Here is a 144,179-nt window from a genome sequence, read left to right as displayed (position 1 = left end):
TAAACACTCACAGCTGTGGTGCTGACACCGACATACAACCCAAATCCCCCTGATTTTTCGCTTGATTGTTTCTTAATAAAAAAGGAAGGAGCGGCTGATGTAATCATTTCTCCCTCTCCATTTCAGCTTGTCATCGCCTTGACAACAAAGGGAGAAAAAAACGATTAAACATTAGTGTGATGAGTCCCTGGCCGCTATTTAATTAAACGCATCCAGGTTTCAACTGGAGACTTGCACTTTAAATGGCAACGGTAAAAGTTCCAGCGCTTTGTAATTGTCAGACAACACTATCAGCGCTGCCTCACACAACTTTAATTAGAAATTTAACTCTTTACATGCCAGTGATGGAGCACTTGTTTATGTGGACGTCACCCTCCCTCTGCCCTAAAGGAACCGGCTGCCTGCTTAACACAGAGTGGACAAAGCAGCAGAGGACGGTCGCTGTCACTTAGTGAAGACTGTCGAGAAACAGGACTAATGAAGGCAGGCAGGAGCAGTGAAGATATTCAATTTTGTCCGAAACGCTTGGTTTTACTTCCTCCTTAGAGTCCCCCCTCCTGATAAAGCTGGCCCACTCTGTTGTGATTGGTCAACTGCTTTCAGGACAAGGAGGCCTGTTTTCACTTTATGTGGCTTTGTTAGGGGGCGTGGCAGCCTATGTAATGTGGCTCATCATGATGCCACATGAGACCTGGAAGCATCGGCCGGGACTATTTTCAGGAGCAGTGTTTTTCTGTGGGGGAGAGGAGCTCCCTGCATGGCCAACTGTTGGCTTTTGAATTTTGCCTATGTTTTATGTACACACTAAATATACATAAAAAACAACTGCATATCTCTTTTAATGAAATATGCAGGCTTAAGTCACAGTTATCCTTAATGTTTGATACATATGCAGACACGTACGGACCCTGCAGTCAGAACTTTCAGCGTTCAATTTGTTTGTATCTGTGCACATTTTCTGAAAGCATACTGATGTAACAGACCAAATGAAGCAGAACCACTGCATATTATAAGGGGCAGTAAATGGTTTCTATTAAATAGCCCTTTTCTAGCCTTGATGACCACTCAAAGCACTTTACATTACAGTTTGCTATTCAACCATTCACACACACACACACACATTCATACAGTGCATCTCTCAGCAGCACTTTTCTATGAAGGGCAATTCAGGGTTCAGCATGCAGATGAGGAAGACTGGGCCACTCAGGCAGGGCCGCCCAGCATAGCCTAAAACTTTTTCAACAATGGCCGACTCTCAACCTTCTCTACTGTCGTCAGTAGCTCTCGCCTCTGTGCTGCCCTCTAGTGCTCACTTACCAGGCCAATGTAATGGCGATGGAAGTATTTGGGCAGTGACGGGAACATCATTTTAAAATGTGTGTATATTTTCTTATGTAAAGATGGCATCAATGCACCTTTCCAGTCTAGGATGACAGGGCTGCATGTTGACACTCAAATAAGCCATAATAGTAAAGTAAAACTTAAGAATGTAAATGAAACTGAAGTTTTCGGCGATACCAGGGAATTTGAAGAAGACGGAGCCAAAACAGAACCGGAACAATCCTGGGTACATGGTGAAACATGTTAGGTACAGGAAGTAAATCAAGTAAGAGGCCCACAAGGTCCGTGCCTTCAAGGTAAAAGAGGAAATCACAGAAAAGTCTGAACACGAGGGAAAGTCCAAGACCTAAATCCAACCTTAAATCCTTAAAAGTGTGGCAAATGTGAATAATGATTTGTGACCATATTTTTACAACAAAGGCTGCTCAGACGAGATGAAACAATTAGTGGGCAAACGAAGTGATGAAATAAATGCTGAACCATTTTTTGATGCTGCTTATTTCGTGTGTCGGTGTGTTTATAGTGCAGGGGATCACTCGCTCATTTTGAATTTTGAATTTTGAAGGTTTTTGAGCATATTCATGCAAAAAGCTACAACAAATAGAAAACAAAACATCATAATGAGAAAATAACTCAATAAACAGACAAACAATTAAAGACAAACCAGGCAAAGGCCATTAAAAAGAAAAAAATGATAGAACAAATATATCGTGAACACATTTATTCCTTTACCTTCAGCACATGCACTTTACACTTTGTGTGAAAGACTCAGTGTGAGAGACTGTTTCTGATGGAAAACGTCTTCCAAACTGCATGATTGGTTGACATTTTGAAAGTAAATGTCCTGTCAAATGTCATAAATCTTGCATGTGCATCCAAGCTCATCAGTGAAAGCCACTGATTATTAAAAATGCAAGAATGAATTCAGCCCCCAAAAAATTGAAAATGTCACCATGGAAAGCTTTTTGTGATTAACTGTGTTTACCCAGAATGCCTGCAGACCATCCCCGTGGTAGAAAGCACAGAAACCAATAGAGGTCACAGAGTGGTCATAAAATAATCAGGGTCCTGCTTAAACTGGACAGATTAACAAAGCTTTATCATTTAAGGCAGGGGTCCCCAACCCCCGGGCGGCGGACCGGTACCGGGCCGTGTTTCATTTTCTACCGGGCCGCACAGAAAGAATGAACAAGTAACAATTTTTATGTTTTATTTATTATGTGATATGAACAGTGTTTTAATTTGAAAAATGACCGTATCCTCTCCGTTATGACTCATGCTTTACGCATATCAAGACGCTTGTCTCGGTCACGTGACTTTTTCGCCAAACACAAACCAACACGGTATTTGTCGGACCCATTTGTCAACAAACTAGGTGAATCCAGCATATCTGTGCAAAATGAAGATCAGCTGCTGGAGATCGCAAATGACGGCGGCCTTAAAAGTATGTTCGAGAAAACAACTCTGCCGGTGTTCTGGATTTATTCAATGTTTCTCACTGTTGTGTTGTTGGTGTCATGTTACGAGGACTGTGCTAATAAATTTGCATAAGAATACCGATCAGTTTCACATTTATTATTATTATATTTAGAAAATACCCCAGTTTTTAAGCTAGTCGTATATCATTTTATTTTGTCGTATTTATCTGCAACATACGGTCCGTCTCCGTTTTGCTGGTAACTTACCAGCTGGTAACTTACCAGCAAGACGTGCACGGGCGTCGTCTCGTTAATTTGTTTAATAATTATATTGTGATTCGTTTGAAATATTAATTATTATTAGTAGTAGTAGTAATTTGTGTCCACGCATTGTTAATACGTGGCCACGCAATAATTAATTTGAGGCTGTGTATTAACAATTAAAAATTGAAGGCTCCGTAGCCACACCTTAAAAGACAAAGGTAGGATGAAATGCCTTCTCTCCATCCCAGGACTCCATTGTCCCATTCATTGGAAGGGGCAGATCCTCCACAGAGACAAACGCAGAGGAATCTCACCTGACAGCAGACTTTACTAAGCCAGTTGCTTCACTGGATTGTTTGAAAAAAAGTTTGGGGACCGCTGATTTAAGGGACTGTTTTTTGCCCTAATCATCGCTAGAAGACAACTGTTTGTGTGTAAATCTCAGGCTCCTGTTGACAGGATTTTCAAAATAAAATAACAACAAATCAGTTAGACAAGTTGTGGCTAAGGAGCAATATTCACGTCACGATGACCCATATGCAGTTAGAATGCTGTTCTCGATGCACTCATGGAGATGTGGAGGGAAGTAAGTTAATCAAAATGATATCAATGATGACAAATAAGGCCAATAACAACATAACATTTGAATAACTTATATTTGTCCAGTCAAGACTTTCATTTTTCCCCCCCAATGTGTTCAAAACTTATTAAGCTTTAATAATCACATGATTACTTTAGATTTACAACCATCATCAGCAAAACTATGTGGAGTTCAAAGTTGTAAACATATTGGCAAACACAATCCTACAACACTGTTGGTAGGAACTTTCTACTATTATTTAATATATTAAACTCTATTTCTAACACCATTTTATTATTGAATCTATCACATCTCAGCCATTATGATCATTTTATATACAAGTCGAGTATTGTCAATATGATATATAATAGCAGAGTTTAGCATAAAACTGCAATTATAAATGTATTCTACAATCTGACACTTTTACAGAAGTTTGGGAATGAGCACTAGTGGAAATTGAAGTTTTTATCAGTATTAAAGTCTATTTTTTAATCTATATTGTTTGTGGCGTCACATCAGATAAGCGCCACCAACACTTTTTCAACAACCTCACCTATTGCAGAGAATCTCTCGCTACACATTTTAAAAATCAGTTCATGACGGCGGAGCAGGAGAACCTGAACCCATCACTTTATCACTTTATCACAGCCAGAAGCACTGCTACACAGAATGATAAAGATTGACTCAGCAGGTGAACACACCACTCAGTGGGACTGATGGAGACTCAGCTGCCCGGAGCCAAACTCAGGATAAAGATGCACGTCTGTGTTGAGCTCTGAAGAATGGCCATTCATTTCTGCATGATAGTCCGACTCTGTTTTATATCTCCCATTAAGGTGTTGTTGTGTTGATCTGCCGTGAGGTTACCACAAAAAAAGACAGAGTGAAAAGAGGACATCTGGTTTCACCGCACATCACTGTGGGACTAGAGTATATGGGCAGGGTAAGTGACGGTTCCCATCCATCATGTGTTATCCTTTGTGAGGGTGCAGGCAGCGGTGGAGAGTAGCTAAGTACATTTAGTCAAGTATTGAACTTATAAGTACACATTTAAGAGAATTGAACTATTTCCTCACAAAGCCTTTTGCATGAGCTGGAAATCCTTCGTTGCAAAACTGAAAAGTTTTTTTCTAAGTTCAGAACAAAGGTTAAGACATTTTAGAGATATGGTTCAGAAATACTCAGACATATGATGATCCTATAGAATATGACCGAATGAGTAAAAAGTGAATGCAACATACATATTTCAAAGCAGTAATATTACCTTTCTTTTGCATTAATTACTACTTTAACCTGTTTTTGCTAAGAGGACCCCAAGTCTCTAAAATATCTTCTTTTTATATCATTGCTAAATACAGGGTTTTTTCATAGGAACACCTTATCTTGTCTTATCTTTAAAATGTCCGTTTTTTTTATTGTTTTATAACTTTGTTTTTAATATTTTATGTCGCATTATCTTTCTTATTTTGTTGTGTTTTGTTCTGTGCCCATGTATTCAGCAAATCCATGTGTAGCCTTGTTTAGATAAGTGCCATAGAAACAAAGTGTTATTATTATATTATTATAATGTTTAAAAGCGCCAGAAGATCCATTTAACTAAAACACACGTCAAATAAGCAAGCCAATAAAAAAAAACATTTGAATGATCAAGTTGTTATATTGATGTTTAACATTTGTGTTGTTTCACTCACATCAAACATTGGATAGTACAGATGAAATGCCAGAAAAACATCCTTTAATTCATCATCCACTCCTCTGACAGTTTCTTTATTTGAAATGTATTTGCATTTAAACATTAACATTTTTCAGCCACTTTCACAGCGTCTGATGGAAAACAGAGTTAGCCTTGCTACCTCTTCACAGCTTAGCCTACTCGATGAACTTTAAACTGTGCACTCAAACCTTTCCTCAGAATAGGAAGGTTCCATTAAAGATGCTGGCTGCAAGCCGTCCATGGCGACCGTGTTCTGTTGTGTTCTGGAGTGTGATGTTACCAAACTGTTTCCTTAGATGCTGATATATCAGTCTGAGTTGAGGTGAGGACAACTCATCAAAAACATGACATCAGTTTCTGCAGCAACTGATGTGACGCCCTGATAGCACCTGCAACTTGCCACGTACACACATTAACATTCCATTTGCCAGATAGACTTTTGCTTTTGGTTCAGCATGTTCACGATGTGGGTTGGGCCAAAAATATTGAGGTTATGATAACAAGTAGAACAGTTCCTTTTGTAAACTTGTCTGTTTGGAATGGCCTGTGGTAATTCTTTGAAGCTACTGTTACAGTTCTATAAATAAAAAGTCGATGGTGCAGAGTGAAGTTAAAAAACGTTGTGTTCATTCTACATGGTTTATCGACGATGAAGATATCAAAGTAAATATGTTTTATGAAATGAAACTGAATTTGCGACATTACTGTTAATGTGTAGCTTTTATTTAAGTTCAAACGATTAACTTAAGTGGTGTTATATTAATTCAGAAGTCTGTTAAGAAATCAACAAAATCTTAACGATGCAAGTGCCAAGTGTGAAGCCCATTGATGAGCAGTTCACGAGATATGCATTCCACATAATGTCACACTGGATACAGTATGTGTCTCAAATGGGACTTTACATTCTATTTCAGCTCTTCTGTTGATGAACAAACTAGACAAGAGTTTGGAAGACTGGGGTGGAGATGAATACTCTTAAAAAATAATAAAGACTATTGATTTTCAGTGCCATAAACAGCTCAGGAATAGTGACCATTTCTTTAAATATTTCTGTACATGCCAATAGCACTGATAGAGGAGACCGAAACCAGTTTTGGGGTATTTTACACATAAATACAGGAAATAATGAATATGATGAACTGGAACCATTTTTTTCCGGCTACTTCAACACCGTTCTGCCATCAACCTTTGTACGTTTGCCAGTGTTGTTAACAGAGTTATTTCTCTATGACTACCCCCAGGCCCCCCATAGAAAATAGGTTTTGGCCTAACTTTAGCCCCCCCTGCATCCGGCCAACATCCGGCCAGCAATGATGGCACTTTGACGGTCTGCTCCTGTTTGCCAGATTGGGGCCCCGAGGATAAGCCATGGCAATGCTGCATGTCAATCAAAGGAGCCAAAGGTAGCCCGAATTTGAATGATCAAAGTTGTCATATTGATGTTTAACATGTGTGTTGTTTCACTCACATCAAACATTGAATAGTACAGATGAAATGGCAGAAAAAAATCCTTTAATTCATCATCCACTCCTCTGACAGTTTCTTTATTTGAAATTAATTTGCAATTAAACATTAACATTTTTTAGCCACTTTCACAGCGTCTGATGGAAAACCGAGTTAGCCTTGCTACCTCTTCACAGCTTAGCCTACTCGAACTTTAAACTGTGCACTCAAACCTTTCCTCAGAATAGGAAGGTTCCATTAAAGATGCTGGCTGCAAGCCGTCCATGGCGACCGTGTTCTGTTGTGTTCTGGAGTGTGATGTTACCAAACTGTTTCCTTAGATGCTGATATATCAGTCTGAGTTGAGGTGAGGACAAAGGAGCCAAAGGTAAAGGTAACCCGAATTTGTTTTGTGTTATATTTGGGCCGTATTCACCATTCACTACAAAGGCCACTTTGGGTTAATATGAAGACTACACCTTCCACCTTTTCGGGATATTTGGGCAACATTTGCTATTTTACAAGTTGGCCACCTAACATTTGTCCAGAAGTGGCCCACATCTGTATGTTATATGGGTTGGTATTACATGAAACAGGTATCAGGCATTTCCAGTACATCTACTGTAAACACAATGAAGTCAGTTTCAATCTTTAACACAACCAGTCTGTTTTAAACGCCACAAATTTGTAATAACAATACTAATGAGGCCAGATCCCTCGAAACCCTCCATCAGTCTGTGAGAATTTCAAATAGCAAGTGTGAGCAGCTTTGCTAGGTGAGAGGGTGCACAGGCAATAAGAGGGCCATTACTGCCACAAATGGACTTCAGTGGGATTTAAGGTTAATTAGCCGGGACTTCCCTGAACCAGATCCATGCTGTCTAATTCCTCCATCCGCAGAGAGCACTCCTGGTGAGGCAGACTCATTTTAAAAGTAATCTCCCCGTCCAATCATAAGCTTGGGATTTCCATCAGCATCTTATTAACGCTCAAACTCCAATTACATCTTAATTGGAGCTCATTTTGTGCTTATTTGTGGATTAATAATCAACAGTGCTTGTCACTCAGCAAAGAATGGAGTGAAGACAGATTCTTAGGGGCTGATAGACTGAGAGGAACCTTTGGCAGGTATGAAATAAATCAACACTTACAGCTTAAGTAGACTACATGTATACGGTTGATGTGAGTGGCTCTGTGGGGCTGCACTCAAGAGCTTTCAGCTAAATGACAGCGATGCAACATGCTCATGATGCCACGCTGAGGTTCAGACGGTAGGTGTTTACTGTATTTACTGTGCTCACCATCTCAGTGTTTCCACCACAGTTTTACAGGCATTTGAATCTCATATTTGTTAAATTACAAGACGATGCTATAAATAGGTTTAAATAAGTAAATAAGAAATAAATAATAGCTAAATAAGGAAATGCTTCAATTAGAAAATAGAAATATATTAATTACCTCATTTCTCTGTTTCTTTATAGGTTGGACTTTAAAACATTTAATTTTATGAATGAAAACCGAGTGGTTGTTTGTGTTAGATAAAAAGTCAGTCTGGATAACTGGGGCATTACACCACAACGATCTGACTTGGTGCACTGCATGTCTCATCCCCCATTACGCACCCCTCCACCTCTCAAAATCAAGTAGAAGAAAAAAAAAATTGAAATAAATCATGTAAATAATGAAAATAATTTCATAAAAGATCCGAAATGATCATTATGATCCTGAGCATTACAACCCAAACCGAAACTAGCCATTATTATTCAGCTCTTCTTTAAGCATTTCAACACATCATTGTACAATAGTACAATTGTAATACAATTGTATAATACAATAGTTACATTTTATGTCCACAAATATGAAGACATATGATTCATTTGAATTAAATTAGATAATGGACATGATGCTGAGTTGTGAGGTCAGGGTTGAAGGAGGGATTCACTGGTCGGTGGGGAGGGAAGGAGTTTTGAAGGGGAACATTTTTTAGTTCCCTGTGTATTCAGCCAAATCTCTTTGTTTGAGACCATGCACCCACCAGTTATTTTGCTTGAGGTTTTTGTGCCAATTGTTTAGGAATATATTTTCTCAATCTATTCTGCACCCTAACTCACTTCATGGTTCTGATGTTTACTGTTTAACAGCCATTGATGTTTGATGGCGATATATGTAGGAGAAACAGGTTTTCCTGATGAAGATTTCAGAGGCTTTGTTGACTTAGTGTATTCGTATTCTATGTATGTTTTATAATTTTGTTATATGCATGGTAATGATTTAATTTATGTGGTTTATTATCCAGCAAATTCAAATGATCCTACCTCCTTTAATCAATCCATTAATTCCTCCATCCATTCACATATTGTAATCTGAATAAATGGTTACATGGCTCTGGGATCTGTGTTTAAATTTGTGCTTAAGCTCGGAGATCCTTGAAACAACGTGAACTAGATTCAGTGGCTTCAGGAAGTCAGTGTTTCTCTAAACATTGATCATACTGTCATGTCCATCAAATCTATTACAGTGAACTGCTATATGAAGGTACAGAAGCAAGGTTACCGTCTGCTGACAGGTTTGCACTTAACTTCACATCATGCGGGCTAATGCATTTTCTGACAAAACATAGGTGGAAATCCAACTGCCACACACATGCAACCCACGCCTATATTGAAGTATGTTTCCAACCAGAATCTTAAAAACATACAAACGTCAAATAATCATAAAATAGGTTATATTACAGAGTTCTTCTGATCATTTCTTATAGGCTCATGTCCATGTCTTGTAGAGTTTATACTATAGCATCATCACAGGCTGTACAGTGAAGGGTATGGAGTCCAACCATGGAGCTCAGCGTCCTCTGTTGGTTTGAGCCGTCTGCACTAAGTGGTGGATCAGCCCTGCACTGGCAGTTCCTGGGCCTATAACAGGACTTGTAAAATGGTTTAAATTTGTTTTAAGTATTTGCCTGGGGGGGGCTGGAGAGCTGTTGTTGAATTGAAAACAAGTGGATATGGATTACACGGTTATGTTCAGCCTAAAGCTGACAGTTTGGAGGATCTCTAATCATTTAGAAAAAACTTTCCAACCAATTTTATTTACTTCAGCTTGCTATTATAATGGCATCATGTTCAGTTTCAATACTATTCATAAATAAAGTTACAATTTTTATCTACCCTAAAAAACTTAGAACCCTAACCCTGCAGGTATAGGGTTTGTGTTGTTTTCTCACGTATGATAGTAAGGTAGAAAGATTTGTCAATATGCATATATACAGGAGCATGACAGAATAGCTGCTACCTGAGCCCACCAGGATAAAACACGAGTTTCAGTGTATCATATTGTTTATGCATGAGTCTGCTGCTCGTCAATCACTTCTTATTCAGTTTAGACAGTCACACTAACTAAAGATACACAGAAAGTAGTGTTATCACTATTACGTCAACACATTTCACACATAATGCAAAGAATTAAAATGTGAATACAATTTTCTTCTGGTTGTAGCACGTTCTGATGGACTCTCTGATTTGTCACTGAGTTGTCTTGGCTGCAGTTTCAACTGATGCACAAGCCTGACATCTAGTGGTGAATTTCAGGAACGGGTTCCAGTTCGAGATCAGATCTTCCGTTTTTTGCGCACATTCTGCATGCCTGACAAGCCCGCTGATTATTTGAAATGGTAAACTGTGAATAAATAAAGTTTTATTTAATGGTATTTATTAACAAGCCCTTTCACTAGTATTTGTCACACTCATTTGATTGTTACAAAAATCTGTGTCGTCCTGTTCAATCTCATTGCCTCGACAAATGCAGAATTATATAGAAACATTTAAACTCTTCAGGAATTCACTGTCAATTAGTCATAAGGATCTTTAAGGAAATAAGGTGATATACAGGTTTTCCATTTCCAACAGTTTTTATTAATTTCAACATTTCCAGATTACGTCAGTGAAAACAAAACATTCAATATTTAGTATTTCTACCATTTAAAAAATATATTTTTGAAAAGGAAACACAGCTCCTATATAGACAGTTGACATCTTCACATCTATATGGTAATGAAATACTGCTTCTATGCCACAGCAGCATGAAACCTCTTAACAAAACACTGACCACATCTACTGTATATCAGAGTCATCAAGTGGTGCAGTGGAGTAACGCAAATTGCGCTAAAAATAAATCTTGTTCTTCCTCTCACTAACCTACCTACTCTCGCTGATTAATGAGTGAATCCAGAAATTAGACTGCTCCGTGAGGCCCTACACCAGGATCTCTATTTATAGAACTCCATTTAAGAGGTCAACATGAAAGCAGGAACAGGAACTCTGAGGGAACTGCTTAGCTGCTCATCCTCAGCTATCAAACCTTATTGTACTGCACTGTTCTCCACTTCCTGGGCTCCAATACTAAGGGCTACTTATTGTTTTATAAAAGAATGCTTTCATATCTTCCACTTACAGCCATCTTAGGTAGCCTGATGTCTCCAGGTCTGCTTCTATTTCCATTATCATTCAACCAATGGCTGCATCTAATGAGTATATCCATTATTTCTCATTAAACTTGATAAATTAGATTTTTAGCCTGATTTAGCATTTGACTGTCAACTATAAACAAGTGCTGAACAGTGCAAAAACCCATAAGGTCGTGAGTAAAGGTCAGGCTTTTGTTTTTTATTTAATCACGCATGAACATATTCGTTTTGTTGCCACCCCACATGATAAACCTGTGTGTGACCTTGGTGTGGATGATCTTCACTCAGCTTGCTTCATGTCCAAGTGTCACCTCCAGCCAGTTCAAGTAAACAACCTTCTCTCAGCCTCCGCTGCAACTGATTACAGCTGAGTGTAGGATGTTTACATGAACTGCGTCTGAACGACTGTCATAGAGCACACGGGCGACCAAGAAATCCCCCAAGTAGTGGAACATATGCATGTGGATTTAAAAAAAAGAGCCAGTCTGATAAATAAATAAAGACCATTTTTTCCATTTGTGCAGGGCTGGATGGCTGGAGGGCAGTCGGCAGCAGCAAACATCAGACTGAAAGCTCTGCGAACAGACAGCTTCCAGTCGGGGATGTTTACAGCCCCAAACCACCCAGTGCACTTGTGACCTCAGTCTGTGACGGCAACGTGCGCAGTCACACACGAAAGGCACGATGTTGACGAGTGGTTGAAAGTCTGGACGTAGGAGCAGGGACTCAAAGACTTGTAAGATCCCTTTCAAGCACGTTAGAGCTGTGCGAGCTTCTACCTGCAGGTGTCACTTTCATAGGGGGCAGGTAACAGTGTGGGAAAAGGTCATCTGACGCAGGACAGCCACACCGACAGTCTGCCGCTGTCTGTAGTGAATCCAGATTCCTGCATCAAAGACAGCATTGTCTGCAGCCCTGTACGTGCGCGCACACACACACACACACACACACACACACACACACACACACACACACACACACACACACACACACACACACACACACACACACACACACACACACACACACACACACACACACACACACACACACACACAACGAAGAAGAAGAAGAAGAAGAGTTAGCCTGACCTCATTTCCATTATGCTACAAGTCTAACAGGCTCAGCATACGGATGCTGATGACGCCTTAAACTGAGAGCACACAAAGATATTCGAAGTGAAAGCTCACTGCCAAGCATCTCATCAGTCTGAATATGTCCTGATGACTTATAAATCCATTCAATAAACTTTATTTATCTGGACCTTGACCTGGACTCAGTGCACGGCTTGACAAACAGTAACCTTGCTGTGCCTCGTTAAGTGGAGCACAGGTTAGATGCTACCAGCTGGGACACGGTGGATCGGGGACAGCAGCAGATAACGGTGCCGTAATGTCAGTGAAGTGACAGGGAAACACACTCTGTTAACAAGGCCGGCTACCCGTGTCCGACCCTGACACTTCAACACTGAGTAAAGCTAACTTAACTAGCTCCACCGCCCCTGGTAACATGCCTCAAATGTGGCGAGGACACTCCTGTCGCACATGGAACCATTAAAGTAACTTTGTGCTGTCGGGCGTCGGTCCAAAGCAAACATTAGAACGCGCTAACTGTTAGCACTAGCTCCTGCTAGCCAACGACCTAGGCTACAGCTAGCTCGCTCACCCAGCTAGCTGCTGTTAGCTCGTGTGTGTGTGACCCTAACCTTCTGCTGCCTGGCGGCTCCTTAGCGGCGGGTCCAGCGGCTGTTCACCGGTCAGCGGCGGCTCGGCAGGCGGTGCAGGGAGCGAGCGGGTCGTGTGAGCGGGTTGACTCTGGTTCGGCTCTGTTCTCGGGCAGCCTGCGAAGTTTCCTTCCGTTTTCATTCACTTGTCTTTATTTTGACCTTTGGTTACTCGACACCAACATTGACGTCATTGTCATGGCAACAGAGTCCCGCCCACCCGGAGTCGGACACAGGGGCAATAATTACATTAACATTTTCCTCATTTAGCCACAAACTTCAGAGCACCTCACACCCAATCCGCTGCTCGTATATACACACACATACACATACATATATACATCTACATGCAAAAAAAAAAGCAGCTCTGTGAGATCCTGCACCTAAAAGAACAAACACAACAGCACTAAATGATAATACTCAATTTTAAGTTAAAGAAAAACACAAATTGTATTAGAATACTCGGGTAGATGTAAATCAATTATAATTAAGAAAGTTGTAGTCAAAGTATCAAACGGACTGTACAGTAATGGCATTAACATATTTCACATTTAATTATTAACTTGCACTCCTGAACAGAATCTCACACCCAATCCACTGTTCTTATGTACCTATATTTATAGATGTATACATTTATGTACTGTATATATATTTACATGCAGTGAGACACTTACGAAGCTACACAGCTCTGTGCTTTGAGCGATGGTGAGATCCCGTACCTTACTCATGAGTAACAGAACAAACAGTACTAACAGTATTAAACAATACTACTAAATTTTAAGTAAAAGAAAACAACACGTATTGTAACAATAAAGTATTGGAGCCAGGGATATATTTTTACATTTACACACACATATATGCATATATATATTATAGTTCAACACTTACCATGGCAAGGCTAATACAAAGTTACACAGGTCTCGAAGCTACTGCAAAAGGAAGAAATCCAGGTGGCTGTGAGCAATGTTAAAAAGTAGGTAGTGAGATCCTGTGTAAAAAGAACAAACACAATAGTATCAAATAATAATACTCAAGTGCATGTTGAAGAAAACGCTATTTTTTACAATAATACTAAGTTGGAATCAAGAACTTAAATCTAAGAAAAATGTACTCAAAATAGCAAAATTACTGGACAAAGGGCTTTAATTTCATTAACACTTTCCACATTTAGCCATTAGCTCCTGAACAGCATCACAAATCCTCCTCAAACTGATTTATACTTAGAAAACGTTGTGCTCATCTTACCTGGTTTATTTTGTTTACTTTCTTCACATGTCACCTCACTCAAAAGTACTTTGGCAAATGTCTTGAAGACTTCGTATTTAAAGGTATCAAGTTTAATCCCCCATGTGTATTAACCAAGACTACTACACTGACAAATTTGATGTCATGTATTGACAAGCCTACTTATTATTTTAATTTTACTGTTGTGTTTAAGCATCAAGGGATAAGTTTGGAGCATATGTGTTTCTTCTCCACCTTTGTGATCTTACATTCTTCACCACAGGGGACATTGTTTTTACCTTTTCAACAGTAAAAGCCACTGAGCATGCTGCCTTGCTCAAGGACACACTGACAGAGTACTCTCAGGTGAGGGGATGATTTAACTTTGGGAAATTGTTGGAGAAATACATTGAGCAAACCATCAAGCCTTTATGTGGACTAAGTGGTAGTTTTTATAAACTGCTCTGAACAGTATCCTCCACATGAGGTCAGGCTGGATCCATCTGCTCGCCATTATTTCCTTCTCCAGTGGAACCAAGTGAACTGTTAGCTCTTGGGATGTACAACAGAACATTTATTTATCATTTGATATTCAGTTCATGATTGTGTTTTCGCTGTAGATTACCCTAAGTAAATTTTTCTGGGGGGTCAGCAATGTAGAGCAAAATCAGCAAATTTGTAAAATTCTCTCTGAACATATAATGATAAAAATATTCATTAGGTTTCAGAAAAGTGGTGTAGCCCTAAGTTGAAGATTGCTTAATAATTAATATAACATATCTCAGTTATTTCTTATGAGAAGCCCGGGTGAAGAAAATCCATCTATAACCTAACCAGGGAAATTGATTCCCTTGTCATTCTGTGTGGTCTGAAATTGCCCAGAGCTATTATGAGAGAGACTGATTTTCTCTGTGCAGTGGAGTGGAACAGTTTCTCCTTGTAGAGCCTTTTGCGAGATGTGAACAGATTCATAAGCGAGAGCGCTCACACACTAAGAGGATGTGTTGTCATGTGCTTTCAGCCAAACATCCCAAACATGCTGAGCTCTATGGAGCATGTGGTCTCAGATAATATGGAACCATGTTGTCAATGATAATAGGTGGAATTCATATTCCATCAATATATCATACTGTGGGAATATACCTTATCTATGTAATTGCACACACACACACACACACACACACACACACACACACACACACACACACACACACACGCACACACACACATATAATAAAATGTGGGATTAATATTGTGTTAATATTTAGTATTAGTTAAAAAATATATAATTTGCATTATATATACGTATTCATTAAAAATATTATATATAAAGCTGTTTAGCTGTATTGTATTAAACACAGAAGGTGTTTCTGTTATTTCAATAATACAAAGTAGGTGGACTAAATAAACACCTTACACTGTGTCAGGTATCTATAAATTATCAACATAAAACAAACAGCCCATACCATTTTAATTCAATTAAAGGAATTAAAATCCTTTTTAAGGACACATATTGTGAAATTGCTAAGGCAACGATACTAACAGCTTTGCTACTGAAGAGGAAAGAAATAAGATAGCATGGAAGTAATACTTTTTCTATTAGTCAAAGGTGCATGTGTATGTCTTCTATTATTATGCTGTATGTTACTGATGATGTCTCTACTCATTAAATTACAATTGTAACACTTATCAATTACTTCAATATTCTTTGTTTTACTTATATAGCTGTACATGCCAGTTCCCTTATGTCTTAATTTGAAGGAGGTGGTATTCTTTCCGAATGTCCACCTGCACTCCTTGTGGATAATACAATTAAATGATAAAGAAATTGGGTTTCTCATAGTTGAATCAAAACAAACATTAATATATAAAACATAATTTAACAGACATGCATATACAAACACAGCCACCAGCATAATAATGATAATGGAAACTAGTGAGACTTACTTGTTCTGGTTGTTTTTACAATACTACAGGAGAGAGAAAGGTAAATTAGTAACTAGTCTATCAATGAAGATGTTATCTTGTTTGGGATTTTATGCATCACATCAAATAATCCCATTGTGCTAGCAAACTGTGATATTAAATCGTCATGACTATAACTCCTGACACTCCATCAAGAGACAAATGTAGCAGATTCATACCTATGGACGACTCCACCCGTTATGCTGTTTATACTGCTTGTCCTTTTGAGTATGTGGGGGGAGTTGCTGCAAATCCCCACTCACACTGGGAGAGAGTCGGATACACTCTTGACATAGAGACACAACCATTCTCTCTCACATGGACAATTTAACCTCCAATTAACCTAACTATGATGGGTTTAAATTCAGGAACCTTCTTGCTGTGAGGTGACAGCGCTAACCACCTTCCAACATGCAACCCTATCGATAATTCTAAGTATCTAATTCAGCTGATGTGCTTGTCATTGGATTTTGTAGAAACGGGAGTGCCCCCACACAGACACGTGGTGTGAGCTAAACTTTGAGGGGGAATGCTGACACCGTTGTATTCAACCGACCTGGTAAATATGCATGTTATTCAAACCTTATCATGTTTATTCTAAAGTCAGACTTTTTAGGCCACAGTGTGACTACAGATCATAAACACAATGGTTTTAGACACCGTGGAGTCCTTCAATTACACCCAAAGGTCATTGCATTTCATTGGTTAACACATACCAGCCGTGATGCTCATTTCCTTCAGTTTCATGTCCCCTTCGTTCTCCTTCAAAGAAAGTGGGTTAATGGGCTGTGTGGGGAGTGGGATGCAATATTCCATATACTCCATATTCCAGAAAGCAATATACATTCGATCCCATCATGGAAAATCGCTTACAGACCTTGTGACCCGGCAGACGTTGTAGTGCACAGAGGCCTCATGCAGGTGTTCAGTGCCGGGCTGGTAAAATAATGATCTTCTCTGGGACATAGTACAACCTTGCATTCAGTATCATTGCAACCTTAAAGAGAGATACAAGGGCACTCAGTCCTCTGACACAACCCAGTTATTACAGGGTACATGATTGCAGAAAGCTGGGATCAAACAGCCACAGTAAACTGGACTAATGTTGTGAACACACCGGTTGTCGTTAAAGCACCATTATCATGACGAGCCCATCTGCAAATCGTACCAAACTCGACACTGCACTTAACAATAGACATGACAAGTGATAAGCTCATAAGATGAACAGTTTTTGAGATAAGTGTTCCACATGCAGACAGACTGCGCTGTCTAGAAGATGATGTTAATTGTGTATAGATCAAAGTTGTGATGAAAGAAAGCCTCTGTTTATGCAGCAGGGAGCTCACCCAGTTTTTATAGCATCAATAAACGATTAAACCCATCCCATCCACCGACACGGAGAGGGCAGGGTTTATGAACTCTACTGAAGCCAACTCGTCATTTGGGGGTCTGACATGGTGTCCATCTTTAAATACACTGTATTGTATTAGCGACCCAGAGTTTCCCGCAAAACTCCAACACACAATGTAGAGAGACTTATATGAACATCAGCTATTACACAAGGATTAGGTTCCTGCTAAATAGGCGTTTCAGCTTTACTAGAGAAATGGGGCCTTTCAGGGGCCTTCTAGGTACTAAATGAGATGGTTACAATGTCATTACAGTTATGAAACAATGGTCAGTTTATCAAAATAAAAGGCGCTGTGCTTTAACATTGAGGACAAATAGTTAAACAGGAAGCGGTTTTGTTTTTTCCACCAGCACCTGTAGTGGGTCAGTCTGTCTGTGTCAGTCCAATATGGAGAAATAAAATAATGAAATTATCAAAATGATAAATACCCAGTTGCCGACCACTGCTAAGACACGTTCAACTCGGCCCACAGCCTGATGGCACATTGCCCCACCCCTACTGACCGGCTACTATTGGATGTATCATATGTTCGAAATCACACCAAACTTGGTCCTGCACTTCCCTGGGCCATTTTCAACAGACATGGTTAAGTGTAAAGTCCATAATATTAATGGTTTCTGAGATATGTGTTCCACATAAAAAGCCTGACAGACAGACGTTTGTGGAATAAGGGTTTTAAATGTCGTATGACGTATACAACATTTTGAGCATCATGATAATGGTGGGTGACAAAAGCCTAACATCAAGACAGAGCAGGATCCCAGGTGCATTCACTGTACATATTGTGTGTGCTTCATTAGGGCACACAGGCGGCTGTGGAGCAGACTTGTTAAGTGATGGACCTATACCCAGGGGTCTTTCCTTTCGTTGGGAAGCCAGTTTAAAGTTGATCAGTGTTGTCAGTCATGTTACAGCACACCAAAGCTTGTCAAATCCAAAAGTTCAAAGTGGGCTTAGACAGTGTATGTGCAGTGCTGTGACAGCTCTTATGAAGAATCAAGTGGATTATGCTAGAGGTTTTGAAAAGAGTGCAAAGAGTTTTTTTCCAGCAATATGAAAATACTAATCTTGTAGGTTAAAGGTGTTTTGGTAAACCGGAGCATTATCACCACTTTTGCCAAGCATCCTGTGGTTCGATGGTTAGAGCATGCTGTCATACAGTGAAGCTTACATTTCTAAACACCACTACAGTGCCCGTTCTAAAAATACTGGTTATAAATTAACTGTTTGCTTGGCCTGTGGCTCTGGAAACTCCTTCAGAATTACTCCTTGACATTGGTGACTTCTGCTCAAACTGTTTCTACAATATACCATCACTTTTTTATTGTTTGCGTGAGGGAAGTTGTTGGCAGAGCTTTTTATAAACAGTCTATGGTGCGTTTGTGTTCATCCTACCTGGTGTATCTGCAATGAAGATGTTACAGTCTATGTTTTTCAGAAAAATAAACTGAATTGGCTTTATTCTTAGTTCACATATGTGGCTCAAGGTCTAGTAGGGTTTTACTACCTGCCCTCTGCCCTATAGTTTCCTCACTACATGGTGTTTGCCACTTTACGATTCGATTATTAAGATTAAAAAAAGTAAAGGATAACACATTTTCCAAAGTAGTTATGTATTTACTCAACACATTTTATAATGAAATAATGTGATGATCTATAAGTTGAACTTGTTCTAACAATGCCTTTGGTTTTATCCATGTGAAGGAAATTAGTGTGGCTCTGCTGTACTTATGCTAAAAGCTTGAAATAACTCAGTGACTGTGCTGCGCCTCCTCCTCTATGGCCTTGGTGCTCTTACGTTCTGTGTTAAGTAAGGCTGAAGCTACTCATGTTATCTCACTCCATCAATAGCAAATACATTAACAATATCTAGTCGCTGCAAGCACACTATTAATTTACCACGACCCGTCCCTACAGGGGCAGAATGATTGTTGGAGGCAACGAGGTGTATCCGCTTACCCCTCCCTGGGACACGGTGTCGCTGCTGGGGGATCAATGTCCATTGAGTACGGAGGAAGAGGGGGCAGGCAGGCGGCCAAGCAACCGGCTGGAGGAAGCCCTCCACCTCAGCTCGAGTGACGCTGTCACCTAAGAGGTCCCAGCAGGCCTTACAGAGACAGAGAGGGATGTGCCGCCTGATGCTGGAGCCATGTCCTTTCACAGAGAAACATGGGCCATCGGTCCTCAAAGGTTGAAGAGGACAGAGGTAATGGATATCGCGGGCTCCGGTTCGTGACAGGAAAAACCCAGACCGCCACTGACACTTAGTTGTCAGTCAGACATTATGCCATTTATCATTTGAATAAGTTCTGTATCTTTCGATTAGAGAAAGACTAAGTCACATTATTGTACCCTCGGCACCATTGAAAATGAGGGTCTTATCCCTCAATGTGTTTTCCGAGGTCTAAATAAAATATTCAATCAATCAATCAATATGAAAGATGAGATTACACCATTTAAATTCATCAAGCATGTACAGCTAAATAAGTAAAACAAAGAATATTGAAGTAATTGATAAGTACTACAATTGCAATTTAATGAGTAGAGACATCATCAGTAACATACAGCATAATAATAGAAGACATACACATGCACCTTTGAATAATAGAAAAAGTATTACTTCCATGCTATCATATTTCTTTCCTTTTCAGTAGCAAAGCTGTTAGTATCGTTGCCTTAGCAATTTCACAATATGTGTCCTTAAAAAAGGATTTTAATTCCTTTAATTTAATTAAAATGGTATGGGCTGTTTGTTTTATGTTGATAATTTATAGATACCTGACACAGTGTAAGGTGTTTATTTAGTCCACCTACTTTGTATTATTGAAATAACAGAAACACCTTCTGTGTTTAATACAATACAGCTAAACAGCTTTATATATAATATTTTTAATGAATACGTATATATAATGCAAATTATATATTTTTAACTAATACTAAATTGGAACATGCATTTTTTCCACATGTGGAGAAAAATACCATGCATTTTTACCCATTTGCTAGAAGTAGTAGGACCAATATGACCCTTTTAACATGCAGTAGATGTGGATTGTTTTATAACTTATATGAGGGGATCATTCTTTTTCTGAATAGCACCACACCTGTAAGCTAAATGTAAGAGTATGTAAGAATTATTCAGAGTTATCTATATAGGTGTTGGAGAGGTTACACCATTAATAATCCGTGGGTCGGTATTTCTTTTGTAGAAATATTCCAATAGTCCTCCAGACCAGTAACCGGTTGCTGAAGGGTTATCGATGTCAGTGCTGCTGTGTAACTCGTGGCTTGCTTTCTGAACAGTGTTGGGCAGTGTGGCTTGTATAAACAATACAATAAGTAGTGGAAGCAAAGTTGTCCAAGTACGATGAACAAGCTTCCAATGACGAGCAAATAACATACTCAGTCCTAGTTTTTGAGAAATGGGAGAAACTGGATTACTGATGTAACTGGCTCCTCTCACACAAGTCCCCTTTGACCTCTCGGGTTTGAAAAGAAAGACCAATACAACTCGTCCACGCTGCTGCAGCTGCTGCAGCTGCTGCATAAATTAGAGAGTGTATATTGGAGCTGATAGCCCCTGCAGAAAAGGTACTGCATCAGCAACCTCCACAACCTCATGACTGCTGCCCTCAGCCGGGGTTAAAGTTCAACAATAGAGCAACAGGAAACAGAAAATGTAACTGTATGGTTTTGTGGTGGGACCTAGGTGGGAGTTAACTTTGAGGAAGTGTGAAAATACAGGAAGGAGATTAAGATGCATGTATTTGTCCCAAACACATGCACAGGTAGGGAAATTTAACCTCTGCTTTTAACCCATCTGGTGCAGGACACACAGAGCAGTGAGCAGCCATGAACGGCACCCGGGGAGCAGATGTTGGGGGTGTAAGGTGCCTTGCTCAGGGTCACTAGACAGGGTAGGGAGAATCCTCTTGGATTTTTGGACAGATCAATCCAGGTTCGTCTTTTTGTTATTTCTCTGTGGAGTCGAACCAGAGACGAACCAGAGACCTTTTCTGCCCATAGTCCAAGTTTCTGCCACTAGTCCACCGCCTCTCCAAGAATGATACAGCAAATCCCAGGAAGAAGATACAAGGATTTACAACGACTGTTCATCAGCAGCAAACATCGGCGCGGGGAAGATCGTCTTTCAGGCGGCCGCACGGCCTGCAAGAGGGCTGAAACAAAGCTTCCCAGCAAATAGGTTTGACATTGAAATATCAGACAAGCAGAAAATTGAGTCTTTGATCAGTTCCACCATGAGGGATCACTTGGTCATGTCAGAATCATGGCTCAGAGGATGTGTCATTCATGCAAGAGCGTGGCATGAATCAAAGGAGGGCTCCTTTTGCCGTGTGGATAGGAGCAGTCGAACTCAAATGTGATTTTACAGTAATAAATTCAGATTTCCCCCCCCCCCCATCTTTTCTAATTTAGCTGTTTCGCACAAACAACTCGTCTCGCACTTTCTCCTTGAGAAGTTTCCTGCGTGCGACGTTCTTAGCCGCCAGCCCGGAGAGGCTCTCACAAGGCCTCGCTTCATGTGCCTCATGTCTTCTCTGCTGCTCGGGAGGGGAGTGAAATGCCGCGTGTGAAATGATATTTGAAGTGATTAAAGCGAGTGATTCAGAGGAGCTGACAGTTCTAATGGGGAGCACAAACCGCCTGTCCAGCCCTGATAGCCTCGCAGGTCTCCTGACAGCCGCCGCAGGAGTGAGCGCTCGGCTGTGGGACACGGTGACTGGAGGGGTTATGTTCTCCCATTGTCTCGGACTGTTTTAGGAGACGTAAATAATATTACAATTGTAACTTATATTACAACGATGACCATATATATTTTTGTTATGTATAAAAAGGCATCTTGCATTTCACTTTTTGCTTCACTTTTTATATCTTTTATCTATTATATGTTTTTATTTAGATATGTTTATGTCTAAATAAATGTTACTTTGTATAAATATTAGAAAAGGGAGTAAATAATAAGTAAATAGTGAGTAAATATATATTGTTTCTTATTGCTTTTCTTATGTGTGTTGTATTTATTGTGTTTGTATGTTTTTATGTTCAATGTTCATTGTATGCACCAATAACCAGAGCAAATTCCTTGTAGGTGTAAACCTAGTTGGCAATAAATACTTTCTGATTCTGATTCTGAGGTGCTGTTCTCTTTCTCCTCCTGTCTTTCTGCCATTTTTCTTCCTGTCAACACGCACAATGCATGATGGTATGTATTGCTCGGCTCGCTACCATCGGTTGTACACTACTTCTGCACTGTGGGATACACTGTGGGATACAATGAGTTCCCTATAAAGGGTATACAAAAATGTCACGAAACAATTTCTGAGACAAGCAAGATCCCACAAAAGATGACAGGACTTGACTAAATTTTCCTCATTAACAAAGTAATTTGTGCAAAGATTAAGTTTAATTATATGAATCAAATCAAATGAAATAAATTTAAATGCAAATTGGATTCTGTGACAATATAAACACTGTGTGAACAGATTTACTAACAATAAAAAAAAAAAATCTATTCCTTGATGACTGTCGCTGCATATCCACAGATTTCCTGTAGAATCTACCTGAGATGTGGTGACAGCTCAACTGAACGTGTGGGAATACATTTCACTGGTTTCCAGTGGGATTTCCAGGCGCTGACGGCCTTGCAGGTGTAGAAGGAGCGTGATTCCTCGCTCCGTTCCCAGACAGAACGTCGAATCCAAACTGTCCAGCAATCTTGCACTACCCAGGGGCCCCAGCACTTGTTTGGGAGCATTCCCCACTTTAAAAGATAATTATCATTCGTCAGAATCTCCACCATTGTTAGCTGCCACTCACCGCTGCTCCCTGTGCAATAAGCTGCTCTCAGCCTCGTGCTGACAAGGATGTTTCTCAGCACCAGCAGACCGACCGCTGCACAATCACACATTGACTGTTCGCCGGTTGGTAGGGAGCCAATTACCCTGCGTTTCCCCCAGCGGCACCTCTGTCTTTTCTTTTTCTGTCGTTTACAAGGGCTAATGGAGGTTTGCTCTGACAGGAACCTTTGTCTGGGCACATTTTTCTCCTCCTGTTTCTTAACTGGTTTGGGTAAATTCTATTCCTTAATTCCTAGATTATTATTCCTATCCTGTCCAGCTCTGTAGGGAGTCCATGCTACTTTTATAATCTACTTTATATTTGAGGTTTCAAATATTTTATTTTACCTTATTTCAGATATTGAATGACTGTGTCTTTTATTTAACTTTTCTTACTTAGAGCATATTTTCCAGATGAAAGCTCTGCCGTGCCATCTGTAATTGCTCCTGGACATAAAACATGTTCATTCCTTGTGAAACGCCACAGAACCATGCTCACTGTGTGATATTCCCTCCCGGGAACAGAGCTCAGGGATATTATATTTTTAATCATGATTCTATAAATTGTCCCTCTTTCTTTTCACTAGGACTGAGAAAACAGTTTGATCTCATGTTCTGACTCCCCACATCGTGTTTGACATGTTTACTCCTCAGGGAAGAAAGACAAAACTTTGCTCTGGCTCAGTATTTGTTCCACACAAACACACAGAATTAACACTTTTTTGTTGGTGTTCATCTCCAGCTATTATCATGACCTGACTAACAGCGTTATTGCTTCTTCATCTCACATTCACAATTCTCACTTATCTTGTTTAGTATGTAAGGATGTGGAAACAGTGAAGACACCAACAGCTTGAGTTCTGCTTTTACAATATGTTGATAATCAATTTGTGGCTGAGAGAAACTCTGTAATAAAAATAATCTAACTTTAAAGAAAGCCAGTGACAGATACAATTTCTTTAAAGTGAATGTTTTTCGAAGGGTATTAATGGCATGACTTAAAACAACAAATAATTCACACACAATAAAAATGATCAATATCGGCTCATATGAAAATGTTCATTATATACAATCTAAATATAATGTTCTACCCTCCCCTGGCCCTGGTCATACACCTGGTATCATATGTTGGAACAAGCGGATACAGAACCTATTGGCGACAAATAAAGCTATTTACGTACAAGACGGTTGCTTGGAAGCTTTTTCATCTTTACTTTACAAGAACAATTTTCTGTAACCGACTCCTTGTTCCAGATATAAATCAAGTGAGTGAACAGCTTAGGGTTTGATGGATATTGACATCGGAGGCAATCAAACCCGTGACCTTCCTATAATCTCCCTGCTCCAGGATGAACTAGTTTGCCCCTTCCACTTAACGAAACCTTCCTATACAGTGATCCATATCCGATCCCCTGTGAGTATTTTCCTGCCTGTACAAAGTGCCTTGTCTGATACATCCTACATTTTTTTGCAGATCTGTGTCTCTCAGTCTCCATCTCAGTATTCAAACTCATTGTGTTTGTACATCTCAGACCCTCAGAATGAAACTATGCCTTCTCCTTGCTTCCCATGGGGCTGATGCAGTGCAGGTACAGTAGTAAGCGAAGTGGAGGATTTAGTAAAAAGCCCTTTTCTTCATCCCCACAAATCACTTGTCTGGCCTTGGCATGTAAATCCTCCTTTCATCCCTTTCCCTCTCACTGCTTTCAGTCTTTGATCCAGCATCACAGAACCTAATGGCTCAAACACGCCTACAAGCAGGAACACAACTAGTTAACATCTTTCTGTCCCTCTTATGTTCTTTCGGACAAAGCTTCCTTCGATCTGAAACACCTGATGCTAGACTTCAATGTCAAATGCCACACTGTGATAATGTTTCACCAACAACGGGAAATTAATTTCTCATCTGGCAATCTTGTTTATTTTCTTTCCACTTTCTTAGTGACAGTTGAGTCCAGTGTAATTTAAATTATCTGATGCTCTTGGACAGTTCATCTCTGATTAAGGATGTGTCATAGCTGGCTTGATCATTTAAAACCGATTATGAGCGCATGAATGTTGGATTATACGGGTGTAAAAATATCAAATTTTAAGTTAATGTGGAAAACCTTTATTTCATCTGCATGTCTGTTGCTTCTTTAGAACCCAGAGATAATTTGTCAACATATAAAAGCTGCCATGACATCCATAACGTCACAAGTGCTGTTTCTCTTACAGCTTTTGGAGGTAAGTACCATGCATGGTAATGCTGTTAAATGCAAATTTAAGCACATCATTTTCAGTGAGAGCATTACAAAATCTGAACGTGAAATCAATAAGCTCTGCCCTCGAACTGAAAGTCTACGCTCTTGAGTAAAGATCGAAAAAACATGTCTCTTTTATATTTTGAGGACAAACCGAATTCCCTTTTAAACCTTATTCTCTCAGCTGGGTGGAAAAATCACCATGAAGTATTGTGTGTGTGTGTGTGTGTGTGTGTGTGTGTGTGTGTGTGTGTGTGTGTGTGTGTGTGTGTGTGTTATGGGGGTCTCATTATGAGATCTCATCTGTACATTATGATCATTTGCTAATTGAAGCAAGCAGTGAAAAGCTTTTTGATCCTGGCTACCTGAGCACCGCGGGGGGGGGGGTGAAACCATGCAAAGCCACATTTCGAGAATATTGGAGAATATTGGCGAACAGCTTGCGGCTGTGTAGTGGCTGCTGATGCTATCGCGGTATCATTGTTCTCGTGCTTAATTGCTGTGGCTAATGACAGGAAATGAAAATCACCCACTGAAGACCAACACGCGTCCCATAGAATAATTGCTGCTGTTGACCTTGTGCCTCTCTCGCTCTTGTATATGCAAATGCGGGGTGATAACTCTCAGCACACACTTAGTCACTACATATCATGCACCGCTTTTGACTGCTCTATTGAGCTTGTGCACTATGCAAACTGAGCCGCTGAGTTCACGTATATATGGCCCCTGTTGGGAACAAGTAGGATGTGTGTGATGAAACTATGGTGACATGACGAGATGCTGTTTGTTACACTGGTGATCGTTATCAGTTCTGTCAGGCTCGCGCACTTTAGAAGAGTAACAACACAACACTTGCTCTGGCATTGTGAAGCCTAATGGAACATGCCAGTGCACTAATATTTCTGGATTCCCTCGCAGTTGCTCGGTTATTGATTGTGCTTCATAAGCCTTGTCATCGTTTTCATTGTTACAAATCACTGCAATTTCACTCCAACTCTCTGCTTTAGAACACACTGCAGATATAAACAGCATGTGGTCCCTTCTACATCCAAGTACACTCATGTAGCCTGTACCAAATTAAAGACAAATACTTCTTTGAGCATGGACTTACATGTGCAAATATTGAAGAGAAAGAAAGAAAGAAAGAAAGAAAGAAAGAAAGACATCTCTAAAACAATTGTTTTACCACATTTGATTTACTAATAGAATGAAATGAAAAATAAAATCACTTTAGACAAAGTCAAAGGCAAAGTCCTGCACTTAGCCCTGTTAATAAGTAGATGCAGGTGTAGGGCTCAATGTGTGCTAACCCTAACCTTAAAGGCCAGAGGCGGCTCCCTGGAGGATGTGGCCGGAGCAGGCAGAGAAGTCTTTGACCTCACATTCTCAAGGTTAGTTCCTCTTTTGAATCGGTATAAGATTTCTTAGCGTTGTGAAATTTTTTTTTTTACATTTATCTCTGGATATTTTTTTGGAAGTGCCAAGTCAGACATCATTTTTGCTCAGCCCTCATAGTGGTTATATATAACATGAAGAATACCTACTACAGCGGGTATTATCTACAGACAGACACAGGCCAGCTGTTTCTGTTGCTCCAGTCTTTACACTAAGTTAAGCTAACCGGCTTCCGGGCTTAGCTTAATACAAACCACACTCCATGGTCTTTAGATTTAAATGGACATATAATCTGCACCCAGAAAGTGAAGCCTATGCAGGAATGCCTGACATTTGTATTCTGTCAAATAAGCAGCAGGGCGACTCCACTTCTACAAGGAGTCTAATGTGTGCAGGTCCCAGATGTACAGTAGGTGGGCATGCTGTGTCCTCAAGCTTTCAGTCGGGATCCATCCCCAGCTCCTCTAAATATTACTTCAAGTAACAGATGGACCAAATGCCAAACTCTATAGTTCAAACCGGCAGTTCACAAACCAATGGGTGACTTGGTGAAAAGACAGCACATGTATTTCCCACAATGTAGAACTATTCCTTTAAAGTAAAACAGTGATACAAATCAGAGTAAAGTAATCCTTTACTCCAAACCTTCTTTATCTCGTGAAAAGTCAGATAGTGACAGCGGCCATCCCCAGAGGGAAGCTGTTGAAACCCCGGCTTTATTAGGGAAGGTTAAAGCTGTGTGTCCCTGTTTGCGTCCGTGTGTGTTCATGTGTGTGTGTGTGTGGATTGACCTTGGTAGCCCTGCTTGGTGCCATTGATTTGTTTACCTGTGCGCTACTGACAGTTTCTCATTAGGTTTCTTTTGCACAACACTTCCAGGAGAGGAGACCAGAGTCTGCACTTCACAGCCGACGATGCGTGATCAATGTACCTGATAGATCGGTGCTGGCAATATAATTACGCTGAATGGCTGTTTAATGGATGCAAGCGCTCCATTTAGTAGCCACAATGAGGGGGCTTTTGTGACTGAGGCAGCATTGTGGGGTTGCATGAGGAGGAAAACAAAACTGTAAAAGAAGGGCTTTGTTGAAAATCCTTTGGAAGACATAGGCGACTGTGGGAGATACAATGTTTTGTCCCATTGATACTGGAGAATATTGCAAAGCTTAAATCCAAATAGAAATCAGCACTATTAAGACATTTTTTGTGTTAGGCTTTCAAATAGTGTGCATGCAGCCTGAAGAACTTTGGTAAACAGAGGAGAAATAAAGATAAAGGGCAACACGGTGACATTAAAAAACGATTTTCTCAGTATTTGTTGGCCTCTTCTCATTTTCTCGTGACCTATTCAAACCATTTCCTCCCAAACGCCTCCAAATTTGGATTTCTGTAATGATGCTTTCACCTACAGAGCTGCACACTGCTGCTGATAAATTAAACCAACTGCACCATTTATCGCAGAGTTTTGGTGCAGTTATTGCACTGACTCTTACAACACTTTGCTACCAATCCTCGTTTCGGTTGAATAGAAAAAGCCTAAAAAGTCTTCCTCAGGAGAACCTCTCATATCTGCTTAATGGTTTGATGCGGTCACAAGGAGGCAGTGTTGTCACTCTCCTCACAGCCCTCCTCCCACCACCTCAGTGTGTGGATAGAAAGGAATCCACTTATTTAAGGTGTTAAAAGCACTTTTTGATTCGTTACTGTAAGCCTAGTGCATCTCACCGGGCCAAAACAGAGTGCAAATATGGCTAAAAGTGCCCTCGCCTGGGAATGCCGTGCAGCTGTCCGTGACACAAAGTGACACAGCAATCAGCTTGCGGACAAATCAAGGTCTAATCACTCCTCAGGTGACAAGAACCCCCCCTCCCTTCCATGACATCCTCCCCCCCGAAACAGGATTTTATGAAGATTGAAAGCTGACGAGACAAGTGCTTCTGTTTAAATCTGGTGGGATTTACATCAAGTTTCTGAGAGGCAAACGGCAGCGCCGATTAGATCCCTGCATCTTGTTAAGAGAGGGAGAAAACACGGACCCTGAAAGGAAAAGGTGCAGACATAATAGTATGGGTGTGTATATCCAAGCATATATGACACCCTGGGGCGTTGCACCACGGGCTGTCTAGTTCTAGGTGCAGTCAATATCATATTTAATGGGCATGGACAGGCTTGGGGGGGCAACAAGAGTGGGGGGGGCAGCCATTCTCTAATGATCAAAATAACACTCTGTCAATGTAATAGCCCGCTGTTCTTCATTCTTTACACCCAACTGACTGAACATTTCTCATAGCTTTGTTTACACCCGTGCTGCTGCCCCTGTGGTCGCCTGTGACTCCCTGTGAAATGTCGCCCCATCAAGCGTGATCATTTTCATTGCAATTGATGTATTGCAATCACTTAGCGAATTCCCCCTTTGCAACACAGGCGTCTCGAGGAAGACGTGTGGGCCAGCAACTTTTGATTCGAACATCAGCGACAATGTGAGGTTTTGTTTATGAAGACGTGCAGGGCGCAACAGATGGCAAGCATATCTATAAATAAGTCGCTCTCCTGAACAGGAGATTAGTGCATTTGAGCTGGTTTTTAATGGTCTCTGGGAGAGATTAAAAAGTAAGCTGATTCATAATGCATTTCTCTTTGGGGTGAATCACTCATAAACAAGAATCTGGAAAGACTCGGGAGGAAAAAGTCTCCTACATGCTTAATACACACACAAGCACACACACACACACACACACACACACACACACATTTTTATATATATAAATATCCATCCAAAGTTCATGGACGATAAAATGTTGATAAATATACATGAGCCTTTCTTGGTTTTAGCCAGTGGGTCACATTTCTCCAAGTTATAGAAATAGAAAGGCAAGAAAAAAAATCTCAATTATATAACCAGCGCTGATCAGCCTACAGATAACCGCCCACCCGAGGCTACCTCAGCATCCTCCACAAATATTGACAGAACTCTTATCTCTTTCCCTTATTTTCTAACAAATATGAAGCTGTATACAAATCCTGTTTTTCAACCGACCTTCCATTCCTCACAAAGACATGTATTGTAAGTAAGTAAGTAAAGCTGTATTTGTATCGCACTTTTTAAAACACACAACAAAAAGTGCTTCTCTCTCACACACACTCATAGAATAAAAATGTAGATGGAAAAACGAATAAAGTAAGGATACATTACGATATAATTCAGAGCGATGTGAGAGACAGAGCAGAGTTGAATGAAACGGAACATTAGACAGGGATGGAGGTCTATAAAAAGGCTCGGCTATAAAGATGGAATTATTGTATGTTTCCAGGAAACGCAAGTCTCAGGATGTCTGATAAAGTGGATCTGTGGCTGTATCTGTAGATATCTGCCGTCTGGACAAACTCTGTTATGTCTCTGTCCCTTAATGTCAGTAGTTTCACTATCTATTCTATAAAACCGGAGACTCTTGTGTCCCTCAAGTTGTGATGGGGACTTTAATACGCCTGTGTGTTTACGAAACAACAACAACAACAACAGGTTTTCTTATGTAATTAATTCATACACACGCCCTGGAGAAAAGCATGTGAGGTCTATGAGAAGGTGAATGGATTTCCTGAGAACTATTGACGGCTTGTCCTAACAAGTAAAAGCTGAGGAATCATGCAGTCCCAATTAATTGCCTAAACGAGTAAAGAGGACAATTATGAAGCTTCCTGAGCTGGTTACTTTAACTATACTGACCTAAAATATAAAGGCTCAACTGTACTTCTAATAGGATACATCATCTGGCGCTGTTGTCTTTACTGCACGGCTGCATGGTCTGCACCAAGATAGGGTCTCTCAGCTGATGAATGACTATGTCAATTTCATATATATATCGTTATGTATAATTGCTGGATGTGTCGGCAGCTCTCAGAGGTCAATGTATGCCTGCACCTTGTGTTTCTATATCTAATCTAATTACATGTGAAAAAACACTGGGAAATATGTGTGGAGCAGCTTTTGCCCTGGAACAGTCTGTGCAGTGAGTCACTCTGTCTGTGCAGATAATAAACCAGCATTATTCAATGCCTTTGAAATGTTGGTGGTGATATCTTGATGATGTTGTTCTTGTAAACCCTCTCTGTGATGTTTGAAATTGTTATTGAAAATGAATCTGATTGAAAAATACAATGCCTATTGGGATCTACCAAATTAGAGGACTTACTCTTTAACTCTTATAATCTTTACGAATGTATTCTGCGCGTGAATATGCAGAATCTGGAGCTGGGGGCGAGTGATTTTGGGGCTGGAAGTCTTCTGGATTCAATTTTGAGTTTGACCAATCACATTTAGGTTGCCCCTGGTAAATAGTCAATGTGGAGCGAAAAATAGACATAACACATTGACCAAAATGCATTATCTATCTGCTTTTTAATTAATATGCATTCATCTGTTAATATGTAAACCATATGGATTGGTTTGGTTTTTATTGCTCATTAAAAGTAGTATTCCTATATGGGAGTATTGTGATGGCTTTTGGGTCAAATCTATGTGCTAGTCACTGAGTGAGTTTCATCTCAGATCTGCCATTGTTTATTGAGCAGGTTTGGAAGTTTTGCTGATGGTGACTTCATGCAAACAGAATTTCATTCAAAACAATTGACCAAATCAAACTGCAATGCTGGTCATCTCTAAAAGTACAGGTCACAATAAAATGAGTGATTCCAACATTACATACAAGCAGTGATGGAGAAAGTATTATTTTTACTTGAGTAAAAGTAAAATAGACTTCAAGTAGAAGTTAAAATACAACAGTAGCTTTCGGGTTGAGTTAAAGCAAGTACTTGCATTTAAATATAAATACAGCATAAATATAAGTTTTAAAGTAAAAGGACTTGCGAGTGTAGAATCAAATGATGATGCAGATACTGAAAGCATATTAAACTGTCTCTTATCACTGTTCACTTATATGACTTTTAAAACTATAAATAGTTCTGAGTATGTAGCTGATTGCATTGTTAAAATGTAGCAGAGAAAGATATTTGCTGATATATGCTGTGGCATAGAGAGAAATAAATAATTAAATAAATCGACTTGAGTACATATACATAAAATATGTTATGAAGTACAGCAACTAAGTAAATATACTGCGTTACATAATAATAATAATAATAATTCAAATAATTACAATAAAAATAATAATGTGGTTGCGGGTTCAGCACCGCGGACAGCTCCGCGCTGGCCGCGGTGGCCCCGCCCCCTTTACACCGACCGACCAATGGCAGGCAGAGCCTCCGCGCGGAGCTCCGGAGAGATCAGCGGCGGCTTCACAGAGACTTTGTGCCCAGAGAGGAGAGGCAGCCCCGGACCGGCTGTGATGCGCAGAGCGGCTCTGTTCACCCTTCCACGCGCTCACGAGATAAAAGCTCCCGCTCACATCTAACACGTTCACCGTGCGTGTGTGCGCGCGAGTCTGCCCCTGTGCGTGTGTTTTCCGTGAGGACCGAGAGATGCTCCCGCAGCGCGAATGACAGCATCTCCCGCCTGGTTGGGTTTTCACGCTGCTCCCCTGAAACCTTCGGCGGTGTCCTAACTTGGAGCTGCGTGGACGCTGATTCGAAGTTTTTGTTGTTGTTTTTTTTTCTTTGCATTGTTCTTTACTTGAACAACACCCGAGTCGCTGAGTTGGAGCCCGAGGTCCAGGACGACATGGAGAGCGAGAAGTACTTGCCGGAGCTTATGGCAGAGAAGGACACGATGGACCCGTCTTTTCTTCACTCCCTGCGGCTACTGGATCAAGGTAAATGCCCGGTGGTGTGTGGAAGGGGCTGGTGGGGTGTGCGCGCCACAGCAGGTTGAACGCCTTGCAAGGTGTCGGTGCTGCGGGCTGCATGACTCCAGCAGCCCGCCCACCTTTAAGTTAAAAATAAGAGGTTTGTGGCTCTGCTTTCTATTTCCTGTTTTGGACACATTCTTATTGCACGGTCCATTTTGTTTTTTTAATCATGAATCAGTTTTGCCAGGTTGTAGCCTAATGTACCAGCAGCTTGTAGAGGCCAGGGTTTGACCGAGGACTGCACCTGCTCCATTAGTAAAACCACAGGATAGAAACTTTCATGTGAGCTAGACAAGCAGGGGATGAACAGGGATAGGACAACTAAAATAATAGCCTTTGTGCTTTTACTTCTTAAAAATATCATACTTTTTGCAATATATTATAACTATATATATATATATATATATATATATATAGTTGCTAAACACTAATAAATAGAAAATGTTGATGCAGTTGAATGATGATGAATATGTGTAGACCCCCCTCCTCACACTCACACTTCAGATGGCATACCATGAAACATCTATGAATGGAGGCACTGTTTGGACACTATAGATAGATAGATAGATAGATAGATAGATAGATAGATATACTGTGCAAATAGTACCATAAAAGGAGGACAGTGCAAAGCTGTTATTAGTACAATAATATAATACTATACATGATGTCAAATACATGTTTGCATTTAACAGACATCACAGAAGTTAATACAAAAAATAGGCAATTCTTGTAAAAACTTAAGTAAAGCAAACTTAACCCAAACCCACTTGACATCCCAGCTTTCAGGCAGGAAGCATCTGTATCCAGTCCAGACATGTGTGTGTATGGCTGTGGTTCAAGTAGTGGAATAATCTCACTCATATTCAAATGTACTACATGTGTTTCCCCCCTTTGAAGAAGTGGACGTGACTTTAATAGAATCTCGAACGGATGGAGCAGCGGCAGACGCTTTAATTAATCCGTTGGACAGACTTCTGCTTTGAAGCTGTCAGAATATTTTTTGTATTCCCGCAAACACTTCTCTAGACGCGGCGGCGTGGAGCTCCTGGTGTGGGGGGGTGCACTGTTGCAGCATCCGAGGCGCACGCTTTGAGCACCACTCGTGGGCTTTTGTCTCGACTCTGAGTGGGACGGCTGTTGTCGGCTTTAAAGGTAACAGACAGGCAGCATGAGTTGACTGTAAACAGTCCTGCTGCACTGGAACTCATTTCTGTGAAGCTCCAGATGCTGCAGCAGCCTGGTTTTACACACACACACACACACACACACAGCCATGTCACTTCTGAAGCTGCCGCTGCCTGGGACCTCGAGGGCTCCTTAAAAGGGTTCCAGAGGGCCACTAGCAAAGGGAGGCTTGATTTAATTTGAATGTTGTTTACTTGCTGGAGTTTACAAGTGACAAGCAGAATTACTTTTCTCACTATACTGGAACCTTTTGAACTCCCTGTTTAAGCTTCAGGGTTTATTTAATTATTTATTGTTCTGCTGATCCTTTTCTCAAGTAATCAATTAACTATAAAGTGCAGAAAATGTCTGAAAATAGAGAAAAATGTCCCTTACAATTTCCTCAAGTTGCCATCATTGAATGTTTTGTTTGAGACTTATTAACAGAGAGAAGCAGCAAATCATAGCAATAAGAAGCACTTGGCATTTTCCAATCATGACTTTAAGGACTCCTTGTTTATCAAAATAATTTCCCTTTTAATTTTCCCTCGACTGACTAAACGATAAATTGACTAATCACTTTGGCTCCAAGTCCATCACGTTATCGCTCATGCAAATCGTCCCCTCTGATATAATCAGATTGAATCTCGTTAAATTGGGTTTTTCGTGGTCAAATTAATTGCCGAGTAGAACTGCTGAGAGTTCCCGACATGAAAGAGTTGGTGCTTCACTGCTCTGTCCTCGGATCGCCCACTGATAGAATAATTGTAATGAACTAGTGTTAAAAGTGTGGCTCATTCATCTCAGTAGTGTAGTGTATGAATTATGTAGCTCCCTTGATTCCAGCTTTTCGCCCTTGTGACCTTTAAATATCCCCATGTATGAAGTGAAACAGCTCCATACTTCTACAGTCACTGTATGTTGGTGTTATTAATGTTTGGTTATTGATTAGGCTCTTGTCCCAAAGAACAGCTTTGGGTTAATGCATCTTTCAGTGAGCTGATTCATGTACAGTAAGATAAATTTATTCTACTCCGGGAGGCAGAGAAAGCTGCTTCATTCAGCATCCTTTTTGATATCAGCTGGTTTTTCGTTTTTCAAATCTGGGTTAGTCTTTTATTTTTCTGCCAAGAACAAATCTTCCGCTCTCTGATAGAGACGACTAAAACACTGAATGCTTACCTACCACCTCTTCTCCCCTAGTCTTTATTCCATACTGCATGTCCTCAGGAAAGTTACGACAGAAATTTGGCATTTCCCCTAAATATGGAAGAAAGATATAAGAGCCAGAACAAAGCAGCAAAGAGTTTTAGAGTAATTTCCCCTGCTGTTTTTAACATTCAAATAGTTTTACAGTACCCTAAAGTTCCTGCTTCTCTTCCAAAGAAGTTAGTTTGTCACATTTCTGGTGGGGGCAAAGATTACTGTTGGACACCATCGCAAGCGGCGGAATTAATCCGTGACATTTCATGAAGTAAGCGGAACTCTGCGGTGCACAAAAATTGGCCGAAACAGTCTGCCACGACTCCAAAAACTGTAAATACTGTTATCTCTCTCTCGCACAACAGATGGAACACGATGCAGCTTAATAGAGCACTTCTTCTGCCATCTTGCTGATGAGTTCTGGACTTGATTATGCAATTGGCAGGGGGGCTGCGGGGAGCAGAGCTAGAGTAACTAAGAATTGCCGCGCTCAAAACGGCAAATAGGAGATTACTACCCGGGTCTGGAGAGACTTCCATTCCGGAGAAATTAGAGGGGAGGGCATTGTGTTCGAAGCTCGGGGACGGAGACGGACCGCTTTGATAAGTCCGGGCCGTTCTCAGAGCTCCTCTCCCACAAGGACCATATCTCTGCCCCTGTGACAAGCTTCATACAGTTCAGCAGCCGACACTTCTTGCCGGCTGAAATTTCTTAAGCCAAAATAGGAGACAAGCAGGACCAGCAGCCTACATGGAATGAGAAAAACTCAGCAGCATACTGATGAGTGGCTTCAAGGTACGGAAACACCTCAGGTGACATGAAGTGCATCTGTTATTTACATTAAGTCAGCACAGCCCCTGCAAGTGCTGCAAGTAACACGTAATCTTAAATGTATTCATGTGTGATTTTTTTGATTTAGAACAATTCTTTCTAATCATGGAAACAGGAACTTGATAGAAAAAAACCCTGCAAATTGCAGTTATATGTGAGAATAAAGCAAATATGATATAATATAATCGGCTTACTGACGTTAACTCGTCCCACTCCATTGGGTTTTTCTGGTCAACACTCATGAGGACTGACATGTGGTGGAAATCCCAAGAGAAGAAGTTGAAAGTTGAAAAGAATGAAATCTCCAGATCATAAAACAGAAAAAATGGTCTCCATAACTGTATATATAAACAGTTTTGGAGACCATTTTTTCTGTTATATATATTTATATACACACACATGTAATTTTAAATGTGATACAGCATCTTTACCACATGTTAATGTTCAATTAAATGAGTCAAAGTGTGTATGACATTATAATAATATCAAATATACAAAACAAACTGGCTGATTGAATTGGATTGTTTCGGCTCTGGACTGAAGTGAAAGACTGCACAATAAAAAGCAAGAGAAAGAAAAAGTGATGTTTCATTAAATCTGTCATCCCTCTGTTTCAATCCCTCATCTTGCAGACAGAATGTAGATAAGTATTGTTATTATGATTATTCAATGTTTTTGGTATAAGTTAAATAGAATCTAAATGGCTTCAAAGTGGGATGAATTGTGTGGCTCTCCAGGAAAGATTGCTGTAAACAATACCGAGTTAAAAGGGTCTCTGTGCACTGGGATGAATTCTGTTTGTTGGGTTTGTGGATGCAGAGCAGCGTGGAGCCCACTCGTGCCCAGTTTGGACGTCGTAACCTCAGCGCTGCACATAAGCTCCATATCTAGTGCTTTTTAATTGGACATTCCACAGCAGGAGTCCGGTGCACTGTTTGAATTACATTAACAGCCTCAGACTGCTTACCCACAGAAAAGAAAGAATAAACAACTAAAAGATGCACAAAACACAACTACAATATCTGCACAGACTGAGCAGGTCTGCAAAAGTATCCCTATTTCAGACATGACGCCCTGTTGCTAATCCATACAGCGCCATCCCATAAGCAAAGCAGACGGGTATTTTTAGCCGAGCTCGAGTTTTGCCCCAAGTGATAGCAGTTCCTGGGTTAGAATGCCCAGAGGTGAACAAAAATAAGCTCTGGCAAAGGATCAAAGGCAGAGATATCGTTTTGTTGGGGAAACATCGCTTGAGAGTGATAATGATCTGTGGATCTACGGCCGGCCGACACACCGAGCCACACGGGGAGGTGGAGGCCCGAGAGCCGCGCGGTGATTCTGCCCTCAGATGCAGTGAACTTGCAAGTGAACTGTAAAAAGGGCAGACGGCGGGGAGCTCCGGAGAAGCCCGCTTTGCATTCAGACGGGCAGTGGGTGGCTGCTGTGCCGAGCCGTGGCCAAGAGGTGTTTGCAAAGCCGTGTCTTTGCCGTGCCGCAGCTCCCACCGGAGTCCAGGGGTGAAACGGGAGCCAGAGCGAACACAGGCAGACTCGGGCTATAAAGCCTAACAGCGAGTCGTTTGGAGATGCGACGAGTCACAAGGCTGCATTGATTTCACTGCTAATGAGGAAGGCACGTTCTCACTCCATATGGGGGCAATAATGAGCCGGAGAAGCTGCCATTTAGCGTATATGTCACTCAGACTCAGCTCTTCCTCGGATTTAATACAGGGAAACGTGAAACCTTGAATATCAACATGAGTAACTTGCTTTCCTTTGCATGTAGACAAACCCACGCTGCAGTTATCTGTAAGAAGTTATCCAATATATGGGGACATATTATGATGTAATGCGAGAAAGAGATATGCAGTCATTTTATATTCAGCAGATTTGTACCTGATAACTGGAAAGACGCCCGAAAGAAATTGAAACAATCAAAAATATAAAGCTTGACATTAACGGATTCATATTTTCATATGAGCAATTGAAAGGATTTGTAGTAAAGTAAAAAAAGTTGTAAAAGTAAAAAAAAAAGCTTGAAGTAGAAAACATCTTTCAGCTCATTGTTTTGGTTTCATTGCTCACGTTTCCTATTTCCCTCTCGATTCTGCCATAAACAACTTCTTTACAACCGGCAGAGAGCGGCTTTCAGTGACTCTATATTGGGAAATGCTATTTGTACCCGACAGAATACAAGCAAAATTAGCTGCTAGCTAGCAAAAATAGTGAAACAGCTAACAAGGAAAAGAGTAGGGTGGCTAGAGGGTCTTAATTGGCTTTCGACCAGGACAAATTTGAAGAGAAGCCGAACCATCTTGATAGCCCCCTGGTGGCAGGCTACATTGTAGATCATAAATCTTGCCTCCTCCATTTTAGCAGAAGGGACATAGACCAAACATTTTTCTAAAGAAGGTTTCTGGGATGAAAGGTCATGATTGAGAGTTGATTCTGACCATGATTGGCTGAGCTTGTGTATTGGCGGGACAATACAAAACCCCGGCTCCCAGCTGTGCACACTCTGGCTCCAAATGACATGAAAAGCACAATATGGTGGCAACCTCATCAGAGAAATTTTGGCTGAGGAAGGGAGGACGTGTCGTCAACCTTTATGTCTACCCATGAAAGATGCTCGAGTCTGCCCTTTTAAAAGAGCTACTGGCAAAAAAACACTTCTGGAGTAAGATTTGGAATATTGATGACTTTTTTCCTGGACTTGTTTTCACCTCTTCACCATGTTTAAGAGTCAGAGCAGGAACCAGTGCTTATTTACTCCATTTAATCCTCTCCAGCTGTTGGTTGCTCGGTCCTTTCATGCATCTCTGTCATCATCCGCGCAATCCCATCCACACATTGGTGATGATCTCCACCTGGCAAGAGACTTGTTGTAGGCTAAGCTTGTTGATTTAACGTTGAGACTGTCAAAGTTCCATGTAGAACACGCTGCTCCGGTACAAATGCTGCGTTCAAGTGCCGCAAAGATGTGCATTTCCCCCTTCCACCTGTGTGCATCCATTGCTGCATGCCCGCTGTCTGTGCTGGAACAACTATCCAAGAGGAGCCTCACCAATTAAAGCAGCCAGCCAGGGCAGCTTAAATAATGCAAACTGCACTTGTTTGGGCAGGAGTACGCTGAAAGCTGATCCCACAGTTCTAGTGGGGGGGATCGTTTATAGAGATATGTGTTTCTAGTTCTGAGTCTGAAGCTGCTGGGTATTGTTTAACATTTTCTGATACAATACATTTTTTTTTTGTACCTCACACTTGGGTTTTTTGATAAACACATTAGGGCCTAGGGCAAATTAAAGAAAGCTTTCTAAAACCTGAGCATTGTTTCAAAACTGAAACCTTTATTCTCAGCCTCTGAAGCAGATAGAAACATGAAATGAAAACAATTTGTGAACTTAACTTTTGACTCTTATTGTAAATCATTTTACCTTTGCCTCAGGAAGTCGACTTGACTCGAGGCAAACGGCACATTTGTTCAAGTCTATTTTTGTATATTTTTTATTTTATGTGTATTAATCATTTATATTTGTGTAAATGCAATGATTTACAGGGAAGGTCAAAGGTTTAATCCCTTTTAATTCCTTGTTTCATTCTACTTCAAAGACAGAAATAAAGGTTTATTGATCCTATAACGACGTTGTACCGGATCAATTCTTAATTCTGGCTTATGACGATACTGCCTCATACTCAGTACTATCAATCTCCTCAACGTATCTCTCACCCTGAACCATAGGTAGCGGGTCATCAGAATTGGGTCTGGACTCACTCCGGAGTTTACGTTTCACATGAACATTGCAGCAGAATATTCTTCATTCTTCTTCATAAAACAACACAAAAATCTCCCTCGCGTTTCAGCTGAGGGATGATGCAGCAGGCCAAATGTAATGAATTAATTTTGCTGACGTTATCACCTAAAATGCTCTTGACATCTTCCTCCGTGTCTTCTATGTCTATGGGCCTGTTTTTACATCCTGAGATATTTGTATTCTCTTTGTTTTGCTTCCTATGTTAGAAACGTCCCCAACACGTCTGTAGCCTCTCACTCAGACATTTGGGTTCTCACATACAGCTCCTGTGAAGAATATCCGGAGTTCAGTGCATGTCTGAAAGCAGCTTATGTCATTATCATAGTCAAAGTATCTGCTGTATTCCGCTTCAATGGCGCTCCCCTCATGTCATCATCCATTGTCCTCCCCTGTGTGTATTTCAGTCAATAACAGCACATTGACCTTGCTATCAACCCTTTAAAGGGATACACGTAAATATGGTTGGCAATGGATACCGGACACACACATATATGCAAATAGCAGCCACACAGGAAGATTGTAATTAGGAGAAACATTAACCTTAACAAGACCACAAGCCGACGTTAAATACAGACTTTCTCTAATTGACATATTTTTATACTTGGTGCTAAAACCTTAGTTTTCACCCTGTCCAGGCAGAAGAGGTCCTTACTAGAATTTGAGAAGAGCCCATAGCATCACCTCAACGCCATCACCTCTGCTTTTGGGCTTTTCCTGCTTCACTTATGGATCGATTAATCATGACTTTATTGGATGATAATGTGAAGCCAAAGACAGGACACGGACAGACTAGGATTACATTGGATTAGGTTGAGAAGCAGAAGAAAAAAACTGCCAGACTGTGTCAATCTGTTTACTGTGCCTGAGGCTGAGAGACAATGGGAGTTGGGGATAGAAAGCGAGGGGAGTGGGTTTGCAGGGCTGCGGAGAAAGTGAGAGTCTCTTTCCCCGGGGAAAGGTTATTTGTAAGGGGATTGTACCAAAGCCAGTTACGAAAGGGAAAATGGAATCTGAGGGAAGGATGGGGGGGAGCGGGGGGCACAAAAAAATGGAGGAGTGTAATGGAAAGGGAGTTGAAATTGAAAAGAAAAAAGAAAGTTGATGGGAGTGCTGTCGTAGATGTGTTAGTGATAAATAAAAAAGTTCAGATGTCTTAGAGGGAAACACAGAAACTCCCCGCGACTGTTAAGTAAAATCAGCGTGCGTGTGTAACTGCACTTAAAGGTGAAGATCTGGAGGGTGGGGGGGGGGCGCACCTCATCCGTGACTAAATCACTGTCATTACTGCTGTGAGCAAAGTGTGATTTCCCACTCCCTGGAAGGAGAGCGGTGTCGATTCATTGCCTGCTCCTTTCGGACTCAGTGGAAGCCTCCCGGACACATCCTGGGCTCCACACTCACGTCCAGTAGCAAACATTTAAAATCAAATTGTTGTATTTACTCAGTTGCTGATTTCCTCCACTGAACTGCACCAGGCAGTTGACTTGTCGACTTTGGAGCTTGTTTCTTACTTGAAGGGGTCCTTCCTGTGCCCCTGCCTTGATCTCCCTTTGACAGCCGCCTGCTTCCCTTCCCCTCTTCTTTATTTATGTCGTTTTGTGTGGCTGGCACCTCTATAGAGAGGATTGCACTGGATTAGCTTCTCCGCCTTCCCTACTGATCCGATCCATTTTGTGTAATCCAACTCAATTTAATTATGTTTATCGTTCCACCTCGCTGGTGCCGAGGAGCGGCGGCAGCACACCTCTACCGAGATAAGCCCGGGGACCTTGTGCCTTTTTGCTGGCAGAGCGTCTGCCTGAGCCCTGTTGCTTTATAAACAGATGGTGTAAGTCACCTACACTCTCAGTAAATACTGGGCTAGGTACAATATTATGATTTCTGAGCTCATCTCAAACATCGCTGTGACGTGGGGCGAAAAATACCCAAGGTTGAAGATCACAACCTCAGTTATTTTTGATGTTGTGGGAGTTTGTGCAGTTAAGCAGGCCGCACATCCATCAGCCCCTCTGAGAATGAATGTGCCCACTCTGTATACAGCCCTCTTTATTACTTCTGTGAGTCTATTTGTGGCATTAGATATCAAAAGCTCACAATCAAAGCCTAAAAATAGGTATTTTAAGCGCAGTACTCACAGTTCAGAGGCTCACAGGTTGCCCAGAAAAAACGGAAATCTCTCTTTTGTCTGAATGCAGCAATTACTCCGCAGTAGTGTGTTAAAATGTTCATCTTGAGATTAAGTGTATTCATGATCTTCGGGCGTTTGATGTCAGAATTTCTATATTGTTGAGAAATGCCTCCGATCCGTTCCCAGACACTGATGTCGCAGCCCAACAGGACGTGAGGGTGAAAAGCAAAGAATAGACCCTGCTCTGTTTTCTGTCTTGAGTGCTTCTCCGTCACACAAACTCTGATCTCATGCCCTGAGCTCTGCTTTCAGGGGAAAAAAGTCTGTTTCGTATTATTTTATTTAATTTTTCCCATATTGCTATGGGGGATTTTTGTTCTTTTAAATAAAACAACATTGTTATAGCCCAGCACAGACAAGGGAGGTTTGCAGTTTCTTGAAAAATATGCATATTGCAAATCCCTAAAAAAAGAAACACGATCATCATTTTGTCAACAGGAAGTAGTCTGACCCTTTCTCTTTTTGCCCACCTTATTGCGCGTAGATTTTATTTTCGATTGATACAAAATTAAATGAAAAATACCAAGCTTTTATACTTAAACCTTATGGAAACCACAGTTTAAAAAGGCACTTGCCGTGTATCTGAGGTTCCATGTTTCGGCCTGGACAGGGAGACATGGTCAGAACTGAGGGGAGGATGAAAGCAGCCAAACACAGAGCGATCCTTTAAGTGGAGCTGCTTCTGATCTGGAGAGAGACCTGACAATAACAGGAAACAGGAGATAAACTCATCCAAATCCTTGTACAGACAAGAAGAGTCTAAGCTGTAACTGCTGCCAAACACTCGTCTGCTTCTAGTTTACCCAATTACGCTTTTGAATATGTTTGCAAATGCAAGAACTCAAATTTAGATTTATAATAAATGGTTTAAAAAAGTATAAATCCTTATCTTTGTGTTTTGAGTGTAGATGGATGGGCATTTTGACCCATGTACAATTAATGGGCAAAAATCTGAAGCTCCTGCGTAACGTTCCTGTTCCATATGTACTGAACCTCTGGATAATCTTCTGAAATTAGAAGATCTTCTGAAAGTATGCGAGAGTGCAAATGTCAGAGTCAGTTGCTGCGGACATTCCCTGGAGTTTCTCCGGCCAGCCCCCTTGCAAAAACTCTGATGTGTGAGTAAATTTCTTTTTGAGAAAACAGCAGGAGTTCCTCTGCAGGATTTACCTCAAGTGAGTGGGTGTGTTGGAAACTTTTATAATACGCAGCAGATGCAGAACAGAAAAAAATAATTTCACTGGGTGAAAAGAGGAGCCATAAACACAAACTGCAGTTCACGTCTGAAGAATAACCTGTGTTAATTGTCATTTTGATTTAATGGCAAGAAGCAGAAGATTCTAAAACGTCATCACTCTTTCGCAAAGTAACAATTAACACCATTCCTCTTCTCTGGTATGTAAAGTATTAAATATCCTCCTCACCTTTTGGAAGCAGAAGGAGACGCCGAGGCTTCGGTGGCGGTGGGCATGAATCTTTAATGGGCTAAGGGCGGGCATCAGTAAATGAAAGTTAAGTGCACTTTCTGGGTTTTTAGAGCAGGAGACGTTATCCTGCGCTGAGAGAGGAGGAGAGATGGATGCTCGTTTACCAGCAGCTCCAGAGAGACCTTTTTCCCCGTGTCCTGCTTCCTTCGCTGTGTCTCCCCTCTCTATTTTAAGAAACCGATATTAAAGCCTAATTGTGCTTTTAAGGAACATCTCCCTCTGTTTCTAGTAAAACCCTTTTTTGTCCTCCATCCCATGGCTTGCCAAGCAGATCTTGAAACTAAAAAGAGGACGCAAAGCCCGGTTTAATTTGTGTTTACGGCTCCTATTAAACATGCCGAATAATCTCCTCTCCTTGTCTCCATTAGTGCAGCACAGCCACCGGATGCAGGGTGTACATAGTTTCTTGTTAGCCCTGTGAATGTGTCACTACTGCTGCGATCGGCTGTAAAACATTCATTAAGTCTTATAGGCAAACAATAAACAAGGGGTCAAGCCAGAATCTGCGACCCTCATCACAAGCCCATGTTATCGAGTCACTGCTGCTCGGTAATAAACGACCACTGTCTGACACATTTGGGCCGGTGGCTCCTCGCTCCTCGCTGTGCCATTTGGCAGCGCTTGTTGTTAAAGTTTGACCCCGGCTTTGCCCAATAAGAGGCTTGTTAAAGTTTGACCTCGAGGTGGGTGTCTCCGTCCGTCCGCTTGTTAAATCTCCGTCTGTCTCTGCAGCCATCATTAGTCTGCAGGAAGTGTTTGGGGATTGTTTTTTTCTTCCAATAATAAAACTGCAACCTCGCGGCAGGTTTTAGCAGCACAGACCTGACATTACTGTGCTCCATTGTTTATATGTCGCTCATTACAAATAGTTTATTTCTTAACCTAATTTTATTTTTGCCTATAGGCTGATGATGTCATGTTTACCTCTACATTTTCCAGTTTTTTTTACCAGGATTATGTAAAAGCTACTGGACGGATTACCATGAAACTTGGTGGAAGGATGTGATCCGGGTCAGGGAGGAAAACATTTTGGTGCAGAGCTGGCTCCAGATATTAATTCACTTTCTTGTGAGATATGGTCATTTCCATTTTCTTTGATTTCTCAGAGAATTATACTTGGATCTTGATTTAGAAAAATCTGACATATGTTAGGGACTGATATTTATGAGAGTGTGCACTAGGGTGCAGATTTACATAAAAAAATACAGATCTAGTGAATTTGAATGAGGTTTCATAAGGAGTCTGTTGGACCTGGGCAGAGGGAGTTAGAATATATAATTCAGTGCAGTTTCAGGATTTTTTTCTTCAGAAATCATGAAAACTTCACATTTTCATTGTAAGACATTTTATCCACAATTGAGTTTTAATTTTAGTCACAGTTAAATGATTGCAAAAAATCCTACAGCTCATAAATGTCATAAGAATTGATTTGGTGTCACCTCAGTGTAATTTTAAAAGCAAACCATTGACTTTGGGATTAAACCATGTAACAAACACAGGGGAAGGGGTAAAAGATGGGACCAGAATTATTCTGTACTTACCTTACTGCCAGTAAACACCTTTTTCTAATTACTCAGACACATGTCACAAATACTTATCTCTCTAGAAAAGGGCCTGATCCTTTACTGAAAGTGTTGGATGCTGTGGGTTCCAGGCAAATGTTACTAAAACAGACAGGATAACGAGCATTGTGGGGATGTTTTTCAGATGCGGATTAATCTCGACCACCAGGAGGTGTGGTGTATGTGGAGTCTGATGTATTTCAATAGGAATAAGATATATCATGCATTGTTGTATTTGGCTTTTATTTTTATTAATTATAAAAGTAGAATGTATATATAATATTCGAAAAATAGAAAATCACCAAGCATATCCCATAAATGCAATATATTTAGTTTTTAAAGCATGTCTGTCACTGACAGATATTTATAAAAGTCAAGTCTCAGCAGCTGTAGTTATTCATTAGAGTCATTAATTAGTGACATGAACACAAGTATCACAGCTCAATTCTTTCCTGTCATGTGTAATCCATCTCTGGCAAATATGATTGTAATTACGGCGAACAGCCAGTCCACACAGTCGATGCCTCCTGGTGGCGTGTCGATGGGAGGCTGCATGAGGTGAAATGATAGAAATCAAGTTTATAGATCTGTGGTTCGCACGCTCCCACCCCTCCACCGAAGGGGCCGGGGGTTTTAATTGCTGTCTGACCGGGGGCTGGTTCTGTGTGAAGATGGGCCCCATTGATACGAGGAGCAGGGGAGGCATGGTTTTCTTTCTCTGTGGTTGTTGTATTGACAGCTTCTCATCCTGGAGGAGCTGATAAGAACACGGGATCCGGGGGAGACGCACAGAGGGAGTGGATTGCATTTCAGGGCCGGGAATCGGAGCTGTTTTCTGGGACTCGGTGAGCCTTAGAGGTCCCGTGCTCAGCAGCCGTATATCCAGCGTCCACAGACACAGAGGCAGCTGGAAGTCGGTACTGTCCGCAGCTCGGGGGACCAAGTGGTCCAGCAGGTCGCACGCGCGGGCAAAGAGCTCGTAACCTTGTAGCGTAAATGAAAGGGCTGCATGCACGAGGAGCATCGTATTCAGAATCAATGAGGGGAAAGTGCATTGATTCATGAAACAAAACAGAAACACAGGAGCCCTTTCTGCAGCCTTTATGTTTGGATGCTGCTTTGTTTAGTGGAGCATCTGCTCAGGAACAAAGGAGAATTCATGTGCCCGTCTTTGTTTTAGACTGATATATTGTCTGGAAAGTGATTGTTAAGTTTCAATGATAGAGATGATTATAGTATCATTTGTGAGTCTAACTGTACAGTCACTTTATCATGTAACAATCATAACCCATGACTGAATATAGATCACTTCCCCATCATTAAATCTTTTTTTGCTGTTTCTCTTTGAGTTTGACCTTGTGAAAGTATTTGACACATATTCTATTTTACTCAGATTAAAGAGGAAAATTCTCTAGAAACTGCTTTTATAACAGGATAAATACACAGAAAGTGAAAGATGAATGAGGTTAGTGACAGAATAATGAATTCACTAAACAGTATTGATTAAAAAACAAAATCCCATGTGTCACTGTGGACTTCCTTCAGGCCGATTCAGCCGTGGTCTGGTCAGGGAGGAGCCCTCATATATCAGAGCAGGATCACATCACCAATCAATATTTGATGTGTAATGAAAGCCAAATAATACACACAGCTAACCCTGGCATAAAGTGACATCACTCCAAACACTTGACTTATTCCTCCTTCGACTCTTTTCCTCAAAGCCTATGAGGCGCTGCATTATATGTGTTATAGATCTCACTGTCAGGAGTACATTACTCCCACTGAGCTCCTCAGGTCGCCCAGCGAGAGGTAATTGTGACCCCCGCTGAGAGGGAAAAGCCCAACTTACAGGAGCCACTCTCCATTCATCACAAGACTCTCGTTCAAAGCCTTTTCCCGGCCTCAGCCCTGTGATGTTTCTCTTACCACCTTTCCATGTTTGGTGCGTGTTGCAGCACGGGGCCCTCGGAATCGGCAGATTTCCAGTTCAGCCTTTTTAATTAACAGTGTGCAGAAATTAAAGTCTGTCTACAACCTCCTCTGTGACATGATTTATCTCTGATGTCGACTTTTGAGCTTTATTCGATTTCTGTTTTGGATGAGTTTCAATGTTGGAATTCCAGAGTGTGTGCAAAAAAAAGCACATTTGCTATTTTGGTTAAGAAATAATTTTTCTTTGAAAGAAATCAAAAATCCATTCAAACAAATTAAGTATTCATCTCTCCTTCTTTATTTTTGAAGAAGGAGAGATTCTTTCTCCTTCTCCCTCTTGTGATCAACAGTTCTATCTCTTGAGCAATAAAATGCTCCAATGATCAGTTCAGTATGCTAATATAGGTCTGATATAGATTATGGTATTTAATTTGTGTAAACTTATAGATACATTTTATCAGTTTGAATACTTTATTGGTATTCCTGTTATGCTAAATCTCATTTATTATATACCTATTATATATTATTTATTGACGTATTAATGGCACTTGTGTTTGCTACAAAAATCAATTAAGAGCATCAATTTCCTAATTCCATTTTGATCAGCTGTTTAGTTTATTGCCTTCATTTCAATGAAATACAAAATCAAAACAATATACTTATAAACCTAAAAAAAGCAGGAAGATTTGGTTTTCCATAGAAATAACATAACATAAAGATAAGATGGCCATCCCTTTGTATGATTCCTTTCTTTTCACAAATCACATAACAAATCAATTACACATTACAAATAGCCATCAATAAGATGAAGATTATTATTACTCAATAACTTCATACGTTTCTTTTTGTTAAACTGAATAATACAGTTTTAGATAATTCTATTGTGTCATAGTGAGCTGCTAATCAAATGTTTCTTCAACAAAACAAGGTTCTTTATGGAATTAACATTTGTCGATGTAACAAGCACACATTACGTAAACACTGCACAACCTTCATGCTAAAAATGATCTCATTCACACAGAGCCCCCCCCCCCCCCCATGTGCTGCTGGAGGCCACTTTGCACCCTAAGGCATTATTATTCACTTCCAGTCTACCTACTGTTCTCTCCGTATAACACAAATAACCCCCCTGGCAATCGGTGGTGTCTGCCTCATTATCATATTTATTTAAAGTATGGTATGACCCATTTCATTCCAACATGGGCTCCTCTCGTCATGATTGAGTAGTCCCATATTTAAGGCTAGTCTCCAGAGATGCTGCTGTGCATAATGGGAACATTACTATTAAGCATAGTCACCGGCCTGTCCTTGTCATTAAAAGGAAAAAGAGAAACACTGGTTCGGCTCCTAACCTATTGTGTTAGGTTACAATCACTGCATCATTACAGATATATAACGGAGTATTATTACAAGCTGTAAAACTCAGGAGCCCTCCATCTTTCCACGGAGGGAATGCTGGAAATCCAACTCACTCGATCAATGATCTGTCATGTAAGCAATATGAGATGAAATAGTGAATATGTTTGCCCCGCCGGCGAGTGATGTAGTGAACGGAGTCATGTTGGTGAAAGGAAAGGGCTGTGGTGCTGCCCTCTGTAACGTGACCACTCTAATGGACCACATCTGATGAACGGCCATGATTGCACCAATAATACACGGAAAAATCTGTCTGATTGTCAGGGACAAACATCAGTGCAAGCTCTAATGGCCGAACCTGTCAGTAAACGTCTCGGGCTCGTTCACAATGGCCACTGGCCTGTGGCTGGTGATGGAAGATTAATAGCGGGCTGCCGGTCCATCTCCGATCAAAGTTATCGAATGCTTGCCCCCTGGATATGTTTCTCGGGACTTGGCCACGTCTGGGCTTTATCGATCTTCCGCTTGCAAATTTATGGTTATGTTTCTTCAATTTGCACAAAGGCAAAAACATTGCTGTCTCTGTTGGCATCAGTCATTGACTTCCTGCAGTTGTGGCCGTGGCAGAAGGTCTCAACTCTATCTGGCCCTCGGTCCCAAAGGGTCAAGCCCTCTCCTTTGGTGACAATGTAAATGTCACGACTGTTACTTTATATGTGTAATTGACCGTGACCTTCTCAATTCTTTACATTTAGCAAACATTTATTGATAAGTGCTATGATCCGATATGGCTGAGAGACGCAGATCACTGGCTTGTTTCAGATTATTCCACTGGTTTAAAGCACATTGTGTCAGGACTGTCCTGCCTTACTGGAGCTGGGGTGATGAGACTGTGTTAAAGGCTTGTGGTAGCCAAAGCCCTGATGTTATCCTCTGAAAATCTAGAGTAGCCCACTCTGGGCTATACCTCCAGACTTTATCCTCGCTTTGACTTAACCTCAGCTCGGGCTGTAGTCCTCAGATTTAGTTCACTTCCATTCCGCCAACCCCGTGTTCCACCTTCTTTTTTGTGTAGCTTCAGTGCACCGGGTTCCATTACCTCTGCCTTAATCAAATGGCTGTGAGCTCGACGCTGATATTTCAACTGAGACATAATCACTGAGATGTGCATGCCCGGTTCTCTCTCCTCTAAGCGAAGCCCAGTAAGACGTCTGCTGGGACTAAGTATAGCAGCAGGAAGAGAAGCAGAGTCTCACTGCAGTTACTGGGGTGCAGCAACACAGAAACCACTATAACAAGCAATTTCATGTGTTCTGCAAGAGAAAAAACAAAACACGCTGACCGCATTGTCTTTGAGTTTGCTCGACTGTACTCTGTTTTACTTATCAAAGTCGTGCTTGTTTAGTTCTGGACTTTGAAACACGTACATTAGTCTATATAATCTCAATCAAAACAACGAGCACATTTGTTAACATATTTAGATGAGTTTATTTAATTTAAGGGGTGGAGCAGTGTGGTTTTAGCACTGTCGTATAACTGCTAGAAGGCTCCCAGGGTCAGCCGGGGGTTTTCTGTGCGGAGTTTGCATGTTCTTCCTGTTTTCCCACACAGTCAGAGACATAAAGATAGGTGTACGATTAATGGGAGACCCTTATTAGCTGTGTAAGGGAGCATGAATGGTTGTTTGTCTCTACGTGCTAGCGATACGCTGGTGACACTTCAAGGCTGCACCCCGCCTCTCGCCCAAAGTCGGTACAGATGATGATAGGATAGAACATTAGGGTAAAACTAAAATGTTGTAGCTCCCAAATGGTTTTCATTTCAAGTTTCTATCTACTTCGTAGGGTTAGAAATAAAGGTGACTGTAAAAGCATTGCATTGGGTCAATTTATATCTCTGGGCTGCGGTGATACTGGCTCTCGCTCCCTGAGTTTTGGCTGCCGGCTCAGCAGGTGCTTTAAAGTCTGTATGGATCTTCGAAATCATGGTCATTGTTGTCCTCATCTGAATTATCTGATATGTTCTGCTCCCCTCGTCATTTTAACCATCATTTTAAAGAAGAGCAGATTTATAAAGGGGGAGATTCCTCCATATTTTGCATCTGTTCTCTATGAAAACCCAACCTCTGAATAGATTGTTCCTTGTCCTTGGTTCTTTCCACCCAGTTCATCATTGCATGCAGGATGGTGAGCATCAGCCATTATCTTTATCGCTTATCCTTTGAGGGTTGTGTGGTGACTGAGGCGGAAAAAACCCTGGACAAGTCACCACAGCCATTTACGCTCCCATTCACACCTCAGGGCAATTTGGAGTCGCCAATTAACTTGAACTGCATGTATTTAACTGTGGTACCCTGGGAAACCACACTGCACCTACCTGGTCCCTGTTCTGCTGGTAGGTTCAAATCCAGAACGTTTTGATTTCTAGATTGACATGACACAGTAGAGTTCATATAACTTTGGAAAACAAATTTAAATTCAGTAGATCCAAATTTTTATTTTGATCTGCACTAAATTGCACACACTCATAAATATAATTCCCATAAACATGCCTAATTTTTCCATCAGGTTCCATTAATTTATCTATTGAAAATAATCTCGCAATGTGAAAGATCCAAGATTTTATGGGTTCTTACTTCATCCTTCCACCAAGTTTCGTCGTAATGCGTCTTGTAGCTTTTTACATTCATTTGCTTAATAACAAATGAACTTAAGCAGCCGAGAAAACAAAAAGAAAAATACATCCTATGGTCTACATCAGGGGTGTCCAAACTTTTTATCCCAACGGCCACATATAGAAAAAATACGAAGGTCTGGGCCACTCACGCCGTCACGGCGTTCTGAGGGACAGCTGGAATACAGTGGGCCATAGTTCATCACATTACATTTCATTTAGCTAAAAAAAAACTTGGTCGGGGTTATTATCTACATTTATGGTTTTGTGAGGTATTTTCTTGAATATACAGTAAAAGCTTCAATCTGTTTTTTGTTATTTTTGCCCTGTAGGAGACCCTTTGAGGTCTTCTCCTTGTCCTGTATTAGACAATCTGAACAATTTGTGACCAGTTGTTAGCTCTCGTCTTCAGTGTGAAGGGGTTAAATCACAGTTACAGGAATTTGCTGGCTGCAGCTCTGATTAGCAGCGATGTAAACACGACAGCTGGGTGGACGCGCTGATTCTCACACACTTTTCACGCTTCGATGTCAGAATCACTGTAAACACACCTGTTAATTGCGGAAGGTGAAAACGTGGATTCTGTTCAGAACTGCAATCAGAGCTCAGAGCCAGGAACATGAGTTGTGGAACTCTGCATCACTGTATTTAAAGCCAGCTGCAGTTCTTTAAGGTGGAGGGGGAGGGGTGGAGCGGCAGCAGTCCAAAAACACTTGTAATCATCAATATTTCAATCAGTATGGGCTGTCGAACATGCCTGCACAGTGTTACAGTCGCTTGGCTCATGTAGTTTAGACATTGAGAGCTCTGGAAAGCAGAGTAGTAAAAACTAGAATTACAACAAAGCTACTTTAGCACAATGCATACAAACCCTGTGGCTGTGCTGGAATCATCATAAACAGGAAATGTTATGTTTTTGCATAAGAATGACGGCTTTGGTTCTGCACAACACCAACATTAAACAGCAGTTTATGGCTTATCAACATTTCTTCTCAACGTTTTCAAATTAGAGAATGACTTGACATAACTTCTGTTTTAAACTATAGCTGTTTTGTTTTTACTGCCACAAGGCTAAAAGAAGAGTTGGTTATTTGTTAGAAACAGTGTGAGGTTTCGATGTTTGGTTGGTAAGTGCTAATAATTAAGATGTTAAAGTGCTTTATTTTTCACCATTAAAAAATTAATCGATTGCATGTGGTCCTCCAGCAGCACAGTCAACAACACTTAATGTGTGTGTGTGTGTGTGTGTGTTTGTGACCTTTGGCTGCTGCGATTCCATCCCATTATCACCTGCCTACAGTTGGCATGCATGTGCTTCGAAGGGACGTTTCACACCCAGACTTTCACAGCGATCGTTTATGTGAGAGTTTTCATTGCCAAATTTCATGCAAACACACTTTCTATTATCTGCCATTGTCGCCGCACAACAACAGTCCAGATGTTTTGAGGCAGATTTAAACAAGCCATTATCACAGTGAGGTGCAATTTTAATTCTGAGCTGCGACTCCGACCCGAGCAGGGTGAGGTTGACGACAGCAGTGGACAGCTGCCTCCCGTATTTTCAACTCGGAGCTCGCCGTGCTAATGATGTGTAGTGGATGGTGATGCACTGAGGCATCACACATGCCTCTGCCATGGTGTGAGAATGCATTCTCACTTTCAGATGACATAAAGCCACGTCTTCGATGTTTTACACTGTGAACTGTCATCCTGAAGAGTATGCATACCCTTCTCAGTCCCCTGTTTTTTCTCATTTCACAGCCTTATTTGCTCATACGTCTCAGGTCACGGGTCTGACATTGACATCGCTGTCAAATTTAACTGTCAGACAATATACCCAGAGCTAGAGTACCAGTCTACATCTCGACGATAGAGGACACTGGAGGGAACAGTAATGTCTTACCTGACATTTAAGCTGCTTAGTAATTTGGAGACGACCCTGTTATTTCAGCTTACCCTTCCTTTGCATTTTCACTCCTGCTGTTGTTGTCGCCCCTGCTCTGGTTGCCTCGCTGGAGTTACGAGCCAGTGGGTGACAACAGGCAGCAAAATATGGTTAACATGTTTCGTGTGACACTTCAATTTCCGCTCTGTCAATCAGTGCAGCTGCTGTATCTCTCTTATTGCACCACGAGACTGACAGCTCAGGATAGATCGGGGTCTTGGTTAGCAGAAGAAATGTGTAAACACACAAGCATGCAATTGTGTGTGTGTGTGTGTATATATATATATATGCAAGCAAGAACTACATGCAGCTGTTTGTACCACTAATGTGCACACACAGTATGCATCTTATACATCTCAGTATACACACCATTAAAGGTCCAGTGTGTAGAATTTAGTGACATCTATTGGTGAAGTTGCATGCTGGAGCTGAACACTCCTCACCTCACCCTCCCCTTCCGTACATGAAAGAGAACCTGAGGTATTCATATATATATATATATATATATATAGAGAGAGTTTCATATAGTATATATTACAGTAAACTAGTGTACTAACCTTGAATGAGGTGATCACAGCCGATCAAAGTCTACAGGTTTTTTGCGGTTGTGGTAAACATTTCCATGGTAACAGTTAGTTCCACCAATCAGAGACTTAGATACAGTATTACAGCTGACAATCAAAATCTCTAAGCAGGAAATTAATTGGATTTTTGGAAGCCCGCCGTTGAGCTCTATAGAGACAAAGCTATATCTTGCATAAAGCCAACTGCACAGACACCAACGATGAACAAAATATTCCCTAAATCTAGCTGTCTAGTTAATTCATTCAGGATTAAATTGGCTATTTTGTTTTTTTTGTAGCATACAAAAGAGCAGCCTCCATGATTTATGTCAACAAGGGTGGTACTGAGGGAATGTGGAATCCCCTGAAAATGGATTTTGTTTACAGTAAATCCTGTGCAATCTGGGCACAGAGGTGACGGCTCCTGGGTCCTCCTGGACGCACGCAGTGGCCTCGGAGAGATTGTCATAAAAATGACGCGTCCTGGGGAGATAGCCGGCGGCGTTGCTGAGTCGACAGCCCTGCTGTGTCCTAGAGTAGTCCATTAGCTCTGCCTTCCCCTTTTCTCCACAGGATCCCCACAGCACTAAATGAAGGCAGGCATATTTTCATCTTCCTGACAGCCGGGCTGCAGGTGCAACCGTGGGAGATGGAGGTCTGTGTCAGCCGGCACATTCTGCCACATTTCTGCCGGCACGATTGGCCCAGATGCTGATGCACAGACCACTACATCATTTAGACTCGACTTTCCTTTTTTTGTCTCTTTTTCAGAGCCATACATTTTATTGCAGTGGGGAAAAGGAAGCTGGGGTCACCGTATATCCGAGAGTGAATTTTGTACTTCACATGTATTTTCTAGAAAAATGACATTGCTGAACACCTTGACGGTTTTATTTCTTAGATGTTGAACTGCTCTGGAGGCAGAAATGATGTAATTTGTTCTCTTAAAATTCAACTGGAATTGCCAGAGAACCACAATTCGTCTTCCTCAGTGCCATTACCAAGGGCCAATTTAAAAAAAGTCAGGAGGCTTATAATTTCTTTAAGCTTTTCTACAAGCCGATATGAATGACCTAACCTTGTGACTGCTGAGTTGTCTAAGTTAGCTTGTTAATCTCCCGAGTTCAAATGAGCCGTACCAGCCCACAGCTGCAGTATCCAGGCAACATCAAGAGAAGCAGGGTGTAAAGGAAGTTGCTTCACTTGCACACATGTTCACAAACCACCTACAGTGTGACTGTTGAAGTGCTCCACTGCAGACGCAGCAAGAGTTTTAGTAATTGTCTAACCCCCGGAACACGACAACAGCAACGCAGCACATCCCTGTTGAACACTGGAAACACCAGCGTTTGATAAAACACAATGCTTAGCTGCTGCCCTTAAACTTTTTGATGTGTGTTTCAGTGATGTGCACTCACTTCTTGGATGACTTGACATAAATGCAGGCCTGTTAATCCCGCAGCTAAATCAATAATTCAATCAGCGTTTTGATTCTGATGGTGTTGACAAGATCTAATCTGCATCTTATGCTCCACCTGTTGATGTAGACCAGGGTTGTCCAAACTACGGCCCGTGGGCCATCTGCGGCCCGCCATCTATTTTAAATTGGCCCGCCTAAAAAAAATTATATATGTATTTTTTTTTAAATAACAATTAAGTAGCACTTAAATGGTACTTCATTATAGCACTTTGTAGTTTTGCTCTATTTTGAAGAAATTGTACTTTCTTGATTTTTGTTGTTCTTGGTTATTTACCCTTAATGCACTTATTGTAAGTCGCTTTGGATAGAAGCGTCAGCTAAATGAAATGTAATGTGATGAACTATGGCCCACTGTATTCCAGCTGTCCCTCAGAACGCCGCCACGCCCCCCCCCCCCCCCCCCCCCAAACGGTCGACAGTCCGCTCCAGGGCAGGGGGGCGTGGCGGCGTGAGTGGCCCAGACCTTCGTATTTTTTTCTATATGTGGCACTCGGGAAAAAAAAAGTTTGGACACCCCTGATGTAGAAAATAGGATACAGGTACAAAATCGACAAAATACAAGAAAGTGGGCTATTGAGTTTTGTCAGATATTATTTAAGATTGATTATGGTCAGAAGATTGTGGTGATTTTTTTTGTTGCCGCCCTCAGCTTAAGGTCAAATTATATTTCTGCTAAGATACAAGTCTCCATGGCGCTTTGCAGAGAGGGTTATAAGAGGTCGAGCTGAGGCTTATGTCTCAGAATTATCTACGCTTTCTGATGCCCTGTATGTCAAGCAAACTGAATTGTAGATGCAGCTTTTATTCTTATGAGAGCAACCCATCAAGCTACAAACACATCCTTGTGAGCATAAGTTGCAATGACTAACACATTAGCAACGGCAGAATTCAACTCCGATCATCTAGTAAATCAAAGTCCAATACTCACTGTGCTTTTACCCGGCCTCGAGCGAATAAGAAAGTACAGGCGGCCAAGAGAGGTCACACAATTTAAGAGATTTGTGAATGTTTCATATTTGTCAATCAATTGTACAGATGGAGACTGGAGACAAAACAAACTGTTTCCTCTTTTGACAAGTTAACTTTCCCGTCCCAGTGTCTGAGTATACAGAAAGCCTCGGGTTCTACTCTAGCATGCAGCGGTAGCTCAAATCCCAGCAGCAGTCTCTCCTGTCTGCGTTACCTGATCTTACAAAAGAGCTCGAGAAAGTAGCAGGGACATAGCGAGTGCAGTTTCCTATTCTATAACAGAGCACATGATACCGGTTAAAAAACACTCGTTTCCAAACCCAATGAAAGTGGAGGACACTGGTGATAAAGACCCAGGATGGAAACATTTTTCAACAACAGTCCTGCCTCAGCTTTATGCAGAATGCAGAGGAAATGTGTAAGAGCAGCTTTACACACTTCCTGAGATGTAGTGCCGAGCCTGGCAGGAGCCTAATGAGCATAAACGTCCATATTGGATTTAGAGAGCATTAAATGAAAAGAAGATTGAAGCTGAATACCTCCCAATTTAAAATTAAAGCTACTCTTTGGCCCAGATGTTCGCTTGGATTTAAGAAGGAAATGATTACACTTTGAAGGTTGAATTTTGGACTTCACTCAATAATTCTGCTCCAGTTATGACACAATTTAACACAAAAGATGTGGCATGATCACAAAGGGATAACTCTTTATAGACATATGGTCAAAGAGCTTTTATGCTTCAGAAGAAACTCAAAGCTCTGTTCATGCTAATCCGGATATGTTGCAAGACAAACTTTTTCCTCAGGGTTTGAGCCTTTCAGACACAAGCAAACATTTAGTTACTCCAACAGATTTCTTTTTGTGCAGTATTTTAAAAACTCAGATATCTGTCTATCAGTCACATGTTACATGTAAACACAGATTTTTGGAAGACAATGATATCACAGCTGACTTTGCACAATGATATCACCGCTGACTCGCTGTTGCTCTGTGTAATGAACATGTGCCAAGAAAGGCTGAAACAAAGAGGAATGTTTAAAATGATCTTTTAAAGACATTTAATTAAACTAGCTTCTATGATATCTCGAAGCATTCAGTTCCACAATTTCGGAGCGTTATTTACAAAAGCTGAATCTCCGATCTTCTTTCCTCTGTTGTTGTGAACCTTTAATAGTTTTGCTGCAGAGGATCTCAGTGTTCTAGAAGGGACATACGTTAACGAGAGAGTCAGCAACTCTGCCTCAGCTCAATCACAGCCTTGAAAGGAGGAGAACCTTAAAGTCAATCCTATGTTTTACAGGCAACCATTCTTAAAAATGTCTCCTCCTGCTAACCCCTCCCACAGTGTTTGTCCTCCACACTGCAAATTGACACCTCACCAAACCACCTGCGGCTACATGATACCACAGAAAGCTAGCTCCACCTGGAGCATTCAATGCAGATCAACGTTTCAGATGCTTGGGGAGAAAGTTCTCCGTGGTGTGGGGGAGTTGGTGCAACCGCTCGTTTTCAGATGCCACGGTGGCCTTTACAAAACGAACCACCCACTCAAGTTAAAGATGCATTTAAATGTGCAAAATCTGCCAAAAAAATCGCCAAGGGAGAAGGTGAGAGCAAAACAATGTGCACGGCCATGAGCGTACATTCACACATCTCTGCAATGTTTAAACTAACAGAGACAGTACGCTCAGTGCTTCTGCTAACAACTCACCATCTCTTCTCCCCGAAGAGCTCTCAAGAAAATGTGTTAATTATCTTTCCTATAATGCATCTCCTTCCACACTTACGACAAACTAAGTTTTGTGCCGTTGTGACCTTTTGGAGGTTTGAAATACGTAGGCTCAGATCCACTGAAGTCAATCCATAAAGTGAATGAGCTTGTGCACGTTTGGCTTTTGCCCTCCTGCCCCGTCGCCCTTGCATGACTCAGTCACAGCTTTAATTTTCTCCATCCAGATATTGTTTGGAGTCACTGCAAGTGCAGGATGCAGGTGCAGGGAGCCAAAGTGTCATTCCCTCCGGTGTGTGTTCGATAATGAGACTGGGGGAGCGGCATGAACTCCTTTTCATTTTCTTAATCTCTCCCCACAGGCCAAGTCCAGAAACACTGAGCCATTATTTTCCATCAGTCCGCTCGCTACTTGATCACACATATCACCTCCTATGGGGTAGGATAAAGAAGGGATGAAAAATCCACTGCACAAATGAAAACCGCTCCGTAATTCAATATGTTTAATAAAGATGGTGAACAAATCGCTTTGTTAAGTCCCGTGCTGGATGATTAATAGCAGACTTCTCTGCAACTTCAAGCCTACAAGCAACTAGTGACCTGATGCTACCAGACCATCAAGGTTTAAGTGGCCGCAGGACAAGCAGACTCTTGGCTTCCGGCTGTGGCCAAGCAGAACGAGCCTTACAAAAGGCGCATATTCTCTTTAATCGCTTTTTTTTCTCATTTTCTTCCCGTTGATCTTGTCACCAAGCCAGCTCCCCATCGTTGCTCTCTGCAGTTTTCCCCTTTCATAAAATCCCCGGTTTGATGTGCTTCCCGGGGATGTGCTAAGTTCTTGGCAGAGCACGCTGGGTGACTCAGCCGCACACGGATTCAGCCGGCTGACACTATCGCGCCTTCAGCATGGGCCCGAAGCGAGGCTAAGCACTCGCAATTGATTTAATCACTTTGAATAGGAGAGGAATGTAGGGACAGATATCATGACCTACTGGACACTGTGCTATCAAAGTAGCAAAAAAGGGACTGCAGATGAATCAGTCAATAATGCTCGCTCTGTTGTGTTGCCACAGAAATACAGAGAAGGCAGGTGAACATGGGTGATGTGCTGTTGGATGGTATGGTCCCATCACTGTCGCAACACCAAGTGGAATGACCTTTAGTCTATTTCGGGAAAAGTCAGTAAAAGCGTTTTATTGAGTAATGTATTAGTTGAGTCACATGAAATAAGACAACAAAATCTTGATATATGATCATGTTTAAAAGCAGCTTTAATATTTTTTTAATAAACACAACTTATGTGAACCACAACAGTTTGACTTTGATTCTCAGTCACTGCTTTTGGCCGCAGCAGACAAACTACCAGCTCAGCACCAAACAGACACAGTTAGAAACAGGCTGGTGACTGTATCAGGGCATACAGCTTCTTTAAGATACAAATATGAAGCTAAGCTGACTGAGCGGAAAGAGAGCAAACCTCAGACTTAAATTCACCAAGAGAAACCATTTCTCCTTAAATAAATGCTACTGTTGCTGGATATTCAATGTCATGTTGGCTATAGCAGCTTTAAAGGTGGTGCCTCCAAATTGTTTGTTGCAGGTTTAAAGTAGTAGCAAATTGTAGACACGTCCTGTTTCTCGACTCTCGAATGGGAGATTTTCTTCGTTCTCTCTTTATTCTGTCATGGTGAAATGAACGTCTTTCGGTTTTGTGCCTTTTGGTCCGATGAGAAGAGCAATTTGAGATCACTTGAGGCTCTGAAGACTTGGCTCCTGCGTTTTCACAATTTTCTGCCATGTTACAGCAGAATGTTCCTCACTGAAGATGGAATAAAAGTGTAATTAGCTTGGCTCTTAAAGCACCCTAAAATCTGCAGAGGGTGGACGCTGAGGTGGACGAATGGGTGCGGACAGACTATGACCATCCGCTGTTAGGCCCCTGTCTCCTGCAAACAGGTGGTTCTCTCTGACAATGACGGTTCTGTTATCCTGACAAAACCATAGTGGTCTCAGATCAGGAGGTGGTCTTATGAATGATTATATCTGCCATGGAGGGTGCGTCTTCGTCTGAATTTGTTTGTTAGTGAGCAGCATTACCTAAATGGACTCCAATTTGGGGAGTACAGTTCGGTGAGGGTCCAGATCAGGGGTCAAAGCCAGTATTATTTTTCTCAGAGAAGAATTCATGAATGTGGATGAGAGAAGGTATGATCCTGTTTAATGCAGATCCCCAAAAATCTGGAGCTAGTGATGTGGTGTGATAAGGGCACTGTTGGACCTTGGTGGAGGAATGCACAGTAAACTATAACAGTCTGTCATATGTTTCAGTGCACCATATCACCATGATCATTTAGCAATGGTAAAACCGAAAGTTCTCCACCTATTTTGTAAATACGAGGGAATGTGGTTTAACCATTAGTGAGTTTTATCAGTAACTCAGCCCGAACTCTCTGTATTTGTATTAGTTACGGACCAGTCTGAGAAAAGATCCACAATTAGCAGTGATGATTGAACCGCAGACTGAACAATTAGCAGCCATTTAGAGTATTGTTTATGAAAATGGTCAATTCTAATTACCCAGCTGTTCTCCCACTGATGTTACAATTATTTTCAGCCATAATTGTTTCATCTATAATTTTATAGGTCTTTTGCCTCAAGGCACACTTTTCTTACTTTCTATTAACTAAAGCTTGTTTTTTTCCACTAGAATCATTACATATTTAAATATTGGGTTACCTCCAAAACAAGCCCTGCTGTCAAGTCAATCATTCATTATTAAAAAGGGGGCCTACAACCGCTGTGATTTAACTGTTTTTACGGTAATTTATTACTCTCAGGCCCAGCACAGGAAAACATTTAGACGACCAGTGGGACTTGTTCGTTTCAAATCTTGATTAAGTACTTGAAAAAAAAGTCGAGGACCCAGTTTGTCGGTGTGAAACATGCCGTCAGCCCCTTGACATAGACTCTGTGAGAAGAAACGTGAAAAGTGCAAGTGTGTGTGTCTGACAGTGTTCAGCGCTGCTTTGCACATTCCAATTTCTCATTATTTATTTAGTCGGAGAATACTCTTAAGCAGCGTGACCTTTTAGCACAGACCTGATTGAGACGGCCGTCTTGCTCCCAGAAACACTTCCTTCATATCAGGGGAGGCAACGATGATCCTCGGTGTCATAACCTCTAAAACCACATGTCAAGCCACAGCCGAGGAGTCACTACACACTTTGCCGCACTGCAAATGACAATGAGATGGGAAATATGTATGAAAACAATATGGGCCTCTTTCCCGGCAATTAGTCTTGACTGAATCGATGAGCAGCTGGATTGTCTTGTTTTTTCCACCTCGCCCTCGGGCCTGCAGATAATACTGGTGCTGGTGGACGAGTCATTTCTGCGAACAGGATATCAGATTTGTTTAGAAAATACCTTTTTGCAGGGATCTTTTGAATCCACTGCTTTGTGGTAGAAATGCAGTCTCTCAGATTAAGTGGCTCAGCTGCATGTTCACCTCCATCTTTGGAGACATTTCAATGACGATACAGGCTGAGACATTGTTAGGAGGGGAGGGGTGGCGGTGTCCGTTTACCCAGGAGAGAGCCGGTGTAATCCATCAGCCTGGCTGCTGCCTGTTCAGCACAGCAGGCCCCAGCTGCCTACTGCTAACCACCCCTCCACCTCGCTCTCGGACTGCCGGCCCCCACCCCTCTATCAACATCTCTCTTTTTTGTCATTTTCCTCCCCCGAGGTCTCCTGCTGGCAACAGCGCACTCTAAAAGCCTGGCTAGACTTTAGAAGTCATCAAACTTGATAATTCGCAGCCACCATGACCTCAAACAGAAGCAAGAAATATACAAAAAATTCATATTAAACTGCAGACTGGTTTGCAGTGGCTCCAGACTCAAGCCAGGTATTATGACTGTTCTGAGAGCTGTTTCTTAGGGGGTAGAGATAACAAGGTTAATGTTATAATCTCTTGCTTAATGATATGATTGGGTAAGATTTTAATCAGGATTAAACTGAGACATCCCATAAATTTCTTTAGCTACGTGTGGACTAGGTTTAACAGCAATTAATTGAATAGTAAACATTGACATTAATGAGTTGTAAGAAGTCCCCTCGACGCTTTGTCCGTCTCAGCGATTGGAAATCTTGTGTTTTCACTATTCACGTGGCTTCAGGGCAGCAACATATCGAAGCAATTATAAAGGGAATGGCTCAAGTAGCCCATGACTCGGTTCCCTTCACTCTACTCAAAGAGCCGTTTAAAAGAATTGTTTCTTTCATAAACAACACAGCACTTAAATAGAAATCTTTCATTTTCGTGTCTGTTAACTTATCTCACAGACAAACCAAAAATAGGTTTCCCTGTTGCAGCTTCCCTACCTACAGCACTCTGCTTGTCTGCGAACCCGTGAGTTTCCATTGAAAATGCACATTTTACAAAATGATTCAGTCACTAAAACGGAAATTGTTATATGTTCTAAAGAGGATGAACATTGTACCTTTTGGCAAACACCGCTTTGAAATACTTCATCTCTAGGGGTTTAGTTTCGCTGGCTAGCTTTGCCGTTACAAGCTCTAACTAGCCACACAATAACCAGGCCCACAAATTATACCAGCTCCCGAAAGTGAAGCCAAAGCTGCTCAATCACCCCCCTGGTGGCTACCTGAAGTATTGGTCATAAACCCTGCCTCCTCCAGGCTATGAGATGGGACATGGTCAAAACCTTAAAGTCAAAGTACACGTCAAATACATTATTCCCAAATGTGGTTTGTCATTTTAGGCAGAACCTCGATAATGCGGCTCCATCATCCAAACTCTACTGGCAGCGTTTATTCTCCATATTTGACATTACTTTATATTTACAAGATAGAGTAGAGTACATTGAGTTACTAAATAATTAGTAGCAATTCCACCCCTTGAATTAATGATTCATGGACTATATGTTTAGTTTCCTAATCTGTCACCTCAGATTAAACCCACCTCTTCACTCTCCTCAGATATAATCCCTTTGGTTTCCGGTCCTGGAGTTGCCCTCCAACGTCTGCTCTTAAATTAAGCATCTGTGTGCCAATCTTAGTTTAAGAGTGAAAGCTGCAAGTAAAAAAGTAAAAGTGAACACTGCTTTCAGTGTGCATGCCTGGAAACAGGAGAGCAGCGTGTATCCATTTCTTGTCCATTCAAGGATATCACTTACTGTAACTCTATACGCCGTCATGGGACACTGAGTGGGCGCTCAGGTACTTTTCTCTGTTGTCCAAACTGTGTCCAAGGCAGTGAGGAGCACGTCTGAGGAGTAATGTAATATTCTCCATGATATATCTCGGCTGAAATGACTCCCTCCATAAAATGCTGTGAGGGAAAAAAAATTGAGATGGCTACAAGTTAAGAGGTGATCATACACATAATTAAATGTACTCGAATGATTCACAACTTCAGACAAAATCTTCATCTTGAGTAATTTGTCCCTGCGTCTCGGCCGAGGTCAAGGCTCTCGCAGGAAAATGATGTGCCAGTGAAAAATATCCCGTACAAGTCAACTTATTATGAAGAAATATGAGGGCCACGAGAAGTGATCACACTCGCCGTATTAATATTTGATCAGTGTGAAATCATTTTAATCTCCTTTTGTAATTAAACTTTTGACAGTCGTGTAATGGAGGCTCGGCAAAAGAAATGGAAGATATCGCATAATTATTTAATTAGTTCCCAAACTCATTAGAGAGTTCCGTTACGTTGTACGTCACATATCAATCTGATCACTTCCTAATGGGGGGACATGGTGGGCTATTGTTAGACTGAGGAAGTAAAGCTATACTCTTTTCATGTCCTTTATGTATCGAGTTAGATAATTAAGATATGTGCAAATAAATAATTACAAAATGTATGATTTTATAGGCAGAAAAAAAAGAATGATTGACAGATGCATATGCAACAAACCAGCTTGAGGATCTCTCCTTCTCCTCTTCCTCTGCTCGGTCTTGAAGCAGCCTCAGTGGGGACAACCTGTGACGGTGCAACGGGAGAGGAAATGGACTATATTCAGCAAACACAAAATAGAGCTGTTGATTTTTTTATCCCGCCCCCTGCGGAGTGGAGTTCACGGTCAAAACATTCAGTTTCAGCGCAGCATCAATAAACTGTAAGCCTGAGATTTGTCCGCTGTGAATCCAGGAGCTCGGATCACATGATTTCTCCCACTTGCAGGCAATGACATTTTTACATTTTCAGCCGATGCCTCCATCCTAACTGACTTCCACCCTCCCGGTAAAACGAATATTCACAAGAAACCAAAAGGCTTTAGAGCTGTAGTGGCCTTAAAATATTGACGTGACCAAAGAAGGGTCGTGTAAGTGCAAAGTGAGGGAACAAGGAAGAGAAATAAAATAAGAGCTAAGGGTTTTTTTTCCCCCTTACTGGATGAATATCATCTGTGCAGCTGGACTTAGAATCTTGGTTGAGGCATTAACACGTCTCTCTTCACTCTTCGGAGGCTTTGGAGACTCATTAGTACCTCCCCTCATAACTGTAGAAACCGTCATGGTCCGTCACTGAGCTGGAATCTGCTTCGGCATCTAGGCCTTTAGGTTGTGCTTCAAAATGGCTGACCCCGGCCCAGTGGAGACACTTCCCACTTCCAGCTCATGTCTTACTTTGCCCCCTTGTTATTGTCCTCAACTCCCCAGCAGCTTTTTACTTATAGTTAAACATACTAGTAGGAGGTGGCATTTTGTTTGTTTTCACCCAGGTTTGTTGTTTGTTGGTTTGATTGTCAACAGGATTAAAGTTTCCATAGAACTTGGTGGAAGGATGAGACATGAGCCGAGAAAGAACCCATCAATTTCTCGAATGGATCCAGACAAAGGGTCAGATTCAGGATTTTCTTTCTTACCCAAATAGTGTGAGATTGGGAGTTTTTTTCACATTATCAAAGATTTTATTCCCAATGAAAAACAAATCTAGGATATTGAGGGAACTGATATCTATGAGTATGTGCAATTTGGTGCTTTTGCAGAAATGTGTAGTTTATGACTGCCATTCTTCACAACCGATTACATAAAAGATGCTCTTATCTTTAATGGGGCTGAAGTCTCAATGTTGCAAGGCGTAATGAGAATGTGAGCGGGTACATTTCAGTTAACAGCTGAGGTCACAGCTAGTGTCATTAGCCATGTCCCCATCAACTTGTTCTTTATATGCACTTTGGAAGTGTCACGTCAGAAAAGTTTTGAAGGAAAACGCAAAATTCGACCCTAAGATGCATTTTTGACTTGCCTGTAAGCAAAGTAATCACTTTATCGGAGAACACCTTTTCCGAAATAATCTTAGACGAAGCAAAGTCACATAAGTAATCTCTGAACTGTTTCCTCTTCTAGAAAATACGAATGATAAGAAGGAGCTGACACTACGCAGCCTAGGTTTTTATTCCAAATCACTTGACGGAAATAAGGATAATTCACACTTTTTGTAACATTTCAAAAGCTCGCTTTAAATTTGCTTTACAATTATATGGAAACGGAGTCAGCAGTGACAGATTTCTCTATGTAAGTGCATTTATTTTACATCCCAATGAACAGACAGCATCAAATTGCCTTTTTACTAAAGATGTCGATATTTCAAAGCACTTTCAAGCTTTGTATCTTGTGTAATTGTGCCTCTTTATTACTTATCCAGAAACTTCCTTCCCAACCTCAAGGGGCAGACTGGGTCCAATCGGCAGGGGATTGAATTCAGTTATTGCGTAGGGTACAACCAAAATAAATAGTGTGGGGGAGAAAGGTATATTTCCTGACATACTATTAGTTTCTTTTGATTTCAGGCATTTGATATACCATTAATAACAAAACCATCAGGGGCAGTTATAATGATTTGGAGGCCCCACGCAAAGACCAATGTGTCTTCCCCTTTTGACCATCATAGCTGTTGAACAGGAACTATTTGGAGGCAATGTATTCCAGTGACACTGGTCTTCAGGGAAGCAAACTGGAGAAGGGGTGAAGATTTAAGGTCAGGGTGATTGGATCAGACCTCACGCAGACAGCCGGGCAATCGAGTGGTTGTTGGCTCAGGCAGGCTTGGATGATGACGTCATTCTGTGTTGAGTCGGGTCCAGAACTTAAAACAGAGGGATCACATCCAGTAGAAAACATCTCAATAATTCAACATATTTGTTCACGAGTGAAGAGTTAGTGTATGACTGTATTCATCTCTGTGTGCAGTCTGGTGTGATTTAGTAACTTGGTAGCGGTGCCTATATGCTCACGCCTGCTTTTCCCCACTATATTTTCTGCCCTGCTGTGGAGTTGTGTCTTTCTTCTGTACGTCAAACTGCTGGGTGTTGTTGTTTTAAAGTGCTCTGCTGTTTTAATCTATTCCACCCGTTCCCTCTGCTTCTATTGTACTGGCTGGATGCCCTGTCCTATCATTCTGTCTTCTGTCCTTCAAGCATTATTCTCCTCTGTGCTGCTCTGTTCAGACCTCTCTGTACCTGTCATCAATGTAGCTTGTCCACAATGCCACAGAGTGGCCGCTCTCTGGCGCTGCTCAGGGCGCTCTGTGATGGCGCTGTAATTGCTGTTGCTTGAGGCTGAGCCGGAGCGGTCGGACTCTGAGCGGGGGTCTTGGTTTGTGGTCGTCTGCTGCAGTATGTCAGTGTCACCTCTGACACTTTCCTCCATACAGTTAAGCTACCTCGCTGCAACTGGCGGTGGCAGTGACGCTAGAAGTTGGAGAAGGTGCAATGGTGCACTACAGTTTTTTCAGAGACTGTGGGCAGCACACATGCATGGTCACATTTACGAGTAGACAGATACATTTTTTATCTGATAGAGATTTATATACGTTTTTGGCGTGACAAGAAGGGAAGTATATTTCCTAAATGTTCAAAAAGGAAACAAATGTACAATGTGGTTTGGGACCCCAAGCAACTGCAACTACCTTCACATTATAATAGAACTTCCTCTAGTGAGAATATAAGCAAGTTGTTGAAGAAGAGCGTCATGGAGCGGCTGGCATTTATGTTTAACTACCCAAACAACTGTAAATCAAATATCAATCACACAGTTTTTTTCAAATGTTGAAGTAAAACAACTTCAGGGAGCTTATTGATGCTGAGTTTATAAATGAGGTTATATTTTGGGCAGAAGCATCAGTTGGAGTCAGAATAATATCTTTCAAACTAGGGCTGAGCAATTAACCGTGAATATATCAAAACCAACATTTATACCCTCTCACCGACTCAATCTTGCTCCTACTTGTTAATCCGGTTAATGCTTTCCTCCCTCCACACTCTCCTAATGACCTGATCCTTCAACAGCAAGCCAACGGGATACTGCTGAGGCTATAATAATGTAAAGGAGCTTTTCACCACACTGTCCTCAGTGCATTGATGTGGAGAGTGCCACGATAATCCAAATCAGTACATCATATAAGGTAAAACACTGCAATGTGTTAACACTCATTCATCCTAATTGAGGTAGAAGTTGTGATATGTATTAGAAGTGATATCACCCGGCCCTACTTCACACTACAGGTAAAGAATACCGTACATCACATGCGCACTAATCTCCATGACAGCTGCTGTTTGAGCTGCTGCAGTGAAGCGGACAGATCCTGTGTGTAACACCTCCAGCACCAGAGGTGATGCAGCAGGAATATTCCTCCTTTGTGGATTTTAAATGACCTTTTCCTGCTAAGCTCTGGGTTCCGTTCTCTCTTAACAGTTTAGTGCAAGGCTGTGATATACGGGATGTATGAACTTGCTTATATACTTAATGATATATACAATTAATAATTCATACTAATTTCATTTAGCTTTTTGTGATTTACATAATTAATGGTAAGTTTGTACTTTTACTTTTCACAGGGCTTTGGTAACTTTAAGGGAGGTTCCACATATTTAGCACTTTGGCATTTCGGTGAAGATTTAGAAAATAAAGGAGAAGTCAAAATCAAAGCGGGGGGGGGGGGGGGGGGGGGGGGTGAGATATTGGGACATTTTCCCATAAATATCCACATTTTTCCAACTTCCCACCTCCAGTTTGTAACATTGACCCAAAGATGATAACTTTTCTTTTCTTTCCTCATTTCTCAGACCAAAGTTTAATTCAGACTCAGAAGACATTTTTACGAGTATGTTCACAGACTGATTGACTCACATCATGTCAACTTCCTCTGTGTGTTAAGTTGGTGGAGTGGCCCTGCAGGAACATCATGAAAAATACTGGATCTTTTTCTTCCGCCCTATGAAATTGACCAGGGATGTTTGCTACTTCATTTTTAACAGTTAGCAATGGTTTCAGTTTATCTGCTGTGAATGAGATGTTTATACTGTGTATCCTTTGGAGAAGGTTGCAAAGAGAAAACACACAGATGGGGCCCCAGCCGAATCGGATTCGAATGGGGAAACCAAGTATTTTTCCTAAGAACACAGAGTTAAAAACCTTTATGGGAGCAGCTTTTCCATCTTTCTTCTACAGTCAAAGTGCTGGGGTTTAGAAAGATGAGCAGGTGGAGAGATTAAGACGTGCATGTCTCCTGTGTAACTATATGCTCAGCAGGATCGACTATTAAACCCAAATACAAAACTGTCGGATAATCTGTGGTAATAAAACAACAGAGGATGCATTTGTAGAGCTGATCCAGAGTCTGTGCCAGCCCCGTCGCAACTGATTCCAAACACTGTCTCTCTGCCTCTTTGTAGACATAAGTGCATCTCCAATGGAGAACATCAAGTGCCTTATTTCATTTGCAATATTGATCTTTTTTCCCATCTTGAATTGTTTGATGTTCACCACCATGAAAAGACGACATACTGCAATGTAATTGATTTGGCCCAGTTAGGAACAGGAGCTGACTGAGCATGATGCGATCAGAGGACAAGCGACGCTGAGAGGCAGCGTATTAGCACAAACCCTGCGTTGGAAAATACTAGAAAATAATATGCATGTGATAATTTCATAACCACTCGCGCTTCCTTTAATGCTTCCTGTAATGCTTGCTGACTTAGTGTGGAAATGAATTTCTGTGTTTAACAGAATTCAGGACACTGTGTGTGTGTGTGGCTTCACATCTGCCGAACACTTTCAAGATGCACTAGCTCGTTCACAAGCATTTTCTGTGGTTTTAACAAACACGCGATGAGTAATTGAAATCAAAAATGAAGGTGGTCGGTTCATTATGAGTTATGATGATTCAGTGTATTTCCACCGTGCAGCCTGGGACAAGGCCCAGATAATGATGTACATTAAGCTGCAGAGTTTTCATCTTCATCCCCAAATCCCCCCCTCCCGGCTCCCCGCCCTTTCACAGCCTAATGACAGTTTTATGGGAAACTTCATTAGGCAACGGGATGTCGAACCGATAAACATCAGCCTGTGTTAATTGTGGGATAAAGTGGCCTTGCTGTGGTCCCTGCATGCTGGGGTCCCTCACTGAAACAAAAAGGTTCATTGTTGAGGTCGGGCTGTGACCTGACAGATGATTTATTATTAATTGATACATGTTTAAAATGAGTCATCTTCCTTGTCCTTTTGCTTCCTGTTGGCTGAGGACATGGACGCACTGGGGCTTGATGTTCTGCTGGATACAGTGGTCTGCAGATCTGCGTAATGAAGAGAAAGCATCACAGGCTGCTAAACAAAGACAGTGATTCATCTCAGTTGTAATCTGAGCAGAGGACAGAAAAAGAGTGTCTTCTTGTGTGGGCCCAATGGTTTGGGTTCATTCAGGCCTGTTATCAGGTATCAGCTGACGTTGTCCATCTAAAGTATTCAATAACCCTGTAGTATCATTACACGTGTTATTTATTAGCTCAATGTGATCTATCCATCTCTCCAACATCCATCTCTCCTTCTATTTGTCCATCCATCTATCTAGACTGTAAAGACGGACGATCCCCAAAGAGTGAAGCCAAATTGTCTTGATCACCCCTGGTGGTTGGCTGCAGTATAGGCCCTGAATCCCGCCTCCTCCATGTTAGCAGATCGAACCCAGAGCTAAATAAAATGTCAAAATACAGGTCAAATAGTTAAGTGAGTTCATATCCCATTGAGGGTTTGTTCAAGTGTTAATTTCTCCAATAAGTTTGATTTTAATTCGTTTTTTTTATGCTATAAAAACGAGCTTGTGCACTCTCTGGCCCTCGCTACCGTGGCTCCATCTCCCGACTGCTACTGTGCAGAGTTTGGCTCCAAATGTGCAACAGAGCAACATCTGTATCCGGGGTAATTCAGCTTCATTTCTGCATCTCTATGCGTTTTACCAACCTATATGCGACCATTTGCAACAGAAGTTAATTTACACAGGGTTGAATATATATCTACCAGAGGAAATTTCTACTTTGATGTATTTTCTGCTGCAGAACAGTTTGTTTTCAATCATTAGTTCTTGTGGAAATAGAAAACGAATGGGTGAATGTACAACCAGCGTTCCAATGAATGCAGTGTATGAGCCTTAGCTTTGGGCTTTTGAGTGAAATACATCATCAAATCATCATCATGTAAGCACATGATTTTTGGCTGTGTGTAGAAACTAGGCTGGCACTACTTATAGCATTTAATACAGTATTCAAATTTAGGACCCTAAGTCTCATTTGCCTTTTTTCACTCCAGCTTCATTACAAGCAACTATTGCTGACAAATTCTTTTACAATGAATGGTACTGTAACCCTGACAGACATTCATTCTAGGAGCAGCTGAAAACCTACTGCATTGATTTCATAAACAATTCATTTACACTTTATTTTGTAATGAAGGCTTTGGTTAATCTCTAACATCTCTTACAGCTCTTTAAAACCTCGATAATAAACCATGAGTTTGTTTCAGTCGGACTTGCTGCTTGTTTAGAAAACCTCAATGTATTTTGAGTTGTTTTTCATCTATTGTGTGGAAACAGCATTTTTTTATGATAAGGGATTTTTTTAATTATGTATGGGGAGACATAATTAACCTACATAGAATGTTTGAGGACCAAACTCATTCATATTCAGCCACAGTTTAAAATATTCTATAAATTTGCTTTGGAACTTACATCCACTGTGTAAAGTATCGTCAGCAAAATACAGTGTGACTTACTCGGATTTTCATGAATACACTTAGCACTTCTGTAGACGCGACAAGCAGCAGCTCAACGACTCGCTCATATGTTTTTGATCAGAAGTATTTGTATTTTCACTGGTGAATGTGCTTCCATCAACAGTTTATTGTTTCTTAAAACCTCAGCAAATGCATCCCCAGACTATTTTACCAGAGATGAGGCAAAACGTAATTTCTGTAGTTTGGACACTTTTTATACAATCACTGAGTCGGTGTCCATTGTTTGCATTGTACAAAAGACACATTTATCATATAAAAGAAACAGACCTGGGTATTATACCAATACAAAATACATTGGTAGCCTCCATAATAAACCATACATTAGTTAAAAGCAGGAAGTGAATAGCCACATTGCAGTTGGCCGACTGTTTAATGTTTGTTAACGTTATCTGTTTAATTCCCAGTCATAACTCTTTCCTTAAAAAAACTTGGATGCAGTGGAATTTAATGGAGACTTGCGAGGAGGTTCTGTAACATTTAGAGGGAACTGAACGCTGAGAGGAAGACGGCTGTGGTCTGTTCTTCCTGCAGTTGGACACAGAGCCACTTTCGGCTCTCTGTTTCATTTCATGCATCAAGCATTCACTCAAATTTGTTGTGGTGCCGGTAGTGGCAGGATTTTTTGTATGTCCATGTTTTGCATTCTGCCTCATCCAGCCTGATAAAATGGAACCACAGTTTTGACTTCTAAAGACATTTTCAAACCTCTCATGGTGCAGCAACCCACTGGCACATGAGCCCCGGTCTGGGAGAAACGTTATAATTCAGTGCCTCTTGGATTAGAGTCTAAATGTCTCCAAGATACACAAGTCCAACCACAAATTTACACAACTGATTTGTAGAACTTTGAGTTTGACAGCCAATCACCAGCCTTATTTGATGTTGGTACAAAGATGCTACGTGACCATTGGCTCAATGATGCTCATGAGATCTATTCCTTTGGCACCGAAATGACAAGGTTTATGTTTTGATAGTCGATTCTTTTCAAAGTGTATCAGAGCCATAATAGTTTGGTACCCAGGGCCAGAGGAGAAGGAGGTGGGTTGTAAAGTGAAGCCCTGAAGTCTGCTCACACATCCTTTTATGTGTCCTGAGATCCTCTGAGCCTTACTGCATCTGAAGGACTGCTCAGTGAAAATACAAACACTAATGCATTTTAAAAGACCCTTCTTTTCTTAACGTTGTCATTCAGCGAGAAGGAAACCAAGAAGCCAGAAGAACACATTTATTTTAATTTAATTTGACGATGGCTGACTTACTAGCTTCTTGATTGATTAAAATAATTGATTGATCATCAGATAATTTGTTCCCTGCTCCTCAACTTATATATTCAAAAACAAAATATTCACTTTCATTTCCAACCATATGTGACCTCAAATAACACTACAAGTAACACATTAAAGCCCACTGATGCGTTATCCTAGAAAGCCTCTGTCTATTACACCTTCCAGTTTCATGCAGCCGCTCATCATGGCACGGATGAAGGCTAATTTGTAGAGCAAAATCCCCCGGCAAGTTGAGAACACTTTGATAATCTCCTGGTGAGCCAGCCTTTAAATGAACAGGTGCCAAGATAAATGCGCCCTGCAACTGTCCTAATGATAAGCAAACAACATAGGCCTGGAGTGTGTGAAATGCTGTCACACAAGGTAGAAGCCTGTAGCAATTCTGGCATCTTGGAAGTGAGTAGAACCTTTAAAGGCCTTAAAAAACAACCGCATGCACTTTGAACAACCCTGCCACCCAAAGGGAGCTTCAGGAAACTTTAAGGTTCTTACACAACCATTTAAAATGTGTGACTCACCCTGAGGGTTACAAGAGAATCCCTAAAGGTCCCTGGATATTCTCAGAGAAAATGCTCTTTTGTATCTGTGTAATGCCGTAGCCATTACCCCTGACTTTGGTGGATTAAAATCATATGCCACCGTACACGTCCACAATAGGACAGAGTTTGTCTTCCACAGAGATCCGCAGAATGGAGTCCCTGACTGTCTGGTGTGTGATGCGTCACGAGCCGGATACTGAAATGAAAGAGGCACCACTCGAGGGGCTCTCTGTCTTAATCCGTGGACATTATCTCTACACTGTAAGTGGGTCTTGGCTCGTTACCTCGCAGTGGAGAGCCAGGCTGGCAGGGTTGCAGGGAATAGAGGCAGAAAGGAAAGGGGAAGGAGGGAGGGTTTCGCCCAGCCGCCGAGAATGTAATCTCTAGATTAGGGGGCGAGACGAATTCCCGCTGCCAGCCTGACCTTGTCAAGGCAATGGAGGAGCCAGAGTGAAATTGAGATTTCAGGACAGGAGCGTGTCGAGGCGTTTTTTATTTATTTATTTATTCTTTTAGCAGTAGCGTTTCCCTTTCAAGGGTCATAGCCTTGACACCATGACTCACGCTAAACGTGTGTGGTCACACTGGGAGCACACATGAAATGTGTGTGGGGCAAACTGTTTCTGGCACCGACCATACGGCCTGAAACCCTCAGAAGTCAGTCAGACTCATGCACAATCCTTATAGGAGGAGGAGACAATATAAGGAAAGAAATAAAGTCCATAGTAAACTGGTGTTATTGGAAATTTTGTGAATTTCATCCTCACATGTGTGGACTCTAGTATTTATGCATCAGTTCTGTGTTCAAGTAAGAATGACTGAGGGTTAAATTGTAATTGTTCAAGATCTATATGTCATTTGTTTCTCAGATTGTGAGCTTTGTTACAGAATATGCTGCTGTGTTGATTTAAATGTTGCTAATCTCGGATTGGGGTATGAAATCATGGTTTTCAAAATTAGCCCTTCAAACTGGTGGGAAAAGCCATAAACAGAAATATAAAAGTCTCTCATATTGTAAAACAGATTTAGCTTTTGTCACATTCCATTGCACATTGGAAATATAGGTTGTATTTAGTTGTATACAGAGTATTTTGTTAAGAAGCTACCATCTTGAATGTTCCTCCATATTTCAATTGTCTGAGTGAACTCAATGGCCTTTGATTTGGTTTGTGTAAGCACGCTACCGTGGATAGAAACTGGAAAATTAGAATAATGATGTGACATTCCTGTTTGAGCATTTCATTCATTTGACCCGTAATTGCAAAACAACAAAATAATGAGTCTGTCTGCGATGGAAAGCACCGCGCCGCATCAGTTGCACAAAGCAAGTGGCGGAAAGCTGCTGATAAACTAGCATCGTGCCGTTTACACAAGCTACAGTATTTTCATTGCCTGAGACGCTCGCCGAAGCAGAGGAGAAAGTCTCTCAATTTTCAGTTCAATTATTTACGGAGGAAAGTGCATTGAGAGCTAAGATCTGTCTGTGGGGGGTGCACACTGGTGAATGTAGAAAGGTTTAAATAATAATAACCTTTGCTAAATACAAAAGAAAACAGAAAATTATGTCTTGTCTGATATTCCGTGATTAGGAACGTGAGCAGCATCACATACATCACTTATACATCAAATACCATGAAAAATACCATAACATGTTGTGAAAGTGTATCGTGTCTTAGACACGACTAATGAATAAAATAATATGAGAAACATTGGAACTTTCACAGCATGTAGGTTCTTATCTAACTGTAAAACAATGTGGCACGAAAGCCTTGTTACATACAGTGAATTCAGAATCTTTAACGACTCCACTCTGTGAAAGAAAACCCTTCATTTCCATGGCTCTCTTCTCACTCCTCCATAGCTTTCACTCACACCTCAAAAAAAGTCTCATCAAATCTACAATTCAAAGTTTGTGTCGACTTAACTCAAAGTGGAGACGCACAGCGATATCACAGAATCCTCAAAACATTCAAAAGCAACACTGAGCTTTTGGGTAATTAGTGTTTGAATCGGTGCACGCAGCGGGGGGAATGCAGTTCTCATTATATTTGCTGCCTGTGAACTTTGGCTTCACACATATTGTTTACACACAAACTGCCTTATTAGAGAGCGGGTGACCAAATGTGATTTTTTTGCATTTAGATTAAAGCAACACTGGCTCTCACTTCTGTAATATCGTTGAACATGAGTTACAGAAAATGCCTCTGGGATAATTCACAAAGTAAAAACCAAAAAAATCCTTAATACTGCAATGTAAAGCAATTATTATTAGATCTGTGTCCTCTGCACTCTTCAGTGTATCTTAGCGTGTACTCCAACATGCACTGAACATGGGCATCAATTTCTTATGGATCTGCTTCACTGACATTAAAGGAATAGTTGAACATTTTGGGAAATCTGCTTTTGTGGGCAGGTTGATGGGATCAATACAAGTTCATGTCTGTGCATTAACTACAAAGACAGCTGACCATGCAGCTGCTAAGTCTTCACCAGGGAATAGTTACAGAAGGGGAATGATACAAAAAATGACATGTGGAAATAATAAATAGAACACAGTTTAACTACATAGCAAAGCATATATGGTTTAGTGCTTTTGACTATTAAGAGGTTAAATGAGATGAAGAAGAACGTGTTTAAACACTAAATTGTAATTAAATGTAATGGGAGTCAGGATTTTTAAATTACACCTATTGTTTATATTTACTTTTTTTAATATTTCGAAAACCAAAACATAAAAAAGACTGTTTTACATTGATTCTGTATGCATTGCAGATCCGAATGACAGAAGTGACGTCCAGGGCACGTGAACCAAAGTGACATATGATCCCATTAGTCCTTCGCCTTGTCCACTAACAAGTGGGAACACCCGGTGTGCAGATCCTGTATTAATGATCCCAACCCTCAACATGAAATCGGTCGACTTAATGACCCAGTTGCCTCGGTCCCCATCTCGACTCCCCAGCACGCAGCTGAAGTCATGCATAATCCCACCAAATCTACCCGGCTTATGAATTTTAAATGGGGAGGCCTAAATCATAGAGCTGCTTTTAGGCGAGAGCATTTCTAATAGAAAATCAGACAGCTGGGATGCTTTCCCATTGTGGGGCGTCATCACGAAGCCGGATGCGTTTTAGAGACGATAAATACATTTTTAATTTGTGCAAAGGTTGTAAAGTTAAGATGTTTCAAGCGGGACCATCTTTCTTAAAGATTGTAAACATGAAGAGCTTGGGGGGAAACCACATTCTGAGATGCTCATGCTCTCTTCTTAAACGAAAAGTATAAAAATGGTTGGTTACAACTCTGGTTTTGTTTTTGTAGCTGTGAACTCAGTTTATTTCTAAATGTGTGAAAAATAAAGGCAGTTCATCCTTATAAACCAATATGCATTACCTGCTAACAGATTCAAACCAACGAATGAAGGAAATAGTGAGTTATTGAATAAAATATTGGATTTATTGAAGTTATTCTTGGCACGGTTTGACTCTTTGGGCTTTGGAGCAGCCACTTGATCTATACAGTATAGTGTTGAATATGTATGATGGGATCTGATGCAGCTGGGACATGTTGGCTATAACTGAAAAGCAGCCGAGAGAAGCTGCTAATGTGCAACATATATATAAGATATACATTTTTATTTAATTCTATTTCTTTGTTTCATTCTTAATTCTCGTTTTTATAGCTGATGATTGCCTGGAACAAAGCAGATTTTTTGCAGCATGTCATCTGATCATGTCTAAAGGCAGAGCTGTCCCGAACGGGCACACTTGAAGGTTGAATGGAACACCTGCTCTCATTTAAAGGGCCTGTCGTACCAATGGGGATAACAGCTACACACGTCTCAACTGTCTTCCTTCAGAGGCAGCCTTGGTTTTGTACTTGTTTGATTGTCTGAAGACTAAAGAAAGATCACTTTATCTAAAAGGAAGTTCAAATTCTTCCAACTCCCCTACCTCTGCATACCTGGACTGATTATGACATTTGGATTGTTGGTTTCAAATTAAAAAAAAACAGAAAAACATGGCACCTTGCAAGTTGACACTTCTTTGACTCCAATATCCAGTTTGCATGTATCATTATTTTTGTTTGCACAAAAAGGGGTTATTACTGACATGTTAGGTGTTATTACTTTCAGGTTCATGTTACTTTTGCTTCTTACTAATCGTCTTACTTATCCTGTCAGACCCGATTGTGGTAATATCACTGAGTTATACTAGGATTTTAGATTAAATCTATTCAAATTAAATCAGAGCAATAATAAATATATATACACATATAGGACTAAGTTGAAAGTGTGCAGCTCCTGCCATCCTCAAACAGAAGCAAAGCAATGAAAACGTGTGTTGAGTAAGAAAAGGAAATCATGTATAAGCAGCACCGACCTTTATCAGGGGAACACGGTGTACATGCATATTCAATAACATATACACAGAGGGACTGCCCCAGAGCTCATAGAGTCAGAAATAAAGACATCTTCTACCTTCCATATTTCTTTGAGTCATTTCATTTGAATGTTCGAGCAGCTGAGACACACATTGGCCACTGAAGAGTTTCATTCCTAACACAGCTTCACTCGTCAATTTTGTTGCTGTAGATGCATATTCACTTGGGTTATAGCTGTAGTCTGAGGTGCTTTAGCACTTAGCATTTGTAGGTCTGCTGTGAATGATTGTGGCTATAACATACCATGACATGGTGATAGAAAAATGTCCAGTGACTAACACTTGTTGTTCCATTCTGAAACTGCCGTAGCGATGTACGTTATCTGCTAAAAGAAGACAAAAAACAATGATTACATTATCTTGTCTGAGATTTTACACGTAATGTTTCCTTGTTTTACCTTGGTCCCCCTCCCACTTCCCCTTCAGCCCTTGTCTGCTGTGCTTTTAGACAGTAATGTTTTTCAGCACACACTCAGAATTTACAGTTGGTGGAACATGAGGAGATATTAGCAGAATTTGACAGAAGCACACCTTTAAGGAACAGCAGCCATAACAATAGACAAAGAGATCTTTACTGATGCTATTTCTCAAACGATCAAAAAGAGAATTTCAAGCTATGCACGATTCACTTGCAGCCAGAAGAGCTTCTCACTGTGGTTAGTTAATTCACCCTCGCCGATTCACCATTGCCGTGTTCAGAGTGAGCTCATCTACTTTTGCTGCTTATTACACTGGTGGGGTCTCTACAATTTGAAATGGAAAAAAATATTTTCGGGGCAAATCTGGAAAATTGTGCTGAAAGTTTGAGAGAGAGGATGGTTTGTAGTTGAAATGGTTTCGTTCTTAATCTCCCAACATATCAGAGCCTGAAGGTTTTGAGGACAAGGCTTGGTGTAAAGGAGGAAACTCCATCTTGGCATGTTGCTAGGCAATGCATTAATATTAAAGCCCCCCCTTGGGATAAACTGAAGCTTAAAGATATCTCCATCTGAAGATATGTCTTTTATCCTCGTTAAACCTCATATCAGGGGTTTTCATTACATTCTGAAATGAACGCTGCAGAGCTTTGCTGAGGAATCACAAGCACCTTTTTAGTTTCTTGTTTGCCTGGCTCATTTCTCATCTTGTGTAATTGAAAAATATAGGCATGTGGTGAATCTGGGTGTTTAAACATGGGGACATGTTTGAGTTTATCATGCTTTTACATAACAGACCTTATTTTTGCCTGAATCTAATCATCAGATCGAATTTTTAAGCACGCTTCAAAAACTGAAAAGCTGAAGCATCACGATTGCTGTGTTTTTTTCATTTAAAATCACTTTGCGTAGGAGAAGTCAATCCGTGATGGAGTTCACTCTCTGCCTTACCCTTTCCCCTGCTGGGCTTTTAGCCTGGAGTCTTTGTCGTAGCCTCCCTCCACCTCTCAGCTGCCCTCTCTGCAAAACAATTTTCCTGGCACTGAAACACAGATGTTATCCATCTGATTAAACATGCAAGGTTAAATCTCCAAATACATCAAAGTCTACCTCTCCCAAACGAAGAAGCGCGACAGCCAATAGTTTTGATCGCCCGGAGGTGCAGGCTCCAGTGTCCTCAACATCATTTTTTTTTTTTATTAGGAACATGAAAGGGACTCTAGCACATGTCGTATCTGTACAAGTAGATTGGTGTGTCCTCTCAAAAGGGGAGATGAAAGACGCTAAAAGAAACCTAACAATTTTTCATTTGTCAATAGAAGCAGAATTTGTAGGGGTCGCTAAGCTGACCGACAAATTGTTGAGCAAATCTGCTGACTATTATTCAACTGTCTCCCAGTTGCTTCCAGTGTGTGACGCTGACTGCTTTTAATTTTGTAGTCTTCAATCCCAGAGATAACTCCATGAAGTCATCAAAGGATACTTTGTTAGTCTTTGTTCGACGCCTCCAGAGCCACACACGTAAATTTACAACCATGTGTCAAAGTCGTCATGACTATGAACCTTGACCTGAATTTTTGTGATATGGTGGAGCTTCCCTCTGGGAGAACTATCAAGTAAAATTGCTCCATCTTATTAAATCTAAAGACTTTCTGCTTTTGATATCTTTGGGTTTGAAGATGTGACTTTGAATTCTTTCTCAACAGTCTATCAACCGATACAAATCACAAGATTACAAGAACAGTCAAACTATTTGGGTAATTAATCTAATTTGCTACATGTTTTTTCGAGAAAAGAACATTGGTACAACCTGACAAATTGGTCTGCAACGAAAGAGGGTTTCCATAAACAGCTTGCTTGGTATATAAATGTCAGAAAATATTAAAAAGAAAACACCCATCAAAATGTACTTAAGCCCAATCTGTCATATTCAGATTCCTTGTGTTGTAAGACAATGCAAGAAGCCAGAGATATATGGTTAATCATCATAGAAGAAGCATAAATATATATTCATAGTTGGATTTACGATGGCTTAAGTGATTAATCAGTTATGAAAATAGTCATTAGCTAATTAATTTTCTGTAAAATGAGTAGTTGTTTTTTTAACCTCTAATTTTATTGCTCTACCAATATAGAAATTGGAGGTGAAAGCATTGCTTTAAATGAAGACTGTGAACAGGGATAAACACCTGGGTCGTGATCAAAAATACAACTGCCAACACATTCAGAGTTCTCTAGTTAACCTGCAATTTACAAACACAAACAGCAATGGAGGAGGAGCAGTTTCTGGTGTGAGGGTTGGTTGCATGCTGAAACCTTCTGTTGGGCAAAGGTTCACTGATTAGTGGTGCCACAGAAAGTTTTTGGTACCAATGTGGTTGTCCAGAGCCAAAACTAAAACCTGGGCTCGCTGACCTGGCAACCAGAGGTACAGCCAGAGTGCATGCACAGCAATGCAGGTGGACTGAAACAGTTGCAGCACATAAATCTCCTTGTACTTGAGAGCGGACAGAAACCTGTCTACAAAAGCATGGAATTCCAATTCTATGGGAGATGAAAAAAGAAGTGTATTTCATGACATAAATATATGCTTTTAACTGATGATTGTGTTACAATCTGCATGTTTCTGCTGATTTTCATCATTAACCCATTACTTTTCTTCTTGTCTTTTTTTTTTTTAGAGATCGAAAAAATTCAGAAAGACGAGGGGAAGGAGGAGGAGAAGTTCATCGACGTTGTCATCAACAAGAACATGAAACTGGGCCAGAAAGTTTTAATACCAGTCAAGCAGTTTCCTAAAGTAAGTGCTATAGTACCACCACCAGAGACTTCTCCAAGAATGTGATGTGCACAGATAGAGAATTTTAGATGGTGTTATTTATAGATAATGAAGCCGACTACAGTTGCTCTAGTTTTGATTTCAATTTCTCACAACAGCCACTTGACAGTTTTTGTTGATGCTTCATGTTATTAGATGTAGTGTATCTGGAAGACGGCAAACAGGCGGAGTGTCGGCTGACAGAACTGGGGTAGAACTGTATTAGGGAAGTTACTTCCTGTCTGAAGCATCGTCGACGCTTCTGAAATGTTGCAACTGTAAACCTCGCTCCTCCCTCAGACACACACCTCTCCATCGCTCTGACATGGGTCAAAGATGGGCTGATATCTCTGGGTTTATGTCTACTAGGGATGGGCATTCGATTAAATTGTCTTAATCGATCGTCGGGAGTATTAATGATCGATTTTTGATTAATCATTAATATTTTTATATTCAAATTCACTATTTAAAGTCTATATTAAAATGTAGTGAAAATAGAAAACACAGCGTGTTTCTTCATTGAGATCTTTATTACAAGATGAACAACTCTTGTGGCAGTTCAACGGGATCAGTTTAATGGTTACACTTGAAAATATGCGCTGCTGTACTCTTAAGCCCCAATGAGAGAGCAGCAGCTAGCCGCTGAGAGCTAGCCTAGACCCGGGTCTGTTCGGGTTCCCTTCCCCGTGGACTGAGGGTCCGTGTGCGGACATGAAGCCGAGCAGCAGAGGCTAGCTCCGGGCTTCTTCCTCCAGCTGCCAACATCCTCACTGTGCTGCGTTCCAGGCAACTCGGATATTCCAACCTCCTGCCAAATAACGAAATCCAGTTTTGATGAAAAAATTATGTCATAGACGAAATTCTTAATGATCAATAATTGATCGTCGATTAATTATGCCCATCCCCAATGTCTAATGGTTTGACGTATGACCATGTGTGCAGTGAAATGCAATGCAGAACATTCAGCTGCGGCCTCTCATTTCCATCTACTGCCGATGGTGACTGCAGCTAATTGAGTTGAGGGCAGGTCAAAGTGAAACTGTCTTGTCAAAGATGGTTTGTCCAAGAGGAACTGACACTCTGTAACACAACTGCACAACCAGTTCTAACACATCTAACACAGTGAGACGTCTTAGTGTTTTGTTTCCTGTCTCTGTCAGGAATGGCGTTTTTCTAAATGAATTTTTAATGAAATAATATTGATGACATAGGCTTACAAACCATATTTAAAATATTTGAACCAAGACTTTCTGTATTTTGAATGACAAGTTCATCAATGTTGAGGTGTGTGAGATGAACAAGTGTTTGGTGGACACGCAAACCTTCTGCCTTCTAGTTTGACTGATCGTGTTTAAGCAGGCTTCGGTTGCCCGCTGGTAAACTGTCAGAGCAAAAGAGAAGGAACGCATTGACAGAAATACATTGGCTCTCTGCTATTTCATGTACCTAAAGTCATAGGCAGATAGATGTTAAACATTTGCTAAGATGTCGTCTGGACCTAAAACACCTACAACAAGTTTCACTGCTGATGTTTTGTGTGGAGCCTCGTCTGACCAAAGAAAGTGATCAGACTTTAAACCGTGCGGCACAGATTTCTGCTGTCTACACAGGAAGACACAAAATATTGTCCCTTGCCCCCATTCATAGAACGAAAGCCGAAGGGCTTCGAGATAGACAATCTTGTCAGACACATTTGGCTCAACAACCCCTCCCTAGGAAGTTAGTCAATGGAAATTGATTAATAATTAAATCATTGTTTTGAGGGTACAGTAGATTTCCTCTGATACCTTGTAGATCCGTGCCTCAGCTGAGAGTGAATATGCAACGCGACACAGAACTCCCATGTACCGAGTCCTCGACAGTCAGCTTCGGTGTGACCTCCCTGTGAAGTCGTTTGCAGTTGCCACATTCGAGAGCACTTCAGCCTCACAAGGAGCCACGCAGCGGTTTATTGGCGCCACACGCACTGTGCACGACAGGGATTTCCCACTGGGAGCGGGATGGGGAGGCTGATGTTAGATTAAGAGGGCCACTCTTACACGTCTCTCCAGTTTTCACCTCAGCCCTCCAGGGGGGAGGGGAGTGGAGACCTTCAGTGAGTGGATGGAGAGAGCAGGGAGAAAACAGCACAGGAGTCAGACACTGTCCCAATAATACCCTCGAGGTAAATTTGGGTTTAGTTTCCTGGTGCTTTCCTCCTCAAAATCACTAGAATTTTTATGACCTGGACAGTAAAATAATGCAGTCAGTTTCTGGGTGTAAAAACCAACAATATACCAGATTTTATATTAGCCCACACCCAGCGTTTACTTTAAAACTTCATTTTAGCTTTAAAGACCCACCGCAGAGTCGTATCAGCTCAGTGACACATCCTCACTCCAACAGACTCTTTAATTTAAAATGAGGAAAGAATGAGTACCAGGCAAAAGTGAAACAATAGTTATTACAATATTTATAACAGAGGTTATATTGGTAATACAGATCTTTTCAAATTCTAAACTCTTGTTAAAAAGATGTTGGGCCTTACACCCAATGCCAAGCACCACAATAGAGTCGGACTTGAGCAAAAAAAACATGATCTGAAGTCAAGTGCACTCTATTTCACTTTATGATTATTTTAAAGGCTGGTTAAACACCTACATATGTACACTCCGCTTGTTACACACACACACACAGATGATGATCTGTCATGCATGTGGTGAAACTGGTTTCTCTTCAGAGATGTGTTACCTTTACTACCTTCAAATCTGTGCTGGTCAAATCCAAATTGATATTTTTCTTTTTAAATATTCAAGTGCTAATATGATTCACCCTGAGAGCAGTAATGTCTGTAGCAAGCTGCATGCATACAACACTTGTTGAGATATTTCCGGCAGGATCAAATTGGTAGACTGACAGACCTACATCACTGCCAATAATAATAATAATACACATATTCAACTGTGCCTCTCTAGACACCCAAGGACATCTTACAATATAAAGTTCAATCTCTGTGCTTTTGCTGAAGCTCCAGCTGAATTGCATTGTTGGAATGTCAGACTGTTTTCTAGTTAGGCAGATGCCACATCTTTAAGAATATATCGTTTTTTGCACCGTCCTTTGAAGTGATTGAACTTTTTACAGTATATCGGTTATGAAAGTGGCCACAGTGACTTGTTTTCAACTAATAAAAAGTCTCATATATCAATATATACTGCATGTTTATATTTATGTACATTTACTTGGCACTAAAAGCTAACCTAACTAGCAGCATTTCAACCTGACATAAGTAACCATATGTCAGTGTAGTTATGATCTTTAGGAAACTTTGCTTGAACTCTGAGTCATTAGGTGATGACATGTAGAGCTGACATTAATTCTCCAAAAACAATCTCGATGAGCACTGATGTACTACATATGTACTGTATGCCGTGTCCTCAGAAAGCTGATCTGAATCCCCTAGGTTCACAGCTAAACAGATTTGCTCTGACAGCTTTGATAAGTAGAGCCACTAATACGCTGTTTAGAGCTCCAACAAGCCAGCAGAGGAAGACAAATTCAATTTGTTCTGTCTGACAGGTAGCAATGGCAAGAGTGATCGGTTTGACTTGAATGGGTTTGCTTCGGAGCTGCGAGCATCACCTTTCGGCTTCTGGCATTGAAGTGGCACAGCCATTTTCCAAATAGACATTTAGAGGCATGTGCAGAGAGGTTAAATCCATCCTCCACAAACATAGCTTTTCATCAAAATGAAGCAGGTAAGAACACCACGCTGCAGGTTCGAATCTGCTGATTCCCAGTGATAGAGCTGTTCCTCGCAGGTGATTTTTTTAAAACCAAACACTGATGGATTTCTAGACTTTCTAAGATGTTTAGAAGACTGATTATGTTATAGTGTTACATGGTTTAGGTCTGTTCTGTCACTTCTCCACCTTTTCTTTATCCTCACCCAACGGCTATTTATTTATAAAAAAGAGAAGAGGAGACATGGTTAAACATTTCTATGGAATAGAAAGAGTCTAATTCTGTGTCTCGCTTCCAATACTCCTATTCTTACATTTGAGTCTGTTAGTATAATCACACTGGCAGGTATTAGAACATAATATTCGTCAAAATATTGAGTGTAAAACGTCCTCAATGGTCACCAACTCTGTCTGCCTGTAAAATGCATATCTTGAGAACTGCTCATCTCAATGGCTTCCCACTTGGCGTGTGTATTGTTTAACACACAAGGAAGAGCAGTATCGAATTTGGTGCTTTCTTGAATCGAAATATGCTGACTATTATTACACTTTGAATAGCGAGCGCTCTGTAGCAGTGGGGGGGCTGGGACTCAACAGCAGCAACGACAAATGATTCTCCAGTTGGGGGTTCTGCCTGCTGAGTCTTCACAGAAATTTGAGTAAATAGGTGAACAGCTCTTCAGGCAGCCGCGGTGGAGCAGCTTCATGGTTCTGTGGACTGAGTCCTGCAGCAGGTCTTCATTTGCCGCAGCTCAATAACTGCAGGTCACTTTTACAGTTTTCAGAAAGAAAACTGCAACTAGCATTATTATGGGAAAATCACTATTATTTTTCTAATTTGTGAAAAAGGAGGGTTGATGAAGGAGGAACTATGTGTGCAAAAAGCAGGCGGTAAAATATTTGGGCGTTGACGTCCAGTTCACAACAGCCATGTTTGATTCAGAACATCACGACCATGTTGCTATGCCAGTGAGTATGCTGTGTGGACAGCATTCTACATGCAAGAGAATCAGCAGAAAGATTTTAAACCATGATTTCACTGATAATTACACATAATGTGAGCCTACTCAGGAAATAGCCGAAACTGCGGGCCCCGTCTCAGAGAGCATCTTTTGGCAGACAGCACTGCAGGCCATTAGCGAGGCGTAAGGAGTCCCACTGGTTTATTTCCAGTTCAGACTGTGGCTTTTCTCTGCGCTGGGAGCGGTGATTTATCCTTCTGCTGTCGCTCCTGTCCTGCTGCCCTCCGCACAATCACGGCGCCGGCTCTCTGCGAGCGCACACTTTCGCCAGCCTCGCAGTAATACATTCAGCACATGATGAACAGATCTCAGAAGCCCACCCCCCTCGCCACCAACCCCCACCATCCCCCCAACCCAAGTTAAGTGTGATTAATCATACGTTATCTATCTACTTGTGTCCGCTGTCTCTCCATTCATCCATTTCCTCTCTGTTCCGACAGACATCCAGGGTATGGTGCAAACAGATCAAATCCTTTTTTTTGGTATAATTTCAGTCATTGCTTCGTTTGCGTATTTTATTTTCGGCCATTTTTCTTGTGCGCAACTGGCAGCACGGCGCCGCAGCAGGCAGCAACCTGTGATTAAACACATCGGCTTTTATTCTGGTGATTACAGACAGAGGCAGCACAATCCTCTCGCAAAGTCTAATGACATGAACCGGTACAGGAGCCCAGGCAGGTTTTCGTAAGCCTCATAATCCCTCGTGATAACGTAAGCATTAGCGAAAAACCCCAGACGGATTTTGATATCTGATAAACAGCGGGGATTACAGTTATGTGTTCGGTAAGACTCATATATTTGGATTGTCCATATGAGGAGATGTGTGTGTGTGTGTGTGTGTGTGTGTGTGTGTGTGTGTGTGTGTGTTTGTGTGTGTCTCTGCAAATGTATTAACTGAGAGCTGATGTGTTTAAATATCAAGATTACGACTTCTGTCTGACATTTACTGGCATTAGTCGAATAAATATCAAGCAAATCCTCCTGATCTCTTGTTAAATAGTGAAGGAGTTAAAATGGTCAGAAACCATTATCACTATATCATGCACATATGATTGTCTGAAGTGGATAAAAACTGTGTAAATCTCATACGTGAACAAGTTGCAAAAAGTTATACGCCTACATTAAACAGCTTTTTTTTTATAGAGCCTAGGGAAGATTTACAAGGTCTCTGTTTGCACCCTTCACTCTACATTGACTACAGCATTTTCCTCATCCTAAGGTTTCTCTATTTGGCGATTTGATTAAACAAATGAAATTGCAATATACAAGATTTAAGCACAATCTGCCCTAACATTGAAGATCTGGATTTGATTTAAACCCCAAAATCTAACTCTATCTCCCGGAAATTATCTAACTTATATAATTTATAATGTTTCTTTTTTGTAAATAATAGATCTATGTTTTGTTCTGTTTTTCTTTCGTCTAGTGTTTGATATCGGTTTTCTGTGTATGTAAAAGCTCTGCAAAGTTAAAAAGCCCAAAGTCTTTGGGAAAGGGAGCTCCCCTTAAACACCCAGTCAGTAGTTTGGCCGACACTTGCAAAGTAATAAATCCAATTAACAACAGCGGAAGCCAAAATTTCCTGCACACACTGGAAGCGGTAAACCTACCACAGCAGTGTGGGTCAGCTGACCAATCAGAGCAATTTGGGTTTTATCGAGAGGGGCTGATTAAAGTGACAGGAGCTAAAACCAAGCTTTTTAAACAGAGGCTGAAATGAAGAGCTACAGAAATGGACAGTTTGAGGAAAGTGATGTGTTTTTTCAAACGGAGCTTTTCAAGTTATAACACAAGTTAAACTTTCCTGAATATGGAAATAATATATCTCCTCCACAAACTCTAAATGTTGATATATATTATTCCCCGTACAATATCCGCTCTTGCAATACAAGACATGCTTCAATCCACTAAACCACAGTTATGTATATAGGTACTTGATTAAAGTTAAAGAAATATGCTGGTGTAAGCTGACCTGAGACAACAGGTAACATCTATGCCTTAACCCGATCATCACCACGACTCCCTACCTACAACTTGCAGAAATACTCTCCCGTACTTGACTGAGGAAAAAAATACATCCAGGCAGCAATTACATTTCTCATCAGAACATAACTGGCCAAACAAATTAGTATGTAAATGGTACTTAGCCCTTATCATGCCCAGCGATTGTGCTTTAGAGGCGTCATTCACCCAAATATAACCATAACTTTACGATTAAATAAATGGGAGGGTGTTGAGGCCGTATGATGAGGCTTTGTATGATGTCCACAACCTTCCTGATGGAAGCTCATGATGTATTTTTGTGGGCATTTAAGTCATTTCTACAGATTACATACACGGGAACAGACATTGTAGGCTTAAATCCTGAGTATTTAACAAATTAAATTCATTAAATTCATTACAACTATATTGAACTTCTACCAGCAGCATAAAACAAGATAAAAGAAGCAAAACAAATGTGGCAGGAAACAATAAAATAAGAATGTTACAAATAAACAAGATGATCAATATAAATATTTGATCACAATGCCCATGATCATTATATCTGTAATCACTATAAACTGTTTCCACTGTAATAGGATAGAAACAGCCATCCAATTAATAGAGTTGTGTTTTTTTTCTTTTTTTTCTCGGTATGTGTGCCTTTAATTAGTTTTCATGACAGATTGATTCAATTACAGACTTGCAAACAGGTAATTAATTGAACGAATTCTCACAGTTTACAAAATCGGACATAATTACATTCTGAAATGTAAGTGACCAGTAATTAAAAGTGTGTCCTTTCAGTAGCTTCGTTTCCTCAGGTGAAACGGGCACATCAGTTATAGCTGAGGATGAATTTGGATTCAGACCAAGAACATTGTCACAATTTTCCCCTTCAGCAGATTCAGTTTTGTTTACTGTTAACTCTCCACTACAGACAATGTTGTATTTTCTAAAATAGAAAAAAAAGAAAAAAAGATTTGTTCTGGCCTCAGTTCAACAACAAGCCAGCCTCTAATTGTTTCCCTGATGAAACCCAGTCTGCAGACAGTGAATTTATGTCTGCATTACATTCAGTTTCACAGTCTGTCTCATTTTCTTGTTCCTTTAAATTTGCTCCTTTGTGTTCGCTGTCTGATGCCAATGCCAAACACAGTTGATAATAGCTCCGGCAATAAAATGTTGTAAACAACGCAGTGGCACTTACAGTAGTTCGTGATCAGGGGGAAAAAAAACAAGCTCTTCGCCTTGTTCAAGCGTTTTTATCCCTCAGCAATGGGAGGAGCTGAGAGATCCACACAAACACATCGTGGACAGCTTGTCCCATTCTCAACCCGTCAGGAGAGACGGGTGCACGAAAGCTGTGGTAACACCGAGAGATGTCGGCTGTGTGATCTGGCTCCGCAAATCATTGTTCAACAGACGGCACAGCTCAGTGATCAAGGCACTATCCAGGTGGAAATGATGGATGTGCAGGACATCGGTTAAACTCAGCACATTTAAAACATTTCCGGACACCCTCTGTTCGCCCGGGCGCTACTGTCTGCTTCGATGATCCCTTTGGAAACTTGAATACATTAGAGGCAGGTGTCGGCGTGTTGGTTTATCCTAAATAAGAGATCAGCCGGACTGGTCCAATTCAAGTATTTATTGAGACGCAATGAAAGTTGAACAACATAGCTATGGACAATTAGCACAGCCTAGGCTAAATCAGTTAGCAATAGGTAGTCAATAATGGCCCCGAACAGAAGGGGTTTGATATAATTATAACAGTAGATTTAATGTGATTGGTTTAAAATATTGGAGGAGAGTCCCCGCAAATCACTTGGTTCTCCCTTATTGGTCCACAGCTGTAGTCCCACACCTCTTGACACGGAATACAGGAAGTGACAAGAAGCCATCCTCTACGCTGCCGGTTGCTAGACAACTCTCTCTCTCCTGATAGTTGGATGTTGTTTCATAAACTAGCCTTGAGTAGAAAATATTATGTTCCTGCTCCCTCGGCTGTACGTTCTGTTTGTACAGACATTCAAAACAACTTAACCAAACAATGTCAACCTGACTTTGCCTCAGATGGGACAGTTCCTTCAACTACGGGAATTATGCTTTAAAATCAGAAGTTAGAATTTAGAACAATTAAAAGATTAATTATTAACACTATGCAGCAAGGGTTATTTATAAATCATTTGTGTGAAGGCCTTATCTGGCTCAAACTGCTCATGCCCCCCCCGTCCTGTCTTTATTCGTTAAGATTTCAGTCAGACCCTCATACCAGCTAGAATTTAAATTCCTAACACAGGTTACATTTTGTTTGCTTAGGTTACTTTAAATTGAATTTTCCTGAAACAACAATTCATGTCGTATTCGATAAACTGTATTTCATGTTAATTAGTAAGTACATGTGAGCGGAGGTGCTGCAGCCATTTAAGTGATTTGAATGGAGATCCGGCGGCATAGAAGTCTGCACACATTTCAATGTGAAAGAGAACTCGTCTTACATATTCATCGGACCAAGGTCAGAACTTTGCAGGGGGCCACTTATTCCCATTTGCAATGACAGGGTTGCAACTAGCACAGTGGGGCATGGTATTTACTGTGAGGCGAGGGCTGAACACTGCTTGCTCACATCCAGTCACAGGAGTTTGCGGAACATTGTGGAACATACTGTAGCCGAGAGCTGCTGGTGTTCAGCCTGACCGGGATGAAAAGCCTACAGTCAGTTACTGCATTAGAGCGAATCACTAAAGCTCACCTCTCAAATCCCTCACCCAGGAATTGGCGGTAGCCTCCTAATAAGCACTCGCTTCCTCAACAAAAGGCAGGAGAGGTGTGTGTGAGGTGTGGAACACAACTGGCTGTTTTTTACCTCCTGCCAGCTAATTGATGACCTAGATAGTTGAGGGAGACAGCTGTATAACTCACTGTTAAAGGGAAACATGGCATGGGGGGGAAAGGCATCGCTCTCCCTTTGTCTCTTCGACCACCTCCAGCTGCTGGTGGAATTGTGCTTCGCCCGTGTTAAGGCTGTATGACTTTGATAGGTGTCTGCTCAGTACACACTTCGACATAGTCGTGCACAACATTTGGGTTTTTACGGCTAAAAAGCAGTGACCTTGCGAGCCGGTGATGGGACGACAACGTGCCAGATGCGGCAGAGTTCAAACTTTGCCCGAACACAATGGGATCATACTGAAATTCTGTCGGCATGTTTTGATATAGTAACAAATGCTTGGAATGTTTGGAACAGGAACCAGAAAGTAAAATTATCGACAATAATCGTGAATGTTGCATGTTATGGTGGAATTTCCCATTTAATATAATGTAGATGTAATGATGTTGTTATACTTTCTTACGTAATGTTGCCTAATTTGAGAAGTAATTACAGTCTGAGAGGTTAAATCTGACCAGTCTGACCCTTTGAGGTTTCTCTAGATTATAGTTGGTGGTAGAGAGGGTCGTCCGCCAACTAGAACATTCGTTGCTCGATTCCAGTCTGTATTCCGAAGTGTCTTTGGGCAAGATACTGAATCCCAAATTGCCCCTGACAGCTGTGCCAACAGTAATGACTGTATGAATGTGTGTGTGTGTGTGTGTGAAAATGACTTTTACTGTAAAACACTTGGTTGATAAGACTGGAAAGATCCAATGTAATCCATTTACTTTTTAAACTTTTAGTTTGATTTCAGTGGGGCTATACCAGTAACAATTGTACACAGTGAGAGCTTCTACCAAACCAAACCACCAATGTGGCTTCAATGCTGTTGCATGGTGGGAAGTGCAATAGCACTACCTTAGCTTACAAAGATATGTATCTTATTATTATTTGTGTATTAATAACTTATTATTCAACTTTGCACAGAAGAGTACAACTTGCTCTCACAAATCAACATTTGGTCTGTACAAAATATGTCGAATATCTCGTGCTCACAAGGTGTTAGTCTTGTTTGCCTGGGATAATATAGTGTGGACACAAAATATGGATCTTGAACAAACATCTACCTCATCGACCCTAGTCTTCTCTATTCTATGCTCCTCAAGGGCATAATTGACAGCTGGGGATGGAGAGGACGTGTCCCACCCTCTTTTCAAAATCCAGCTTCCTACTCCACTTTAATCATTCTTTGTTTCCAGCTGCCAAAAAGCAGGCGAATCCTGTGAGTTTGTCAAGTCTCCCTGTTTAAGCTTTAAGACCAGCATCCAGATTTTCAGATATTAGTATTGGTGGAGGTTGTTGGTGAAGCTTAAGAGTCCCAGCACTGCTATAGGCTATAAAGAAAGTGCCATATTCTTTGTATGTATTGAGGGTAAAATATGTAGTATATTGTTTTGCATATGACATCATCCTTTACACCAGCAACCTTAGGCAATTTCTTATGAAAGTGTTTTACTTGTTATACAGCTATCAAATCTATGAAGGGAACATAATTCATCTTCAAAGACTTAATTGTGTTCATACTTTATGTCAATCATGCAGAATTTAACTTTAACCCATGTAAGGCTGACACATGTGAACCTGTGATAAACGATACTCAGAAATGCTTTCACATTGATTCTGTCCTAACATGGGTCAGAAAAAACTGCTCATACGTTTTCATTAGCTTCAGTCACTGTTTGACTCGTGTCTGATTGACATGAGATGTCTTTGCTCTGTATCTCAAACGCACACATCCTGAATGATCGGCGCTCTCGCTCTCTGTTGCAGTTTAACTTCGTCGGCAAACTCCTCGGGCCACGCGGGAACTCGTTAAAGAGGCTACAGGAGGACACCCTCACGAAGATGTCAATTCTCGGAAAAGGATCCATGAGAGACAAAGAGAAGGTAACACTCCAGCCCCCTTTTTCCTTTTTTTTTATTTCTTGCTTTAATCCTTCTCGCCCCGCTCCTTCCACTCTTTTACCCCCACATCATTTTATCTCGGTCTGCTGCTCTAAGTCTTTCACATGGTTTGAAGTCAAGGTGGACTGGACATGGCTTTGAAGTGTAGAAAGAGAAACAGTTTTATGTACGATCCAACTAAAATTGGAACTTTCTGACAAACCAAATGCATTGACACAGGACGACTCTTCTCCTCTTGTTTCTGTTTCCCTCAGTGTTCCAAATTAGTTGTATTTTTACGGGCCGACAGATCAATTAACAAACGTTAAGAGGCTCTGTTTGATTATTTTCACAATCAATTATATGAAAAAAAAATTTGTGGATAAAATGATTAAAGTTGTAAAAGCTCAAAGAGGCCAATGTGATAATTATCTTGTGTTTCTTTGACTTACAATATGCAAAATATCCAGTGAAATGTCATTAAAGATTAAGAAACCAAGGAAAATATTCACCTTTTAGAAACTGGAACAGGTGATTTTTCTCTATTTTGGCTTAAATCCAAATTAAGTGTTGCTGATTCATTTTATCTCAGTCAACTAACTGGTTTTCGTGTTTTCAACGCCACGGAGATACATTTCCTAATCCACTCTCTGTTTGAATTAAAGGACATTTTCTGAAACGGTCTAATAGTGGAAATGTGTGATCAACTGCAGCTTGTTTGAAATGTAGTCAGTTAATTAAACAGAGACTTTAAAACTTTTAATTGAGTTCTAAAGTACTTGCTTCGATTACATTACATATTACTACTTTATACCACTGCCTGGAAGAAAAGAAAAACAGTTAGAACAAAGTGTTTATATGCATGGCTCATATTAAATCAGATGGGAGCTGATCTCTTCCTGAAGCTCGGACTATATTTGACTGACAGCTCTCGGGTCACATGGACTCTGCACTGATTTGAAGAACAGCCTCATCTTAAAAAACAAATTTCAGAGGTTTATGTAAATGTGAACGATGGTGAGGTTTGCCAAAGACGGCTGACATCTTTCAGAGCCTGCTCTCCATCGCTCTCTCTCTCTCTCTCAAAGGAAGAAAACAGAGTACGATCAGCTGAACAGTGTATTGTAAAACAAATCTGATAGAAAACCACTTAAAAGATCTAAATTTATCCATGGGGTTTCTAGCTAAGTATCTTATTTCACCTTAATTAATCCACAAGATTGAAAATAATGAATATTAATCATTTATAATCAAATTATTAATAATAATTATAACATTTCACTCAAGATTATTTATTTATATTAACATAATCCAAACATATTCAAGCAGTGCTTCAATTTAATTAACCATTAAAAGAGATAATTTCGTTTGTCAGGGCTGCCTAAAGATTTTTTTGTTAAAATTACATGATTAAACACTGAGGTAATTTTAAATTGAAATTAGAAATAGGCATTGTTTTCAATGGAGTCTGAAAGAGGCTTCATGATTTGTGCAGCAGATACTGTAGTTGTGGGTTTGGTCCAAGAAATAATGGATTCAATGAAAAAGCATTTAATGGAAATCCACTTAAATGACTTCCATCATCCATAATCATATTGTCACATAAAGAGAGGATATAAAAGGCTCTAACAGTGACTTGATTGCACAGTGGACTGCCTAACTGGGAATACATCGACTTCACTTAGCTCATCTCCCTCTCTTTGTTCGTCGGAGGTGATTTGTTGTTAGCGATGATATTCTCCATCACGCAGCACATTCTTTTTGATTACTGTGATCAATACTCTTTGATGGTCGACTCCTGGAGAAAAAATAATAAAAGATCCGAATAGAGATGTGCTGACCTCGGCAGCCCTCACCTGTCTGCACAAGCCCACTGCGGGATTTATGAGTGACAGCCGTCCCTGCACAGAGCTGCCTCCTCTAGTAAAGGAGGAGAGAGGGACACACCCTCGCTACAAATCTGCTGCTTTATCTTCAGCTGGTTGCTGACTCTCTGTCTGCAGCTGCGCAGCATGTGTCATTGTACTGTTCGCCGATTAACATTCATGGTGTAGGTCGGACCGCCGGGCCCCTGCAGAGCAAAAAGACAGGTCAACTTTGACCAAAAGGCTTTTTTCCAGTCAACAACAAAGCTGTTATTTTTCAGAAGCACAGAGTGAGGCTCTGTCGCCTTAAACAACATGTCCCTACATATATTGAAATACACATACTGTACTTTGCTTCTGGGGGGCACCTGACTGACAGGAAAGGACTGATGTACAGTTTTTATCCTGGCATTGACAAAAACATACAGTACAACAGATCAAGGATGAAACGGTACAGCCTTCAGTACCTTCCTTTTATAAGCTGTTATGTTTGGCGGAGACGCTACAAAGAGCCGAGATAATTGCTCAAATATTTGCTGCTGCAGTGACCTGGATCTTGACGAGAATGTTAGTGTGGTGAGGTTGAAAGGCACAGAGCTGTCGGAGTCAGCCCCCCCGTTATGGCACCTCAGTTGTCCTGCTGCTGTCAGAGCGGGAAGATGTAAAGGAGTCTGCGCTCCACACCCCCACCCTCTCCTCCTCGTTAGCGCCTTGATTAACTCATCCATTCGGCTCCCTGGGACTTGTGCTCTCCGTTTTAATTTTCCTGATGGACAAAACAATCAACCCCATTTTCTTTGTGTTACTTGTGGTCGAGCGGAGTCATACCTTCAGTGTCTGTGACGACTGGTCTGAACTGCATGTGTCAGAACACATCTGTATACATCTGTGATAGGCTCATATTGGTCAATATTATTGGACAATGCGATATATCGGTTTGGCTCTAATTATTATCATTAATGTTTCGTTATCATTCTCATATTGTCATTGTCTACTTGTTGATCTTTATGTTTTGCTCTGTCCCTCTATCTTTGGCCAACTCAGCCACTATGATGGAGAAAGTCTTTTATGGACAATTTTTCTTGTCACTCTTGTACAATACACTTTAGTGATTGAATCACATTCTGTTTGCAGTCTTGTATAGTCCTCAGGGGAAAAAAACATCATGTGACATACAGGAAGTGATACATTCAACATTTTTGATTCATGTGGAATGAATATTTTAACTGGGAAACCAGCCTAAGACTCGCTCAACAATGGATTAAAAAATATCTGCGAGTGGACCCTGGTAGCAGCTCTGTGAGGCTGCACCTGAGCACAGTGGTGCTTTGAGCTACATGCTGAGCTCAGCATGTTCAACATATTCACTGTGACAATGTTAGCATGCTGCAGTGTAGCAGGTTGTTTCCCCCATGTTGTTTCCCCCATGCTCACTATCCAAGTTTAGCAGGACTCAGTTTGGTCATAAATACTGGATAAATCACAAGTTAAACCTGATGACATGGATAAACAAAATCATTAAAGCCCTTCACCTTGTGATTAAGTTAACCAACATTCATGGCAATTCATCCAATAGTTGTGAAGACCCTTTATAAAGATGAATCAAATCTAATATAAAACAGTGGTACAACAACTGAATATGCTGGATATTTGTGTGTGACGTTAAGAGCAATGATTGGTCAGTAGATCTCAGGGATCAGGAGGTAGAATAGATCAAATCATCTTTAACTCGGTGCAGGGGAGACACTCTGTTTTTGTTACGGATGAGGATTCTTCTGTAAGACAGATACACAACCATTCATATAACCTTGTTAAAGAGGAAATCTAGTCTTTGTATTTAGAAGACACTTTGACTTTCAGAAGTGTAGATGAACAGGACTGATAGAGCTAAGGAGCACTGTCATTCAGACACAATAATAGAAAATTAGCTCAGTTTTCCAGCGTCTGTCCTTAAATATTTCATTTGAATGTGGATATTTTGAGAGCTGACATCATCCGTTACCTCTATAAGCTCCGTCTGCAGGAGCCCCTGCGTCCAGAGCGTCGTGGCCTTTGTTTTCCCGGGTGAACAGCTTTTCATAAGCAGATTTACTGTGAAAACAAACATGTAAACCGGAGGAAGATGCTGGCTATAGATATGACAAACAGACAGCTGTAATCTCCTGCTGTGGGCTGCTTAGCTGCTGTAGCACTGAGCTGGATGATGAATGCTTCTTATCGGCGCTGGGCGAGGGGCCCGCCATGTTACAAAACTGCTTTAATACCTATCTTTAATATATACCTGATATCACATGGGAACGATGTGGACACACGTACAGATCGTTTTCATATCAATGACATATCCACTCCGTACAACACTGACACCTAAACAAGTTAGATGGATCGTGTAGATGGAGCAGTACTTTGGAAAGTCCTGACAAATGACAGATGCTAACAATAGACTCGGCTGTATGTTTTTTTCAGCTCATGAGTTAAAGGGCAAGATAATGACGGTTTTTCCTTTCCTAGTTTTCCATGCAAATATACTAAAAAACACATAAAAGGGAGGAAGCGAGACGAATCTGCATGATGTCGTCTCTTTCCAACACCCTACTTACCCTCGCTGCTCTTCACCGTCAGTGCTGGTGCTATGTGCAAAGGAGCCCTCTGCTCGTAAAGCGCAGATTTATGGGGTGAATTAACATATCATTAACATACCACAGGCACTCCTAAAAGAAGGTTATTTATAATTAGGTGACATCAGAGACACTGAGTTGCAAGGGGGGAGAGGAAGTTGCTGCCATTGGAAAGGCCCAGGAGAAGACTTTTTTTTGGGAAAAGGAGAAACTGGGACGCTAAACCTGTTGTTTCCTTTGTGCAGTTTGGTGGGAGACATATGTTTTTTTTCTGTCCTATTTCCTCCCATCAATATCATTATACTGGCCTGCTTCTGTCAGGCCTGATCGGCCCCTCACTGTTTACATGGTATACTTTACAGTTTCTGTCAAAATGAACTGTGCATCAGAAGGCAGAGGTTACATCTGCTCCACTTTCAGCAGTTTGAATGGAACAAATTCCCATTCAGGTCTACCTGCACCTGCTTAAAAGATCAGTGTGTAGGACTAAGTAACATCTAGAGGTGAAGATGCAGATTGCAATTAACTCAACATCCCTCCCTTTCCAAGTGTGTGGCGGAGCCAGAGAGTGTAATGTAACATGAACGGCCCTCTCTTGATCTACTGCTTGCTTTGTCCTTTATGGGCCACTAAAAACATGGTGGTGCAACATGGAGGACTCCATGGAAGAGGACCTGCTGTTGTTGTAGATATAAGAAGTTACAGATTCAGAAGTGCAACAGTCCTTAATGTCAGGTGACTATACACATAATTATAATTAGTGTATATTTCATATACGACGTGATGCAGCTGAACCTAACACAGCGGTCCCTTAAAAGCTCAAATCTGTGAATGTCCTTAAGTTGATGCTTTCTCTGATGGTCACAGGATTTTGAATTGGTGTCGGAACACGACTCCAGAAAATATGTTATATTCTTAAAGGGGACATATTATGCCCATTTTACCGCAAGTTGATATGGTTCCTTGGGGTCTTAATGAAATGTCTGTAACATTTTTTGGTCAAAATACCACAAGGATCATTTAAAACAGCACCCTTTTTACCCTGTCTAAAACAGCCCTCCTCAGATTGATCTGTTTTGAGTTGACCCCACAAACAGCTGTTTTCTATTTATACCTGCTGCTTCAACCGGGGCGACACACACACAGAAGCTACGACTCGGGTTAGCCTCCGAGAGCATTGTTCCTCCACACCGGACCCGAAATGGGATCTCTCCCCCCACCTCCCAGTCCATTGCTTCCCGGGTGGGGTGCCACATATCCCTGCAATACTGCTGTAAATACGTGCACAAGCAACCATTCCAGAAAGTGCTGCAACTTTAAACACAAACAAGCTAGCCGTAGCTCGCTGCTGCTACCCGTAAGGCATCTAAGTAGCCGCAGCGGCAGAGACACGGTCCCCTCACCGGCACGTCCCCGGAGCAAACACCGACACGTCCACCAGAAGCGAGCCGCTGATGTGGAGCCAGCAGCCCGAGGACAGCAGCCAGCGAGACCGAGCACCCCCCCCCACAGCTCTGGAGGCTAACACCGCTGCAACTTTTGACCCCGGTATGAGTTTATTTTAAAGCGAGCACCGGTTCGTGCAGCTCGGGGTTGCCTGGAGCAAATCTGTACGTTATGCCTTATAGACAGACTGTGATGTCAATTCTGGTCGTATTCCCATTTGACGCACTCTAGCGTATCGTTTCTGACATAGAGGAACCTCAACGAATTCCGGGAGTTGTTTTTTTCCAGAGTGTTTGGGACGGTAGACATGCCAGATACCCAAATTAACGTGTAGAAGCACTACAAAAGTGGAATTTTCATAATATGTCCCCTATAAATGATTAATTGAGTTACTGTTGGTTCAATGTTGTTGGATTTGATGAAATGTCTGACCAAACTAGCTGACTGTTTTTTTATGATACTTTTAACAGACAGAACAAAAGTGAAACAGTAAACTAACATTTTTAGCATCATAACTGGGTTGCTGGGTTCTGTTAGTCCCCCTCACTGGTATGAGTTTCTCAGTAGCCATGAGTGGCAATATGTATGACCCTTGAATTATGAATCATCACAATTTTGATGAAGTCTGATAATCAATTTGTCATGCGGCCAACTTTTGTGATATTTAAAATACATTGAATACGATTAAATGTATAGTCATGAAATTTGGTAAAGACACTTATTCTCCTCACAATGAATTGTACTCAAAACCTCAATGTGTTCATTTATTTATATATAGAGCCGAGGGGATTCCTATTAGCCTTATAGCTAAAATAAAAGTGTGCTAATGTTTGCACACTAACACACTAAAGATGGTGAACATCCCTAAAAACTAGCTGAACATTGCCCAAAAAATATGAAACGCTCTATTTTGGGTGAAACTGATCCAATAATATTTGCCTAGAAAGGCCCAAATACCGGTTGATTGGCATGTGAAGATCTCTATAATAAAGTTAACCGCAGCAGCTACTAGCCAATAATATAGGTGAGGACTAGTGACAGAATAATTGGACTATGGGCAGAAAGTTACGGACATCGGACTGGAAGGTCGCTGGTTCGATTCCTCGCGGTGACAATACAACATACCTGCCAGGACAACACCCGGATCTGTTCCAAATTCCAAAGAGCACTCTCCCTACCCCCACTGTCTAAGTGCCCCTGAGTAAGGCACCTTACTCCCCCAACATCTGCTCCATGGGCGCTGTGTGCCCTGTGATGTTCACCAGATGGGACAAAAGCAGAAGACAAATTTCTGTACTCTGCATGTCGTTTGATTGTGCATGTGTTTGGGATCAATAAATGTATCTTATCTTATCGGTGGCAAAGCAAATGGGCAGAGTTCAGAGGCTCGGGAGGGCGGCCCGGAGGCCGGTCAGGGGCGAAGCCCGGGAGCTCCTCAGACGAGCGGCCCTGAGACCGATCAGGGACAGAGGACAAGGGCTCCGGCCTCAGCCCTGCACGTGGGGCAGGAACCGGAGTCGCAGCCGGAACCGGGACCAGAATAGGCGCTGTGAGGACTGCCAACGCTGGAACCTGAGCGACGCCAGCCAGGACCCTCCGGCGCGGAGCAAGCACTGGAGAAGGGACTGGATCTGACACCGTGAAGACCTCAGACGTCGGAACCAGAGTGGCGTCTGCCGGGGCCCTCCGGTGTGAGACAAAAGCTGACTGCGACCCAGTCAGGGCTTGAGGTGGCTTGGGCCCAGTCAGGGCTGGAGGTGGCTTGGGCCCAGTCAGGGCTGGAGGTGGCTTGGGCCCAGTCAGGGCTGGAGGTGGCTTGGGCCCAGTCAGGGCTGGAGGTGGCTGGTGCCTCTGATTAGACTGCTGAAGGGAGAGGCTCCTGCTGTGGATGCCCCCCTCCACCGTCTACCCCCCACACCAGAACCTTTTTGGAGGCTGCGGGGTCCTCCCAGAGCCAGGCGGGTTCCCTCAAAAGGGTTTGAACGTCCCCACTCCAGCTCCAACATCAAATCCAAATAATAAAGTCTTTCAAAAAATAAACTAACCTCTGCTGGGTCCATAGTTTGGTCGGATTGTACTGTCACGTTTTGTGGAAAGGAGATGGACCCAGGAGCAGAGGTACAGTGCCTTGCATAAGTATTCACCCCCTTTGGACTTTTCTACATTTTGTCATGGTATAACCACAGATTAAAATTTATTTCATTGTGAGTTTATGTAATGGACCAACACAAAATAGTGCATCATTTGGAAGTGGGGGGAAATATTACATGGATTTCACAATTATTTACAAATAAAAATCTGAAAAGTGTTGAGTGCATATGTATTCACCCCCTTTACTGTGAAACCCCTCAGAAAGATCTGGTGCGACCAATTGCATTCACAAGTCACATTTGCAAGTCACATAATTAGTAAATAGGGTCCACCTGTCTGCAATTTAATCTCAGTATAAATACACCTGTTCTGTGACGGACTCAGAGTTTGTTGGAGATCATTACTGAACAAACAGCATCATGAAGACCAAGGAGCTCACCAAACAGGTCAGGGATAAAGTTGTGGAGAAATATGAAGCAGGGTTAGGTTATAAAAAAATATCCAGAGCTTTGAACATCTCTCTGAGCACCATAAAATCCATCATAAGAAAATGGAAAGAATATGGCACAACCGCAAACCTACCAAGAGGAGGCCGTCCACCCAAACTGAAGAGTCGGACAAGGAGAAAATTAATCAGAGAAGCAACCAGGAGGCCCATGGTTACTCTGGAGGAGTTGCAGAGATCCACAGCTGAGGTGGGAGAATCTGTCCACAGGACAACTATTAGTCGTCTACTCCACAAATCTGGCCTTTATGGAAGAGTGGCAAGAAGAAAGCCATTGTTGAAAGGGATCCATAAAAAATCCCGTTTGGAGTTTGCCAGAAGCCATGTGGGAGACACAGCAAACATGTGGAAGAAGGTGCTCTGGTCAGATGAGACCAAAATTGAACTTTTTGGCCTCAATGCAAAACACTATGTGTGGCGAAAACCCAACACTGCCCATCACCCTGAGCACACCATCCCAACAGTGAAACATGGTGGTGGTAGCATCATGCTGTGGGGATGCTTCTCTTCAGCAGGTACAGGGAAACTGGTCAGAATAGAGGGAAAGATGGATGGAGCCAAATACAGGGAAATCCTTGAAGAAAATCTGATGCAGTCTGCAAAAGACTTGAGACTGGGGCGGAGGTTCATCTTCCAGCAGGACAATGACCCTAAACATACAGCCAGAGCTACAAAGGAATGGTTTGGATTAAAGAATGTTAATGTCTTAAAATGGCCCAGTCAAAGCCCAGACCTCAATCCAATAGAGAATCTATGGCAAGACTTGAAGATTGCGGTTCACAGACGGTCTCCATCCAATCTGACTGAGCTTCATCTTTTTTGCCAAGAAGAATGGACAAACCTTTCCATCTCTAGATGTGCAAAGCTGGTAGAGACATACCCCAAAAGACTTGCAGCTGTAATTGCAGCGAAAGGGGGTTCTACCAAGTATTGACACAGGGGGGTGAATACTTATGCACCCAACAGATGTCAACTTTTTTGTTCTCATTATTGTTTGTGTCACAATAAAATTTATTTTGCACCTCCAAAGTACTATGCATGTTTTGTTGATCAAACGGGAAAAAGTTATTTAAGTCTATTTGAATTCCAGTTAGTAACAGTACAGAATGGGAAAAAGTCCAAGGGGGGTGAATACTTATGCAAGGCACTGTATATAACAAAAAGTGTATTTAATACAAAAAGAGACTTTAACTTAACAAAACGCAAGGAAGCTTACACCACAGGATATCAGGACAGGGCAGGAACGCAGATAAGGAGAGCATCATGTAATATCCTTATCCAGACGGCACGAGGAACAAGAACAAGAACCACAAAAACCAGGAAGCAAAACAGACAATCCGACAGAGGACAAGGGGAAGGACAGAGGCTTAAATACACAGGGAAGGCAGGGGTAATTGGCCACAGGTGCAACACATGAGTTAGAAAGACAATCACCAAGACAGGAAGTGAAGACAGAAACAACCCACAAGGAACAGAGACTACAAAATAAAACAGGAAACAGAAAACACAAAGAGACTGGACTCAACAAACTAAAATGACAGAACCTGACAGAGTGTAAGATAGCGGTATTATGAATGGGTCACCATGACACTTTGTGGACGTATTTGTTATGGGTCAGGAAAGAACCCCTTTTTATTTTATGCAGAGGGCAGATCCAGGATTAGGATTTTTTTTTATGACTATCTTTAACATTGTGAGATAGGATGTTAAAAAACTTTTCCCCCTATAAATAATTCATTGTTAATGATTTTTATGAGAGTGAGCAATTTGGTGCAGATCCAAATAAGAATCTGAATCTAGTGAATTTAAATGTGTTTTCATGTTGAGCCTTGGTGGTGGTACACTGGTATAATGATTGCCCTTCTGGCCTATTGATGAAACTGACAACTCTTATCTAGTTAATTATGTATGAATGGTATGACTTCCCAATGCACTATGACAGATAATGGACCATGCAGCAAATGTCTTCCCTTTTTTTTTATATTCTATACTCTCCAATAACTTCTGAGACAATCACCATGTACAGAGTGAAATAAAATATAAACTTAATAAAACATGCCTGACTTTCCTTTAACGAGCCAACGCTAGTTTTAAAACGTGTAAATATCCTGTGCCATGAAATATAATCTTGTCTTTCCAGAGTAGCTGCATTATAAATATGAGAAACAGTGCAACAAAGAGAGCAGATATTATGATGAAGTGCACGAGAGCACGTTGTTCATCTGTACATTTGTTATGAAGACAGGCAGCTGTGTGAGGACAGAGGCAATCGGTCACATTTGACGCCTGCAGCTGGAAAGATTGTCGGGATTTCCTGTGCGCAGGAAAACGAGTTTACAACAGCCCACACAAACATTTTCAGTTTGTCTTTTCGTTGCACGGAAGCATCAAACCTCATTATGTTACCATTATGGATAAGCTTTCTGCAGTAAATCCTTTGCATGAAATAAAGAAAAAGATAAATATCATGGACTCTGACAGCTAACTCACAAGTATAACTTTTTTGTTTACTTCTTCCATCAGGAAGAGGAGCTACGGCAGAGCGGCGAGGCCAAATATCACCACCTGAATGAAGACCTGCACGTTCTCATCGAGGTGTTCGCCCCCCCGGCTGAGGCCTACGCCAGGATGGGTCACGCTCTGGAGGAGATCAAGAAGTTTCTCATACCAGTGCGTTCCCTTGTCTCTCCACACTCACACACACACACACACACACACACACACACACACACACAGCAATTTTAGGTTGTCCGTCTTCCTCCTCCTGAAACTCTTTGCTTTGCTGCTGCTCTTTGGCCCAGGCCAACCCATTCTCAGCCTGTTCACAGTGAATCCAGAGACAAACAGAAGAGACAGCCTGCTCTTTTACTCACTCTCTGTCTGCAACTTGTACTGGAATTCTGACAGTGTGTGTATCTGAGTATGCATGTGTGTGTGATGTGTGTGTGTGTGTGATTTGGGTTAAAAACCGTGGATTTAACACAAAATAAAAAGAGCACAGGAGGGGATTTTGTCCTGTATCGGCCAAACCCTGGTTGGCAGCGACAGGCAGCATGGAGCTTATTTACTCTTCCTCCATTCATTATGGATGATCTCTCCAATGCTCAGAGCTATGACGACTTACATCTCATCATTAATTATCTATTCCCCGCCGACCCCCCCACTCCATGTTACCTCTTCTCACCGTTGCCGTAAAACATATTTATCGATAGACAGATGACAATCATATCAATCGTTTTAACCTAATTCCATGTTAATTATCTATGTATTGAAATTTTGTGGGGGGCAAAATAACAACTGTGTGAGAAGATAAAGGCAAATCGGATCTTGAAGATTTATCAGCGGGAGATCTGAAATGTTTAGCTGCCTCAGGAACAGCGGTCACGGCAGTACTGTAAAGTACATTAATTAGATACTCCCGGGGCTGTAGACTTGGAGATAAAGTACGTAATTTAATATGGAGTAACTGCTGTGTTAGTGTTAGTGTGTGTGTGTGTGTGTGAACATGTTGCCTCTCTGTGTGCAGGATTACAATGATGAGATCAGACAGGCCCAGCTGCAGGAGCTCACGTACCTGAATGGTGGCTCGGAGGATGCCAAGGTGCCAGCGGTGAGGGGCAAGTCAGCCGTCCGTGGAAGAGGGACACCTGTTCCGGGGCCTCCCAGGTAATCTGCGTCCATGTGTGTGTGTTTTTGTGTGGATGTATATGCATGTGTTGGGCACACACTGTGGTGCAGCTGGGGACCACGTATTATTTACAGTAAGGCAGCTACAGGGAAGGCAGTGTTTTTTTGCTCGGTAAATGGATGTGTACGGTGTCCTGTTGCAATTCCAGAGTTAATGGTGTCATTTAGAGTTAGAGCACATTTACGAGTGCCTGTGTCTGCTACAATAATACGAGTGATAAATTCTTGTCCCTTGTGCTGTTTTTATAATAAAACACACTCTTGTCACATTAAAGTTTACTATGTTTTTTAGGTTTTATTTCTTGATAGAGACCTTCCAATTTTTCTCTCTCTGTATGCGTATGAGTCTGGTTTTCTGTTCAAATGACTGAACAATTTGGGCCAGATTTACTAAATATGTCAACGCAAATGTTGGCAGCGGTTGTAATGGGTTGGCTCCTGTTTTACGAAGGCAGCAGCTCATTACACAGTCAGCTCCCCTGCTGGTCCTGGGACAGCACTGCAGGAGCCGGCTGCAAGTAAACGCAGCTCACAGGTACAGGTCAGAGTGTGGAATTCGATACCTGCTAGTTTGCCAGGTTTAGAAAAAATTAAAGGATAACCCTGTGATCTTGATTCCACAACATTTACTTATTTAAACTCCAAAGGCAAAATCAATTATATAATCCTGACAAAATTATGAAATTAAAATCTCTATGACTTTGTTAGTAATTAAATAAAGAGGTGGAATTAGGTGCAAATAAATATGAATGGTGAAGGCATGGTCGAAGCCCGAGCCCTGAGGGTGCAGCAGGTGTAGAAACAGAAGGTGTATCATTACAGTACTGAGTTGAACACTTTCAAATGCATTACAGGAGCAAAAAATCATAATACAGGGCAGCAGTGATGCATCCTGTAGGATTTCATAACACAGTCATTGGGCACATTCACATCTTCCTTTTTTGGTCTGGACCTTCAGACTCTCTTGGTTCTTTAATATGAACCAAAATATTAAGGGTGAAACGTTTCTAGGACCATACCACGGACTAATGGATCAAAATGTAGTCTTGACTAAAAGAGGCAGTCTCGATTTAGATTACATGAACACTGGTTCAGTTAATTTGCAGTCTTAAAACCCTTTGTGGGACAGTTCAGACTTTGAGAACAGTCACAGGAAGTGGAGATACGATTGAAAAGTAAGTGTATAGCAGGATCGCTTGCATTTATCAACGTCAATGTGCATTTGAATTATTGTCAAGTACTGTGTCTGAAGCTGGTAGTAATGACATGAGGATATCGGAATTAACGTAAACAAACTGGTTCATTCATTTTCTACATTCAAACAGAGAGATATTAGCCAGCGAGTCGACATCATGTCCCCATCAGATACACACCAGTCTACAAAGCAGTCTATAAACCATTCAAAACCAAGTATTGGTGGATGCAACCCAAGATAATAATGACAGGCTGCAAAGATGTCATGTGATTGTTAAGTCCGCTCATTAAACTGCAAAGAAAAAGGCAACAAAAAATTAAGACAAAAACAACACAAACAAATATTAAGAATCAGATTTAGTTAAGGGTATATCTTATTTGTTCACTGATACATTGCATATATTGATGCTGTGACTACTTCATATCAATAACCCTTAAAATTAGAACAATGGAGAAGTCACTGTGATTCTCATCCGGGGAGAAACTGTTTTTCCAAGAGGGAAATGAGCTATTTCTGGAGGCACAGACACACGACACCCTAAGACTTGTTGGTGTTGATTGACTGACAGCAAGCACAGTATATCACAATGCACCAGCTCAAACTGATACAGGACAAATAAAACCTCAAAGCAACCAGATAAAGACTTCCTGTTTAATGCGATGCAAGTTGTTTCTCATATTCTCCAAGAATGAATGGCAGCAAAAACAGCTTCCTCTGAAGGCAGCAAAATGAGCCCTGATATCCCGAACTCTACTGACTGTGCACAGACCTCAGCAGGAATTACAAAGAGGAGGAGAAAATATCAATGATTGGCATGAAACTGCAAACCAGAGCGTGTCGCCGCTATCTCTTTAAAGTTGCTCTGTGCGACTTTGCAAATGGCTGTTATTTAATGAACGTAGCGGCATGTTTCCTGTTCCCCAAAGTGACGGCAACGTGACAGGTTATACATCTAATGCCAGTGAGTCCGGTTTTCCCTGAACTGAGCAGTCACAAAGCAAAGCTCAATTAAGAAACACATTAAATCTTCTCCTTTATTTCAACGATCACTGTCACACCCATTGGCTTCTTTCTGTTTATTTATTTCACTCCTTCCCTATAATCCTGTATAACACAATAATGGACTATGAGTTTGTTGCTTTGCTTCACTGGAACGGCAAACAGCAGAAGTTAAAGCAAACTTTTCAAGTGGCAGCAAAGCCCATCCAGGCACATTGCTGCAAATACACGTGCTGCCTGTCACTTTAAAAATCACAGAGGCAGCATTGTCGGAGCCAATAGGCTATTGCCTGTATACAAATTAGCCTCCGATAGCAAAGGCCAACATCTTACTTCTTCTGGTGTAAAAAGCAAATATCACGCCTTTTGTCCGTTCGCTAGTTTCTTTCATCACAAGAGGAATGTTTCTCCACATAAAACACAACAGCACTACACTAGCTATTATGGGCTGGACGGTATTTTGGCTTATCTCTCTTAACAGCTACCTGCATTGGATTGTAAATAATTTAAAAAGCCAATAGCCAATGAATTTTGGTCTCCCGCGGACTGAACCTGCAGCCTGCTCAAACTTGATTGGTTTAACTAGAAACAGAAATTAGAATTAATAATAATAATAATAATACATTTTATTTGGAGGCGCCTTTCAAATCACCCAAGGTCACCTTACAATACAATAGTAGTAGAAGTCTTCCAGCCTCCCAAATGTTGTTCCTAGCCCACAGATTCTGCATGTTCATATAGTTGTGAAAACTGTTCGTAAAGGTTACATATCTGGTTTGTTCATTTCATTGTGGAGTTTATTTCCTGTGTGTGTCCCTTTAGCATTGCATGGGCAGCTAGCATGGCACATTAGCAAGAAAAACTAACTATGGTGTGTGTCCCAACAAGTGGCGGTGGACTAGTGGCAGAAACTTGGACTATGGGCAGAAAAGGGCTCTGGTTCGTCTCTGGTTCGACTCCACGGAGAAACAACAAAAAGACGAACCTGGATTGATCTGTCCAAAAATCCAAGAGGATTCTCCCTACCCTGTCTAGTGCCCCTGAGCAAGGCACCTTACTCCCCCAGCATCTGCTCCCCGGGCGCCGTATATGGTCGCTCACTGCTCTGTGTGTCCTGCACCAGATGGGTCAAAAGCAGAGGTTAAATTTCCCTACCTGCATGTGTTTGGGACAAATAAATGCATGTTGAAGTAACATGTACATGTGAGTGCTCATTTGCAAACCTCGAATATGCATTATGCTTACGGTGTTGAGTATTTGCCGTGGTTTCTTAAGAAGTTAACTTACCTGTACACAAATTCAACCCTTTATACAAAATAAATTGTGAAGAAAAATCTTATAGTGAAACTTTTAAATTCAATCCTTGTTGATTTGGCGACAGGTTTTAAAGTTGCAGTGAAATACAGCTGGTGCAACTGAACAGCCTCGTTGTGCTTTAACAAACGTACTAACCCCAATCTGATTTCATGGTTTACACAAGTGCCCAGCAGGGCCCAGTCACACAGCTGGTAGTCTTGGAGTCTGAAATGTTGTTTTTGCCTGAAACTCCTCATCTCACAGCTGACTTCAGGCGTTACATCCCGATCCATTGGTCCCATCCATCCAAATTGGGTGAAAGGCAGATGACACATAGGTTGCCAGCATAGCACTGGGCAAACATACAAAGACATCACACTCACATTCACACCAACGGTCAATTTAGTGTCTCCATCTGCATGACTTTGGATTGCGGGTCAAAGTATACCTAGAGTAAAACCCATGTAGACACGGGCAGAACCAGCCGAAGGGAATTCGAACCAGGAACAGTGCGAACCATTCTACCACCATGCTGCTCTCCACTGCTCCCAGGAATATTTAAAAGAGATCAACTGTCAACAAATTCCAAAATTAGTGTTCAGATCTTGCTGTTAGCACAAACCTGAAAAGTCTTGCTGTTTTTTTTTCCAGTTGGATGCATATGAAGCAGCAGCAGTAGGAATAACTGAATGGCGTCATGAAAGTGAACAGTAAACGGCAAGGCTGCTGTTAAAGTGACAAAAAAGCTTTATTCATGTATTAAATGCTGCATAGTTTACTGATAATCCTTTGTATCCAGCCGACTGACAAAGAAAACCACTATAAAAAGCCATAATTTACTTACTGGAAAACATAATAATCCATGCAAGCTTGATGATCCTCTGCTCGAGGTGCTTGGGTGTGCTGTGTTGTGATGCCACAGTTAAGCTGTGACTGGAGTTTACGTTTGCTGAATTAGGTTAGTCTGGTCATTAAGGGAGCAGGAATCCTTCATAGGAAAACAGCACCAATAGTAAATACTGTCTTCTAGTGCTCCACGGTGCACTGACTGGTGTCCATAAACATTAGCCGAGCTGGGCCTTTTTTTTTTTGCAAAAAAGCCTTTATATGCAAATGATATCCAGTAGATGCTTCTATCCCTGTTAAACCATGCTAATTTCAGCTCCTCTGAGACTTCACAAGACTACAAATAAAGATACTCATTGCCTTTAAAAGTCTTGAACACTCAACGCATCAACGCTGCGCTGTAAAAAAAGAACTGTTTGTTTATTCTGTGTTTATAAAAGAAAACACACTTCTTTCATCAGATTTCGAGATAAACAAAGTCACCGAGATGTGGTGTTTGTATTGCTCTGAGTCAGAATATAATTGGCCGTGCTTTAAATTACACTGTAATTAGCATTAGCCATGCCTAATTTGGGTGTGATAAGACAAAAGTCCCAGAGGCTGCTGCACAGAAAGTCGCAAGCAGTTTTATACATGGTCGCGCTCACATGTGCTTGATTTTGATCAGCGCCAACTGCTCGACTTTGTCGCCGTCACATATTCCTCTCTGCTTTTGCCTTTGACTTGAACTGCTGCTGGATGAGACACTCTTAAAGGAAGATAAACTCTCAGTAATAAACAGTTTTTTTTTTATTCTGCGCTTGAGGGCGGCCCAATTTCTATCGAGTAAACATCTATCGCTGTCCTCGTTAGTCAGAAAATTAGAGATATCAGATAGTGTTTGTTTTTTTAGCCCTTCTGCCCCAAATCTGTGACGATCCACCTCTGCAGTGTGCAGCGCCGCTGAAATGAGAGCACAGAATGGGAGAACGACCTGGAGAGCAACCTTGGTGGTTTTCTGCTGCTGTTTCAGATCAGTTAACTGCTTTTAAAAGGAAAGCTCAGTCGGCGGTAAAATCCCAAACAAGGTTTCACCAAACCACAAGGTCAGACTGCCTTTCATTTCCAACAGAGGAGCTTGACTCTGCTTCCATTTTGATTACAGAGCAGGATCGACTCATGGGTTCAGTGTTAATTCATCTAGATGACTGTAGAGATCAATATCTCACCGTGGCTGTTTCTCTGCAGAGAGACGTACTTGTTTAACTCAATGTTAAAGGTAGGACCCAGAAATTTGCCCTTAGATATCTAAAGCAGATTTTACATTAAAATAAGTTGCGTTTTGTGTTTTTTTTGGTTTACTTCAAGATGGAAGATATAAACGTTCAGTAACACACTGCACGACGCATCCTTCACTGAACTGATAGAAACACAAATATTTTCTTTAATAGACAGGAAAGCAATTCAGACACAAGAAATGGTTTTGAGAAATGGATGTGACTCACTTTTTCCTCGACTGGAGAAACTTGCCCTCCACCCTCGCTGTTCCTCTCTCTCCACCTACACATCTAACCCGACGCTGAATGTATCAAATTCATCAAGTCGTTCTGGCCAATGTAGGAAATCATTTGCTGGAGTCGAGGCAGAGAGGACAGCTCGACTACAAATATAACTTACTGCAGCTCATCATAAAGACGTGGACATCGCGCATTGATGATATATTATAGTATCTCTGTAATAATATCCTTTTAATATCATCGTTTCAACATGTTTCGTAAGAAGAGGGTGTTTTAGATGTTATCTAATACATCCAGTCTGTGAATACATGACTCTCTCGCTCCAAAGAAATATATTTATAAAAATGCATGTCTGCTCTTTCATCTAAACCTGATGTTTGTGTCTTGTGTCAGGACTCGAGGAGGAGTTCCCTCCCTGCATGCTGCCGTGCCAAGAGGAGCAGCACCCAGAGGAGCCCCGCTCAGCCGCGCCCCATCCTCCAGAGGGAGGGGGGTGCAGAGAGCCAGAGGTGCACCACCTGCTGCTGGATACCGACCAGCTCCTCCCATTGTCCAGGACACATATGAAGAATATGTGAGTATGAACTTCTGCGCGTAAATGGGGTCAAGTGCAATTCACGGTTGAGATATGTAAACAAAACCATGTTTTACCTTAAGTTTCTGGATGAGATGTCCACAAATATTATTTACTTTCACATTATCATTTTATCTGACAGTTGTTCAGTATTTTTTAACTCTGTGACAGACCTAATTGTTGTTTGACAGTAAGATAAGACCCGGTTTGACGCTTACAACTTGTTTTCACTGGTCATGAATATATTTCAACAGAATGTGTTACAGCGGTCTTCATAGTCGCATGCAGGTCAAACATCCCTGACCAGACACATTAAACGTTTAATTATTTGGTATAAACACAGTAGAGATAGACTCGATGAAGCTCACTCGTCTAGCCACAAAACAAGGCTTTAAATATCCCATAATGCAACACTGTAAATGACAGTAGTTACACTCGTATTCTCTCCATTCATTCATAATGCGCGGTGTAATGAATGGACACACTTGTGTTGTCTTAAATATACGACATGCCCAACTTTTTAAGCTTCCACTCAGAAAAAAAGTCTTATATGTCTGTTGTCTTATTATTAGGCCAAAACAAACCCCTCTCTGTCCCTGAGCAGTACAGAAGAGAGCTCTAAACATAGATTGTCCCGTTCATTTGGTTTAGCCGCTGACAAACACTGCAAACATGGTTGTGCCCTGCAATCCTATTCCACCAACTCCATAATAATTTGATCAGTTGTTTTTGTGCAATTTTGTTCATAAACAATAAAAAAACGATCGAACGGAGAGAGGTTGAACAGAACCTCCTGAGCAGACCTAACTGTACGCTACTCATCTTGTTGTAACGTGAACGATTTTACTTGTTAACTTAGCCTATATTGTCGTGACTTAAAAGTTGACTGAATGAATAAATGTGTGCGGATAAATTCAGGATATGGCTCATTTAGCTAATCCCTAAATCCATAAAGCTAATCCCTTTTAATTAATTTAAATCCCTTCTGACTGACATAGAACAGTGAATATGTTTTCTTTGAATTGATTCCTTTTGTTCATGTCCTTGACCTATTTGTTGTGTAATTTATGTTCACGGTAACTTTCATGTGGTTGTATTGTTTAACTGTAATCGGGTTATGCTTGTATATGAGATACAGATCTCAAGGTAAAGGTAATAATCAGAAATGAAAGTATCCAAATTTACACAAATTAAGTTTAACTTCATGGAGGTTGAGACAGGTTGGATGATATTGTGAAGAATGAGTCAGACCCTGAAGGAAGAGTCATTTCTCACTGATAAACTGGGGGTAATGTAATTTGTCTTTCCTCAACACCAGGAGGGTATCGACACTTTAACAAATGCCTCACAACGTACAAGTATGGATGCAGCTGGCGTCATTTGTATCCATGGAGCCGTCCATGCTGCGTCAGCTGATCCATAACAAATGATGCTACCTCCAGAGTGACACACTCATTCTTCACGACAGCCACATGCATTTTATAATGCTCTTAGTGGAGTGGCACAAAATCCTTCACTGTCAACCGACACAATAAGTAGGACTTACATTTAAAATATGTAACTTTTCTACATTTAAAATGTTGCATAATCACTACACCTATATTACAGATGGTTATCCCAAATCCTCCCAGCACTTTTCAAATCCTAATTTTGTCAAGATGATGATCCATTTCCTTTACGTCACATGTCAATGACATCACGTATCATATCCTCTTCATGATTGCATCAGTGTTGTGGTTGTCTGTCAGATGTGAATTTTAAATTAAGCCATGTTTTTACAATAACCTTTAGATCTTGATAATTTCTTTACCGGCAGTTTTATCATGGTAAAATGTGAACATGGACTAGAATCTTATTAATTGTAAATCATCTCGGCATAACAGTAAACTCAAAGGTTTAGGAGACATGTATTTAAGCACATTGAAAATATGCACGCACGCACACGCACACACACACACACATTGATTATTGTGAAGAGCCTACCTAAGTATTTTCAATATTGCACAAAGTGAGAGGTTTAACTAAATCAATTGGAACAAAATCTAATGGAATCTAATAGAGACCTAGTAAATAAATTACCAATGCCTCTGGGAGGGGTCATGAAAAGGTATAATAGTTGAATTACTGCGCTGTCAAAAGGCGCAGTGAAAAATTGGGTAGTGAACCTAAATTCTGTGCTGGTGCACTTATATGAATATGTTAGGCACAACAGTGCAACCCATGTTAAAAGTTAGTCTGGAGCCCTGTTACAAAAAGTGATGAATTACCTTACTAAATACAGAGGTATCTAACCCTAACATAAAAACACATTCAAACCTTCGGAAATCGAAATTTCGCCATTGGCAAAGTTGTCAGATGGCTGGAATTATTAGTGTGTCTAATTGAAGACCTTGATTGCCAGCCAGTGTGAAGGAGTGCAACTTTAAAAAAGAGAGTAACGTGGGTAAGAATGGATGATATCAAGGGTTATGAAAAAGGATATGGTTGTGCCCTGCGTAGATACAATTTGTTAACCACTGATCTACATCACTACATACGTCTATGAGAAAATATGATGGTTCCTCTCATTTGAGTGAAATGGCCCCTTAAATGCCCATTTCAGCAAAATATATGCATGAGTAGTAAGATATGAGACTGACTTCCACCATGGAACACTGCACAGCCAGTCGTATTGAGGTGTGTGCCTGGACATATCGAGTGTTAGCATAAAGTGTGACGTTGTTATTGTAGTCATTAGTTTTGTGGCTCACCTGCACAGCCTTGTGGGAAACCTGGCTCTAATATCAACAGCTGCCAGAGACGAATATATTAGGCTTAGCGTCAGAGCCTTTGTGCATCCGCCAAGAGAGTCTCCTGCAGCACTGTCGAGGCAAGTTCCCCCCGGGACGCCAGCATCAGCATCGCATATTTAGCAGATAGAAGCAGAGGGGAGATGGCCTATGTTGGAAAATTGCCCCGGCGGCCCATACCTAACCACATCTGACAGGTTTATTCAGAGGTTGCAATTCAAATGCGCGGAGGTCGTGGAGAATGACTCCTGGACCAGCTGTTTCCCATCATTGTCACAGTTGTAAACTGCGTCCCCCAACACCTGCACCTGTGTATTGGAGTGGTGGGAAGAAAAAAAAAAACAAGACCCCCAGCATCTGCCAGATGATAAATCGAACCACATCGCTGCGAATTAGAGGCTGAATGAGTTGCTGTGTATTATGTGAACACATAGCCATCCCAGGACAAGTGTTCTCCATCGGTTGCTAACAAATAGGCCCTGGTATTCATCAATGAAATGACAAAAAGAGGTTTCTTGCTCACATTTGACGCCTTCATTTATCGCTGCTTAGAGCTCACTCACGCTCTGTTTCCACTGCGCAGCATCGCCACCGGGACAGAACTCGTGTTCAGCTAGAGGCAGTCTCTTTGCTCCTTTTCAGACAACAGAGACCTGCCGTGGGTTTTTGTCATTGTAAAGCAAGGGTGAACAGTTTCTTTGTCTTCCATAATCCATCCTCTTTTAAAGCCTTTGTTTGTTCTAGACACATCACTATCAAATTACTCTGGGTCTAATTGTTACCAAACTAAATCACACAAATGTTATTAGCCCATGATCCATTCTTGGCAGCCCCATCAGTCTTGGTGGTGACCATGATCGCAGACAAATCTTATTTCAGATAACTCATTAGGCGCATTGAGGTCTGTGTCGTACCTGCTGCTAATCCCATTGGAGAAGAATTAAACATGATGTGATTCTCAAGACATAAATGAGGTAACGCATCATCTTTCAGAGCAGTTTGAGTGTTGCCAATGTGGAGACACAAGGCGAAGCAAAGTAGCAGAACTTCATTTTCATGCTGAATCCAAAACTTTATGCTTGTGTAACTGTGTTTGTTTCTGTTTACACAGCAGCTTAATTCCTTTGGGTGTGAGGACCAAGTCATGTACAATGCACATGGGGAGGCATTATTTATGTTAAATCCTCCAGATACAATAATCCATTCTGAGCGTAGTGGCTCCTTGCTGACTGTTGCTGCAATGGAAAAAAAAAATGGAAAAATAACTCATCCCCCTCAGGCTCTTCTCCGCATGTCGAGCCCTGTTCAGGCCCAAGCGTTGTTAATTGAATTGTCTCCTCTATGGAACTGTCCTTGTAGTCGTTTTAATCTGAATTGGGTGTAATGGGTAGAAAAACATTTCACATACACTCATAAAAAGGCTGCATCCAACTGGTGTGGCATGTTCACCGGTCATGAAGATAAGATTGAAACCTGTTCATGTGGGACAAAACCTAAGATTTATAATAATTGCAGAGAAAATGTCATTATTTATTTATATCTTGCTAATGTGAATCTTCTTCATTTTCCTCCACGAATCACACATCTCAGTAATTCCCTGTTAATGTTTTTGTAAACAGAGCTGTAGTTTGTTTTTGTCGAGCTAATTCTTTTTATTATATATGCATCCGTGCAGCATGGCTCTAAGGAAGGCTATGGCAGAGTGTGGGTGATCCCAGAACTTTGATACAGACTGAAATATCTCAATGACTGTAGAATGGTACCACATGAAATTTGGTGGAGATATTTGTGGTCAGCGGGCAGTCGGACACTGAGTCACTGAGTCGGAGTCTGGTGATCATCTGTCTTTTCCTGTGCACCATCAGCAGGTCAAACATATTTTTACAGAGGGATGAACCCTACTGAGTTTAAAGGTCTTCTATGATGTAGGATTGGTATTAATAATTGGCATTATAATCATATTGGTAGTGTTATGTAGTAGTACCACATAGGACACCTCTGTTGGGTAATTTAAAGTTAATCTGGCGATCACTACAGGTTGTGTCGAACCAATAGAAATATTGTGTACCTAGGGTTGCAAAGTTCCGGGAATATTCAAAGTTGGATACTTTCCATGGCAATTAATGGCACATATATATTACATAGTATTAGCAAATGTACACAGCCTTTCCTTCTACATTGGCTGGGGTGAAATGTCTCCACACATGAGATAGTGCACGTGGAAGTGTTCTATAGAATAAGATGAGAAAAAAGCTTGTAAAAAAATCACTAATGCAATGCCAATTATTTGGCCAACACTAGTTGGCCAAACAATTGGAATCGTCTTTAAAAATATTTTACAATTGATGGATAAATGAATAGAAATGGGCTAGATGAACAGATGAACAATCTTCAATCAGCATGCTAATATATTTTTCCCAGTTATATCATCGCAACTTACCTGACTAGTCCTGTACACTACAGCAGGGCTATTGAGGCCTACTGTGAATGCTGTGAATTATCTGTGCATGTGATGGAGAAATGCACAGTGGAGGGTTGAAATTCAACGTGCAGCGTGTGCTGCATTCCATACATTTTTAAAATAGAGTTTTGAATGATGTTTTTATTGCTCCGCGTTTAATTTGCGTAATTCCCAAAATTCCCGAGCTCAATATTCCCATGGACAGTTTCCGGAGAGTTTCCGAAAATTTACCGAAATTTTTTCGCCCCTTTGCAACCCTATGTGTACCTAAGTAATTTAAATTTCTATCTACAAAACCTATTTACATGGACACAATAGGTTTTTTTTTGTACAACAGAACGTTGATATACCCCATGGGTTGGGCTCTCTCCAGTCAGAGGAAAGGCCTCACCAAATTCCAGCCTGTTCGGCCGTCTGAGATATGCTGGCAGAAGAAAAGCTAAATAAATGACACGCAGCTACTTCGAGAGATTAGAGACCGAGACAGATGACCGAGGGTTACAAGTATGCGATTATTTGTTTTCTTCCATGGTGTCTCATTTTGCTTTTATCGTTAAGAAGCTAATAGCAGTGTTTGGCACAGCTGTATGGAGGCAAGCCATTTTTCTTTCAACAGATGGTATCACACTTTAGCCGTCTGGGTAGAACAAGGCTTTGTTCTATTTTGATTTGCTTAATTCTCTTTGCTTTGTTGCTCGCATTTGTGACACCTTTTATGGCTCTCCACGATTTCATGACGCGAGTGCGCTGTGCCGTCGAACTCATTTGGATTAGGTGTGGTGTGCAGGGAACAAATCCAGTGCCTGAAAAGCCGGCTCTGGGCGTCAGTGTCATCCTATCTGTTACAGTGATATTGTCGAGCACAGTGGAGCGGCTGCAATACTGCTGTTGTAACATGCAGTGCCAGGCCCTCTGTAAGTCTTCGGTGGCCTCAGAGGCCAGTCCTTATCTTTTAACAACACGCCTCTCAGCCATCCACTGGCATACAAATGAAAGACTCACTTAGGGGCTGATCTCTCTCTCCCTTCTGTGTCTCTACTCCCCTCCCTCAACCTCTCACTGTCACACTAATCCTGTTTAGTGTAGGAAACGCAGCAGTGTCATTGCACTATTGTGCCTTCCAAGATATTCCCGGGAAGCGATATATCAATACAACACATGAGATATGATATAACGGCCTCACTCGCGTGTCATGTGCGGCACCAAAGAAATCCCTTTAAATGTGCCAGCGTGATTTATAAACCCAGACATGTTTCTCCTCTCCGCTTGCTTGTAACTCAATTACAGAATAGCTGTTCTAATAAATGGCAGTAACGTGCCTTTGTTAAAGTTTAATGTGTTCCCTAATACCAGACCAGTGCTGCTCCAGAGCGAGTAGACAGCAACTCTACAGTCGCCATCCAGATGAGCAGAGGGTCCAGTTAACAGCAGCGGCACGCGGGCCTGTGCTGAAAACTAATCTTCACACAGTCACAGCAGGAGTCATAAAAACAAAGTCTTTGATGATGAGTGTATCTTCTGTTTTTGCCCACAGTTACAACATGGATATGGGTCAGTCCGTCTCACACACTTTAGTCCGAATACTTTAACAGCTACTGAACCCGGGGATTGTGATGGATGTACCATGTAGGAGAGAATGATTCCTCCCTCTGATTTGGTGTCCTCCTGACAAAAGGTCAAGACAAAAGGTCAGGGCGGCTGTAGCTCAGGAGGTCGAGTGAAGGTAGAGCCCACTAATTGAAAGGTCGGTGGTTCGATCCCCTGGTTGTTGAAGTGTCTTTGGGGGGGGGGGGGGGACAACTGAACCCCAATTTGCCCGTGACACACTGATGAATGGATGTGAATGCGTACGAAAAGCCCTATATGTAGCAGCGCTGGATGAGTGTGTGTGTGTGTGTGTGTGTGTGAGAGTTGGTGAATGTGACTCATGTGAAGCACTTTGAGTTGTTGTAAAGACAAGAAAGAGAAAGCAGTCCATTCAGTGCAACTAAAGTCAATTAAGAATTTGACCTATAACCAGAGTCCTGTCCCTTATCGATTGGTTTACTAAATCAACCCATATGCACCTTTCACATACATTTGGTATTTGCATTCATGTTTCCGCTAATATGAAAAGCTGTATTTTACAGAATAGCCAATACAGGAAACAAGTGCTTTTATTTATAAATTGATGTTATATATTATAGTTGTATTCTTGTTCTATCTATTTATAGTAATTTAGAGAAAAGTTTATGGTTAAACTATAAAACATCAAGTCTCAATTACATGTCTTAGTCATAGGAGTTTAGTAATGACATCTTAGGGATGTCATTACCCCCCCCCCCCCCCCCCCTCTTTCAATTCAATTCAGTTATACTTAAATATATTTGTACAGGTCCGAATGATATCATAACTATATTTGATGGAGCTTTACCTATTCATGTTGAGACCTAATAGTATTATAGAGAAACCCAACAGGTTGCTCAACGAGCAAACAGTTGGCAACTGTAGAGAACAAGCCCTTCATAGGGTGTATTGCAGACTGTTGTGTTTAAGTATAATGGTTTTAACTGGGTGTGCCTAATAATGATGCAAAACACTGGCTGCCTCTCACATTGTCCTGATTGATCTGACAGCCCCTGCAGGTCTTCAGAGGCTCTGGTAGTTGTGCTGACGGCCACGTTTTGCCGCCTGTTGTGTGTGAGTGTGTAGCTGTCTCTTTACGATGATGAAGGGCTGTTTCCCTCCAATACACAGACCTGACTCTACTTCTTGAGAGGCCTTGATTGAACCTTTCCGGGTTTTCTTGTTTTAACTCCAAACAAAATGAACGGACTCCAGTGAAATCAACGGTGGATCGCCCCCACTGAATAATTCATACTGTCCAAAGTTTCCTCAAGACCCTTGGTTTTTGGCAGAATTAGTTGTTTTAAAAGCTCCATGTTCATTAGAGGATGAACACTTAACATAAAGTCTACTCTTCACTCATTCATACAGTGCCACCATCAGTCCACTACTTTGTCTGGAAAACCTTTTTGGTAGATTGCCATGGAATTCATACTCTGGAGGGGCTGAAGCCTTTTGATTATAACGAACCATTTGGCAGCAACATCTTTATTTTGTCGACTTCATCCAACTTTTTAGTACCAGGGTGCGTAATGGGCCATCATTTCAGCCTTTTGGGGCTGCCAGTAGGCCTTTTTGAAAATGAGCCAGTGATGCCATGTTATCATTGCATAAAGTCATGTAATGCATAAAATGTGTCTCAATGAACCAACTGGCAAACCAAGTCCTAGCATAGTGTGGATAGCCCCAGGATGTCCTGCACAGACTGAACTGGCAAAATAAAATTCAACCAAAGTCTGTTTGAGCAATATGCTGAGCCCCGTCTGGTCCTGCGGCTCAGGCCTTGGCTTTGAATGGTAGCTGTCTGTGTGATTCTGTCTGTGGATTGTTGATTGAGAAGCTAATCGTAGATCGTTTTGGATAAAAGCTCAGAAGAAATGTGATTCCCTTTATAGAATCAAGCAGCCTCTCTCTTTAAAATAAAACCTATTCCATTTATATAATCTCATTCTTGAGCATTAGTACAAGAATATAAACAGAGACAAATGTAAGGATAACGAATAGTTACATTTAGAATCTATATTCATTGATGAAGAATGTGACAAGTGCTAATTTAATACCATAGTAGTCTAATGCATTTCATTGAATAGTTAAAATCAGGCCAGGGTACGATCACTAAGGTCTACTGGATCATTTTAATTCCCTACAGTAATAGTATATTATAACAGACAAACACAGTGCTTATTCCTTTCATAACATTAGGTACATTTCTTCCCAAAATGTTCAGCTCAGACCGAGTACATTAATCAGGTGCGGTCGATTTCTGTTTGCACAAGAACTTTTCTTTAAATCACTGAGTGATAATACAGCATGAATAATGGATAGTTGAGGTGATGATGAGGACAATTTAATTGAGACACGCAGTGAAACATCTGCTGCTGCCTCTTTGGCACAGGAACACAATAACGAATGTATGAAAAAAGGCTATTTAATTACTTTCTCTTATGCACACGGAAATGGAATTCATTAAACTAATTTAGAAAAAATCAAAGTAAACATAATAAAGGTGTAGCAGCTAGTTCCTTTATAATCTCTGCTGGGCAGTGTATTGGTACTTGTACTACTGATGTGAAATAATATAAAAAATGGAAAAAAAAAACTTTTATAAAAGTTCACGCTATCCGCCGCTTATGTGCCGGGAACCAGCCCACACAGCTCGTTATTTGTAATTAACCCTGCTCGTCAGTATGCTGCTGCCAGTGTTTCATCATAGCTGCTGCTCTGTCATCAAACGTTGAACACTCAGCCCTAAAGGAAGTCAGATGTCTGTGTTTCTGATTCCCTGATGAATCATTTTTCCACAGCAGATTTTTAAGTATCTGTAGCCAGGAAGTGTGGTCCTCAGACTTAGTGTTTCTTTGTTGCTTCATTTCTGACCTTCACAAGTTCACATCCTGGGGGAGAATATACTGTGTTAGTTTGGTTTAAGATAATGAAATGGAAATTATGGACATGTATTTCTTAAGTTTAAACTGTAAATGCTCACATCTGTAGCCTCCATGTTTATTACTGACTTCTTCTCCTCTTTTACTGCCCTACACAGCTTGTTGCGTGTGAGGTCGTATTGTTCTTCTGTGCATGAAACTCAGATCAGGGCCATGACCAGTTCACGTTGGAGTCTAATCCAGGCCATATTTTAAAAGATAATGTGAACAGCTCTCTTGAAAAAATTTGATCTAGAAAAAGTATCTGAATTGAGCACTGAGGCATGCAGTGCGATTGAACTTGGAATTAAATTCAAATAACATTTTTTAAAGATGATTTCTGACATGCACTTTAGTTGTCCGGGGTTTCCGCTTGGTCCCTAACCCCTAACCCTATAAAATTAAAAAAAATCAAAATTTTAGCCCTTATTATGATGGTATATCTAATATATTAATGCTATAGTTGTAACCACAAACAAGATTAACATGGAACTGATACCTAACAAAACAAACAACCTGGTCAGTCTCTGCCTGTAGTTTGCAAGATGACATTTCGTTTCGCGGAAAGTTTTCTCAGATCCACTCATCCTCCATCTTTAGGAGTTGTCTATGGCAACAACACACAGCCATGGCCTCATTTTATGTGCATACAAAGTTTGTGGTCAGTGCATTGGTCGGTGGAGACATTTGGTTTTGTCGTCTTGTACAGGTTCTGACTGCATTCATGTTTCTGTGCTCAAAGGCAGCGTCTTACTTGACATACAGGCTGCCTTTACAACCTCAGCTACATGGTTTCACTTGTTGTGCCACTGAGATCATTCAGTATTCATAAGCATGCTTGTTTATTCCAGCCTGCAGTAGGCACTGTATAATAGAGACACCTTTGAATTAGATTGATCTAAAACAAGTGGAATTTTTTGGAACAATAATTGGCATGCGTCTGATAAGATCACAGGCTTTATTTCAATCTAAAGCTGTGCTGACATTTCTAGCGACAGAGAAAACTTCTGTCGGGGCCTTTTACTCAAAGCTCTTTCAGAAGTTTCAGCTTCAAAAGCCTGGAGTAGTGACTTTGAGCAAATCGTGTGGGCCACATTGTATTTTTAAGTATCAACACTTCATATATAAAATACAGATTGTTGCCTGATCTCCATTTAAAGTATGTGTGAGGAAAAGCATCTGTATTGCTGGATGCAATTGTTTTTCTGTACACTGACCTTTGCAGTATAATAAACTACCACTAAGATTATGTGAGAGCAGCGGCAAGAAAACAGACAGATTCCAAAGATCAAGATGTCTGGCGAACCAATGAGAAACAGGGTTGGTTGACTTAGTCCACAAAGTACAGTATTATCAGTATCTTTGTTCTGATGATAATCTCATACATATTAATAGTCAGGCCTGGTTCTGGTGTCAGATCAGAATAAAACTGATGATTATTAATATCTATTGGGCAGATCCCTTTAATGACTTCCCATCTGTTTTCTGGCATGAATAACGTTAGGATTCGTTCATCACTGCGTATCAGTATCAGCACTTGTCGGTAGAGTCCTTCAAACGTCTACTCGAGGTCGACAAGTCAGGCCAGATCTAAATACTACCCGGTGTAATTGTGTCGGGCAGGGTCTTGTTTTACTGCCGTCTGTGTTTTACTCAGGTCTGTTTGTCAAAATGTCCAATATCCAAGTGGATCTGACGGGACTGAAGGGGTAACACGGTATCGGGTGTGATGTGAGGCGGATCTCGTGTTGGGAAAATCATTAGCTAAGAAGATTTATGCTACAAAATGACAGAAGTATTTCTTTACAAAAAGAAATATTCCTGTCATTTTGTAGCATAAATCTTCATTCGGTTGGCTACAGAATGTTTTACTGTTTGAGAGGTTTGAATTTGTCTTTCAAGCACATGAACGAATAAATTGTAGTTTCTATGCCATAACATTTGTTTTTCGGACATTACAGTGATAAGGAATGAATCATCGCTTGCGGATGGCTCAAGAATAGGTTCATTTTTACAGAGGGCAAGTTGGAAATGCAGAATTTTAAACAGAAAACCGTCTATAAGAAAAAAAAAATGTGTAATATACAGTGTGAAGCAACACAAAGTGCCTTAAAATCATGAGCTGGTTGAATAGATTTCTCCACAATTGCAGTATTTATTATACAGAGAATTAATAATGTTAAATTGGGCGATAACGTGATTTTAACTTAAGTTTTTATTCCGGAACTACAAACTAACTAAGAAATACAAATTCTACCAAATTTCCAGAATCGTATCACCTTTTCCCCCTTTGCCTTTTGAAGCCCACTCCCGGCAGAAATCATATCCACCGTCCACTTTAACTTATTTGTTATTTATTAATATGTCAATGTTGTGATATACTTTGACAAGACCTGTTCCACAATTGCGAGGTTAATTATTTCATCTTTTGTCTTTTAGCCAGAAGAAAAGGGTCATGGTGAAAAAGTGCAAATGAAAGTTAACAGCCTGTTTAAAAGTGCTTGAAACCAAATCGACATTGACAATAAAATGTACCGCTTTTTTGAGAACTTCTGGCCTTATTGTTTTTTTTTAAATGGGTTCAGGGAGTTTAATATCGCCAAAAGTACCGTGGTTGAATAAACTTAGTCCTTGCATTAGCATGGGGAATTGTTGACTTTGCAAAAGCTCTTGTAGCTGCAGAACCACAAGGCCAAGAGGGACTTGAATTCCCTGTGAGCTGGAACTAGACAAATAGAACAGAGCTAACAAAGAACCTCCATAAAAACCCACAGAGCTCCCACTCACACACGAATGAACATGTTAAACAGGTCCTGAAGGCCACCCACCCCTTGGAGGAACATGGAGAAATGTTTGCGTACAAACACATATGCTCCTTAAAATGCACCTGCCCAACTCTCCACAGTGTAACGCACTGTTAAAGCAACTGGTGCACCAAACCTAACGCTAGGAACAAGGAAGTCTCACTTCAGCAGTCTCTTTGATGAGAGTCATACGTACATAGTCCATCACAGGCACTTTGTTACTAGAGGATTAAAGATAAAAGAGTCAATTCAAATGCTGTCATTTGCCAAATGCATGTTTCTAATCAGGATTTAGGACCTTAATAATAATATGGATGTGATGGGCACTTTCTTCTGCTGCTAAATCTTACAGACATTCATTTCTAGCATGCAAATCAGGGGCAGATGGAATTAGCCAGGACGTGTGTGGGGGGATGAGAGATGTGTCGCAAGGGGTCGATGCCTTTTGTGGAACATAAGTCCCATTTATCCCAAATTAGGACGGGTGCGGCACTGGTTTTCCTTTGATGTTCGTCTTGGCGGGGGCCTGGGTGGGGTGCGGATGGGGGAGGCGGGGCAGATTGCCGCAGCACAAACAGATGTTCAAGGCTCATCCTTTGAGGTGGTGATGAAACGCAGCCACAGCAAGAGTCTTTACATCCCACTGTCAGTCATTTGACACAGAGACAAGGGCAGGGCTGCAGCTTCCACTGACATGCTGCTGCACCGGCTCCACTATACCCACATGAAGCTCTTTGACCTACATATCTGCTCAGTTGAGGTTCAGTGCATTGTGATGTATATGTTACAACTAAAGTGCCTGATAAGACTTTGATGGATTGTACAATAGCATACCAAACAACACAGCACAAAGCAGCTCTCCTTCTACAAACAGTCTTTTCCACCTCCTCACTCTTCATGTCAACAGGTCGTTGACCGTGCAGAGGTCGTCGTAACTTATCTTCAATGTAAAAATGTTTACCGTCACACGCCTTCTCTCCCTCACCTTACTGGTTGCGTTTTGTCTCTGCTACTGCAGGAATATGACGAAGACTACGGAACAGCTTATGATGACCAGGGATACGAATCGTATGACAACACCTACACTAATCAAGGACAAAAGTAAGTTACGAAACTCTCACTATTCAATATTTAGCGACTGATGAGCTAGATCTGTCATACGGGATTTGGCGAAGACCAAAACTGAGCTCAAGATATAAATGCATATGGCAATAGGAAACCCAGCCTCAGATGCTGATGTTACTTGGTGTTGATAAATAGCCAAATGTTTTCTTTTTACATCCTCAAAGATTTGTACCTCAAAATTACATATTCAAAAGGTTTGACATGAAAACTATTCAACTCCTGGCCTTGAAATTGCTTGAGTGTTACGCCACACCTTCCTTCCACATTTCTTGCCTGGAGCTATGAATATGCTGTTATGGCCCCGCCCTGCCTCCATATTTCCACATAATTTCTTAGGTTTGTGACATCATATACCCTGGCTGTTCCAATTTGTATTATTTATTTATTTAAACTGGCTTTTGTTTACTACACTATTAGAGCACAGTCACACAGATATGAACGCAGGCGAATATCACAGATTTCCTGTAGTGGAAATTCCAAGCCAGGGCACTGACTGCCTATTCAGTTTTACATATATCTTTAATCATATAAAAGGTGCAGGAGGGACATGTTAACATGTTTTAAAAATTGATTAGGGGATTTTAAACTAAAGGGGAAAAAATGACCCAAAAAATAAAGCTAGTAGTAAAAATACATATTTATATAACCTATATGAAATAGACATGAATAAAATCTGGAATTATCTGTTTCAAGTTGTTTGTATCATTTATATCAATGAAGATGAATACAATTCAACTCTACTACATCAGAACTTGCATCATACACAATGACACAAACGAAGAATAATCAACAACTTTTAGGGTAGATTCAGAAGGAACGGTTACTTTAAGAAAAAACACACACAGGACTCCAAACCGCTTAAGTCAGTGCAATGAATTAAATAGCACTTGAATATACATTGAATGGTTTTTATTCCTCACAAGTTTATGAATAGCACCTGAGTGTGTTTGCTGCTGGCTGGCCATTCGAGTAAATGTAAGGGGTGAAATGAGTTAAAAATCTATATCTTTGAGGGTCGAGAACAGCTGGATTATGGTGCATGAGCTTTAAAGAGTCGTTTATGTTCTCTTTCTGCACCGTTTGAAACTCTAAAGATCACTTCCTGTTAGTTAAGTGTTTTGTGAAGGGTGAAATGAAGTGTTTTGACCGACCTTTGAGTTGTCCTTTAAGATTAACTCAGATAGGCAGAACTTAACGTTGACTTCTCCAACGTCCAAATTGCATTTAAGAGAAAAGATTTGAAAAGGCCGGATGCAGAGCGGGATCCTTAACTATTAGTCTTTTAGTTATTAAGTAGCCAATCTCTGTCCTCAAATTAAACCACTCTGTAGACTCAATGACGTAATCCGATTTCCCTCCAAGGAATTAAATGGAGCTCATTACGTTAAATGCATTATCATTATTTTAATCAGCCTGAAAAATATATGGCCAAAGGTGCATTTTCACTTCAATGTGTTTCTCAATGCAGAACAAACAGTCTTAGTGGTATGCTGCTCCATTTAACATAGGGTCCTGCACGGCTAAATGCAAAATATTGATTTTCTCATACCCAGGCCGCTATCCCACTCTGCAAGCCACACAAGGTCAAAGGCTTTTGCTTTGGTTAGTTGGTGTGCCACTGTATTTTATCAGCACATTATGTGCTACATTTATGTATACCGGTGTGTGCCCCATGAAAAGAGAAATGATTGTTCCCACATTTAGTGTGTCAAAAATTGGATTGTATTGGCAGCAGCAGGAAAAAAGGGAGGAGGAAACAGAGGAGGAAACAAAAACATTATTCTGTCTCTTGGCTCTTTTGAGTCAGGTGGTCAATGTTTTATTTTGTGGGGGTGTCAGGATGTATGTCACCCAGGCTGCATCCATCTTCTGTGCTATCTTTCTCTCTCTTTCTTTTGGCCAAATCACACACCCACACGTACACGCATTCCTCTTTCTCATAACAAGCTGAGGGATGTATCACGGCGTGGTGTGGAGATGCTCGCTGGGCGGATGCAGGTCTCCCTCTGGAATCTGCAGCGATTTGTTTTAAAAGCAGCCTTGTGAATAATGGGGGTGGGGGGTGGGGGGTTGGGCGGGGTTTGATGGCAGCGCGGAAGAAAAATGGAGTCCATCAAGTACAGGCTGGAGGCTGGGTCGACTCGCAGAGATTTTCATGTCTCTTATCTAGTGAGAGACGAAGCAGCTAATAGGGACCAGACAGCTAAGCCTGTGCCTCCAGAGACGGATGATTCACTTTTTTCTTCTCAGATTTTTGTGTCCCGTGTCCTGGATTTGGTTTCAAAGTTAATGTTGGTGCAGGCCGACAATATGCATGTACACAACTTTACAAGCTGTGCACAGCACTTCAGTGCACAGTCTTGTGACGGATCAAATCCCATTAACTTAGGGTTCTGTTTTAATGTCCTCGGTTTACTCCTGTCTATAAAATTATTGCAATATGATACTCTATTACTCTCTTAAATCTTAAGTCCTTCTATTCGGGACCACAGGACCAGACGACATGTGCACAGAAATCTATTCATTACCTTTTAATATTGCATTTTGGTAACATGGATTAAAGGTATAGTGAGCAATTTTGGAGAAAATACACAACAACAAGAAAAAATACACCCCATAGCAAATATGAAAACATAATACAAATCTATTGTGGTCTATGAAACATGGAACAACTAATGTTACCAGCTTGTCAGGCAGAAAGAGAGCAAGCTCTGCATCTATCTTCATGCCTTTCAACTGTCAGAGCTCTATCCAGATAGATTTAAGTTATCACCATCCATGTCAGTCTCTTTAGCCACACCCTCGATGTGTGGTCCCAGTGGATACGTCCAGGACTGAAATTATTTCCCATTCTAACCATATGTAGCCAACCCGTTTCTTTTCTCATATAATCAGAGCACTTCTTTTTAAATCTTTCTTTTTCTGAACATCTCCTTTTGCTGTTCTCCTGCCATTTTGTTCCCTTTGTGACACGGATGCAGTCTGCAGACCAGATCAGATCTATCACCAGATTGAACCTAAACTTCACCTTAACCTTGTCTGCATGAGCACTGTGATGGCAGATTTTATATTTAGTTAAGTTGAATGAAGGAATGACAGTTATAGATGGAAATATTATTCTGATGTGTTACTGACTGAAAACATGTGGGGGTAAGCTTGGCAGACTCAGATGTGTATTCGTTAGAGATTCGTCTGTGCCTCTGCTGAGACAAAAGGTATTCACACCTAGACTCTTTTATGGGTCATCCAGCAGAGATGGGGGTCTAAGAGAAACTTGGAGTCTAAGCAGAGCCTGATTTAAATGTGTAGTGAGACTTTCGAAGGGGTCCTCATTCAGATTGGAGGTGACCAAATCTAAGCCTGAAGACAACACGCAGAGAGCTGATTGGATAAACATTCTACCTCTGTGAAAGGAGGGGCTTATTTAGTATAAATCAAATGTGATTCCATTGTTCTGTGCCATTGACCCAAGTCTGACTAAGTGACAGGGTGCTCTGGCCCCTAGCCGCAGCTAGGTAGAATTGTATGAACCAGAATTGATAATTGTCTTTGCTGTGAAATGTAATTAAATGTTCCATTACAGCACCAACTCACCAACTTTCTGATTGGCTCTAATAGTGTTGAGTGTCAAAGCCACTTTTATTAGTTTCCCATTAAAAAGCCAGGGCTGCCTACAAAACCCAGAGGCTGTCTATTTTTTCACACACACAGGATGGACAGCTAGCGCACCATGATGAGATCGTCACTGATTTTGACAGAAAGTGCATTAAACTTACTCCACCTTTAATACTGCGACATAATACCAGGCCCCAAAGCTTCTGCTTCACATTCACAATCCTATTTAGCCAAGTGATGGACAGAGGTGCATTATTTTCAGCCCAGGCCCGAGGAAAGTCGTCGCAGGTCCCAGCTGCTGCAGGGCCTCGAGGAGAGTGTGTGCTGGTGTGTGAGGGTGTTAGTGTGGAAAAGAAGTCTCCTAACAATGTTTCTCACAGCCTAAGGAGCTCCCACTCACCAATCTGAGCTCCGACTGCGTGGCAGGATTTCAGTTGCCGTAGGATAACAAGCAGAACAATTTACAGTCTCTCTGTCATAGTATTACCCCGATGGCTCATGCTAGAAACAAGCCTGCCATTTGTGAACATGACAGGAAAGACAGAGGGTGTTTTTTTTTTATTGCTGCTCTGACGAAAAAAATGTGGAGCCGCAGTAGCTTTACTGACACATTAATTAACTTGTAATACTAATGTAATTAATTTAGGCGTAGGTGCTGCTAATGGTTTTGCTGGTGAAGACTATGCTACCATAGATAACATCTAACATTCACTGTTTCATCCGTGTACATTTACAGTAATGTCCACAAAATTGGGGGTTTATCCCTCGTTAACTAAAGATCAGAATGGATTTATGTCTACTACAACGTCCGCTCTAACCCTGCGAGCAGTCACAAAGAAAAGACCATAAACAAGGTGCTAAATTGATTAGTTTCCATCAGAATATTTTTATAATTCTCTTTTGACAAATGTTTAAATTATGAATATATATCCTTACAACCATCATTTGCTTATTTATTCTATCATCAAAAATGAAGTGTAGGTTACTTGAATCATTCACCCTGTCATTTATTGACTTAACATTTTGTGAGCTAGAGTAACTATAATGTTACTTGTAGGCATCCAATAATACTACTTTATCGTTAGTAACACAACCATTTTGCAAAAATTGTGACTTGATTTAAGCTCCTCAGCTAAAGATAAAATAAACACACTGTCACAAGCACGATGTAATTAATGGATTTGTTTTTTGTTTTGTTTTTTAAAGGACTAATGATGATGATTTATTCATGACACAGTGGCGTAGACATTCAGCTAAAGTGGACTTGGGTTACTTAGAACGTTGAACGTAACATTTTGTGTTGCAGTAGCCCAATAAAGTTTTTTAGGAAAGGGGCAAACTGGTGGCACTCAGGAAATGTACCCCTTCTTTACAACTACTATCTGTAGTATTTGAAAATTGTTTGACATATTGAATGCAACAAATATCAAAACTTGACCTACTTAGTAATATTCAAATTTGCACATTGTGAATTTAATATCGTACTGTAATCGGCTTCTTTACAGCTGTACGCCAAGAAGATAAAATCTTAATGTTTTGTGCTGCGTTAAACTGTTATACTGCATATTACTGTCTAACAAGGCAAAAACAGTACCCACTGACAAATGCGACAAGACAACCTGTGTAACTACACTGTACACATTCTGTCCCACAGAGCAGCTAGAACAGGGTAATTTAGACATAATTGAATTTGAAAGGCAAATAAGACACTCTCAACCATGAGACATGAGACTTGAACTGAAAAGCAGTTTTTAGAATGCCCGAAGACGTTTTGCGACATTTAAATGTTTCAGAAGAGCGCTGACACCTGGTGGGAACCTTGTGGAACGGTACCTCAGAATGACAGCCATGGCAGTCCGTCCGCCAGCTCCCAGATCACAGCCTCCTCTATACAGCTCTGTGCTTATACAACACAGAGCACATTCCTAACAACCTTTTTTGGAGAGGCGGCAGAGGGCTTTATCTCAGGAGGGTTATCAGACGCTGCAGTGGTTAGGTACCAATGAAGTGCTAAGGTCAAGGAGGCTTGAGGACACTGCTTTTGTGGGGAGCGTCTCTAATTTTATTAGCAGTGAGGAGGTGATGTCTCTGTAGGGAAATGAGGAGGATGACAGCTGTGGCGTAACCCTGGCTGGACACTTGGCAAGTCATGGCGAGGTCGTCTCCTGCAGCTCGGGTGCAATCAAAGCATTATTTCATACTTGACACCTCAGAGACTGCCGGCTGCTGACACCTCGCACCTTCCCTTGCACCTTGCTGTGGTACGCTTTGCATTGCAGGCCGGATCCCTGAGGCCTGCGGGTGCAAGGATAGCTCTGCTTTAAAAGGGCAGATACATCCCCAAGGAACAACTGTAAATCTTAGCACAGGAGACGGGCACAGAAGAGAACAGGGGAGAGAGAGTGGCCGGATTTCTAAGTTTCATGGTGAGGCACTTTAGAATCGATGGCTCATAAGATCCCCTGAATTACACAAACTAGCATCAACACCGACACACACAAACCTCCAGGTGGAACACTGCTCAGTGAATCACAATTTTTGAAAATGTCTAAAATATACCACCAGGGGCTGAAGAGTGAGACATGGAAATATACCCTTGACAGTTTTGTCCATGTATAATCTTTCTGAATACGAATCCACTCACTAAATACACCCATTATGCAACACACAGGGAGAGCTTGAGGGCGCTAACAATAGCTTATGCTAAAGTTAGTTCATGAATGTGCTTGAGGCAATTTGCTTATTGTTGTAACAAAAATTTTTTAAAAAGATAATTGCTCCCAGCAACCAGCTTACAGCTATAAGATGTGGTCATTATAGGAGTGACTCATTGGGTGCTAGAGGCCTGTGAATACAGAAGTAAGGACGGGAGGTTTATAGATAGACAATTCTCGTGTTTCATATATATGGTGCTGCCAGGAATAAGCTGTGTTGTGGTCATTAACGCAGCTTAACAGCAAAGTTATCAGAAACTCATCTCTTGCGATGTAATGTTGGTGACAGTTCAGGGAGGCAGTGGGTAAAATAGACCTGCTCTACGTGTTTTTGTCTTTCTGTCAGTCTGTCAACCAAACTGACCACCAGGCTGACTGATGACATACGCTAACTAAAATAAATGTTTTTGAGTAGGTAGCACGATTGGGCACAAAGGAATTGTTATTGTGGTAATTTATTGATTCATTGATTTTTTAGCCCACGGTGTAGCAGGCCGGATGAATCTACCTACAGCGAAAGCAAAAGGCTCCCAGTGACACTGAGAGCCTTAAAAACAGGATCACCGAAGTCAGTTGGATTCATCCTCTGGGAACCGCACATTTTTTGTATACAATTCCATAGCAATTTATTTATTTTGCAGCATTACCAGAACCCTTGGCACCAGTTAATAGGGTTGGGGTAAAAGAGCAATCTGTTGCATATTTTTCAGGCCCCATTTTATTTGACTGTTATAAGAGGGCCCTGTGGTGACAATGCCAAAGCAAAGCCTGTGTATTCAGAGCAAATAATGAAACCGTTTCTAGTAGATTCACGCTGGGCTGTAAAACGGTAGGCCAGTTGGGTGCCTCTGTTGTGTGATGCTATTCAAATTACAGATACAGAGCAGTGATTTGTTCTGCCCCCTCACAAAGGCCCAGATTGGACATATCCGTTTGCATTTAGTTGTCGTCTTTGTGTGTTCAATTGTAAGTGATGCAAAAGGTTTGATAGCCTTTATCAATGATGCGATTCCAAGGTTTGCTTGTTGTGTCGCAGCCCAAGGCAGAAGACATCATCCATTTAGTACAATACATTCAGTGTTTTTTCAGTTTTGTCTGATTTTGAGAAAAGACCAGTGCTTGTCTCCCAGATGCTAGGCACCTGGATGTTGTTTTTAATATGGACAGCTTGTCAAGATGAGTGACAGGTGCTGTGGTGGGAATTAGACCATCTGAGGGGGCGGAGGGCGTAATTTACACCACTCTCTCTGTCCAAAGACAAACAGTGGCATATTGTAAATATAAAGCGCTTTCCATAAAACAACAACAAAGCCACAGAATCCAGGTAGTCACAGTGTAACAACCCCACATGTTCCTCTAGAGAGAACAGTGGAGACCGACTTGACTTCAATAGACACCACTTTCCCTGAAGGATTTTTTTCAAGAAAGGGAGGGAAGTAGCATAAACGCTCCGCTGAAAACCAGAGTGAAGGCTCATTTATAAAGTAAAATCTTTGCTTTAGGCCATTGTGTCTGTCTTTGTGACTCTTCAGCAGGAGGTCAGCAGTGGAGATGGCTTTTCAATCAGCCACCACATTGACCAATCACCATTGTATCCCTGAGAAAGGTTTCCATTTGAACGATGAGAGCTTCAATTCATACTAAATTGTACGAAAAAAAGGGTAGTGCTAGTTTTGTGTATTGTAATCTGTGGAAATCACCACTGATTCAGTATAATCAGGGCTTTCACTGTGGGGCTTTTTCTTCTCAGCAGTTTACACTTTCAACCTTGTGGCAAGAATTAATGAAAAAGGTGATCGCACGAGAGGCATCAAGGAGGTTGAGCGAACAGGAGAAAAGCAGCCTTCTGCCACATCAGACCGGTTCTGTATTACCTCTGCAGCCCTTCCGTAATGTCCTACACGATTTCTTCAAATTCATCACAAGTGACTGGAAGAGTGATGACGATGAAAGCAAACAAAGACCGCTAGGGACATGTACTACATCATTCAGATTTAACACCGCCATCTGTTTCGTGATGCCCAGGAACAGCAACATCAGGGCTCAAGACAAAGCATTTACAGAGATGACAGATGTGTTAGAGGGGCTGCGTCTCTACCTGTGGAAAAGTAGGCCTGGCGTCGGAGGCCTGTTGAAAGAGACACTCTTATCTAATAGGCGTTGTGTTGGCCTCACACGTTCCTCGCTGACACTTTAGACAGATGCGCTTGTGTTTTTTCCCTCACTCCTCCGCTTCTTCTTGGCCCGGCGAGTTGAGGGAGACACAAAGCAGCGGACGCCTCCTGCTAATGAACGTCAAATCAAGAGCCGACCTATTTAGAAAGTCAAAGCACTTTCACACCTATGACAGAACGATATCCCCGAGTAAAATCGAACCACCTGGGGCACCTCATCTAACGCCTATAATGTGTTTGTGCAGCCAGCTGAACACTTTTAACTGGGTGAAGCTGCGATATGGGATCAATGGTAAGAAATCATATTGTTTGAGTCGAGTTGTTTTTCTTGTAGCTTTTTCTCATACTACTCTATAAAGTCCATAATGAGGCACCCTGAATTGCCTCAATGTTAAATATGTTTTATTGCTGCTCCTTTTCAAAGAATTACTTAGGAGACCAATATGTCAGTTCAAGCCAACATCAACAAAATAAAATGTCATACATCATATAGCACACTGTTATATGGCAATATTTATTTTTTAGGTGTATTTACTTCTGGACATGGAACACCAACAAATACATGATTTAAAAAAAAGCTAAATACACCTTTGTTACTAAGTCTAAAATTAAATGTAAATTCTATAAATTAAATTAATATTAAATAATGAACAGGTCTATGTAGAAGTAGCCATGAATCAAACAAAACACTTTAGAATGAGAAAAAAATATTAATACATATTTAGATTTTCACAAAAAAGTGTTAATGACTCACAATTGTATGCTCTCAGTCTTCTCATATTCTGAGATAGAAACACAAGTTTGCCCTCACTGTTGAGCAGAAGCCAGCTCTGTGTCTTGCTCACAGTGAAGCCGCTGTTGGAGAAGACGCACTCTGATGGCGTGGATGTGGAAAGGATGGATCCCATGCATTAAGCTTTTTTCAGGCAAGCTTAAGATAGTGGCAATCAGTGGACCTGAATCAACCTTGGTCTTACACCTATGATTTGATTTCATCAGTATCTCCCTCTGTGGCTGTTCTTCATCAGTAGCCATCACCATGGATATCTCCTGCTGTTTATCCTTTTTTTTCTCTGGTGTGGCCTCTATCTCCTTTGCACTGCTGTTATGGTCCTCTCTCTCTCTCTCTCTCTGAGCAGCTTCTGCTGCAGATGAACCTCCAGCAAGATCTCACACCGTCAAGTGTCCCATGTCCTATTTCTGTGTATCCGGGAATGTCAAGTTCTTAAAACATGGGTGTAGCACAGCAGCTAGGAGTGGGTTGCCCCCCGTCATGCTATCATCCAGCAACAAGTGGTGTCTCTTTATATTTATTAGCATGGGCAGCATAGCAGACAGAGATGCATTTCCATTTACTGAGGGCAGCTCTGTGACTGTGATTAAAGGTTTCATCACAGAGGCAATGTCCTCCCTTGTTAAATATCTTAGTCAGACCATTGGCTGGTAATTGGTCCGACAACACAGCACAGTGCAACTGTCCCCCTCTGCTCCAGCAGGCACTCCAGCATGAGGAATGTGAAGTTCTATGTTGGATGCCTTTGTGTTCAGGCACGTGTTTTAGATTTTTTTTTGGCAGCCTTGAGATGCACCAAAGGCGTCTGATTGCAAAAACAGACTGGGTCTTCAGTTTTTTTCGCCTTCAATTTTCTGCCTGTATGTAGACACAGGATGGGTCATTAGTAAATAGTTCAACACACAGCACCAGATCCGCTGCATCATTGTCTACAACTGCAACCCTCTTCTTGGTAGAGATCTTTACATTTCTCTATCACTTCCCTTGGTTGCTCTGTGTTGATGGCAGCTGTGTGGTTTACCTCCACCATCTTTATTTCCAATCGTCACAAATGAATTGTTCAGTGACAGTCGTGTATTCCTCCGACTGGTTAGAGCTCCATATGTTGGTACCTCGATGAACTCTTCACTGCCGATGACTTGCACATTTTTTTCTTACAGAGTTTGCAAGTCATCCCGTAGGGACCATCTTTTCTATGCTTTAAATGGTCCCACACATTTGACAATTTTCTGCTCAACATGTCTAATTTAATGAGTAGCAGGGATTGACCTTCAGGTTGCATCTCAAGAATCACCGGCCTCTGTAACTCAGACGGGAAAGTAACTACGCAGAGAAGTTGGGCAGCATTATTGATAAAATGTCACCTCGGAAATTAGAGGCGCCTAACAGCTTTTGTTGCCCTCTTCTCCTTTGTGTGAAGAGCAGGTCTGCACTGGCAGCTTTCAGCACGGACAGCTGATTTTATTGGTTCTTTCCGCCTTTAGCAACAGAGAAACATGACGGGTTAAGTGAGTAAAGGTTTATTTTTTTTTTTTTAAGAATCTTGGCTCCCGGTTTCCTTTTTTTTTTTGTTGTGAAACGAACGTAATGGGAATAAATTACAGGGGGAAATGCTGACAGCCAACAGCATGTAAGCAAGCCTCTGAGATGGTTTTAGCAGAGCTGTATCCTGGTTTGTATTATTTGGATGTTTTCCCATTGTTGTTGTTAGAGCTGTGCAAGAGATCCCAAAATAATCCAGTATTTCACATACTCCACAATATGTCTGCAAGCACCTGTGAATCGTGGCAAATTGATTTTCTGACATTCATAAAAATGGATGTTTATTTCAAAGGCGACCTCTCTGGAATACACCCCTGTATTTTAGCATGGTGTGAAATCTAATTATTTAGTATCCTGTCAGCTCGTGTCTCGGGCTGCACACTGACGAGCCAAAGCATGCCTTCACTTGTCACATGTATCCCCGTCCCGCTCTCTCCTCCCCTTCTGTGTCTCTGTTGGCCAATGATGGGTGTCAGTGATATTCCAGTGACTTAACGTTTGCGGCAGATGCATGGTGGCACCTCAGCCACGGGGGCTGACTGGAAACCCTGTGCTCACAGCAACAGCAGCTGGCCTAACTTCTTGGAGAGAGAGAGACTGCATTAGCACAGGGGGAAAGCCTTGTTTGCTCCCGCTGGCTTGGCATTGTTTGTTGCTGAATTATGGACTGTGTAGAATTTATGCTAAGCCTGACTTAAGGCACAAGCCTCTTTAGGGAGCTGTCTCATGTCTCATTGAGCCGCTATAGCGCTCTTAAAACGACGCCTCCCACTGTCCTCAATTGGTCATGTTGTCTTGTTCATCCTTACCAAGAAAATGTTGCAGGTAACAATGGAGTCAATCAGTTTGTGATGCTCTTGCTGTTGAGAGACATTATCAGAGCGAGAGAGGCTGCCAAAGTAAGCATCAAATTACAACCTTTACTGATGTCTAGCCACAAATAATATTTGACAGTGTGTTGCTCAGGGTTTGATGTCTGTGTTGTTGAGATATTTGCTTCCATCAAATGGAAGTGAATTGCAGAGTAGTTAAATCCACTTCGGAAAATCCAGAGAACACACTGTGCACTGGAGCTCCACAGTAACCCAGTACTCGGAGAATTACAGATTTTTGGGCTAACAAGAGGGCTAACCAAATGTCTGGTCCACATAGGATTTCCTGTTTGCATCACCAGCTTGTCCCACCTTTTCCATTGAATACTTAGCGACTTTGAGCCGCTCCACTTACTGCAGCCGGTATAGCTAGTTAGCTCTGTCAAACCTAAACAATTATCCCTGGCATAGATTGGCCCAAGAGGGGTCCACCCTTTGGATCCTTTGTTGCTTGAGAACAACCTTAAAAATGGATGCCCTAGAGTCTTGCGAAAGGATGAAGCCCCACTAGGAATAACAAGAACACCGCTTCTAGAAAAAGAAAGTTCTACAATAATTTTTTTAAGTAGGTTTTGCGAGCACTATATTTGGAATTCTGTTCACTTCAGTTGTATTAGTGTGGAGTGATTGCCTCTGCCTACAATAAGAGGTTAACAAGTACACTACGCTAGTTTTTGCTAATATAAACTAATTGGTTTAGTTCAGCAGATTATCATTTAGCCAAACATTAAGATGTTGTCAATACACTTTGACAGGAGTAAAGGTGATTTTCAACTAAATTAATACAAAAGGTAAAATGGAATGTGTAATGTCTCGTATGATCACAAAATAATTCAGTCAAATAGATTTCTGTGTCCAAATACAAATATATAGTGTCACTTTATGCAAACTAATAGATTAAAGGCAGAGAGCAACATCAGAAATTGGATGAATCGATTGCCAACACCTATACCAGACTCAAAATATATAAAGAGGTTATATATTCTGGTTTAGGTGTTGTAGATCACCTAAACTTGTTCTAATTCTTCTCTATAATGGAACCTCCTGTCCGGACTTAATAGCAGAGTGAATTTGTAGAAATAGATTTGCTGGAGAGCTGCAAACTGCTGTAATCTGATAAAGGAGCAGAGTGTCTCAACCATGACTCTGGACGCTCAGTTTGGCTTTTAAAGATCACACCGCAAAACGCTACTCCATTACAGTAACAAGAGGAAAATGTAATTCGTTACTTCCACACTGGTGTGTCATTACTGTCACCTCTTTGCCCTCAGCAGTCGGGCGGTGTTGATGTGATGTGTTGGTGCTTTGGATGGCGCCTTCAGCTCTCTAATCCGGAGAGCAGAAAGGTGCTGCTGTCGCTGACAGACTGACAGGCAGGCGGAGAGGACCCAGCTGTGATGGCTGGTGTCGGCTCAGTGGCAGCCTTATGATGAATTGCCTCTCTTGAATGATAGCGCTGTTACTGAATGATACTGACGCAGGATTGTTCTGTCAGCATCTCACCGCTGACTGCAAAAATAAATAAATAAGTAAGGGAGGAACGAACCGCTGTGCAATTCGCCGCCCCATCTTTTTATTTTTCATTAAAGTTGCCACCGCTCATTGATCTCCATATGCAGTGATATGGAACTGGGAGCTGCTGCAGATATAGGGGGGAGGAAATTGCCTTGTTGAACCACAAATGTGGCCAAACTTTTGAGTGATTGAAAGCTGCCTCTTGTTTGTTCATTACTTTCATATGCAGCAGTGTATGTCTGAGAAAGAAACTTCCTGTATGCATTTCTTTATTACCACTGAATAAATTAGTGTATGATTGCGATGATAATACATATGACTTTGAACAACAGAACAAAAAATAAGTTTTATTCCGTTTTCGTTTTCCATTTCCTGATAAGTGCAATTTATTTGATGCAGAGTGTATTGTTAATCTCTCGTCTCATGAAGACTTATATTCACCTTTCTGTTCTGTCTGTTTACAGCTCAGATGACTACTATGAATATGGAACAGAAGGGAATTCGTATGATTCGTATGGTGAGTTGCAAACCTTTCTTTCTCCATTGTATCTATATCTTCAGTCGTCAGAACTATATAAATATGCATTTCCTGACTTCGTTCTGCTGGCAACATCTTAGTTGCCATAGTACCTGGGTTATTACATGAGGTCTCAGACGCATTGAAAATACGGCCATAATAAGTGATTTATTCACAAATTAACGATTTTACTCCATGATACTGATCCTGAAGAATTTAGAGCAGTTCTCGTGGTATGAATATGTGTACTTAATTTGTAAGCATTACCCGCAATACTTCCACATGGTCGATTATATGTGGACATTTATGTATATCTAAGTAAATCTAATTTAGAAAATTCAACTTTTTATATTGTACGCACATCAAAGAATGATACAAACGAATCAAGTAAGAGGGAATTCAAGAATCCAAGTCCTTCTTCCCAAGCCACTAGTTCGTTTTATTCTAATGTCTGCCTCCGCACTCAGCTAAATAGATCAGCTTTATGTTTAAGGCCACTGGCCATTTAATAATGACTGGTGTCCTGTTTGAAGGCCCTTCATTATGTCTGAAGAGGGTTTTAAAAGCTCCAGTTGCCACAGAGTTCAGACAAAGTTAACAGCATGATGTTCGACAATACTGTGTCAGCTTACTGTCACATACAGGGAAATGTGGGCCAAGGTCATTTCTGCCGCAGAACTCAAATGACAGTGCAGCTAATGTAAAGTACAGTAGACCGTGCTGCTGTGCCGCTGAAGGTTGAGCTAAAGCTAATATTGTATGTGGAGCTTCTGCACCAAGTGAATAATGAGTCAGGCTGCTTCTTTGATAATAACCAAGGTGGTGCTTTGATGTATTGGTACGGGTGCTCTGCAATTTCAAGGCCAGAAGTAGATATTGAATAAGAAAGACACACTTGGTGGACGGAGACAATTCCATGCCATCAGCTCTTTGGCCCTTACAAAAAAATCTAACCCGGGAAACTTAAAGTAGCACAAAACAAACAAAACAGGTCAAACTGAGAGTCATCCTCGGGCAGCTTCAGTGACTCATGTTATTTCAAAAATAAATTGAGCATATTGTTAACCTAGAACTAAAAAGATATGGCACCTTAACAATGAGGAAGTCATTAAAGCAGATAATAAGTGTCTGAATCTGTTAATGAATGCAAATTCAATTCAATGCTATTTGTATTTCACAAATTCACACCATACGTTATGTCAAGGCACTCAAGACCTTACAATATAGAAACAGTTCCCAAAGTGAGCAAGCACTTGGCGACCCATTTATAAACAGTGTTCAAACCAAGCTGTACTGATTTTTGCCCTTATATCTTCTGGGGAGTTTTAATTCAGCTCAGGGACAAGATTTTCTACATGTGGAATTGCATTGAATATCTATTTTTAATATTGTTAGTTAGAGTGCATCATTTCTGTTTTATAAATATATATGTTGCAAATTTTTCATGTCGTTAAAAATTTTACAAATGAAGAAGATTGTTCTTCTGGGAGGTTTTCTCCCTTTAAATGCAAATATCAGTTCTTACTGAAAGCCTCTGCATCATTGAACCTACTGTATGTGTGCTCTTTTCATGCTTTTAGAGATAAAAATGCGTTTGTTTTGAAAGTGAATCTCTGCTAATAAATAAACGTCCCCCAACTTTTGTGACGGCCCAAACGGAAGGAACTAAGAGCCTTCAAGTCATTGGAGTGAGATAAAAGCTGCAGGTGCGCGGGTCACACAGAAAGAAGGCGACAGTTCAAACAAAACAGATAAACAGCACTGATGCGCATCCTTGTTCTAGAAGCACAAGGTTACCTTGAGGTGTTTCTTCAAAGTGACTGTCAGTGAAAGGGTGACAGGTTTAATTAAGGGGTATTGGCTGTGCGCTGCCAACAGAGAGAGCCTGTACACATAAAAAAAACAGAAAGAAAACCTTTGTGAACCGCAGCTCAAGGGAAGTCTCAGCGCTGGTTGAAGATCAGACAAAGGGTGCCATCGATACTGGCACTTTCCCATTGACAGTACCAGGGGGTGAACAGAGGCTGATTTGGGCAAATGGTAATTGTGACCTTTTTGCTGGGAGCCACTAAATGGGTCCTTTTCAAGTAGCTATTTGATCCTCTCATTCAATTATCTGAGATGCATCTTTCGAGGTGAGATCCCGATGTCTCGGGGTGAGTCGCTGTTTGCATCCAAGGGCTGCAACGGCTCTTTTGTATAGACCACGTCAATACCAGACACTCAAAAGTGCTCACAAATTTTCCTGCTGCATAATTGTCGTAGCACATTTGCGTAGAGCTCGAAAGACTTAGCGTGGTTTTGTTCTGAATGAATGATTTAAGTTCCATGTCCCTGTGATCACTCTCCATCTGTTTCTTCTATGTTTTTCTTAATCAGGTCAGGAAGAGTGGGCAAACAACCGCGGCAAGGCAACGTCGGCACGAGCAGCCAAGGGAGTGTACAGAGATCAGCCATACACCAGATATTGAACTGTTTATACAACCCGCACCTGAGTCCCCATGGCTGTTTCAACCCAAGTAATGGATTTTTTATGGACACTCCCTCCTTTTTAGAACTGAAAACTAAAAAGCAAATGAGACACAGATAGCACAACACTGAAATAGTTAAAAACTGGTTTGCAAAGAAAAATCCCTCTGATTATTAAATCATACTCCCGCTGGGTAAACTACGTAAGTAATTAAGGTAATCTATCCTTTCCTCGAGGAGAAATCGACTGGACGTTGAGATAAAGAAAGACGCCATAGTACATTAAGTTTCTCAATGTGATCGTGAAGAAGGACATTGTATCAAGCTATTTTACTTGGTAATGATTCGTTATTCACTGCAAGCGGTTTGATACAATGTTGCTCCACAGCTGCCGGCGCAACGTAATTTATCGCCCCCTATTCTTTAAACCTTGAACTGCGTGGTTGATCACTTTAAAATGTAGTAGCTTAGTTCTAGGAAAGTGCAGTGCAGTAGATATTTCTTTCTGAAGGGTAATTGGTGGAATTGTGTCCCTTGTAAATTGAGCATTTACAAACTGAGAAAAGAGAAACGTCTAACATACTGTATACATATTGTATTGCTGTTCCCTCCTTTTTGTAAAATAATAGTTCTTTAGTGTTAAAGGGCTTATAAAAGCATGGTGTGCAAATGTGGATATTGTCGGCTGTTTTATTCTGAAAAGCCTGTGTAGTTGTGTTCATGATTATGCCCCCCAAACATCCACTCTAATACATCTATAAATAGCTGCTCATACATTATGTACACCCGTCAACCAGAGATGCAAAACAGTCCGGGAGCTTTTTTGATTTTTGTGATTTTTTTAGATGCTCTAAATAAGGATTTTGATGTCATTTCTTTGATTTAAAACATCATTTTTCTGACTTTGTAGGCATAACAATCAATTTTGAGATACTAAATCACGTGCTGGTGAGTTGGTGATCATCTCCATGTAGAGATTTGTTCAACGATACTGATTTTGAGCTTATGTAAGCCCTTTAATATTTTCCTCTTTGTTGATGCTGAATAAACATTTTGAAAGAAAACACTGGTGTTTGAGAGAATAATTACGGCCTCATAAAAAGGACTCCTAATATAAACTAACATAACCAAAATGAAAATAAAGCCGGACAATTTTGGAAGCCTCTCATGAATTAAACGGACTGGATATCATTTTTAAGTGCGCGAAAAACTTAATGAAACATCATATGTTCCGACATGAAATCCAATGTGTGTCGGAAGATTACCCAAAATACTTATAAACAGTGCAAACAGCAAATGGCTATTTATGACCTTGTCGCTGACCTTGTTAATCTGATAAGAATGCTTTTCCTATTTGTATTTGAACGCCATGTGATGCATTTTGTGGAAAATCTCTCTCCGACCGAGATTTAGGGGATTTAGCGATAGTGACATCGCCGCTCTAGAAACACTATCTACTGTGTTTGTTCATATAATTCAATGTGAGGCGAACGCCGATCACATTGGGCATCATCAGTAAACACGCATTAACTTCCCTGAGTGTTTACCCCGACAGAGACGGTTCATAGCGCCGCACCAAAAACCTCCTTGACCTCCTCTACGCCTTGTTCGCTTTGGCGCAGTGCGAGGGGAGGTGGCTGAGTCGGGGGGTGGGACGGGACTGCTCTCTCTTCTTGTTCTGCTCTTTCTGTTCTCCTCCGGTCATGTGACCCTCTCTCAGTCGCTTAAAGGGCCTGCCTTTGCCCCGTCCATTAAAGAGACTCTAAATGACCCCCAGCTGACCTCCGCACAGAGAGGATGGCAGTAGCTGTTTAAAAAGACCTCCGTCCCACAAGGTAAACAACCTGACCCAGTTTAACCTCTCCCCTAACGTAGATGCTCATAAACCCTCTCTAAACTTAAATGTAACATGTTTTCCTGTCTCTGTTAAGTCCATAACCTAGACACAAAGCTAGGAATAATTAGACCTCTGTAACAACACACTGTAAAAAGAAAATAAGTTGGATAAATAGCTGTCATGTTTCAGCGAACTGTGTAGTGAAATAACTTTATTCTAAGACATTGATAAAATATGTCCTCTGTTACAATAATTGAACCATATCTTGTTATGATATCAAATATGTCTATGTTGTAAACTTACATAGTCATAGTGTTGTTTATAATCCTTTTTAGGTTGATGTCCCAGCTACACCAGAACATCTATCCAACGATCTCCCCGCTGCAAAAGGTAAGGTGTTTATTTATTTATAGTTTTATTCTCAGGCTTTTATGATGCTGTTTTGCGCGACAACGCTGAAATACAATAAAGTTACAGGATTAAATGAAAGCAAAAATTTCCTGAGCTTTCGGGCGTTCATGAAAAGGTTTGGTAGATATCCACCCAAAAATAAAAAAATAGTTTCAACTATTTAACTCTTACAGTGATACAGTGAATCCAGGGGTCAACAAGGGGTCAGAAAGCTTCAAGGTAAAATCTGGGGGACTCTTCAAATGTGTCTTAGAAGTGGACAGTGTTATTTTAGTTGTTAAAAGATGCACGTCCGTGTGTATTGATCTATGGGATAGATGTAAATATGAAGATATACAAAATATATGGGGTTGCGAAAGGGTGAGAAATATTAAACGCTTGCAGGTTGGATCTGGGAAACCCTGGGGATTATCACAAAACTTCCAAGAGGTCTGCAACATTTTTTAAATAATTTAAGGGTGCTCTCAATTCCTTAAAGAGTAATGTCCCCGATGTATCTGACTTTGATTGTGCATGTTTAAATGTGATATAAGATACAGGACCTACAGTGTCAAATAAAAAGGTCAAAAGTATTTCAAATCTGAAGGTTGGATCTGGCAATAATTCCAAATTTGTACAGATGCATGTTATGTCTCCAGAGTCTGTTTATTTTATACAAGTAAATATTATGAGACTCAGAAATAGTTTAAGCTTTAAGGTTGAATGTACACATAACGATTTCTGAAAAAAGTTTAAACATCGGCTGAAAATGTCAAATTGACTGTTCAATTATTAAAAGATGTGCAATAAAAGGCATAGCCTCTGCTTGAAGGAAGAGTGAACCTCCAAATTATCAAGAATTGTTTAATACCCTTAAATAGAAACAGCTTTATATGACCACCTCATTTATAAATAGATACAAATAAATTCATAGATTAATAGTTAACTGGAAGTTCTTCTTTGAAATCTGGGACCCGTTCCTGTCATGTTCCAGGTAAACTACCATAGATTAGTGTTAAACTTGACAAATCTAGGAGCCAATAACACATAGTTAAAGCCAAGCCGTGCAGACACGTGTTGGGTTAAAGAGGTGGGAGTGATCGCAAAATACTGTTTCCTGAATATTATGGTTGGAACCTTTATATAATTAATTTTCATTTTGTTCTATACTTTTTTCATTTGTTATATTTAGCTTTACTCCCTCATTACTTTTCAGTGTGTATGCAGTCTCTATTATCAAGCAGATGCACAAAGAGACTGCGAATGTAGACTAAGAACTAATTTCTACGTTTGTGTTTTCTCTGGGATACTTTTAATTTCATTAATGTTGTACACCCTTTACTTTGCACTCTGGTTTTTAAACATACCATACCTGCTGTGGTTAAGGTTGCTGTATTACTTATGGAAACAATTAAAAGCACATTTCGAAAAAAAGGAAAAGATGAGTGAATAAATGTACTGATTTGAACCTTGCAGTATAAGCAACAATCTTGCAACAGAAATTCTCCCAGATGAAGGGGTGACCCTTAGGCTAAATTCTCAAACCA

General features: G+C 41.1%; 1 protein-coding gene and 1 long non-coding RNA gene across 2 annotated transcripts; both read left to right on the top strand.

Annotated features, from left to right (window-relative positions):
• Positions 1-14,452: 14,452 nt before the first annotated feature.
• LOC128461650 (uncharacterized) lies at positions 14,453-19,574 on the top strand. The gene is made up of 3 exons (XR_008342282.1): positions 14,453-14,535; positions 16,611-16,693; positions 19,463-19,574. It is a non-coding gene; the product is annotated as an uncharacterized LOC128461650 (long non-coding RNA).
• Positions 19,575-32,712: 13,138 nt separating this feature from the next.
• khdrbs3 (KH domain containing, RNA binding, signal transduction associated 3) lies at positions 32,713-140,584 on the top strand. Its single transcript, XM_053446999.1, has 9 exons — positions 32,713-32,803; positions 80,192-80,310; positions 91,758-91,874; positions 102,917-103,063; positions 103,920-104,059; positions 110,306-110,486; positions 124,088-124,170; positions 137,884-137,936; positions 140,316-140,584. The coding sequence occupies exons 1-9, from the start codon at positions 32,713-32,715 to the stop codon at positions 140,405-140,407; spliced, it is 1,023 nt and encodes a 340-aa protein (XP_053302974.1). The 3' UTR covers positions 140,408-140,584.
• The last annotated feature ends 3,595 nt before the right edge of the window (positions 140,585-144,179 follow it).

Source organism: Pleuronectes platessa, chromosome 18 (assembly GCF_947347685.1).
Source record: "Pleuronectes platessa chromosome 18, fPlePla1.1, whole genome shotgun sequence".
Classification (NCBI taxonomy): Eukaryota; Metazoa; Chordata; class Actinopteri; order Pleuronectiformes; family Pleuronectidae; genus Pleuronectes; species Pleuronectes platessa.
The sequence above is the reverse complement of the archived record's forward strand: the minus strand, read 5'-3'. Positions and strand labels throughout refer to the sequence as shown.

What these genes read in the sequence shown, in the direction of transcription:
- khdrbs3 (XM_053446999.1), top strand. Translation starts at nt 32,713, where the DNA reads ATGGAGAGCGAGAAGTACTTGCCGGAGCTTATGGCAGAGAAGGACACG. An exon ending in CCATGAGAGACAAAGAGAAG is followed by an intron (nt 91,875 to 102,916) that starts GTAACACTCCAG and finishes TTCTTCCATCAG; the next exon opens with GAAGAGGAGCTACGGCAGAG. An exon ending in AGGACACATATGAAGAATAT is followed by an intron (nt 110,487 to 124,087) that starts GTGAGTATGAAC and finishes CTGCTACTGCAG; the next exon opens with GAATATGACGAAGACTACGG.